Raw genomic sequence first — 128423 nt, forward strand, 5'->3', positions numbered from 1 at the left:
TGCCATCTCTGTCCCCTGTACCTCCTCTGTGCCCCCCCTGTGCCTCCAGTGTCCCACACTGTGCCATCTCTGTCCACTGTACCTCCTCTACCCCTCTGTGCCTCCAGTGTCCCCCTTTGTGTCATCTCTGTCACCTGTACCTCCTTTGTGTCCGCCTGTGCCTCCAGTGTCCCCCACTGTTCCATCTCTGTCCCCTGTTCCTCCTCTGTGCCCTCCTGTGCCTCCAGTGTCCTCCTCTGTGTCATCTTTGCCCCCTGTACCTCCTCTGTGCCCCTCTATGCCTCCAGTGTCCCTCACTGTGTCATCTCTGTCCCCTGTACCTCCTGTGTGCCCCCCTGTGCCTCCAGTGCCCCCCTCTGTGTCACCTCTGTCCCCTGTACCTCCTCTGTGCCCCCTGTGCCTCCAGTGTCCCCCTCTGTGTCACCTCTGCCCTCTGTACCTCCTCTGTGTCCCCTTGTGCCTCCAGTGTCCCACACTGTGTCATCTCTGTCCCCTGTACCTCCTCTGCTCCTCTGTGCCTCCAGTGTCCCCCACTGTGCCATCTCTGTACCTCCTTTGTGCCCGCCTGTGCCTCCAGTGTCCCCCTGTGTCATCTCTGTCCTCTGTACCTCCTCTGTGTCCCCTGTGCCTCCAGTGTCCCCCTTTGTGTCACCTCTGTCCCTGTACCTCCTCAGTGCCCCCCTGTGCCTCCAGTGTCCCCCTCTGTGTCACCTCTGTCCCCTGTACCTCCTCTGTGCCCCCCTGTGCCTCCAGTGTCCCCCACTGTGTCACCTCTGTCTGCCCTCTGTACCTCCTCTGTGTCCCCCTGTGCCTCCAGTGTCCCCCTCTGTGTCCCTCTGCCTCCACATTGCCCCTCTGTACCACCACCTCTGCCTTCCTGTCCCCTTTTGTGCCTCCTTCTGTCACTCTTTGTGCCTCCTTCAGTCCTAGTGGTGATCAAAATCTGCTAATTTTACATAAAATTTAGCAAATATGATTATATGTAGTTGTGCTTTCCAAATTTAATTCATTTTGCTTAATCCATTCCTAAATTTTGTCTTGCTTTTTTGTGAAATTACGAATGTGACCGCCGTGAACGATTTTTTCCTGTAAATTGCAACAAGTGGGAACAAATCAAAATTTTAGTTTAGAAAAATGACCTTGTAGTTTTTAACTAGTAATTGCAAAATGGACGTTTTTAAATCAATTGTTTTGCATTAACTGACAATCAGAGTACACCAATGGGTGTGGGGTGGGTGGGGGTCCCGTGTACGAAAAGCCACCAATGGGCTGCTGTGAACTACAGTAGTTTAAAAAAGTAAAAGAAAACATATTTTCCAAACTCAGTAAAATGGAATTTTGGTGCCGAACACTTTAATATATATCGAGTTCTGTATTTGCATTTTATACATTTTAAACCAAACCTGTGACTTTCAAGAAAGAGAAAGTTGCGTACTTACTTCGTTACAAGGAAGCGTCTGGACCCTCCAGAAAATGCGAGACCACCTCAAGACCATGGATCCAGCGCTGGACACTCTGTAAAGGGGCCCATACACTGGTCGGTTTCAGCCATCGATTAATCCTATGGAGTCAATCGAACGGAAATAGATTCTATCAAATCTATCGATCGATCAATTTGCAGTCGATTTTGATCGATTTGGACTATCTGAGAGCCAGTGCACACCAAAAACCTCTAGCAGATCCACAAAACGCTAGAAGTTTTGAAGCAGATTTTCAGAGCGATTCCTAGGCATGTAGAGAGGTTTTCTAAACATGCCTAGCGGGTTTTTTTTGGAGCGTTTTTGTGTAGCAGATTTCATATATTGTTACAGTAAAGCTGTTACTGATCAGCTACTGTAACAAAACGCCTGGAAAACCTCTCTGATCTGGCGTTTCTCAGAGCTGTTTTCCACTTTCCTATTTCAGCAAGGCTTGGTGTACAGAGGCGCCAGAGTAGAATAAAAATGTTTAAAAACCGTCTAAAAGAGGGGGATGTTCAGGTGGACTTACCTCCCTCAAAAATATAGAACTCAATTGAGTCACAATATATCAATACAAAAAACGTTTTATTTAACTCCACTTAGTGCAACGCGTTTCGCAGGTGTGGTCCTGCTTCATCAGGCAAACAGGAGTATAACTCAATGGGTCTAGATGCAGAAGTGAGCACTCAGCTGATACCCCCCTTTACATGAGAAATGTATTCCTTTTCACAAACAGACCATCAGGGGGCGCTGTATGACTGACATTGTGGTGAAACCCCTCCCACAAGAAACTCTGAGGACCGTGGTACTCCTGGCAGTTTCCTGTTTGTGAACCTTGCTGCATTGTGGGAAATAGTTGTTTACAGCTGTTTCCAACTGCCAAAAAAGCAAGCAGCTTCTCCTTCCAGCGACATCACCTGCCAGCAGTGGCGGATCTAGTGCAGGCATGGCTAGTGCTATGGGCGCCACTGCCCCATGGGCGCCATGCCTGCCCCCATGCCTTTGCTCCCTCACTGTCTGCCTCCCCTCCTGGGTTGCGCCCCCCTACCCAGCCGCCGCTGCCGCCGTGGTGTGCACCGCTCCAGCGCTGCCTGTCTCCCCTCCTGGCTGTGTCCCCTCCACTGCGTCTCCTCTAGCGTCCCCGCCGGCGTCATAGTAACAGACCACCTACTGAGATCAGTGGACAGCGAGAGCGCTCAAGCTACCCGCCGCCCGCTGTACTCCAAATGCGGAAGTGACATCACTTTATGCATTTGGAGTACAGCGGGCGGCGGGTAACGTGTGCCTGCTCTGTCCATTGATCTCAGTAGGTGGTCTGGTACTACGACCCGGGCGGGGACGCTAGAGGAGACGCAGCGGAGGGGGCGCAGCCAGGAGGGGATGCAGCTATGGCAGCAGTGGGGGAGCGGCACGCACTGAGATACAGGTACAGAAGGCAGCCTGCACCCAGCCACAATTCACCCTGCCCCAGCCTTCACCCTGCGTCTAGCCACCATTCACCCTGCACCCAGCCTTCACCCAGACACCATTCACCCTGCCCCAGCCTTCACCCTGTGTCTAGCCACCATTCACCCTGCACCCAGCCTTCACCCAGCCACCATTCACCCTGCACCCAGCCTTCACCCAGACACCATTCACCCTGCCCCAGCCTTCACCCTGCACCCAGCCTTCACCCTGCACCCAGCCTTCACCCAGCCACCATTCACCCTGCACCCAGCCTTCACCCTGCACCCAGCCTTCACCCAGCCACCATTCACCCTGCACCCAGCCTTCACCCTGCACCCAGCCTTTACCCTGCACCCAGCCTTCACCCAGCCACCATTCACTCTGCCCCAGCCTTCACCCTGCACCCAGCCTTCACACATCCACCATTCACCCTGCCCCAGCCTTCACCCTGCACCTAGCCTTCACCCTGCACCCAGCCTTCACCCAGCCACCATTCACCCTGCCCCCAGCCTTCACCCTGCGTCTAGCCACCATTCACCCTGCCCCCAGCCTTCACCCTGCGTCTAGCCACCATTCACCCTGCCCCAGCCTTCACCCTGCCCCCAGCCTTCACCCTGCTCCAGCCTTTACCCTGCGTCTAGCCACCATTCACCCTGCCCCAGCCTTCACCGTGCCCCCAGCCTTCACCCTGCAGCCAGCCTTCACCCTGCACCCAGCCACCATTCGCCCTGCCCCAGCCTTCACCCTGCACCCAGCCACCATTTGCCCTGCCCCAGCCATCCTGCTCTGCACCCAGCCACCATTCACCCTGCCCGAGCCACCCTGCACCCAGCCACCATTCGCCCTGCCCCAGCCATCCTGCTCTGCACCCAGCCACCATTCACCCTGCCCCAGCCGTCCTGACCTGCACCCAGCCACCCTTCATCTAGCCACCCACGCTGCACTCTAACCCAGCCACCCTTCAACCTGCCCAAGCCACCCTGAATGCAGACTCACCCTGCAGCCGGTTCCAGTCACCCTGACCCAGCCACCCTGCACCCACACTCACCCTACAGCCAGTCCCTCCCAATTACCCTGCATTCTGACCCAGCCACCATGGCCTGCACCCAGAGCCACCCTGCACCCTGATCTGATCCAGCCACCCTGCACCCAGACCCACCCTGCAGCCGGACCCAGCCACCCAGACCCAGTCACCCTGCACCCTGATCCAGCCACCCTGCACCCAGACTCACCATGCAGCTGGTCCCAGTCACCCTGCAGCCTGACCCAGCCACCCTTTACCCAGACCCAGCAACCCTTTACCCAGACCCAGCCACCCTGCACACAGACCCAGCCACCCTGCACCCAGACCCACCCTGCAGTTGGACCCAGCCACCCTGCCCCAGTCACCCTTCATCTAACCACCCTTCAAGGGAAAAAGGAGTAGGGGGGGGGGGCACACTTTAAGTATTTGCCATAGGCACCATATTACCCAGATACGCCTCTGCCTGCCAGAGGTAAAAATGTCACCATGTAATAAATGTCAGAATGTAAATCAGGGATTTAAAAGATTTTACAATGGGCACACACTGACTAAATCATTTATACATAATTATTGCAAACATTTTCACTGGATATGACGATAAAAGGATAAAATACACTAAAAAGTTTAAAATATTTAGATGGTGGTGGTGGACCAGCCACTCTAAAATAGACACAAAGCTGTCTCTTGAAGTCAAAACAATTTATTCACATACTCCGAGATAAAACTGCAACGCGTTTCACGGGCAACATCCCGCTTCTTCAGGCATTAAACAACAGGAGTATCACACTACAAATGACAGAGATGAAAAGCATATCAGAGAGAGCGCTGTATATGTATAATCGTATTCTATGTGAAGATGGAGATATACTAATATACTATTGTGTCGGGGGATGTAGTAAACAAATACTGCTTAGTGGGTGGGGTGGCAGAAGTTGTGGTAACTGTAATAAATTAGTACCCTTGTGTGAATATTTTGGTAGCCAGAGTATGAGTTGAATTGTTGCACCAGGAATAGTGTTAGGCTGGGGGGAGGAAAAGATTTATGCATAGGCTTAGTGTGGGTAAGTGGGGGAGCAGAGTATTTGTAGGACAGAGTTTTGCTAAGGATGGGAGGGGAAAAAAACCTCAAGGGGACATGTAGGAAACAACATGGAGCAAACTAGTGTAGTCGTGGAGAGTCAAATAGTATAAGTACAGCGGTGGACATATAAGGGATCAGGTATTTCATGATTAAAATGAAGTGAATGCCACTTACCAGCTCTGGGTCCAGTCTAAGCTTGGCACCTCTGTGCTCGTGTTGCCGCTCTGGACTAGTGTTGTCCGGATCATGAGCGATTCGGATCTTTGATCCGAATCTATTTTGTGAGTCGAATCATCCGAATCATCAAAATGAGTGATTCGGATCGCAAAAGGGGCGGGTCCAGGAGCGGCACGCCCCCTCTCAGCGGGCAGCGGGGTCCTGGAAGCAGAGCTGAGATGGATCGCTCTGTTGGATGGGAGGCAGCCTTGCAGGGAGACAGGTAGATGAGAGAGAGGGGACATGGGTGCCACTGCCAGATATGTGTAGAGCACACATACTGGCTGCAATGTGCTGCTGATTATAGGCTGGCTGTTCCGTAGTTGTGCACAGTGATCACATTGGAAGCTTTTGGCTCAGCTCAGCACAGCTCAGTAACTTTGCAGGCACTGTGATTGCTGTGCAATATGATCCTCCTGCACTGCTCTAAACAGCTGCACTTCACTTCTGGGAATGCTTTCTTTCACTGTGCAACGTTTGCATTCAAAGTACACAGATGAGCATATAGGTGAAATACATGTAAAGCATATGATTGCAGCATGTGGGTATTACGTGCAAACATTTCTGCTCTCTGCTCGTCCCTCCTCCCTTCTCTGTCCACTCCCTGCCCTCTGTCCATCTTCTCCCCTTCTCTGTGTGTCCACCTCCCTCCCCTTCTCCTGTCCACAGCAGGGAAAGACCTGTCCTGCTATTCATTTCACCCCCGAATGATCCGGATCTTTTCAATGATCCGATTCGAATAACCCGGATCATTGAAAAGATCCGAACTTCCCATCTCTACTCTGGACCTTTAAATAGCCAGATGTGATGTCAAAAATGTAATTGTAGGGCCGTGCGATTGGGGGTGGGCGTGGTACCTTTGTAAGCTTAGCGGTCAATGGGGCTGACAAGGGGGTGGGGATGAAGTGAGTGGAGTGGCCAGATGCAGCTAGGGGGATGTGTCAGGCGAAAAGGACGGGACGGTGCGGCGAAAGCGTGATGCCGCTTAGGCAATTGCGCATGTGCAAGATACGCCTCTCCCCACGTATCCTGTATGACCAGTGGGGAGTATAGTGCGTCCAGTGCACATACGCATAGCGGCATGGAAGTAGTTGCGGCCATATTGGGTGAGGTAGAACTTCATTTGAAGATGGGGAAACTATAAAAGGGCATAAGATATGACGTACATTGTGACATTTGTAGGTACAACTAAAAGGGGGACAATCAGGGTTAATTCATAAACTGTAAAATTATAAGGTTACGGAAAGAGGAGGATTATAGAGTATAGCAGAACCGAGTGCATTATTGCAGCAAGATGCTGCCATCTAGTGTCTATGTTTGGAACATATGGTGATAAAAAGGCGGCAGGATCTAGATTTCCATATGGAGTTATCCACATATATCGTCAACTGTTCTTTTTCTTGTCTTAACCAGTTCACCCCCAAGGGTTTTTATCCTAACGGACCAGAGCAATTTTCACCTGTCAGTGCTCCTCCCTTTTATTCCCTAATAACTTTATTACTACTTATAACAAGAAAATGATCTATACCTCGTTTTTTTCGCCACCAATTAGGCTTTCTGTGGATAGTACATTTTGCTAAGAATTTTTTTATTCTAAATGCGTTTTAATGAGAAAAACAGGAAAAAAAAAGAAGAAAAATCATTATTTCTCAGTTTTCAACCATTATAGTTTTAAAATTAAACATTCTCCTGTGGATAAAACAAACACGTTTTATTTGCCCAGTCGTCCCGATTATTAAACCGTTTAAATGATGTCCCTACCACAATGTATGGCGACAGTATATTATTTTGAAATATAAGTGTTATTTTTCTGTTCTGTTTTTTTTTTATTCTGGCCATAATTACAAGCCCCTATGTAATAAATTAAAATTAATTTCCCCCCATAAAATATAAATTAACAAAGCTGAGTCCCTAAGGCAACTATTTATTTATTTTTTTTAGCTGAATTTTTTTTTTACAAGTGTTTTTTTTTTTGGGGGGGGGGGGGGGGGGGAGGGTTGGAAGTGTAATTTTATTAAGATCTGTATGTACTTGAAAATGAATGTATTTTGTAGGTGTAATATACTTTTTGGCCACAAGATGGCGCTAGTGAACACTCATAGGAAATGTTCACTTTTTCTTTTCTTCACTTTATTTAATTGTTACATTTCCTGTTATTGTGAATGGACGTAGCCGCTGTTCGCGGTCACGTCCATTCACTCCAGGCACTGTGATTGGGTAGAGAACCGTTCGGTCCTCTTCCCCAATCACCCAGCACGGAAGCCCGACGGTAATGGCGGCGGTAGCGGCGCACACACGGTGGTAGCAGCGGCGGGAACGCGGGACGTATTAAAACGTCATGTTGCTGTTAATAGCGGTAAGCATGACGTTTTAATACGTTAGAATGTCAGTAAATGGTTAATAGGTTACACATCAAGAAATATGTAAAAACATGTAAAAGACTGTACAAATATAGTGGATATGATTATTTGCAAAAGGAATAAAAATGAATATGACAAATGTTGTAAATAATATACAGGAATATACAAATGTAAAAAAGTATCGATATACTGCAAATTGCATGAATGGAACAATAAATAGGGGGTGTCAATAACATAAGATCATAATAAAACCATGTAAAAAGCGATAAAAAGAGAGCTCAGGATTAAAAAGAGAAATCAGTAATTGCTCGTGGGGTGAACTAATATATTTTCTCCAGTACGTCATTGTGACCGTCTGGAGTTACAGTTTTGAGAATTTGTATCCAATACATTTCACGTTTCTTGAGGGAGTCAAAAGAGTCTGAATGGATTCGACAAATGTGATACGGAACAGGGCGGGGTTGTTGTCGGGGTGTGTGGAGAAGTGACGTGATACACTGTGTAGGGGATATTTTTTTAGGATGTTCCTTTTATGTTGCCTTACTCTACTTCTGGCTAATTGGGTGGTCCTACCCACATACTGTAGCTGGCACGGGCACGAGATAACATAGATGATGTATTTAGATTCGCAGGCGTTTGCGTCCTTGATGTGATATGTTATGTTTGTGACTGAGGAGGAAATTGTAGGTGTGTTGAGGACGAATTGACATGCTTGGCACCTCCGATGGTTGCATGGGGCGCTTCCTGGAGTCAGGGTGGTAGGGAGATGTGTAATGTCCGACGGTAGCTGGTGTAGTTTGTTGGGGGGCCAGTAGGCTGCGAAGATTGGGGGCGCGTCTGTATGTGATGGCCGGTTTCGTTGGTAGGGTGGGTCGCAGGTGGGGGTCCTGTAGGAGGATCTCCCATCTTTTGTTGAAAATACTGCGGATAGATTGGTGTTGGTAGCTGTATTTTGTAATAAATCGGGGCACATCTTTGGTTCCAGTGTCGGGAGGTGGTGCTGGTGGCGGGTTGTGGGTTTTGGCTTTGCTGGTGCATCTTGTAGAAGTTTCTTGGGGTACTTACGGTCGGTGAATTTCGTTGTCAGAATTTTGGATTGGATATTGTATTATTGGACATCAGTACAATTTCGGTAGATTCTTTTATATTGGCTATATGGGGTGTTTTTGGTCCAGTGGAAACTGTGGTAATGGATGTAATTATTGGCGTCAACTGGTTTAAAGAAGGTTTTTGTTTTTATATGATATTGATCTGTGTATAGGATCAGGTCCAAGAATTCTACTGAAACAGGATCATGATGGGAAGTAAACTGTAGACCGGCGGGGTTAGTGTTGAGGTACCTTTCCATATGAAGATCAAATCGTCTATGTATCTTTTGTAGAAAATAATGTTATTGGAGAATGGATTGTCACGGTACATTTTTAGGTGTTCTAAGAATCCCATGGCTAAATTAGCATAGGAGGGGGAGAATAAGCTTCCCATGGAAACTCCGCTGACTTGGTGATAAGTGGATACTTGGAATGTGAAGATATTGTTATTGAGGATAAATTTGGTGCATTGTACTAGGAAGGATTGTTGTGTTAGCGGCATGGACGTATTGGTTTTAAGGTAATGTTGTAGAGCTGTAAGGTGTGTGGTATATTCGCGTATAGGGATGTGACATCGCAGGTGAGTCATATGTAGTCGTCTTGCCAGGGTGTGGAAAGTAAACATTGGATGAGATGCTGAGAGTCGTTGAGGAAAGATGGTAGGGCCTGGACGTGGGGTTGCGTGTATCTATAAATCGGGACAGGCCACTGGTAACAGAGTCAATTCCAGAAATGATGGGTCTGCCTGGTGGTTTATGGATGTTCTTGTGAATTTTAGGCAGATAATAGAAGAAGGGGGTTTTAGGATGATGATTAATAATAAAGTTCCTCTCATTTTTAGTAATAATGTTATTGAGTAAAGCATCGTTAATGACATTTTTAAGGGTTTTATTAATTTCTGGGGTGGGGTCTGTTTGTAGTAGTTTGTAATGTTTGGGGTTGTTTAGTAATCGTAGGGATTCGTCAAGGTAATCAACTCTATCTAGGATGACAATCCCTCCCCCCTTGTCAGCTGGTTTAATGACAATGTTGAAATTGTTTCCGTAAGGAACCATGTGCTGCTGCTTTTCTGCCTGCTGGTGGTGTTTGGACTGTTTGGACTGCCTGGACTTTTTGCACTTTGCCACCAGCAGGGGACTTTATGGACTTACAGCAGCCATGGAGTTCTGCTCTCCACCAGCAGAGGGCTCTGTGGACTGTGAGCAGCCCTGATGCACAGCAGGCAGCTTGTCTCCTTCCTGGAGTATTTAAGGTCTGCCTCTTCCTCCTGCTAGTTGCCAGAACATTGATCTCCCAGGTCTGAGCTCCTGGACATCCTGGTTCCTGATTCCGTGCTTTATATTCCGTGTATGTCTTCCTGTTGATGAACCTGTATTCTGTCTTTGACCTTGCCTTTTGCTAATCCCTGGTACCGTGTTCTCTGATTACCTGTTGCTGACTGTGCTCTCCTGCTGACTCCGAGATTCTGTCTGATCCCTGGTGTACGACGATTGTGTGTATATATATATATATATATATATATATATATACTGTATATATATTCTGTAAATACGTAGTTAGATAGATAATCAGGTGTTTATTTACCACTGCTTTATGGGTTACTGTGTGTTTTGCATGCTGCGCATGGGTTTGCATGACATCGCATTTATGTTGGTTTATTATTACCATTGCTTCCCTGAGTTATCGTGTATAGTGCATGCTGCGCATGGGTTTGCATGACATCGCATTTATGTTGGTTTATTATTACCATTGCTTTCCGGAGTTATTGTGTATATTGCATGGGTTTGCATGACATTGCATTTATGTTGGTTTATTATTACCATTGCTTCCCTGAGTCATTGTGTATATTGCATGCTGCGCATGGTTTTGCATGACATTGCAATCATGTTGGTTTATTATTACTATTGCTTCCCTGAGTTATCGTGTTTATTGCATACTGCGCATGGGTTTGCATGACATCGCATTTATGTTGGTTTATTATTACCATTGCTTCCCTGAGTTATTGTGTATATTGCATGCTGCGCATGGGTTTGCATGACATCGCATATATGTTGGTTTATTATTACCATTGCTTCCCTGATCTATCGTGTATATTGCATGCTGCGCATGGGTTTGCATGACATCGCATTTATGTTGGTTTATTATTACCATTGCTTCCCTGAGTTATTGTGTATATTGCATGCTGCGCATGGGTTTGCATGACATTGCATTTATGTTGGTTTATTATTACCATTGCTTCCCTGAGTTATCGTATATAGTGCATGCTGCGCATGGGTTTGCATGACATCGCATTTATGTTGGTTTATTATTACCATTGCTTCCCTGAGTTATTGTGTATATTGCATGCTGCGCATGGGTTTGCATGACATTGCATTTATGTTGGTTTATTATTACTATTTCTTCCCGGAGTTATTGTGTATATTGCATGCTGCGCATGGGTTTGCATGATGTTTGCATTTATGTTGGTTTATTATTACTATTTCTTCCCTGAGTTATCGTGTATATTGTATGCTGCGCATGGGTTTGCATGATATTGCCTTGAAGTTAGTTTATTATTACCATTGCTTCCCTGAGTTATTGTGTATAGTGCATGCTGCGCATGGGTTTGCATGACATTGCATTTATGTTGGTTTATTATTACCATTGCTTCCCTGAGTTATCGTGTATATTGTATGCTGCGCATGGGTTTGCATGATATTGCCTTGAAGTTGGTTTATTATTACCATTGCTTCCCTGAGTTATCGTGTATAGTGCATGTGTTATGATCATGTCTGCAGCGTTTACTGCTGGCTGCAGTGGTATTGTAACCCAAGCAGTTCTGATGTCATTACATGCATTTTCTTGCATAGTTTGGTTTGCACTTAAACTAGTTGCTGATTCCATCTGCAGTCACTCTGAAATTAATGACAGTTTAACATGCTCTTGTGTAAACAAACATTGTCTGCTGCAGTGGAGGGGCAGTCCCTTTCCTGCAGGCTGCATATCATTGTCTGCCTTTTCCTGCTATCAGCCTATGATTAATTACCATTCACTTGTGTGGGAATCTGCAGGTCTGCTCCCATTGGATGACCTCAGTATAAAGAACTGCTTCCTGCAATGTCTCATGGGCTACCATAGTCTCAGATCCTGTCTGTTACTCTGCCCGTGCCCCACCTCGTTCCTAATCCGTGTGGACTGCGCTGACTCCTGCGAAGGGGTCAGCGAGTCCTCCTAGTTCTGCTCTTGTTTCTAGAAGTTGTTACTTTGCTTGTCTTGTGTCATATATTGGTTCATCGCCAATATATACGCATACTTGCACGTTTATTATTTTCCTTGTATTCGTGTTACGTTGATACATCAGTGTCGCTGATATATACGTACACGAACTGTTTATCCTGTGTTCCGTTAGTCAGCGTTCCAGCATGCTGAGCTAGTTATCCTGTTCCTGGTCCTGTTTGTGGATTGCGTTCATCTCTGCGAAGAGATAGCGAATCCTTCTGAGTCCTGTTCCCTGTATTACTCCAGTCTTAGTCAGAGTTCCTGCTTATGTCATATATCGGTTCATTGCCGATATATACATATGTTAGTCAGACGTTACAAATAGTTTCATTGATAGCTGTAATTGTAATACGCTAGGAAATCATACTTTTGTATATTTATCTGTGTTACGTTCATCTATCTTGATCCTGCTATTTTCTGACTATCCTGTCCTGTCTTTGTGAGGCACGCCATCGCCGCATCGCATTGGCTACCTCATTCCAGTCTGTGTTATTGTGGACGCTTGCTGTCGCTAAGTAGCCGCTAGCTAGCAAGCGTTCATTCTGTCTACCTGTCCTGATCTCCTCAGTTCTGGTTTGTGCGCTCAGCGCTACTTTGCGCTGAGACGTTACAGCGAAAGCATTGTTTGTGGCTGTTCGGATCTGCACCGGCTCTGTGCGCCACAATCTCCTATTGGAGTCAGTCCTCCCCTCCACTAAACTGGGGATATCCTGATCCCTTGTGCTGGTGTGTGTACCTCCTTCACGTCAGCTTATGCATCACGAGCTGACCGTGGAGAATACACCTCCAAGCGTGACATTATGGTAGCCCCATTACCAATCCCTATTGTGGGGGGGATTTCCAGAAATTATGACACTGTTTGTCAGGGGTCCTGCTCTTTTAAAAAAATTTGAAAAGCTTGGTCCTGAAGTTACAGACAAATTTATATCAGAATTGGTTAAAGTTCTGGCCAATCCCGACTTTCGGGCTTCTGCAATTTCTACCTGGTCTGATTGGATCGTTTGTGCTCTTTTTAAGGGCAAACTTTTTGATTGGGCAATCGATGTCTTAGATCACACTCAGTTTAGACAAAGTCCTTTGCAATTTATAGCTTTTGTAATTCACAATTGGTTGCGCATAGATCCATTGCCTTTTCCTCTTAATGAACTCCTGGCAGCAGGCCAATCAGCTGCTCCTTCAATTGCTTGCAAGAATGAGCAGCAAGCAGAAAGTGTTACTGATAATTTTCCTGCAGCTTTGAATAAATCACCAAAAACAGCAAGGTCAAAGGCAAAACGCAAACGTTCTAAGAAACGTGTCCAATCTGCAGAATCGTTATGTTTAGCGACTGCGCATCAGACCTGCAATGAGATTCTGCCATTAACAGATAATGAAATGCAATTGTCTTTCAGGGGAGTTAAATGGACTTATGAAACTACTAATGAACTTTCATCACTGGCTAGGGAAAATAAAGATTTTTGTTTAAAAGAATTATCTGAGTATGATTATGAGGATATATTACAGAGTATTGAACAAATCAATCTATTCGTGCAGCAAGGAAAATTTGCATACACTACAGTCCAACACTTGCTACAGGTATTGGAAATCCTTAGGAATAAGAAATCTGCCAATCGCCTGTTAAATAATCCAATGTATGTTTCTGCCAAAACCACATTTGCAAACTGTGATCTGCCTGTTAAGTATGCTTGGAATCCTCCATTTGAGAAAGGAGAGATGGAAGCTCTGGTCGATGAATGGAAGAATGATTCAAGTTCATTTTGTCAATTTTACAGTGCAAAAAGTGAATTAGTATTGAATGCATGCATTAAGTCTGCCTATAACCTAATAAAAACTGGTGTGTGTGGGTATGACCTTGTGGCTCCATTGATCGATGTGTGGAAAATGATTTTGGACGATTTTTATGCGATTCAATCAGTTGATACCAGGGAAGACAGACTGTCAATTGGAGACTGTCCCACTTCTCCAGTTACTGAGTCCCTGCCATGTCTTGTGAATGTTCCTGTAACTCCACCCTGTACCATGGATAACTCAGTGTTACTTCCCAGTAAAACAAAAGCCACTGATACTTTCTTAACTTTGCCCTGCACAAATTTCTCAGCAGAGAATCCAGAGGTCCTGCTGACTTCTGAGTCCAGCCTAGCCAGTACTCATGAGTCTTTGTTCAGTGAAACAGACACCAGAAAAATCTTGCCTGTCTCTGCAAACACTTCTGCAGAAATTACCTGTGTTAATAAAGTTCAACTCCTGTCTGATCCAGCAGATGCCAATAGATGCACTACATCAGTTTCCGAGTCCCAGCAATCCTGTCCAGAAACCTCAGAACCCCAGCATCTGAATTTTCCAATTTCACAATTGAATGGTGATTCAGATGCGCAAACATTGTGTTTTGATCTTCCTGTTTCTACACCTCACTCTAGTTTCATGAATAACTCAGAGCGTATGCTATGTGAATCCGAAATCGCAGAATTATTACCGTGTTCAGAAAATGTTCCAGTGAACTTGTCCTGTACCATGAATTGTGCAGTAGATCTCTCCAATGAAACTCAGGTCACAGAATCATTATGCTGTCCAGCAGGTGCTTCCATGGTTTTGCCCTGCAATATGGACTGTTCAGTGATCCTGTCCAGTGAAGCTGTGGTGACAGAGTCTTATGCTTCACCCAGTACTTTGGATACTTCAAACCCTCTAGCAGAGGAGTCTGAGGCACTGCTTACCTCAGTTGGTGTTGCAGTAATATTCACTTGTCTAGCAGCTGTTTTGGAATTACAGTCTGCTCTAATAAAACTTGATGAATTTCTGCCCAGCGAAGCAGAAGCCATTGAAATATTGTCCGCGTCAGCAAGTGTGTTAGATACCTTGCCCTGTACACAGTCTGATTTAACCAATGTTGTTGAGTCCCTCTCCAGTGTTGTAACAGCCGAGGAACTCCAGCCCTGTCCTCTGAATGTTTTAAAAGTCTTGCCCTGTAACATGGATAATTCTGACTCGCTGGAAAAAATAATAGAAATCTCAGAATTTCAGTCCGGGTTAATGAGTGTTTCTGAAACCCAGCCCTGTATCCTGGAAAATTCTGGTTCTCTGGTCGGTGTGGCAGAAGTTCCAGTGTCCCCTTTCTGTCCAGTGAGTTACTCAGTTTTGCCTAGTTCAGTGGGGATTGCTGCACTACTGACTTGTTTTGCAGCCCTTCATGAGCTCCAATCCAGTGTATTTGATGAGTCTCTGTCTAGTCCAGAAGAAGTTATGGGAACCCTGTCTAGTTCGGTGCATACATCAGAAGATTTGTCCTGTCTTGTAAATGCCCCTGAACATGATTTGTTAATAACCTTGCTGGAATCAGAGACATCTAAGTCTGATCCTGCATTTTTTAGTGAGAATCCAGTAACTGTGAAGTCTAGTCATGATGATTTTTTTTTGCCCAGTCCTGGTTTCGGTCCTGCCTTGACTGACTTTGAGGTTCGCAGTTCCTTGACATGCCCAGAAGTCTCTCTTGTGCCGGTGTGCCCAGATGTGCTTCGTATTCCAGAGTGCCCAAGTGTGTCTGTGTTGGCGTGCTCACACACTTCCCTAGTGGAGACATGTTCTGATGTTGCCGGTTGGCCTGCATGCCCGGAGATGGTTCTGGTCCCTAAAAACCCTGATCTTGATGTTTGTCCTTGTGACCCTGACTCTAGAGTTGCCCTGGGTTCCATAGGGGTTCTTGATGGTTCTCCATGTGAGCCTAAGGGGCGTTCTGATCTGTGGGGATCTCTTTGGAGCTTCCAAGTGTTCTGGGAGATCTCTGAGGAAACTTGTCCTGGTACCTTGGACTGGTTCAACGGTGGGTTTTGTGTTGGTAGGGACAGTTCCGGTGGGCATTGCAAAGGCTTTGGCATTTTTGGACAGTCCCGGGAAGGCGGTGGGTATCGCTCAGAGAGTTTCTGGGGGCTTTTTTCTGGAAGTCGTGGTTCTGATGGGTATCACACTGAGGCTTGTAGTGCTGACGGGCATGGTTCTGTAGGTTCTGGTTCTGATGGGTCCAGTCTTGTGGGGCCTGATTCTGGAATTTGGTCTTGCCGGGCTGTCCCGGTCATCATGAATTATCAGTCAGATTGTTTTGTCGGGAATTTCAGTTTTGAAAAGCGTCTGGTATCCGCTTTTAAGGGGGGGGGGGGGGTTATGTTATGATCATGTCTGCAGCGTTTACTGCTGGCTGCAGTGGTATTGTAACCCAAGCAGTTCTGATGTCATTACATGCATTTTCTTGCATAGTTTGGTTTGCACTTAAACTAGTTGCTGATTCCATCTGCAGTCACTCTGAAATTAATGACAGTTTAACATGCTCTTGTGTAAACAAACATTGTCTGCTGCAGTGGAGGGGCAGTCCCTTTCCTGCAGGCTGCATATCATTGTCTGCCTTTTCCTGCTATCAGCCTATGATTAATTACCATTCACTTGTGTGGGAATCTGCAGGTCTGCTCCCATTGGATGACCTCAGTATAAAGAACTACTTCCTGCAATGTCTCATGGGCTACCATAGTCTCAGATCCTGTCTGTTACTCTGCCCGTGCCCCACCTCGTTCCTAATCCGTGTAGACTGCGCTGACTCCTGCGAAGGGGTCAGCGAGTCCTCCTAGTTCTGCTCTTGTTTCTAGAAGTTGTTACTTTGCTTGTCTTGTGTCATATATTGGTTCATCGCCAATATATACGCATACTTGCACGTTTATTATTTTCCTTGTATTCGTGTTACGTTGATACATCAGTGTCGCTGATATATACGTACACGAACTGTTTATATCCTGTGTTCCGTTAGTCAGCGTTCCAGCACGCTGAGCTAGTTATCCTGTTCCTGGTCCTGTTTGTGGATTGCGTTCATCTCTGCGAAGAGATAGCGAATCCTTCTGAGTCCTGTTCCCTGTATTACTCCAGTCTTAGTCAGAGTTCCTGCTTATGTCATATATCGGTTCATTGCCGATATATACATATGTTAGTCAGACGTTACAAATAGTTTCATTGATAGCTGTAATTGTAATACGCTAGGAAATCATACTTTTGTATATTTATCTGTGTTACGTTCATCTATCTTGATCCTTCTATTTTCTGACTATCCTGTCCTGTCTTTGTGAGGCACGCCATTGCTGCAAACGCATTGGCTACCTCATTCCAGTCTGTGTTATTGTGGACGCTTGCTGTCACTAAGTAGTGGCTAGTTTAGCAAGCGTTCATTCTGTTTACCTGTCCTGATCTCCTCAGTTCTGGTTTGTGCGCTCAGCGCTACTTTGCGCTGAGACGTTATAGCGAAAGCATTGTTTGTGGCTGTCAGATCTGCACCGGCTCTGTGCGCCACAATCTCCTGTTGGAGTCAGTCCTCCCCTCCACTAAACTGGGGATATCCTGATTCCTTGTGCTGGTGTGTGTACCTCCTTCACGTCAGCTTATGCATCACGAGCTGACCGTGGAGAATACACCTCCAAGCGTGACAGCATGCTGCGCATGGGTTTGCATGACATTGCATTTATGTTGGTTTATTATTACTATTTCTTCCCTGAGTAATCGTGTATAGTGCATGCTGCGCATGGGTTTGCATGACATCGCATTTATGTTGGTTTATTATTACCATTGCTTCCCTGAGTTATCGTGTATAGTGCATGCTGCGCATGGGTTTGCATGACATTGCATTTATGTTGGTTTATTATTACCATTGCTTCCCTGAGTTATCGTGTATAGTGCATGCTGCGCATGGGTTTGCATGACATCGCATTTATGTTGGTTTATTATTACCATTGCTTCCCTGAGTTATCGTGTATAGTGCATGCTGCGCATGGGTTTGCATGACATTGCATTTATGTTGGTTTATTATTACTATTTCTTCCCTGAGTAATCGTGTATAGTGCATGCTGCGCATGGGTTTGCATGACATCGCATTTATGTTGGTTTATTATTACCACTGCTTCCGTGAGTTATCATGTATAGTGCATGCTGCGCATGGGTTTGCATGACATTGCATTTATGTTGGTTTATTATTACCATTGCTTCCCTGAGTTATCGTGTATAGTGCATGCTGCGCATGGGTTTGCATGACATCGCATTTATGTTGGTTTATTATTACCATTGCTTCCCTGAGTTATCGTGTATAGTGCATGCTGCGCATGGGTTTGCATGACATTGCATTTATGTTGGTTTATTATTACTATTTCTTCCCTGAGTAATCGTGTATAGTGCATGCTGCGCATGGGTTTGCATGACATCGCATTTATGTTGGTTTATTATTACCATTGCTTCCCTGAGTTATCGTGTATATTGCATGCTGCGTATGGGTTTGCATGATATTTCCTTGAAGTTGGTTTATTATTACCATTGCTTCCCTGAATTATTGTGTATATTGCATGCTGGCATGGGTTTGCATGATATTGCATTTATGTTGGTTTATTATTACCACTGCTTCCCTGAGTTATCGTGTATATTGCATGCTGCGCATGGGTTTGCATGATATTGCCTTGAAGTTGGTTTATTATTACCATTGCTTTCCTGAGTTATCGTGTATAGTGCATGCTGCGCATGGGTTTGCATGACATCGCATTTATGTTGGTTTATTATTACCATTGCTTCCCTGAGTTATCGTGTATAGTGCATGCTGCGCATGGGTTTGCATGATATTGCCTTGAAGTTGGTTTATTATTACCACTGCTTCCCTGAGTTATTGTGTATATTGCATGCTGTGCATGGGTTTGAATGACATTGCATTTATATTGGTTTATTACCATTGCTTGCCTGAGTTATCGTGTATAGTGCATGCTGCTAAAGGGTTTGCATGATATTGCCTTGAAGTTGGTTTATTATTACTATTGCTTCCCTGAGTTATTGTGTATATTGCATGCTGCGCATGGGTTTGCATGATATTGCCTTGAAGTTGGTTTATTATAACCACTGCTTCCCTGAGTTATCGTGTATAGTGCATGCTGCACATGGGTTTGCATGACATTGCATTTATGTTGGTTTATTATTACCATTGCTTCCCTGAGTTATCGTGTATAGTGCATGCTGCGCATGGGTTTGCATGACATTGCATTTATGTTGGTTTATTATTACCATTGCTTCCCTGAGTTATCGTGTATAGTGCATGCTGCGCATGGGTTTGCATGACATCGCATTTATGTTGGTTTATTATTACCATTGCTTCCCTGAGTTATCGTGTATATTGCATGCTGCGCATGGGTTTGCATGATATTGCCTTGAAGTTGGTTTATTATTACCATTGCTTCCCTGAGTTATTGTGTATATTGCATGCTGTGCATGGGTTTGCATGATATTGCATTTATGTTGGTTTATTATTACCACTGCTTCCCTGAGTTATCGTGTATATTGCATGCTGCGCATGGGTTTGCATGATATTGCATTTATGTTGGTTTATTATTACCATTGCTTTCCTGAGGTATCGTGTATAGTGCATGCTGCGCATGGGTTTGCATGACATTGCATTTATGTTGGTTTATTATTACCATTGCTTCCCTGAGTTATCGTGTATATTGCATGCTGCGCATGGGTTTGCATGACATTGCATTTATGTTGGTTTATTATTACCATTGCTTCCCTGAGTTATTGTGTATATTGCATGCTGCGCATGGGTTTGCATGACATTGCATTTATGTTGGTTTATTATTACTATTTCTTCCCGGAGTTATCGTGTATATTGCATGCTGCGCATGGGTTTGCATGATATTGCCTTGAAGTTGGTTTATTATTACCATTGCTTCCCTGAGTTATCGTGTATAGTGCATGCTGCGCATGGGTTTGCATGACATCGCATTTATGTTGGTTTATTATTACCATTGCTTCCCTGAGTTATCGTGTATAGTGCATGCTGCGCATGGGTTTGCATGATATTGCCTTGAAGTTGGTTTATTATTACCACTGCTTCCCTGAGTTATTGTGTATATTGCATGCTGCGCATGGGTTTGCATGATATTGCCTTGAAGTTGGTTTATGGGCATTTGGTTTATTATTACCATTGCTTCCCTGAGTTATTGTGTATATTGCATGCTGCGCTTGGGTTTGCATGACATTGCATTTATGTTGGTTTATTATTACCATTGCTTCCCTGAGTTATCGTATATAGTGCATGCTGCGCATGGGTTTGCATGACATCGCATTTATGTTGGTTTATTATTACCATTGCTTCCCTGAGTTATTGTGTATATTGCATGCTGCGCATGGGTTTGCCTGACATTGCATTTATGTTGGTTTATTATTACTATTTCTTCCCGGAGTTATTGTGTATATTGCATGCTGCGCATGGGTTTGCATGATGTTGCATTTATGTTGGTTTATTATTACTATTTCTTCCCTGAGTTATCGCGTATATTGTATGCTGCGCATGGGTTTGCATGATATTGCCTTGAAGTTGGTTTATTATTACCATTGCTTCCCTGAGTTATTGTGTATAGTGCATGCTGCGCATGGGTTTGCATGACATTGCATTTATGTTGGTTTATTATTACCATTGCTTCCCTGAGTTATCGTGTATATTGTATGCTGCGCATGGGTTTGCATGATATTGCCTTGAAGTTGGTTTATTATTACCATTGCTTCCCTGAGTTATCGTGTATAGTGCATGCTGCGCATGGGTTTGCATGACATTGCATTTATGTTGGTTTATTATTACTATTTCTTCCCTGAGTAATCGTGCATAGTGCATGCTGCGCATGGGTTTGCATGACATCGCATTTATGTTGGTTTATTATTACCATTGCTTCCCTGAGTTATCGTGTATAGTGCATGCTGCGCATGGGTTTGCATGACATTGCATTTATGTTGGTTTATTATTACCATTGCTTCCCTGAGTTATCATGTATAGTGCATGCTGCGCATGGGTTTGCATGACATTGCATTTATGTTGGTTTATTATTACCACTGCTTCCCTGAGTTATCGTGTATAGTGCATGCTGCACATGTGTTTGCATGACATTGCATTTATGTTGGTTTATTATTACCATTGCTTCCCTGAGTTATCGTGTATAGTGCATGCTGCGCATGGGTTTGCATGACATTGCATTTATGTTGGTTTATTATTACCACTGCTTCCCTGAGTTATCGTGTATAGTGCATGCTGCACATGGGTTTGCATGACATTGCATTTATGTTGGTTTATTATTACCATTGCTTGCCTGAGTTATCGTGTATATTGCATGCTGCGCATGGGTTTGCATGATATTGCCTTGAAGTTGGTTTATGGGCATTTGGTTTATTATTACCATTGCTTCCCTGAGTTATTGTGTATATTGCATGCTGCGCATGGGTTTGCATGACATTGCATTTATGTTGGTTTATTATTACCATTGCTTCCCTGAGTTATCGTATATAGTGCATGCTGCGCATGGGTTTGCATGACATCGCATTTATGTTGGTTTATTATTACCATTGCTTCCCTGAGTTATTGTGTATATTGCATGCTGCGCATGGGTTTGCATGACATTGCATTTATGTTGGTTTATTATTACTATTTCTTCCCGGAGTTATTGTGTATATTGCATGCTGCGCATGGGTTTGCATGATGTTGCATTTATGTTGGTTTATTATTACTATTTCTTCCCTGAGTTATCGTGTATATTGTATGCTGCGCATGGGTTTGCATGATATTGCCTTGAAGTTGGTTTATTATTACCATTGCTTCCCTGAGTTATTGTGTATAGTGCATGCTGCGCATGGGTTTGCATGACATTGCATTTATGTTGGTTTATTATTACCATTGCTTCCCTGAGTTATCGTGTATATTGTATGCTGCGCATGGGTTTGCATGATATTGCCTTGAAGTTGGTTTATTATTACCATTGCTTCCCTGAGTTATCGTGTATAGTGCATGCTGCGCATGGGTTTGCATGACATTGCATTTATGTTGGTTTATTATTACTATTTCTTCCCTGAGTAATCGTGTATAGTGCATGCTGCGCATGGGTTTGCATGACATCGCATTTATGTTGGTTTAATATTACCATTGCTTCCCTGAGTTATCGTGTATAGTGCATGCTGCGCATGGGTTTGCATGACATTGCATTTATGTTGGTTTATTATTACCATTGCTTCCCTGAGTTATCATGTATAGTGCATGCTGCGCATGGGTTTGCATGACATTGCATTTATGTTGGTTTATTATTACCACTGCTTCCCTGAGTTATCGTGTATAGTGCATGCTGCACATGGGTTTGCATGACATTGCATTTATGTTGGTTTATTATTACCATTGCTTGCCTGAGTTATCGTGTATAGTGCATGCTGCTAAAGGGTTTGCATGATATTGCCTTGAAGTTGGTTTATTATTACTATTGCTTCCCTGAGTTTTTGTGTATATTGCATGCTGCGCATGGGTTTGCATGATATTGCATTTATGTTGGTTTATTATTACCACTGCTTCCCTGAGTTATCGTGTATATTGCATGCTGCGCATGGGTTTGCATGATATTGCCTTGAAGTTGGTTTATTATTACCATTGCTTCCCTGAGTTGTCGTGTATAGTGCATGCTGCACATGGGTTTGCATGACATTGCATTTATGTTGGTTTATTATTACCATTGCTTCCCTGAGTTATCGTGTATAGTGCATGCTGCGCATGGGTTTGCATGACATTGCATTTATGTTGGTTTATTATTACTATTTCTTCCCTGAGTTATCGTGTATAGTGCATGCTGCGCTTGGGTTTGCATGACATCGCATTTATGTTGGTTTATTATTACCATTGCTTCCCTGAGTTATCGTGTATATTGCATGCTGCGCATGGGTTTGCATGATATTGCCTTGAAGTTGGTTTATTATTACCATTGCTTCCCTGAGTTATCGTGTATAGTGCATGCTGCGCATGGGTTTGCATGACATCGCATTTATGTTGGTTTATTATTACCATTGCTTCCCTGAGTTATCGTGTATAGTGCATGCTGCGCATGGGTTTGCATGATATTGCCTTGAAGTTGGTTTATTATTACCACTGCTTCCCTGAGTTATTGTGTATATTGCATGCTGCGCATGGGTTTGCATGATATTGCCTTGAAGTTGGTTTATGGGCATTTTCAATAAAACATTATTTTTGCACCTCATTCTCTGGTTCCAGTGTCTGTATACTGTAAACTGTGGTCAAACCTTTGCTCTTTATCTCAGACTTGTTACAGTTTCAGAAATTCTTTCTGTTTTAGGAAAGCTAACTTTTGTTTTTCTTAACATCTTAGTAAGGGGGCTTTTAGGACCATTGTAGTCCCTTACACACTCCAATTAGTTCTGGGTCACCATGAGCTTGCTGGTTAGTCTGTACCTCTCGGTGTTACAAGCCCTACTCCATAGAGCCAAATTAATCCATGCCATGCACTGATGAGGATCAAACAATCCGAAACAGTCTGTATGCATGTTGGATTATTATGGCTCTGTACAAATTAACAAGCTGACACATCAATTCAATCCAGTTGCGGTTCTGGAGGTGTGTTTAGCTTCTAAGGGTAACAATGGTTAATTTGCATATATTCAGCAGTGATGCACTGGGAGACATCTCAAGCTCACTCCAACCTGAATTATCGCAAATTCTTTCTGTTTTAGGAAAGCTAACTTTTGTTTTTGTTACAGTTTCTCAGGGTTTTAAGAGCGGGGCGGAGCTTGGAGTTACGAGAGATGCATCATACAGCGTGGACTGAGACGTGCAGCGGGAGCCGACGCGGAGGCAGCTGTTACACTCAGATAAACGCATCAATTGTTTTTTATCTGGTACGGGTTATATATTTGCACAGTGTGGCAATAAAGATGCTAAAGGTTTTATGCTATGCGAGTCCCGCTTTTTGTTTTTAAAGGTATATTTGATTTGAAGGAATCTTATGTCCCGGTGTTTTGGAGGGCTGATACGCTTAATAACAAAGAAGGAGCACGGTGAGTGCACTCACTACGGGGGCAGAATACCCCCTAAAAGTGTTCAGTGTTTCTGGTGGAGACCCTGCACAGTTCATTCCTGGAGTAATCACCGGGTGCTTTTTAATATGCAGTATTGCGCTATGTAGAGTCCTCTCTTACAGGGTAATCCTATTTCTTTGCACAGGTAACATGCTTTTTGTCGGCATGCAGTCATAAATGTAATACATATAAGAGGTTCCAGGAAAAGGGACCGGTAACGCTAACCCAGCAGCAGCACACGTGATGGAACAGGAGGAGGGTGGCGCAGGAGGAGAAGGCCACGCTTTGTGAGACACAACAACCCAGGCCTTGCATGAGGACAAGAAGCGTGCGGATAGCATGCTTTGTACCGACATGCAGTCATAAATGTAATAAAGATAAGTGGTTCAATAAACAGGGACCACGCGGCAACGCTAACCCAGCAGCAGCAGACGTGATGGAACAGGAGGAGGCGCAGGAGGAGAAGGCCACGCTTTGTGAGACACAACAACCCAGGCCTTGCATGAGGACAAGAAGCGTGCGGATAGCATGCTTTGTACCGCCATGCAGTCATAAATGTAATAAAGATAAGAGGTTCCATAAACAGGGACCGGCAACGCTAACCCAGCAGCAGCAGCAGCACACGTGATGGAACAGGAGCAGGCGCAGGAGGAGAAGGCCACGCTTTGTGAGACACAACAACCCAGGCCTTGCATGAGGTACCGCCATGCAGTCATAAATGTAATAAAGATAAGTGGTTCAATAAACAGGGACCACGCGGCAACGCTAACCCAGCAGCAGCAGACGTGATGGAACAGGAGGAGGCGCAGGAGGAGAAGGCCACGCTTTGTGAGACACAACAACCCAGGCCTTGCATGAGGTACCGCCATGCAGTCATAAATGTAATAAAGATAAGTGGTTCCATAAACAGGGACCACGCGGCAACGCTAACCCAGCAGCAGCAGACGTGATGGAACAGGAGGAGGCGCAGGAGGAGAAGGCCACGCTTTGTGAGACACAACAACCCAGGCCTTGCATGAGGACAAGAAGCGTGCGGATAGCATGCTTTGTACCGCCATGCAGTCATAAATGTAATAAAGATAAGAGGTTCCATAAACAGGGACCACGCGGCAACGCTAACCCAGCAGCAGCAGACGTGATGGAACAGGAGGAGGCGCAGGAGGAGAAGGCCACGCTTTGTGAGACACAACAACCCAGGCCTTGCATGAGGACAAGAAGCGTGCGGATAGCATGCTTTGTACCGCCATGCAGTCATAAATGTAATAAAGATAAGAGGTTCCATAAACAGGCACCGGCAACGCTAACCCAGCAGCAGCAGCAGCACACGTGATGGAACAGGAGCAGGCGCAGGAGGAGAAGGCCATGCTTTTTGAGACACAACAACCCAGGCCTTGCATGAGGACAAAAAGCGTGCGGATATAGCAGCAATGCTTTTTGCCGCCATGCAGTCATAAATGTAATACAGATGAGAGGTTCAATAAACAGGGACCGGAAACGCTACACCATCCCAGATGTTCATTGGTCATGTTACTTGGTTGGGGTCCTGGAGTGTTGCGTAGTCATTTCCAATCCAGGATTGATTCATTTTAATTTGAGTCAGACGGTCTGCATTTTCTGTGGAGAGGCGGATACGCCGATCTGTGACGATGCCTCCGGCAGCACTGAAACAGCGTTCCGACATAACGCTGGCTGCCGGGCAAGCCAGCACCTCTATTGCGTACATTGCCAGTTCGTGCCAGGTGTCTAGCTTCGATACCCAATAGTTGAAGGGTGCAGATGGATTGTTCGACACAGCTACGTCATCTGACATGTAGTCCTTGACCATCTTCTCCAGGCGATCGGTGTTGGAGGTGGATCTGCACGCTTGCTGTTCAGTGGGCTGCTGCTGCATGGGTGTCAGAAAATTTTCCCACTCCAAGGACACTGCCGATACCATTCCCTTTTGGGCACTAGCTGCGGCTTGCGTTGTTTGCTGCCCTCCTGGTCGTCCTGGGTTTGCGGAAGTCAGTCTGTCGGCGTACAACTGGCTAGAGGAGGGGGAGGATGTCAATCTCCTCTCTAAAGTCTCCACAAGGGCCTGCTGGTATTCTTCCATTTTGACCTGTCTGACTCTTTCTTCAAGCAGTTTTGGAACATTGTGTTTGTACCGTGGATCCAGAAGGGTATAAACCCAGTAATTGGTGTTGTCCAGAATGCGCACAATGCGTGGGTCGCGTTCAATGCAGTCTAGCATGAATTGAGCCATGTGTGCAAGAGTCCTACCAGAATCCTCATCATCCTCTTGTGAGCGTTGTGATAGTTGTTGTGATGCATCATAGTCGTCACCTTCCTCCTGGTCTGCTTCTGCTGACCATTCGCGCTGAATTGTGGAAGTCCAACGTGCACCGCTCTGGCCCTCGTCAGTGGTGGCATGAAATTCCTGCTCCAACTCCAGCTGTTCCTCCTCCTCTTCTTCGTCATAGCTGCTGGGGCCAGCGTTCCCTGAGGCGGATGGCCTGATGTTGGTACCATCACGCTGATCGTTTTCTCCTTCAGATTCCCCCAGTTGCATCATGACAGCTGTTTCCTTGATTTTCAACATTGACCTCTTCAGTAAACACAGCAGTGGTATGGTAATGCTGACTGAAGAGTTGTCACTGCTCACAAGCAACGTGGATTGCTCAAAATTTTGGAGGACTTGCAGAGGTCCAACATGTTGGCCCAATCGGATCCACAGAAGCTTGGCAGCTGTCCGGATGCGCCTCGGTACTGCGCCGTCATGTACTGGACCACTGCACTCTTCTGCTCACAAAAGCGTGCTAGCATGTGCAGCGTAGAATTCCAGCGCGTAGGGACATCACACAGCAAGCGATGGTGGGGGAGATTGAAGCGCTCCTGCATCTTGGCGAGTGCCCCCGAAGCAGTACTGGAATTTCTACAATGTTTGGCCACTCGACGCACCTTCAACAGAAGATCGGCCACGCCTGGGTATGTCCTCAGGAACCGCTGAACTACTAGGTTCATCACGTGCGCCAGGCAAGGGATGTGTGTCAGCTTAGCCAACCTTAAAGCGCGAATGAGATTACTCCCATTATCACACACAACCATGCCCGGTTTCAAGTCCAGCGGTGCCAGCCACAAATCCGTCTGTTCCTTTATTCCCTTCCAAATTTCCTCCCCTGTGTGCTGCTTATCCCCAAGGCAGATCAGCTTCAGCAACGCTTGCTGACGCATGCCAACAGCTGTGCTGCACTGCTTCCACGATCCTACTGCTGCTGGGTTAGCGTTTCCGGATGAGGTACAGCTTTGAGATGCGTTGGAGGAGAAGGAGTCAGAGAGGTAGGTGCTGCTGTTGTTATCCAGTGGGAGGGACGGCGGTGCAGCTGTTTGCGGCGTGGGCAACACCCGCGCCGTAGCAGGTGAGGAATCGCTGCCAGGCTCCACAAGGTTCACCCAGTGCGCGGTAAGGGAGATGTATCGACCCTGTCCGAACGCACTCGTCCAAGTGTCAGTGGTGAGGTGAACCTTGCAGGCAACGGCATTCTTCAAGCTTCGGGTTATTTTGCTGACCACGTGCTCATGCAACTCAGGCACTGCAGAGCGCGCAAAGTGGTAGCGGCTGGGAACCACGTAACGTGGGATGGCCACTGACATCATGCCCTTGAAGCTGTTTGTCTCCACTACTCGATATGGCAGCATTTCGCAGGCCAGAAGCTTGGCTATGCTGGCTGTTACTGCCACGGCCCGGGGGTCATTTGCTGGCAATTTCCTCTTGCGCTCAAACATCTCCGACACAGACAACTGAACCGTAGCGCTGCACACGGAAGGGCTGTTGGTTGTTGTGTTTGATGAACACTGGGAGACCTCAAGAGCACTACTCCGGAAAGTGACAGTGTCAGCGTCGTCTGATGTTTGTGAATGTTGTGAACCACGCAATGGCTGGGCTACTGCTGCTGCTGAGGCGGGTCTGGTGGTGAGTCTGGTGAACCCAAGGGAGGCAGTGTTGCTGGTACCCTGTCCTGCCGAGTTTGCCCACAGAGTGGGATGTTTGGATAGCATGTGGCGGCTCATGCTGGTGGTGGAGAGGTTGTTAATACTTTTCCCCCTGCTCAGGCGGGTCTTGCACACCTTGCAAATCGCCATAGTAACATCCTCAGTGCAGTCTTCAAAGAAAGCCCAGACTTTGGAGCACCTGCCTCCTTGCTGGCGATTTCTGTTTGCTCCTCTTTTGCCTCTCACTTGAACTTCCACGCTTGTGGTGCCTGAAATTGCACGCCGCCTACCTTGTGGCACAAGGCGAACTCGTGCAGCAGTGGGTTCTTCAACAGACTCATCTGTGCTGCTGCTACGACGGCGATGTTCTCGTTCACAAACAAAATCTGGGTCTATGTCCACATTGTCCATACCCTCCTCTTCCATCTCCTGAAACTCGTCATATGTCATTGTGGGGGGCCGCCGCCGTGAAGTAGAGCTCCCCAGAACAACCTCTGCGCAGCTCACTCCAACGTCGTCTTCCAGATCTTGTCGGCCGACCTCCTGCAATTGCAACCCCTCCTGCCCAACTTGCTCTGGGATTTGGGTTTCCGAGTCCTCCTCGGACTCGCCTTGTATTTCAGTGCGCGGTGCATTTCCCACCGTTAATGGTTGTGAATCCGGGCACAACATTTCTGGCTGTTCCTCCATTGACCTTTGAAAGGTGGAAGTTTGTTGGGCTGGGAATAGCTCCTGCGAATACCCCATTGTGTCCTGAGGTAATTCATCGGACTGGTTATCTGGCAGTTGTGTGCGTGGTGTCGCTGCCGGTTGTGTCAGCTTTGTGCCCACTGGCTCCTTGTAACTGGCTGAGGACTCGGACCTCGTGCGTGATGTGCTGGTGCTGCTTAACCCACTGCTGGACGCTTGAGAGGTCATCCAAGTAATTATCTGGTCCTGTTCTTTTGGATCTGTGAGGGTTGTTGTCCTGGACAACATGGGCGGTATTGAGTGGGTTTTCTTGGGTGCTCCCCTGTGGCCTGTACGTGAACCGTCAGGGGAAACACCTCTTCCCTTGCCCCTTCCTCTTTCACCGGATTTCTTCCTCATTTCACTTATCCTTACAGTACACGCTGACTGGCAGCAGTACAGTGGCAGTACAGAAATGCTATACAGTACCACTATTCCCAGCAGCGACACAGAGCACAATGCTATACAGTGGCGGGTGAGCGGTGTACCACTATTCCCAGCAGCGACACAGAGCACAATGCTATACAGTGGCGGGTGAGCGGTGTACTACTGTTCCCAGGCCCAGCAGACACAGAGTGGAAGTAAACACAATGCTATATAGTCTGGCTGAGCCGTGTACACAGAGTGGCAGTACACACAATGCTATATAGTCTGGCTGAGCCGTGTACACAGAGTGGCAGTACACACAATGCTATATAGTCTGGCTGAGCGGTGTACACAGAGTGGCAGTACACACAATGCTATATAGTCTGGCTGAGCGGTGTACACAGAGTGGCAGTACACACAATGCTATATAGTTTGGCTGAGCGGTGTACACAGAGTGGAAGTACACACAATGCTATATAGTCTGGCTGAGCCGTGTACACAGAGTGTCAGTAAACAATGCTATATATAGCGTGGCTGAGCGAGGTGCACAGTGGCAGTACACACAATGCTATATAGTCAGGCTAGGCCGTGTACACAGAGTGTCAGAAAACACAATGCTATATATAGCGTGGCTGAGCGAGGTGCACAGTGGCAGTACACACAATGCTATATAGTCAGGCTGAGCGGTGTACACAGAGTGTCAGTAAACAATGGTATATAGTCTGGCTGAGCGGTGTACACAGAGTGTCAGTAAACAATGGTATATAGTCTGGCTAAGCGGTGTACACAGAGTGGCAGTAAACACAATGCTATATATAGCGTGGCTGAGCGAGGTGCACAGTGGCAGTACACACAATGCTATATAGCCAGGCTAAGTCGTGTACACAGAGTGTCAGAAAACACAATGCTATATATAGCGTGGCTGAGCGAGGTGCACAGTGGCAGTACACACAATGCTATCTAGTCAGGCTAAGCCGTGTACACAGAGTGTCAGAAAACACAATGCTGTATATAGCGTGGCTGAGCGAGGTGCACAGTGGCAGTACACACAATGCTATATAGTCAGGCTGAGCGGTGTACACAGAGTGTCAGTAAACAATGGTATATAGTCTGGCTGAGCGGTGTACACAGAGTGTCAGTAAACAACGGTATATAGTCTGGCTGAGCGGTGTACACAGAGTGGCAGTAAACACAATGCTATATATAGCGTGGCTGAGCGAGGTGCACAGTGGCAGTACACACAATGCTATATAGCCAGGCTAAGCCGTGTACACAGAGTGTCAGAAAACACAATGCTATATATAGCGTGGCTGAGCGAGGTGCACAGTGGCAGTACACACAATGCTATATTAGTCAGGCTAAGCCGTGTACACAGAGTGGCAGTAAACACAATGCTATATATAGCGTGGCTGAGCGAGGTGCACAGTGGCAGTACACACAATGCTATATTAGTCAGGCTAAGCCGTGTACACAGAGTGTCAGAAAACACAATGCTGTATATAGCGTGGCTGAGCGAGGTGCACAGTGGCAGTACACACAATGCTATATAGTCAGGCTGAGCGGTGTACACAGAGTGTCAGTAAACAATGGTATACAGTCTGGCTGAGCGGTGTACACAGAGTGTCACTGTGTCAGTAAACAACGGTATATAGTCTGGCTGAGCGGTGTACACAGAGTGGCAGTAAACACAATGCTATATATAGCGTGGCTGAGCGAGGTGCACAGTGGCAGTACACACAATGCTATATAGCCAGGCTAAGCCGTGTACACAGAGTGTCAGAAAACACAATGCTATATATAGCGTGGCTGAGCGAGGTGCACAGTGGCAGTACACACAATGCTATATAGCCAGGCTAAGCCGTGTACACAGAGTGTCAGAAAACACAATGCTATATATAGCGTGGCTGAGCGAGGTGCACAGTGGCAGTACACACAATGCTATATTAGTCAGGCTAAGCCGTCAGGGGAGGACTGGGACCTTTTGGCCTGGGGGAAAACACAAACTAGAGGCCCATTTTCACAGAAGCCCCAGCCCGAAGGAAATCACATATATGCTGGTAGTCACGTGGGAAATACAGCAAGGACACACTCGAGGGACAGTGTGACAGGTAAAGTATAAATGCACTTGCAACGGGGGCACATAATACATTTTGAGTTACTTACAACGGCCAGGGTTTTTATCTCTCACACAAGTCCTGCAAGCAGTCCTTCTGGAGTCTAGGGACTGTCTGCCAGCAGCCCTCTTGGAGTCTAGGGACTGTATTGTAAGCAAGCAGCCCTTCTGCAGTCTAGGGACTGTAACATTTTTTTTAACCTAGACAATAACTTATGAAACTGTGCATATGCAGTTAACAATGGTGAGAGGCCAGACATATTTTTTCTCATGGACCCTGTATGCAAGCCTCTGCTCTGCATCATGCTGTGTATATTTACCAGCTTGCCCGCCCTCTAATTGCTCTGTAATTAGGCGTTTATTTTTCCCTCAGCCAGCTTAGTGGTTCACATTGCCTTATACTAAAACCTGAATGCCCCAGGCATTGTACCAGCCCTAAATCATTAAATGAGAGACAGCCTGGGGGTAAATCTCCCCCCTCCCCCCCTGGCCAGTCCTCCCCTGTAAGCCGTGTACACAGAGTGTCAGAAAACACAATGCTATATATATAGCGTGGCTGAGCGAGGTGCACAGTGGCAGTACACACAATGCTATATATAGCGTGGCTGAGCGAGGTGCACAGTGGCAGTACACACAATGCTATATATAGCGTGGCTGAGCGAGGTGCACAGTGGCAGTACACACAATGCTATATTAGTCAGGCTAAGCCGTGTACACAGAGTGTCAGAAAACACAATGCTATATATATAGCGTGGCTGAGCGAGGTACACAGTGGCAGTAAACAATGCTATATATAGTGTGGCTGAGCGAGCGGTGTACTACTGTTCCCAGCAGCGACACACAATGACTGGGGGGGGACCCTGGCTAGCGTGGCTGGAGAGCGAACTACCCTGCCTGCCTACCCAAAGCTAAACCCACAGACAAATGGCGGAGATATGACGTGGTTCGGGTATTTATTTACCCGAACCACGTGACCGTTCGGCCAATCAGAGCGCGTTCGGGCCCGAACCACATGACCCGTTCGGCCAATCACAGCGCTAGCCGAACGTTCGGGGAACGTTCGGCCATGCGCTCTTAGTTCGGCCATGTGGCCGAACGGTTTGGCCGAGCACCGTCAGGTGTTCGGCCGAACTCGAACATCACCCGAACAGGGTGATGTTCTGCAGAACCCGAACAGTGGCGAACACTGTTCGCCCAACACTACTGATAATGTACAGGATGCAAGATATTTTTGAGTTATCTTTGAGGTAAAAAGCAATAATTCTACAGCCCTACTGCTCACTGAGGCTGGGACACTCACATATCTACAATGGAGGCGTCTGAGAACAGGGAGTGGCTAGTGGGGAATACTATGTAACTAAAAAGTGCAGGAGGAGAAACGGCATACCAATACACAGAAAAATAAACAGGCTGTTGTGACAGCACAGCGGTAAGGATATGGACTAAGACAATGCACAGATTATCTTTATTAATTACATCAGCTTCTGTGATAAAACGTGCATATTGTCACACATACAGACACATACGGCGTGCAGAAAACCGCCAGATGAGTGTGCTCCCAGCCTCAGCTTATTACACTCACTCTGTCCATCTGTGATGGAGCAGGACTCCTCCAGCATCACTACAGTACACAGCACTTGGGGAGGGGTGGAGAGGCTGGGGGCGGGGCTCTGCAGACTCCTCCAGCATCACTTCAGTACACAGCACTTGGGGAGGAGTAGAGAGGTTGGGGGCGGGGCTCTGTACACAAGACCCTGCTGAACACTGAATAGGGACTGTCTACAATTCTTTGTCTGTAAAACTTTGTATGATTCCTGATCAGTGGCTGAGCAGATGCAGTCAATAGAACAATTGTGCAGAGAGCAGAACGTTTTTTCTCTCTGTGCCCTTAATTGTCAGTCTCTCAGGACAGGGAAAAGTAACTTCTCCCCCCACGGGGCCCCTGCTGTTTCTGGGGCCCCCTGTGGCTTCATCCCTTGCAGTGTCTATTGTTACCTCCCTGCTTATACTGTATGTCTAGCCATAACAAACATTGTATGTAGCCTGGCCAAATGATGTATGAATGGGTTACGATGTCTCCTCATCACACTGAGTCTGTGGAATGTGATGTGCAAGCAGACAAGTGGTCTTATCTGTTTTGTCATAAATGAGCTAGCATCCCTGTGGGACCTTCTTCTAGGCATCCAATGACATGTACTGCAGAGCCATGTATCTCTCCTTTTCAAAGTCCAGTGTATAAGCTGTGTTCTAAGGTTTGTCAGTATGCAGGAATCAGTCTGACGAACGCTTCATAGCCGCAAGCTCACTGCTTTTCTTCTTCTAAGGTAGCCAATAAATGATTCAAAACTTCCACCACAAATGCTTTTGGACCATACATGTCAAACTCCGGCCCAAGGGCCAAATCTGGCCCTCAGAGACATTAAATTTGGCCCCCAAGTGGTTTCCCCACTTTACATTATATTTAGCCCACTCTAGACCACCAGGGAAGCCATATGAGGGAGGTAGGGGGAAAGCCCTAAACACAAGGCAACTGTATAGGGGAGGGAGGAGGGCTACTAGACGCCAGGGAACTGTATAGGGGAGGTAGGGGGAAAGCCCTAAACACTAGGCAACTGTATAGGGGAGGGAGGAGGGCTACTAGACGCCAGGGAACTGTATAGGGGAGGTAGGGGGAAAGCCCTAAACACTAGGCAACTGTATAGGGGAGGGAGGAGGGCTACTAGACGCCAGGGAACTGTATAGGGGAGGGAGGAGGACCACTAGACACCAGGGAACTGTATAGGGGAGGGAGGAGGGCTACTAGACGCCAGGGAACTGTATAGGGGTGGGAGGAGGACCACTAGACACCAGGGAACTGTATAGAGGAACGTGGGGACCACTAGACACCAGGGAACTGTATAGGGGAGGGAGGAGGGCTACTAGACGCCAGGGAACTGTATAGGGGAGGTAGGGGGAAAGCCCTAAACACTAGGCAACTGTATAGGGGAGGGAGGAGGGCTACTAGACACCAGGGAACTGTATAGGGGAGGGAGGAGGACCACTAGACACCAGGGAACTGTATAGGGGAGGGAGGAGGGCTACTAGACGCCAGGGAACTGTATAGGGGAGGGAGGAGGACCACTAGACACCAGGGAACTGTATAGGGGAGGGGGAAGGGCTACTACAGAGAGGGAGGAGGGCTACTAGACGCCAGGGAACTGTATAGGGGAGGGAGGAGGACCACTAGACACCAGGGAACTGTATAGGGGAGGGGGAAGGACCACTAGACACCAGGGAACTGTATAGAGGAGGGAGGAGGGCTACTAGACACCAGGGAACTGTATAGGGGAGGGAGGAGGACCACTAGACACCAGGGAACTGTATAGGGGAGGGAGGAGGACCACTAGACACCAGGGAACTGTATAGGGGAGGGAGGAGGACCACTAGACACCAGGGAACTGTATAGGGGAAGGAGGAGGGCTACTAGACGCCAGGGAACTGTATAGGGGAGGGAGGAGGACCACTAGACACCAGGGAACTGTATAGGGGAGGGGGAAGGGCTACTACAGAGAGGGAGGAGGGCTACTAGACGCCAGGGAACTGTATAGGGGAGGGAGGAGGACCACTAGACACCAGGGAACTGTATAGGGGAGGGGGAAGGACCACTAGACACCAGGGAACTGTATAGAGGAGGGAGGAGGGCTACTAGACACCAGGGAACTGTATAGGGGAGGGAGGAGGACCACTAGACACCAGGGAACTGTATAGGGGAGGGGGAAGGACCACTAGACACCAGGGAACTGTATAGAGGAGGGAGGAGGACCACTAGACACCAGGGAACTGTATAGGGGAGGGAGGAGGACCACTAGACACCAGGGAACTGTATAGAGGAGGGAGGAGGGCTACTAGACACCAGGGAACTGTATAGGGGAGGGAGGAGGACCACTAGACACCAGGGAACTGTATAGGGGAGGGGGGAGGACCACTAGACACCAGGGAACTGTATAGGGGAGTGGGAAGGACCACTAGACACCAGGGAACTGTATAGAGGAGGGAGGAGGGCTACTAGACGCCAGGGAACTGTATAGGGGAGGGAGGAGGACCACTAGACACCAGGAATCTGTATAGGGGAGTGGGAAGGACCACTAGACACCAGGGAACTGTATAGAGGAGGGAGGAGGACCACTAGACACCAGGGAACTGAATAGGGGAGAATGGGGAAACCACTAGACACCAGGGAACTGTATAGGGGAGGGAGAAGGACCACTAGACACCAGGGAACTGTATAGGGGAGGGAGGAGGACCACTAGACACCAGGGAACTGAATAGGGGTTGGTGGTGAGTTATTAGACACCTGGGAGCTTTATAAGGGAGGAAGGTAGCCAGTAGACATTGAGGTTGGCCTGTGACTTGGCCCCAGTGTTCATTTCCCGCCCACATTGTATTTGAGTTTGATACCCTTATTTTAGACCTAAAGAGAAACAAAAGGACCACTTTGTAGGTAGAAATGTCACAAAAATCTCTTTTATTGTGAATTGCAGCTTTGGCTGCTGGGTTACTCCAGCCGGCAGTACAGAGCGTGGTGGAATACCGTCCCTATAAGCAGCTTCTTCCTGTATAGTACAGCCACGGAGGAGCCCTGAATCACCGAGCCGTCGTCCACATACACTCGTGTCACTATCGGCCGCTCGGAGTGCATGTTCTGCACGCGGATCACCTGAAAGAGCGCAAAACCGACCCTTATTCCAGGAGTCAAGTATTCTGACAATACTGCTTTTCATGAAGTTAACAGAGAATGATTTAAATGTACCTATGCTTAACCACTTCACCTCCAAGGGGTTTCCCCTTAAAGGACAACTGTAAAAAGAGGGGCATGGAGGCTGCCATATGTATTTCCTTTTAAGCAATACCAGTTGCCTGGCTGTCCTGCTGATCCTCTGCCTCTAATACTTTTACCCATAGCCCCTGAACCAGCATGCAGCAGATCAGGTGTTTCTGACATTATTATCGGCTCTGACAAGATTAGCTGCATGCTTGTTTCTGGTGCCATTCAGACACTGCTGCAGCCAAATAGACTAGCAGGGATGCTAGGCAACTGGTTAAAAAGGAAATACTGTGGCACCTCCATGTAATTCTCACTTCAGTTGTCCTTTAAAAACCAGAGCAATTTTCACCTGTCAGTGCTCCGCCCATTCATTCGCCTATAACTTTATAACTTCTTATCACAACAAAACTATCTATATCTTTTTTTTTCCTCCTCCAATTAGGCTTTCTTTTGGGGTTATTTTTTTTGCTAAGAATTATTTTATTCTGTGTTTTCACAGGAAAAATAAGAAAAAAATGGAAAAAAAATCATTATTTCTCAGTTTTCGGCCATTAAATAATACATGCTACCGTTATTTAAACCCACATTGTATTTGCCCATTTGTCCCAGCTATTGCACTGTTTAAAATGTTTCCCTAGCACAATGTATGGCGCCAATATTTTATTTGGAAATAAAGGTGCATTTTTTCCGTTTTGCGTCCATGACTAATTACAAAAGTCATAATTTAATTTAAGCCATAATTTATAAAGTAAAAGTAATATACCCTCTTGCCACATATATTAAAAAAAGTTCAGTCCCTAAGGTAACTATCTATGTTTTTTTTAAATTGCATATATATGCATATATATATGTGTATATATATATATATATATATATATATATATATATATATATATATATATGATTTTAGGCGGTAACAAATGGGGAGTGTAGGAGGTAAGGGGTTAATTTTAAATGTAAAAAAAAAATGTCTTCTAATGAAAAGATGTTTGTAAATGTAATTGTATTATTTGCCCACAAGATGTCCTCGCGCATAATCTTACCTGTTACACTGTTCATTGTTGTCAAGCTCCACCTCACAGCCCCGGATTTACATCACAGGAGCCTATAGGCACAGATGTCCTGGCCCCCTAGACTCCGCCCTCCATGAACCTACAGATCCCAGCTGAACCGCATCGCAAGTGTGCTGGCTGGCCCAGCTGTCACTCCTCTCTTACTTCCCTTGCTCATCATAGGGAGCTACAGGTGTCCCCTAGCAATAGGTAGCCAGAGAGGTGCCCTCAGTCTTAAGTAGCCAGTGGTGCTCCCGACCGAAGGGAGATCTCATTAGTGGGATGCAGAGAGCAGGGTTAGTAACCTCTCATTTACACTCTGGATAGGGAAGGAGGAGGGGAGCACTCGGGGAAGGGGAGTGAGCTGCCTTTCCATCATTAGGCGCCTGTAGGCACATGCCTACCCTGCCTTATGGTAAATCCGGCCCTGCCTCCTCATATCACTGTCTCCTCTGTGTCCCTTTCAACCACATGAGCAATGCAACAAGATGGTTCATGGGGAGGGGGAGTGTCTCTCAGCAGAGGCCACACCCCCTAGTATACAAAACTCTATGGACATCACACTCGCCAGTTACCATCGAGCTGTACATGCATGCGCGCCAACCCAATGTGCGCACGTCACCCAATCAGCACTGCTGCTAATCAGAGTGGGGCATAGCAAGAGGAGGGGCATATGGACACAGTGCTGTGGCTAATCACAGAGGGGCAGAGAAGGAGGGGGAGGGACAAACAGACACAGTGCTGCGGCCAATCAGAGAGGGGGGGGGGAGACAGACACAGCGCTGTGGCCAATCAGAGAGGGGGGGGGGGGGAGACAGACACAGCGCTGTGGCTTATCACTGCTGGGCAGGGAAGGACCGGGAGAGACACAGTGCTGTGACCAATCAGAGTAGGGAGGGGTAAAAGGGGAGGGGCAGAAAGACACAGCACAGCACCCAGGGCGGGGCAAGAGGGGGAGGGGCAGACAGAGCGCAGTACCCAATCAGGACGGGGCAGGGTAAGAGAGAACGTTAGGGGTGTAAAGGACTTACAGACACACTGCAGCTGGCTTGGAAATTATTCAATATCTGTATTAATTTTACTATTACTATTCTCATTTTGCCCATAGCTGTGTCTGTACGAATCTCCCCCACCGATCTTACAACCTGCGCAATCTCAACCAGCATACACACCAATTGCAGCTTGTATACCAACCTCTGATCCGGGGGGATCCTCTTCTTTATAATTAAATACTTTATAAATGTTGGGATGAGCTCCCGTCCAGACATCGCCCGTCTCCGGATCTACGAACAGGTTGTCCACCAGCGTGTCCAGGTCCACCGCCTTGTATGGGCAGAGAATACAGCGTGATTACATGTGTGAGAATCAATCCACATGTCATTATACGACCCAATCCAGAGATGAGAAGGCTGCCATAGTCCTCACCTTCTATAATGCAGATCTGTATGGTTCCTAAAACGGAGTACAGGCTCCCTTTATCAAGAACACTATACTAATACTGGGTAGGGCCTCCCTTTATCAAGAACACTATACTAATACTGGGCAGGGCCTCCCTTTATTAGGAACACTATACTAATACTGGGCAGGACCTCCCTTTATTAGGAACACTATACTAATACTAGGCAGAGTCTCCCTTTATCAAGAACACTATACTAATACTAGGCAGGACCTCCCTTTATTAGGAACACTATACTAATACTGGGCAGGGTCTCCCTTTATTAGGAACACTATACTAATACTGGGTAAGGCCTCCCTTTATTAGGAACACTATACTAATACTGGGCAGGGCCTCCCTTTATTAGGAACACTATACTAATACTGGGTAGGGTCTCCCTTTATTAGGAACACTATACTAATACTGGGCAGGGTCTCCCTTTATTAGGACCACTATACTAATACTGGGCAGGGCCTCCCTTTATTAGGAACACTATACTAATACTGGGCAGGGCCTCCCTTTATTAGGAACACTATACTAATACTGGGTAGGGTCTCCCTTTATTAGGAACACTATACTAATACTGGGTAGGGCCTCCCTTTATTAGGAACACTATACTAATACTGGGCAGGGTCTCCCTTTATTAGGAACACTATACTAATACTGGGTAGGGTCTACCTTTATTAGGAACACTATACTAATACTGGGTAGGGCCCCCCTTTATTAGGAACACTATACTAATACTGGGCAGGGCCTCCCTTTATTAGGAACACTATACTAATACTGGGTAGGGTCTCCCTTTATTAGGAACACTATACTAATACTGGGTAGGGCCTCCCTTTATTAGGAACACTATACTAATACTGGGCAGGGTCTCCCTTTATTAGGAACACTATACTAATACTGGGTAGGGTCTCCCTTTATTAGGAACACTATACTAATACTGGGCAGGGCCTCCCTTTATTAGGAACACTGTACTAATACTGGGCATGGTCTCCCTTTATTAGGAACACTATACTAATACTGGGCAGGGCCTCCCTTTATTAGGAACACTATACTAATACTGGGTAGGGTCTCCCTTTATTAGGAACACTATACTAATACTGGGTAGGGTCTCCCTTTATTAGGAACACTATACTAATACTGGGCAGGGCCTCCCTTTATTAGGAACACTATACTAATACTGGGCATGGTCTCCCGCTATTAGGAACACTATACTAATACTGGGCAGGGCCTCCCTTTATTAGGAACACTATACTAATACTGGGCAGGGTCTCCCTTTATTAGGAACACTATACTAATACTGGGTAGGGCTTCCCTTTATTAGGAACACTATACTAATATTGGGTAGGGTCTCCCTTTATTAGGGACACTATACTAATACTGGGTAGGGCTTCCCTTTATTAGGAACACTATACTAATATTGGGTAGGGTCTCCCTTTATTAGGGAACACTATACTAATACTGGGTAGGGCCTCCCTTTATTAGGAACACTATACTAATATTGGGTAGGGTCTCCCTTTATTAGGAACACTATACTAATACTGGGTAGGGTCTCCCTTTATTAGGAACACTATACTAATACTGGGCAGGGCCTCCCTTTATTAGGAACACTATACTAATACTGGGCATGGTCTCCCGCTATTAGGAACACTATACTAATACTGGGCAGGGCCTCCCTTTATTAGGAACACTATACTAATACTGGGTAGGGTCTCCCTTTATTAGGAACACTATACTAATACTGGGTAGGGTCTCCCTTTATTAGGAACACTATACTAATACTGGGCAGGGCCTCCCTTTATTAGGAACACTATACTAATACTGGGCATGGTCTCCCGCTATTAGGAACACTATACTAATACTGGGCAGGGCCTCCCTTTATTAGGAACACTATACTAATACTGGGCAGGGTCTCCCTTTATTAGGAACACTATACTAATACTGGGTAGGGCTTCCCTTTATTAGGAACACTATACTAATATTGGGTAGGGTCTCCCTTTATTAGGGACACTATACTAATACTGGGTAGGGCTTCCCTTTATTAGGAACACTATACTAATATTGGGTAGGGTCTCCCTTTATTAGGGGTAAAGTAATTTTCTTATTTTTCTTTCTTTTCTTGTCTAATTCTGTCACACGTCACTTCATGTTCACATTAATATACTTGGGATGTCTTACCTTTACATAAGATAACGACCAGTTGGCGTGTTTCTGAAAGACATTGATTGTATGAGCTGTGAGATCGGCAACGTAGATGAACCTGCAGAGAGATAAACGTACCATGTAAAGAACTTACAATAAAGGATGTTTTTTTTATTAGTTAACCTCCTTAGCGGTAACCCCGTGCTGGACATGGGGTAAGCCGCCGGAGGGTGCCGCTCAGGCCCTGCTGGGCCGATTTACTTAATTTTTTTTTTGCTGGACGCAGCTAGCACTTTGCTAGCTGCGCCAGCACCCCGATCGCCGCCGCCGCGCGCCCGATCGCCGCTATCCGGTGCGGCGCGCGGCCCCCCCCCCCAGACCCCGAGCGCTGCCTGGCCAATCAGTGCCAGGCAGCGCCGAGGGGTGGATCGGGTCTCCCAATGACGTCCCGACGTCGCTGACGTCGGTGACGTCATCCCGCCCCGTCGCCATGGCGACGGGGGAAGCCCTCCAGGAAATCCCGTTCTTTGAACGGGATTTCCTGATCGGTGATCGCCGAAGGCGATCGAAGCGGGCGGGGGGATGCCGCTGAGCAGCGGCTATCATGTAGCGAGCCCTCGGCTCGCTACATGATAAAAAATTTTTTTTTTTTTTAAAAACTGTTGCGCTTCCCCCTGGCGGTATTTTTCATACCGCCAAGGGGGTTAATGATACATATCACAGAAAATCAGAAGTGTTCACATTCTGATGTCTACATCAATAAATAGATGCCAATGTGTGATTACAGGGAAGCTCTGTGCTGTGATGTTAGCATTAAAGACAAGAGAATTGTTGGGTTCTGTCTGCTTGGATCTCTTTGCTATTAGCACAGCAGTGTGAGCTGGTATTTCCCAGCTGATCAGGTTATTGGAGCCAACAATCTGCACTGCCACCAATCTGGTCTAATAACATCAGCGATGGTCACAATCAGCTAATTACGAAAAACTTTGCGTGCATTTTTGCATTTATGCTTATACGTAATTACGATTTGTAAATTCAATTGACTTCGTAGAGTGATTCGTAATTTCGCCTAAAAGTTCACGTAATTTTCGCATAATTTTGTGCCGACTTTGGCAGTAAATAGCAAAGCCTACCTACAAGTTAGTGACACCAAAATTGCGACATATGTGTAACAATCGGCGGGGACGCCGCCGTGGCGGAGAGCGGCATGGCCGCCGCTTCCGCATCTCAGGTGGCGGTCGTCCCCGCCGCTCGGTCACAGGAATGTTTACGGCCAGGTCCTTCGCTCGCGCACAGGGCAAGGGCTACACGTGCGCGCCCAGCGGCAGGACCTTTATTCCTCAAAGAGAGGCGTCAGCTGACCGAAGGGTCGGCTGACGTCACTGGAGGCGCCGACCGCTCCTGATTGGCTGGGCGGTGGGGACGTGCCTCAGAGACTCCTCAGCTTCAAAAGAGCTGAGGAGTCACTCGCAAGTTGTCTGCTGTTGCGATCACTTCGTGTTAGCAATCAGACCTTATTTAGATCCGGTGTGCTTTGATCCGGGAGGAAACCGGGGATTTCACACAGTGATAGGATTTGTGAATTATATTGTTATTATCTGTTTATGACTCTGGCTCGTTTCTGACCATTCTTACTCTCTGTGATTCTGTACCTTTGCCCATCTGATATTGCTGCCGACCCTGCCTGAATATCGTTACCTCTCTCTGCTCAGTGATTCTGTACTTTAGCCTATCTGATATTGCTGCCGACTTTGCCTGTTAACTGTTTCCTCTCTGCCTCCCGATTCTGTACTGTATCTGCCAGTCTGTTACTAAACCCAATTAGTCTGACCTTTCTACTCACCAGTGAGCCCTTGTCACTGGTGAGGTGTTCGCGGTGCTGACAGTGCCCACCATCTCCTCTGGTGAGGTATAGTCAAATCTGTCAGTACTTACTGTTCGCACCAATCACTACACTCAGTACAATAAAGTGTGACTAAGGTCTCGATATCTCTCAGTGTTGCTATATTTGTATTATTGGTGATTCTGCAGATCACCATATAATCAGATATAGTATCTGCATTGTTTGGTGATACTGCAGATCACCAAACAAACAGAACTTTGTTATTGCTGACACCAATCGTCACAATATGTTAAGGAGGATAGTGGGTACAGGTCAAAAAAAGAATTTTCCAAAAATCCCTTGTAGTGTTTGAGAAAATTTATTTTAAAAATGCAAAGAAAAAAATGTTTTTTTAAAGAGAATCTGTACTCTAAAATTCTTACAATAAAAAGCATACCATTCTATTCATTATGTTCTCCTGGGCCCCTCTGTGCTGTTTCTGCCTCTCCCTGCTGCAATACTGGCTTGTAATTGCCAGTTTTAGGCAGTGTTTACAAACAAAAGACATGGCTGCTAACCAGAGTGTAATAGGCTGCGAGAAGCTCTGCCTGTGACTCATACAGAGCCTGCAGGGGGCGTGGAGAGGGTGTGTATAACTTCTACCTATCACAGCAGAGCAGCACATTCCTGCCTGAGCCGACAATGGAAAGAAGATTAGATGATATAACAGAGATAATACAGCCACTGTGCAACTAGGAAAGGCTGCAGTAAGACAGACCACATTAGAACAGGTATAGGAACTTATAGGATAGAAGAATTAAGGCTCAACATTTTGTTACAGAGTCTCTTTAAACCAAAAAAATACCAGTTTAAAAACCATTTTTCTTTGCATATTTAAAATCGATTTTCTTAAAAACTACAATGTCTTTTTAGTTAGCATTAGCATGTATGGGACTTTGCTATTAACCTCTAAGGTCGGCACAAAATTGTGTGAAATTACGCGAAAAATCAAGCGAAATTATGAAATACTATTACATACCAAATTAATTATGATTTTCCCTGAAATTTCGCATTACGATTACGATTACGATGCGTAGATGAGAATTTCGCTGCGAAATTTCGCATATGTAAAATTTTGGCCCACCACTCATTAACATAACATTGATTACAGTCAGATATTGATTGGAAGATTGGTCAGAGTGTCAGTTATTGGCCACATCGTTTTCTCTGTGTTTAGAAGCTGAAGCCCATAGCAAAGCCTCAGTGTAAACGACTTTTACGTTAGCCCTTAAATTCTGAACTTGACGCCCTGTGTGTGCGTAAGCTTACCGCAACTCCCGTGGACAGGTGTCTCTCTCCGTTCTCCATAAAAAGGTCCCGGTATGGTCGGCACTCCTGCGGGAATACGTAGCTGGTATACGTGTCCTCTGGTGCCCAAGTAGACATATTACACATGCCCATGCAGCATCTTCCCGTGGGAGTGCCAACCATGTGACATACCGGGACCTTTATATGGATAACGGAGAGAGACACCAGGCCACGGAAGAGGGGTGGTAAGCCTATGAGCACACACAGGGTGTCAGATTCAGAATTTAGTAAGGGCTAAGGTATCCTTTAAGGGTGGGCGGTGTTTGGTGAATGTGCAGTAATGGCAGGCAGCACGCACTTCCTGTCATGTGACATGGCGATCCCGTTGGCGCTGTGGAATCCCGAGGCCACTTCTCGGACATCGCCAGGACTGTAGTACACCACGTTCGTCCACATGAATCCGAAGAACATCTCCAGAAATCTCATTATAATCTTCTCAAAGTAAAAATCGTTTGTGGCATAAAAGCTCTCCGGTCCAACAGCGACAACATCGTTCACACTGCAAAACAAACAGAACATTATATATATATAGATTTGCAGTAAATTTGCATGCATACTGGAATTATTAACATCTGACCATCTGTGCCCACCAACGCTCCTGCTTTACAGAACAGCAGTGGAGCATTGTGTATTTCCTGCTCCTAGCGATGATACAGGTCCTCTTCACTTCCTCTTCAGTTTAGTGCCATGCAGCCAGCCAATCACCTTGCGGCATCCATCCTTGTCACATGACACGAAGCTGTATGGTGATTGGCTGCACAGCACTTGTAAACTGAAGAGGAAGTGAAGAGTACCTGTATCGCCACCGGGAGTAGGAAGTATATAATGCCCCCCATCCTGTGATAAAGGTTGGGGTGGGGACTATGACGAACATTACGGAAAGTCGTGTGCAATCGCCAACGATTTTCGTATGGTCCTGCACAATTCCTGTCAGTCCTGTGTAGAATAACACAAATACCTTTCTTTTGCTCTTCTTACTGAGAGCAACAGCCCCTCACCCACATCCTGTGTCAGGTCAGGAAAGAATTTTACACCTGGTCAATCCCCCTGGGTAGAGCCATTTGGCTACACAGCTCATCTCCCACAAGCCAGCTCAAACTGGCTGAGATAAAAATTCCCTCCAAACTCATAAGCTTCAAACAAAGAGAACTTTAATTTATTATAATTCAAAATAGGTTTGGCACAGCAAGACAAAAATTACATTTCCTGATACCTAGAAATCAGTTCTATCATTCATTTGAATTGCAATTTTCTAGCTATCGGGAATCTGTAGAGAAACCACATTAGAGCGAATGCAGTAGAATAGGCATGTATAGCCTCGTTTGATACAGGGTTGCAGGCCGCTTATGAATATAGTCTCGGATTTGCGATGCGCCAATCTGGGGCAAAGTCACACAGATTATTAATAATGGGTACATTTCTTGCTCTGAGTCTGGGGGTGGCAACCTTGCTGCCAGGAGATAACCCCGCCTGAAACACACCTACTTTCCAGGTAGTGGCAGCCCCAGAACTCAGGTCCTATAAAAGTGGGGCGGGACCAAACCTGCCCAGTTCTCCAAATTCCATCGACCAGGCATGTGCTTAAGGAGAGCCGACGCCTGCTGTGTTCACGGACTCTTAACCTGAATGCCTACTTTTTAACCGGACTTGTTTTCTTCATTCTTCAAATGGACTGCTCAGCTAACTAAGTAAGAATTTTCTGATTTTATTCCTTTTTATTTTTAAGCTCTGTGTATATATGTTAATTGGTGTATATAACTGTATGTAATGCATTTTTGTTATTAAACGTTTAAAAATCGTTTAGCAGTTATGACCTGTTGCTGAACATCCACAATCGTACCTATTCTCCTGAACTCGCTACCCTATGTTTAATAGAAGTGTACCTTTATAACCCGTAAGTGAGGACCCGGCCCAGATATAACGATCTGACCCAGGTTCCTGCATACTGCTAGGGGTTACTAAAGCGTTCTCCAAGTCCTAGTAATTACAGTAGCGGGCTGTGTAACTCGCTTGGTGGCAGATCTTTGAATTGTATGTGTGAGGTGAATCCGTTAGTGGCAGAACGCTCCCTCCATTAGTCAGTTCATCAAATTGCGAACGCGGGTTACCCTTCGTGATGAACAAATGACCGTGTGAGAGGTTTTCTGACGCTGATCGATTTACCCCATCCGCAGACCGGCCCTGCGGTCTGTGACAGGGACGCTAACTTATCTTTGGGGGAGGGGGGGCCAAGGGGACGGCCCTACGTAGTTAAACCCCTCCTTACACAGGAACACAAAGCAGTAACTTCCAGCACCTCAGTGTCATTACCTGTGTGTGAGCGTGGCCCCCTGTGATTGGTTGAACACTAGCCACTCCCCCCCCAGCTCTTCCTGCAGAGCAGCACATGATTGGCTGTAGCACACGGGCAGGCATGTCTGCTCCTCGTTGACGATTTGCAGCAGATCTGGGCATAACATTTCTACGGTTACGTTTCACGTCACAGAGGGTCTCACTCCCTACCTCTGCAGAGATGGATGAGTTATCGTCTTCCAATGCACAAGGACCTTATTCTCTGCATCGAATCTGAAGATCTCAATATCGGTTTTATACAGCGGGGGAGGGTGGTTCACCACAAACAGGTAAACGGTGCCATCTGAAAGATAAGAGGCCAGAAAGATAAGATACGTTCACAACAGACCGCAATGTACATTGTTCATATCCAATTATACCGGCACAGACTGACGCCGCTCAGAGCCCAATTACCTCTGAAGGTGCCCATACACTTATAGATGAGGCAAAACGACTGATTCCTCTCTGATTGGCCAATCCATGGAAGCACAGCACTGTAGGGTAACATTATGGCTTATTGATGGACTATCATTCCTGCCCCACCCCCGACTGACCTCCATTCTCTAATCTGTCTGATCCATACGAAATTCCTTCGAATGGACATTTAAGGGGAAACAATTCACATCAGATAAATCGAATCAAATGGGAAAATCGATGAGTGTGTGAGTACCTGTGTACTCTAATAGCAGCTAGTCTTGTTTATGGGATTAACCTGGTGGTCATGTTACCAAAGAGGTTAAAGCAAACTGAAAATGAAAAGTCAGAATAAACATACACAAGTCATACTTACCTCTCGTGTAGTCTACTCATCAAACTCTATCTCCTCTCCTGCGTCCTGTTTGTCCAGTGTGATCAATGGATTTCTCCATCCTCTATTTAAAAAAATGGCCATTACCCCATAACAGCTTCCTGGTCAGCACACTGTGAAACTGTAATATCACCCACTTAAGCCATAGGGAAACATGGACATTACCTTGCTCACCAGTTGTCCTTTCAGTTATAACTGACAGCAGCTGATCTATAACTGACAGCAACTGGTATATTTCAGTTCTGACAAAATCTTTTCAGAATTGAATGAATGGTTTTAAGAAGAAAACTGTGAGTTTCTGAGAGGAACTGATGGCGAGGCTAGTATGTAATATTCATTTGCAGCTACATCATGTGTTTATTTTAAATAATCTGACTCCGTTCAGGTTCACTTTAAGCTCTAGTTTGGCTTATTTAAAGGGAACCTAATGTGACAATAAGGTGGCCAGTTAGACTTACCTGGTGCTTTTAGCAGCCCCCTGCAGTCCCCTGGTCCCTTGCTCTCCTCTTCTCCCTTCAGGCACTGTGGAAGCTGGCCAGCTCTGGTCATGCGCAGCTCCAGCTATACGCCTCCTCTATCACGCTCCTGTGACTGGGAGTGTTCGGCGCAGGTGCAATTTTGCTTTGAACTGCGCAAAAGCTCCTGACTACTAGAGTGCGATCAGCAGGCACACAGCCCAGGGCCCTGCATGCAGCTGTCAGTGGATCGCAGTGGCTCTTGTAGAATGCACACTGCCAGGCAGGGCCGGAGCTACCATAGGAAAAAATGGGCAATTGCCCCAGGGCCCCTGAGCCTGTGGGGGCCCCCAAGATGTCCCTCCGCCATCTTAACTGTTGCTCCCCAGGGACTCTGCAGAGTCTTTGGCAGAGTAGCATCTCATCAGTGCTGGCGGGCAGGTGAGACACTACACTGACATAGACACTGCAGAGGACCCACGGAGCACAGTTAAGTTGGCAGGTGATTGGGGGAGGATCAAGCCAGCTCAGGGGCCCAGGAGGGAAATTTGGCTGCAACAAAGGGCCCCTAATGACGCTTTTTGGTCGGGGGTGTCTGTTGGGGTGCCCCCAGGCTAATTTTGCCCTAGGGCCCAATTGTTACTTGAACCGGCCCTGCTGCCAGGTCCGGTTTTACCTTACAGAAGCCTATAGGCACAGATGTCCTGGCGCCCTAGGCTCCGCCCTCCATGCATGCAGGTCCGGATTTACATCACAGGAGCCTATAGGCACAGATGTCCTGGTACCCTAGACTCCGCCCTCCATGCATGCAGGTCCGGATTTACATCACAGGAGCCTATAGGCATAGATGTCCTGGCGCCCTAGACTCCGCCCTCCATGCATGCAGGTCCGGATTTACATCACAGGAGCCTATAGGCACAGATGTCCTGGCGCCCTAGACTCCGCCCTCCATGCATGCAGGCCCGGATTTACATCACAGGAGCCTATAGGCACAGATGTCCTGGCACCTTAGACTCCGCCCTCCATGCATGCAGGCCCGGATTTACATCACAGGAGCCTATAGGCACAGATGTCCTGGCACCCTAGACTCCGCCCTCCATGCATGCAGGCCCGGATTTACCTCACAGGAGCCTATAAGCACAGATGTCCTGGCACCCTAGACTCCGCCCTCCATGCATGCAGGTCCGGATTTACATCACAGGAGCCTATAAGCACAGATGTCCTGGCACCCTAGACTCCGCCCTCCATGCATGCAGGCCTGGATTTACCTCACAGGAGCCTATAGGCACAGATGTCCTGGCACCCTAGACTCCGCCCTCCATGCATGCAGGCCTGGATTTACATCACAGGAGCCTATAGGCACAGATGTCCTGGCACCCTAGACTCCGCCCTCCATGAACCTACAAACACCCGCCGTACTGCACTGCAAGTGTGCTGGCTGGCCCAGCTGTCACTTCTCCCTTACTTCCCTTGCACATCATAGGTAGCTACAGGTACTACCCCAGTATTATGTAGCTAGAGGTGCCCCTGGGCCTGATTGAAGGGAGATCGCGTCAGAGGAATGCACAGAGCTGGGTGAGTATCATTTACACTCTAATCACGGAAGGAGGGAGAGAGGCGCTTGGGGAGGAGAGTCAGCTGCCTTTCCATCATCCTGCACCTGTAGGCACGTGCCTACCGTGCCTTATGGTAAATCCGGCCCTGCACACGGCGCTGTATCAGACGGCAGCACACATGATGTAAGCATATCCTGGTCCTCATAGCCGGAGGTGTGGAATGCAGTAAAACTTGTGTCTTTTTCCCAGTTCAAAAAAGTTTAGAGGTGAGAAGATATATACTAAAGGTGCAAACACACAATGTTAACGTGAGAGGGCCAATAGGTTTTGAATGCTTTGAACAGAATGGGTTAGTAAAATTGGCCAATCAGGATTGGATGTGTGTACCAGGCTTAACACAAAGGATTTTAAAGATTAGTCTAAAAGGGGCCATACATGATACAATCAAATCGTTTGCTTTTCCCATTTTTTCAATAAAAATCTGATTGAATGTGTTGAAAAAAATTAGATAAAAAAAAAATATAAAACTGAGATTGTTATCGTTTCATATTTTAGGAAAATCAACCATAACTGTATGGTATATTGGCTCGATTTTTTCTGATAATTTAATCAAGCGAAAAGTTTTCTCTGGTCTAAAAAAACCCTAAAAAATTGAATTGTGTATGGCCACCTTATAGCTTCATATAGTAACCAGACGGTTCTTGGTTGAGGCAACCTCTGATGAAACTCTAGCGTGTGTACAGCAGCCCCGATTGAGAATTGGAGGCAGCCTATTGAATAGGCTGCGTTTCTCCACTTTAATTTGCGTTCGGGGAAACGCCGTGAATCGCCCTCAGTGGGAACTGCCCTGAAAGGACAGAACTGTATATATTTCTACCTGAGGAATCCTCACAGCGTTGTTCTGTAACTCTGCAGAGCGTCGCCGCGGTCAGCTCGGGACATGCTGGCATTCTCTTATCTGTACACGGGAGGTCGGTCACATGACTTCATTCTGGACGCACTCCTGAAATCGTCAGCCTTCACCTCTGTACAGATTAGCAGAGTCTATGGCTCTGATCTTTGTACCTACATAGGATGTTTATCTCTTTGGCTGTATATAAGTAATACGCCTCCATGCATTGGCTACTATTCATGTACAGAGGCCCGCTACACACTGGCGCATTCCAGGCAGTCCTAATTCTCCGATATCGCACGAAACCTTCATTCACGGAATGTGGCGTGCGGCGGCCGGCTGCTACACTTCACTTTCACACGCTTGGGTTTTTTTTCCCACAAACCGGTATAAAAACTTTTGTGTTTTTGCAGCAGGCATATCCGAAAAGTTGGCCTGCACTTTTGCAAAAAATGCCCACCAACCATACAGCATTTTTTTTTTCAAGAATGAAATTTTATGGTTTTGCTCATCCCTAGTCTGAAGATATCCAAATAGATAAATTGCCTTACAGCTGTAAGGACTATTGCATTTATTTTTAAAGGAAACCTAAAGTGAAAGATATGGAGGCTGCCATATGTATTTCCTGTTAAACAATACCAATTGCCTTGGCGCCAGGGGCGTAACAATAGACCCTGCAAGGGATGCAGCCGCAGGGGGGCCCAGGAACTGCAGGGGGCCCGTCCTGAGAGACTGACAACTAAGGGCAAGGAGAGAAAAAACAATCTGTTCTCTGCACAATTGTTCTAATGATTGCATCTGCTCAGCCACTGAATCAAACAAAGTTTTTTAGTCAAAGATTTGTAGAGAGTTCCTATTCAGAGTGCAGGGGTAGGGGGCCCCATCCAAAGTTTTGCAGGGGGGCCTGTGATTTCTAGTTACGCCTCTGCTTGGCGCTCTGCTGATCTATTTGGCTGCAGTAGTGTTTGAATCACACACCTGGAACAAACATGCAGCTAATCCAGTAACACTTCAGTCAGAGTACCTGATCTGCTGCATGCTTGTTCAGGGGCTATAGATAAATGTATTAGAGAGGATAAGGAGGACAGCCAGGCAACCGGTATTGTTTAACAGGTAATAAATATGGCAGCCTCCATATACCTCTCACTTCAGGTTCCCTATAAAAACCACAGAAGCTGCACTCTGTCCGAAGCACATTGTTTCGATGCACGCTGAGGGCCAAACTAACTAGGCACCACATAGTAGTGATGTAATACTGTGCGGGGTGCGTAAGGGTACGTCAGGGGGGCTCCAGTTGTACCCCGAATTACATCTCCCTCGGAGGGGGAATAGCATTTGCCACTGCCGGGGAGTTTTGCGGTAGCAGGGAGAGCCGTCATTTGACTCTCCCACCATCCACGCCGATACCACGCAGCTGCAACCCGCTCGCTTTGCTGTCTCGATGACAGCAGAGCTCCATACTGTACGTTAGTCAGTGTAACGGCTTCGATATGTCAAATATCAAATGCATCATAAACCATACAATCCTATTTCAATTACAGAATCACAAAGTCCTCTCATTCACACAAAGAGGTCAACTTTTCCAACACAGAAGTTGATTAACCTTTCCAGATATAACTCACAGAACAGAGGTAAAATTAGTAAGTTATTGTCCCTTCCTGGCCATATAAGCACCCCCTGCCAAGTTAAGTAACCATCAATCTCAGATTGGCTATGACAGAAATCATTAAGACAGACCTCTACCAGCCTGACAGGCTCCAAAACACCAGGGCCCATATGCAATTCCCTTTTTCTCCCAAGTTTTCGCATCGGAGATAATTTTTCATCTCGTTTTTAAAATAACCTTTCAGCCTTTTTCAATTCAAAAAGTGAAACAGTACTATCAAAATTATTTTGAGCATTTTCTTGCAGGACGTTGGTTTAGAATGCATTTTATTGACAAATTTGATAATATCACCAAGGAGAAAACTCAGGAGAAAAAGTGAATTGCATATGGCCCCATGGGTGCCAACACCCCTAGAAGTGGTACTGGCTTCAAAAAGATTCTTATCTAAATGCTTAATAACTTGAGTTGAAGTCTGAGACTTGGTTGGAAGGAGACACAAAGCTTCAATTCATCAAAGGGTGTTCGATAACAAAACCCCAGTCCTTAAAATACCGCATTCGGTATTTTACACTTCACTGTGCTAATTCATCAATATTTTCCCATGTGCGGTAGAGGTTCGTTAAGTTACCGAACTACTAGGCTTCAATTCATCAAAGGCTGTTAGATAACAGCAGAGTGGTGCAGAGCAGCTTGGAATGTCCCTGTGTTGTTACAAGCTGATAACAATAGAAGGCATCCAGACATCCCTTTACATGTAAAGGTGTTATAGTTACTGTTACTTGTACTGCCTCTGCAGCTCTGAATCTGTCCATCAGTCTTTCTTAACATTTTATTTATTTGCCACAACGTAGATGAACTTCCTGGAGACATTACAAATGCCATGCTTGGTGATTTCACCACCAGCATCTTTGCATTATCAAACAGGGCCTGAAAGGGTTACACCACCGAAGGGAATCTGGGGATATATTTTGACCCGTTCTCTCTGCTCACTGCTTGGGGGGGGTCTGAAAGCTTGTGTGGAGAAGCCTGTGTGACCTATCAGCGGCACTTGCAGGAGAACAGGGGCTGTTTCTATTGGCTGCCTGCTCCTGCTAATCATGAAAACATTCACACAGAAGGCTTTCGAAGCCTGTAAATACAGGGGAGAGCTTGAGATAAACACCGAATGTGTTAGCGAATGTGGGAACCTTGATGAATTAACATTTGTTGAGCACATGTCGGTAATTTATCTCATTGCTGTGTCATTTCAGCTTCTCATTCGGTAACAGCTTTGATGAATTAACATTTTCTAAAGTGCTCCCTTAAGTCAGCTGTTTTTAGCATTACCGAATGCGGTAATGCTTGATGAATTGAAGCCAAAGTCTGCCTGATACTGTTATAAATTAAGGGAGGGGGGGGGGGGGGGCTAAGACAGCCTAATACTGCTTTGGGGAGAGCGGGTATTACATACACATTTTAGCACTATTGACTGATGCATTGATTAGGCCCCCTTTTTCAAATTTGAGCACCACCCCTTGAGCATCCTTTGTGCTGCACCCATCCCTATCTATAATCATCATGGCTCCACCCAACCACATCTACAGTCATCATGACTCCACCCATTCCTGTCTGCACTCATCATTGCTCCACCCACCCGTCTATAATCATCATGGCTCCACACATCCCTGTCTACAATCATCATGGCCCCACCCATCCCTGTCTATAATCATCATGGCTCCACCCATCCCTGTCTATAATCATCATGGCTCCACCCATCCCTGTCTATAATCATCATGGCTCCACCCATCCACATCTACAGTCATCATGGCTCCAACCACGCTTGTGTACAATCATCATGGCTCCACCCATCCCTGTCTACAATCATTATGGCTACACCCATCCCCAGCTACAATCCTCATAGCTCCACCCACCCATCTACATTCATCATTCTAATTTCAGGTACGATTCATATGAATAGACCTATGTCACCAAATCTCACCTTTCTCATCGGTGTATGCGCTGAGTCCATGAGGATTAAGAGAAGACACGTCAAATCCTCCACTGATCGGCAGTGATATTGGATTAATTGTTTCCTCGTTCAGATCGATCAGTAATATTTCTGCAGGTCTGTCGGGTGCAAAACTCTTCATCGGAGGCATTTTAAGGCCCTAGAAAGAGAGAGCAGCCGTTACCCGGGCCTGATAGACCAGCACTAATGACCTACACAAATATGGCGTCTATCGGTGCTTACAGTGCTGGCAAACGCCAGTCCGCTGGGGAGAAGGTGAATATCTTCCGAGCCGTACTCTGCGGACAAACAAAGACCATTGTTATTCCAATATCTCCGCCTTTTCTCTGAAAATGCCTAATTACTGTATGTCTAACTAAAAGTACCCTCCATACACGCACCTCATCTCCTGCGACCGGAACTAGTCTGGGCAATATGAAGCGAATGTTTTAAAATAAATTAGATTCTGAGTAACATTTTAAAATAAACTAGATTAGATGTTTGAGTACATTTCCAGCAGTTACAGAGATTTGAGGGGATATAATGTGCAGTGTGGGACTAAGCTGAGATCTCTGTTGGTCTGTGAAGCCTTCTGCCATATTAGAGAAGAGAACCAATAAGGATGGTTGAAAGGTCAGAGGGGAGGAACTTGCTCCTGACACCAGAGAACTTCCTTCTGACACTCCAAAAGTACATCTTCTAAACAAAGTTATTTTCTCATGCAGATTTCACTGAGGGGAGCTTCTAATGCCGTTATTTATTATTATGTGGTCACAATATATTGCCGTAGTTCAGTTTAGGGTCACATTACACAATTCCTCCTGGCATTCATCCTCTGCAGCTTATCAGCTGGCATCCCCTGCCGCCTGCCGGTGCCCGTCTGCAGAGAGACCCTCCCTTAACCTCCCTGGCGTTCATTTGATGCAGACTTTCGTCCACAGGAGGGCTATTTGTAAAAAAAAAATTAAATCATGTAGCTAGCACTAGGCTAGCCACATGTGTTCCCCAACTGCCCCGGTGCTGTGTCCCGCCCCCGATCACCGCCGGCTATATTTACCGCTCCGGGATCCCGCGAGAGCCATAACCTCTTCACTCAGTTTTGGTCGTCACTATGGCGACGATCATGCGCAGTACCGATCCTTCATCATAGTGGCGCCTCGTGGTGACGGAAAAGGCTGCGCCAGTGCGGGCTCCGGGGGGGGGGGGGTTATGTATGACGCCGCCGATCGCGGCGATCAGGGGGGAGCGGCAGCAATCACACAACACATGTAGCTAGTCAAGTGCTAGCTACATGATGTACAAAAAAAATGTTCCCCAAAAAATCTCCCTGGGCCATGCTATCCCCTCCGGGCTGAGCTCGTCCATGCCACTCAGGAGGTTAATTACATCGGGAACATCTCACAGGGATACTAGCTAATTTATGACAGATAGATAAGACCACATTGCTAAAACATCTCATACCACAGACTCTGGGGAGGGGAAGACATTGTAAATCCCGAGTTCAAACATGACTAGGCAGAGTGCATACACTATTTGTTACAAGCTAAAAATAATCGTGGCATTCAAAACCCATCTTCCCCGCACCTGAAATACAACAAATAGTGGCATTAAAAACCATCTTACCAGTATACAGAATAATAATAATAAAAAAATTATTATGGCATTTAAAACCCATTGTACCAGCCTAACAAGTTAGAATCCGTGTTTAAACCTACTTCTACAGTTATAAGCCAATGTATACATTTTGTCTCCTCTGTTAGTCTTTCGTTATGCAATTCGCAGCCACCCATTAATACAGTGACGAGAAGATCGCTTAAACTGTGTCCACGTAAACAGTAATGCGTGGGCAATGGGAGATCAGTATATTTTTTATTATCCTTTTTTTTGCTGTTAGTAAGTTAGCCAATAAATGGTATCACCCTGATTCAAAAAATTATTGCATCTATCTATCTATCTATCTATCTATCTATCTATCTATCTATCTATCTATCTATCTATCTATCTATCTTTTACCCATTTACCTGGGAGGAGACTATCTCCTTACTTTTATAGGGAGCTCCTGGGTCCCACCACCATAAGCCCTCTCCATGGGAATACAGATGTATACTTTATAATGCAAAAAAAAACAAAAAAACACTTTAACCTTCTTGCCGGTTATCCCGAGCTCAGCTCGGGGTAACCTGCGCAGAAGGATTTCTCCGGCCCCGCTGGGCCTATTTTCACAATTTTTTTACTACACGCAGCTAGCACTTTGCTAGCTGCATGCATATCCTGATTGCCGCAAATTCGCCGCTACCCGCCACGCCGCCAACCCCCCCCCCAGACCCCTTGTGCAGCCTACCACGCCGCCAACACCCCCCCCCCCCCCCCCCAGACCCCTTGTGCAGCCTGGTCAATAAGTGCCAGGCAGCGCTTAGGGGTGGATCGGGATTCCCTCTGACGTCCCGACGTCCATGACGTCGGTGACGTCATCCCGCCCCATCGCCATGGCGACAGGAAATCCCGTTCTGAACGCGATTTTTTGATTACAAAGATCGCTGGCGGCGATCGAACATGGTAGGGGGATGCTGCTTGTCAGCGGCTATCATGTTGCGAGCCCTAGGCTCGCTACATGATTTAAAAAAAATGTTTTTTTAAAGTGCTGCGCCGCCCCCCTTGCCGTCAGAATTGGAATGGCAAGGGGGTTAATTATGCTATAATTAAACACACCCACACTTAAAGCGGACCCAAACCAAACATTTTTTTTAATTCAAAATATTTAGATGCACCACTCTGACACATACAAAGATAAATACACACTCCTTCAAGCCTATGAGCATGTCAGCGCATGCTTCTCACTCTTCTCTTTCCATAACTAGGGTTATACAGGGGGCAGCCATTAGCAATTCCTCCTTTGCTGGACACCACCTCCTCCACCAGTCTGCCGGATTCTGTCCCGGCAATATGAAAGGAAGGGAGGGGTTCCTCCAATAAATGTAACATATTTTATATTTGTCATCATGCAGCTGAAAAAAGGGCTGCTATTTATTATTATAATTTAGAAAATAGATTTTATTTCTGAAATCTTGTATTTTTAATTTGGGTCCACTTTAATGCCATTTATAGGGCTTGGTTCTTTGTTAATTGTGGATTTATCAAACATAAAGCCAACAACCCAGAATTAAACATTAATCAACCTTGAACCATTTAACAAAATGGGAGGGTGTGTGAGGGAGAGGCCCCGACAGATCGGTCACCAATGTTATGGACCACGCGGTTAGCATTGCTCTGAGAACACAGCCCCAAACTGGGGGCTTTCACATCCCCTGGGCGGTTGATGGGGTTTGGAAGAGGCATGCGCTTTATAGAAAAAAATCTTTTTAATATTAGTCTAGTGAGTGTTATAAAATGCAAACATTGTGGATGTTTCTGGTAAAGGCAAGTCCTTCACAAGTGCTGTTAGCACAACCATTACAGTCTATACGCCTTGCATGCACATGGCCGGTTTCTGCATAGTAAATTAGCATGTGGTTTGCCAGGTTTGGCCGCACACCCCTTCATGATGCTTTTGTGGTTCAGCCTCCTGTGTATGTTTGATCCTCATATTTCTTTCAGCTATATCTATATTCAGAACTGTAAGAGACATGGTCGGCTCTCTGTGCCGGATTGGCTGGCAATCTCGCTGGTAATGTGCTGCCTGTACTTCCAGCGGTGGGTACTAACCTCCTTGCCGGTTATCCCGAGCTGAGCTCGGGGTAAGCCACCGCGGAGGATTCCTCAGACCCTGGTGGGCCGATTTGCATACACTTTTTTTCAAACACACGCAGCTAGCACTTTCCTAGCTGTGTGTTTGTTCCGATTGCCGCCGATCCACCGCTACCCGCCGCGAAAGAGGGCCCCCCCGCAGGCCCTTTGCACAGCCTGGCCAATCAACGCCAGGCTGCGCTATGGGGTGGATCGGGACTCCCTCTGACGTCATGACGTCGATGACGTCAGTCCGATCGTCGGGGGAAGCCCATACAGGAAATCCCATTCAGAACGGGATTTCCTGTTGGGTATTTGCGCCGGCGGGGATCGGAGGGGTGGGCAGGATACCGAAGGGAGGGGGGATGCATGTAGCTAGCGCTAGGCTAGCTACATGCTAAAAAAAAAATAGCAAAAAAAAAAAAAACCTCCCGCGGCAGTGGGCCGCATAGAATCAGAACAGCAGGGAGGTTAAATGATACCCGAAGTGACATGTGACATGATGAGATAGACATAGGTAAAAAAAAAGATAAAAAGGGGAATTTCTTATCAGTGAGGGTCACACTGTAGTCACTTCCTGTCTGAGTCAGGACTGAGTCAGCCACTTACATACCTGATATTTAACTCTTTTAGGCAGAGAAAGAAAAAAAAGGAACACAGCATAGTTATTTGTGTGCTAGGCACTGTACATACACATGTCTATCTCATCATGTCACACATCACTTCGGGTATCCTTTAAGTCCAGGAGCAGGACTCACTCAGACACTTATTAAAGTTACACAACAAGGGCCACTACCTCCAGAAGCACCACATACTTATGACAAACACTTAAGCATTATATACTGCAGTGCCAGCTTGCATCTTTATATCTGCAGTATATCACAAATTGCATTGCCCATAAACCATGTTTGCACTATTCATTTTTTTTATTACTTATTTGGCGGAGGTGGGAGGGGCACCAGCCAATCCTTTACTATGACCACAAAGCTGACCACACCCACCTCCTTCCTGTATTCCAGAGTGGGTGGGGTCAGGGGATGGCTCTGTGCTGGGGAAGTAACTCACACTCTGCTGGCAGCTCCAAACTTTGTGCACAGATCTCTGGGTCATGTGACTGTGTATTCCAAAAAGGAAATTGCCTGGAATGGTTGCATCAAATATGAACATAGTGTGAGTGATGCCATAGCTTCCTATTCACATTCAATAACAAAGTAAAATTTGCTGTAAGTTTGTTCTACAGCCCTCCGATTCCATAATGTGTCCCTGCATGTCACATACTCATATTGTTTATGCAAACGGCGCCTGCCCGTGATAACTATCTAGAAAAGGGTTAAACCTTAATGTCATAGATTGATGAATGCTATACTGCCCAAATAAGCAATGTTAGAAGTACATATGACCCAACACACGAGTATGCGCTATCAAAAGGAGTCCAGCAATAGACAATGTGGAATGATGTATGTCAGCGCTCCTCTTCTTCAGACTCTGTGCTCAGCCGGGAGGCTAAACCCCAAAGGGGGTCCATAATTCAATCCAGGAACACCGGCAAACAACAAGACATTAAGCAATGTATTACTTGCAACAGCATGGGGGTCATCTATGTATTATGGTGTCCCTGCAATTTGGAATATGTGGGAAGGACCACAAGAAAACTCCACACAAGAATTGGAGAACATATAGCCAATATCCATAAGGGATTAAAGACACACAACGTGTCAAACCATTTCAGACTGGTCCACAATTGTGATCCCAGTGGATTGAGATTCATGGGAGTGGAGGCACACAATAAAAAATGGAGAGGATCAAGTCTAGTCAGAGATATATCACAGGCAGAGGGTAAATAGATTTATCAGTTACAGTCCTTAACCCCGAGGGGTCTGAATGTAGAATTCGACCTCAACTGTTTTATCACTAATGATATCTGAAATAAAGTCACTGTAGGCAGTTACACAGAAAGTGAAGTATAGGGATAACCTCAGTCTAACCTGCCCATTATGAAATTGGAGTGTTGAGAATTTTGTTTGCCGTGTAGATACACGACTAATAAGGGGAATAGGCACATAAACCACAGGGGAGGGGCACATACTTATGCAATTAATTAAATGATGGGCTAAAATTATTCTCCCTCTGTAGACCCGCTCCTGAAATAGGGACTGGGTATGTGAACAGAGGCCAAGTCTGGGACACAAATATGTCTACAGATGTATAAAATTGATCCATGTAAGTTATCATGCACTATATGGGATACAGAGCAGTATGGTGTATTCTCACTCAATATCCAGAGGTGACTCCTTGGTTCATGCTGGTCACATCAGCCTTAATATGAGGGGAGATTAGCATGACAGGGGTGAATTGGAGAAATAAGGTGTTTGGTGAAGTGTAAATTGTGTCACAATCTCTTTCTGAAACAGTGTTTAACACATTAATTACTAGGTAATATGTATTTTTCGGGAAGATGGGGCCATATATATTATATATTATATTTTATCCAAACAGTAGCCAGTATCAAGTTTTAACATTGATGTATGAAAAATCGAGTAATTTATATTTCATATTGTATTCTGTATTTTATATTTAATCCTAGATCCACTAGCATAGGTGTAATGTAATAAAAGTCCACTAGATGGTGGCAGAAAGGTAGCACAGCCAACCAGGCCAAAGAGAATTAGAGGCAAAGTAGCTAGATGGCGCTGTATTCATTAAGGCTGATGGGACGCATGATCTTGCGACGTGCGTTCCAGACGGCGCATAACTAGTGATGACGCTTGTGAGGGGAGGAGTTCTGGAGCTACAAAGGACGTCGGCCGCACCTGTGACGTCAGCCCCTGATGAGTCCGCACGGACGAAACGCGTAGGGCGGAGCCAGGTGCGTCTGACGTCACGGGATACGGAAGTGCTAGCCAGCCGCATTGACTATACGGAAACTGTGAGTGGACACGCCGAGGGGGAACTACGGGACGCCGAGTCCACCCGGAGAGGAGTGTCACCACTGGGCCTTGAGCCCGATACACCTAAAAATCACCTTGCCACGTAAGTGCGCTCTATAGGCGCAAGCTGAAGTACACTGATTTTATGTGTTACGCTATGAGAGCTTTATTTGTGTTTTGCAAGCTTGATCTGGATTAAAGATTCTGAATTTTATTGGAGAGCTGTTTGCCTGGATTTTATACTGAAACGCTAGATCCACCTGTTGTCTGAGGTGGCAACCATCTGAGCACAGAGTCTGATGTCACATACTCACCCATTCCTTTTATCAGCTGACAGTTCGGAAGATGTGCCGGCTCCACCTCCTTGTAGAATCCACTTCTGTGTCTGCAGAAAAAATAAAACCGTTTCAGGCTGACATCTTTGTATGTTCTGGAGACATTTCACCACATTCACAGAGCAGCTTCTCCAATGCAATAAGTACAGTATGCAATGGCAAGCAGCTATATCATTCAGATATAAACCTATTAGCCTTGTCATTTGCAGATTCTGCTTGGGTATTAAGGGCTGTACCAGGGGCGGACATACGGCCGTGCAGGCCGTGCCGCCGCACGAGGGCCCCTGAAGTTCCGTTTTCTTCAGGGGCCCATGGCATTAAGTACTTTTTTTTTTTTTTTTAATATTTTTTTTTTTTATTATTATTTTATTCCCGGGGGCCCCCCGACTCCTATCCTCCCTCCCTCCCTCACCTCGGGGGCCCCCTCCCGATATGCGCGGCGGGAGAGCGAGCGAGCGGCAAATGCAGGAAGGGCTCTCCAGGCATCCGCTAGAGGCCCAGCCGCTTGGTCTCCAATATGTCTCCAGTTGGAGACATATTGGAGACTCAGCGGCTGGGCCTCTAGCGGATGCCTGGAGAGCCCTGAAGACTTCCTGCATTTGCCGCTCACTCTCCCGCCGCGCATATCGGGAGGGGGCCCCCCGAGGTGAGGAAGGAAGGGAGGGAGGGAGGATAGGAGTCGGGCCCCCCACCCGGATAGCTACCCACCCGGCTACCTACCCACCCGGCTACCTACCTACCCACCCGACTACCTAACCACCCACCCGGCTACCTACCCACCCACCAGGCTTCCTACCTAACCACCCACCCAACTACCTAACCACCCACCCGGCTACCTACCCACCCACCAGGCTTCCTACCTAACCACCCACTCAACTACCTAACCACCCACCCGGCTACCTACCCACCCGGCTACCTACCCACCCGGCTACCTACCTACCTACCCGGCTACCTACCTAACCACCCACCCGGCTACCTACCTAACCACCCACCCGGCTACCTACCGGGCTAGTTACCAACCCACCCACCAGGCTACCTACCCACCCACCCGGCTACCCGGCTACCTACCTAACCACCCACCCGGCTACCTACCTAACCACCCACCTGGCTACCTACCTAACCACCCACCCGGCTACCTACCGGGCTAGTTACCAACCCACCCACCAGGTTACCTACCCACCCACCAGGCTACCTACCTACCCACCCACCAGGCTACCTACCCACCCACCAGGCTTCCTACCTACCCACCCGGCTACCTACCTACCCACCAGGCTACCTACCCACCCACCAGGCTACCTACCTACCCACCCACCAGGCTACCTACCCACCCACCAGGCTTCCTACCTACCCACCCGGCTACCTACCTACCCACCCGGCTACCTACCCACCCACCAGGCTTCCTACCTACCCACCCGGCTACCTACCTAACCACCCACCCGGCTACCTACCTACCCACCCACCCGGCTACCCACCCACCAGGCTTCCTACCTAACCACCCACCCGGCTACCTACCTAACCACCCACCCGGCTACCTACCGGGCTAGTTACCAGCCCACCCACCAGGCTACCTACCCACCCACCCGGCTACCCACGCACCCACCAGGCTACCTACCTACCCACCCACCGGGCTACCTACCTACCTACCGGGCTAGTTACCCACCCACCCACCAGGCTACCTACCCACCCGGCTACCTACCCACCCACCCACCAGGCTACCTACCCACCCACCCACCAGGCTACCAACCCACCCACTCAACCAGGCTACCAACCCACCCACCCACTCACCCACCCACTAGGCTACCTATCCACCCAACCACCCATGGGAGCTGCGCGCCGGATGGAGGCTGGGACAGGAGGTCTGCTGCTGCAGGTGAGTAAATGTTTTTGTTTTATTTATATTAGCAGGTGTATGTTCTGGGCAGGTCTGCCACATGATTGCATGTATTTTCTTCGCAAATCTGCCGACATGATTGCATGTATTTTCTGGGCATATCTGCCGACATGATTGCACGTATTTTCTGGGCATATCTGCCGACTTGTTTGCACGTATTTTCTGGGCATATCTGCCGACTTGATTGCATGTATTTTCTGGGCATATCTGCCGACTTGTTTGCACGTATTTTCTGGGCATATCTGCCGACTTGTTTGCACGTATTTTCTGGGCATATCTGCCGACTTGATTGCACGTATTTTCTGGGCATATCTGCCGACTTGATTGCACGTATTTTCTGGGCATATCTGCCGACTTGATTGCACATATTTTCTGGGCATATCTGCCGACATGATTGCACGTATTTTCTGGGCATATCTGCCGACATGATTGCACGTATTTTCTGGGCATATATGTGTATTTTCTTGAGAAAACCTGCACAATTATGTGAATTTTCTGGGGAAAGGGTCACCAAAACTTGGGCCCACTGTCTTTGCGTTGCACTTTTCAAGGGAACCTGAGGTGAGAATAATATTGAGGCTGCCATATTTCTCTCCTTTTAAGCAATACCAGTTGCCTGGCTGCCGTGCTGGTCCTCTGCCTCTTATTCTTTCAACCATAGACCCTGAACAAGCATGCAGCAGGTCAGGGGTTTCTGACAATATTGTCAGAACTGAGAAGATTAGCTGCATGCTTGTTGCTGGTGTAATTCAGTTTATTACTGCAGCCAAATAGATCAGCAGGGCCGCCAGGCAACTAGTATTGTTTAAAAGGAAATAAACCCTCACCCCGGGTTCGCTTTAAGTTACAGTTAGCTCCGCCCTCATCCGGTCATTGCCACGCCCATTTTTTTGCCGCGGCGCTACGCGCCGCAGGTTCTGTCCACTAATTTTTGCCGCGGCGCGCTTCGCGCGCCGCAGGTTGTAGCCACGCCCATATTTTGCCGCGGCGCGCTACGCGCGCCGCAGGTCATAGGGGGCCCACAATTACAATTTTGCACAGGGGCCCACTGCTGGCTGTGTCCGCCACTGGGCTGTACACAATGCTGCGTTTGCGCTGCCATTTGAAATCACATGCGATTTTTAATTGCAAAGCCTTCATGAAAATAGAATAATTGCATCGCACCAGTGTGTACAGGTCTTCGCGATTTTCATCATTTTTTAAAAGATCTTGTGATTAAAAAAAGCATGCGATTTTAAAAACAGCGCAAAAGCAGCAGTGTGTACAGGCCCTTAACCTCCCTGGCGTTCAATTTTCACAGGATTTCTGTCCAAAAAGTGATAAAATTTATTTATTAATCTTGTAGTCAGAGATTGTGTTGCCGACTGTGAGGATACATGCTTTCATATAATAAAAAAATATCAAATACAATTCTGTAAAATCCTTTTAAAATCCTGAGCTCCGTTCAGTTTTCTGTGGTTCTTCAGGCCGGTTCTGCGGTGTAATGGAAAAACATCGGCTATAATAGTATATGCTGCCTGCTAAGAGCTCTGTGGACTGTATAGTAGGGCTCCTAAGGGCCCTGTGGTATAACGGATAAATATCTATACGCATACAAATCACCTCCCTATGTTGGCTTTCTGGTATAATGGGTAAATAATGACTATAAGCAATTATACATCTTATAATCTTGTAACTCCCGTCTATCAGATGGGGAGGATCGAAAACCTAGTAATTCATTTGTCGAGACGATCTCTCACAGACAGTGAGATCTACATCTTATCGGAAGGTTTATCTTTCTGCTCCTTTGCAGGAGTCCACAAGTTCACAGATATTGACGTGTATCTGTGGAAAGGAACCATGTGATTAAGGCAGTTCTTAAAGAGGAACTCCAGTGAAAATAATGTAATAAAAAAAGTGCTTCATTTTTACAATAATTATGTATACATGATTTAGTCAGTGTTTGCTCATTGTAAAATCTTTCCTCTCCCAGATTCACATTCTGACATGTATTACATGGTGACATTGTTACTGTGGGCAGATTATGTAGCTGTTTCTAGCTGGTCTGGCTTTAACAGACAGCTGTAAGCAGCTATTTCCTGTCTGTGAACATTGTTACATTGTGGCAGTTTGCCCAGAGTACCGTACGTACCAGAGCCTCTTGTGGGAGGGGTTTCAGCACAAAATCAGTCATACAGCGCCCCCTGATGGTCTGTTTGTGAAAATCATTATATTTCTCATGTAAAAGTGGGTATCAGCTACTGATTGGGATAAAGTTCAATTCTTGGTCGGAGTTTCTCTTTAAGGCAGTGTGAAAATCTCAAAATTTAAAGCACAGACAAATAAGAAGTATGTTTCTCCCAGAGTAAAATGAGCTATAAATGACTTTTCTCCTATGCTGCTGACACTTACAGTAGGTAGTAGAAATCTGACGTGATCGACAGGTTTTGGGCTAGTCCATCTCTCCATGGGGGAATATTGCAGGCGCTACTACGCTTGTGCCACTCCACAAACAGCGCAACACGTTTCACAGGCAATATCAATATTGTGTGTGAAAGGTGTTGTGCTGTTTTTGGAGTAGATCAATACATTTTCTGTGATGATGAACGAGCACAGTGACTGTGTTTCTTCTACAAGGAAGTGAGTCCAACACTTCCTTCTCACCAATTCTTAACCATTTTAGCCATTTTTATTCTATTGGCGCCTCTGTTTTCCCAATAAGGTAGCCTGGAATAGGTGCAACCAGTCAGGGCAGTTTCTAGGCAACAATGCACCCAGGATGTGAGTGTAAAAATTGTGTCCCCCTTCCCCGTGGAGCCAGGTATAGGTTCCCGCAGTATAGGTTAGCCAGGTCTAGTTGCACTCAATATAGGCAGCCAGCTATAGGTTCCTCCAGCATAGGTAGCCAGGTATAGGTACCCCAGTATAGGTAGCCAGCTATAGGTCCCCACAGCTATAGCATTAGCTAAACAGGAAGTAGATTTTGTATACCGCAGCTATGCAGAGGAGAAGAGTAGCGGCAAGTGATCGGCAATTGAAACGCAGGAAGGTGAGTTGCTGTATACAGCGCTTCCTGCTGCGCTCACTCTTCAGTGGAAGGGGGAGCACGGAGGGTGACCCGAGAGAGGAAGGGAGGGACAGGCCACCCTCCCCACAGCTGCAGCTCATCCTCCATCAAGGCGCCCCCCCCCCCCTCCCTCAGCGCTCAGGCCGGCCGCACTGGGTGCAGGGCCCTAGAAACGGGCCTGCAGTCAGTATAGGAAGCCTGGAATAGGTGTTTAGCCAGTATACAGTATGTTGCCTGGAATAGTTGCCTGCAGCATAAGTAGCCAGGAATAGATGCAGCCAGTATAGGTAGCCAGGGGTAGGTGCAGCCAGTATAGGTAGCCAGGGGTAGATGCAGCCAGTATAGGTAGCCAGGGGTAGGTGCAGCCAGTATAGGTAGCCAGGGGTAGATGCAGCCAGTATAGGTAGCCAGGGGTAGATGCAGCCAGTATAGGTAGCCAGGGGTAGATGCAGCCAGTATAGGTAGCCAGGGGTAGATGCAGCCAGTATAGGTAGCCAGGGGTAGGTGCAGCCAGTATAGGTAGCCAGGGGTAGGTGCAGCCAGTATAGGTAGCCAGGGGTAGGTGCAGCCAGTATAGGTAGCCAGGGGTAGGTGCAGCCAGTATAGGTAGCCAGGGGTAGATGCAGCCAGTATAGGTAGCCAGGGGTAGGTGCAGCCAGTATAGGTAGCCAGGGGTAGGTGCAGCCAGTATAGGTAGCCAGGGGTAGGTGCAGCCAGTATAGGTAGCCAGGGGTAGGTGCAGCCAGTATAGGTAGCCAGGAATAGGTGCAGCCAGTATAGGTAGCCAGGGGTAGGTGCAGCCAGTATAGGTAGCCAGGGGTAGGTGCAGCCAGTATAGGTAGCCAGGAGTAGGTGCAGCCAGTATAGGTAGCCAGGGGTAGGTGCAGCCAGTATAGGTAGCCAGGGGTAGGTGCAGCCAGTATAGGTATCCAGGAATAGGTGCAGCCAGTATATGTAGCCAGGAATAGGTGCAGCCAGTACAGGTATCCAGGAATAGGTGCAGCCAGTATAGGTAGCCAGGAATAGATGCAGCCAGTATAGGTAGCCAGGAATAGGTGCAGCCAGTATAGGTAGCCAGGAGTAGGTGCAGCCAGTATAGGTAGCCAGGGGTAGGTGCAGCCAGTATAGGTAGCCTAGCCCCCCGCTTTACCTCTTCTGCTGCCGCTCGTTCCCTCCTCCAGAAAGCCTGGATCCCCCTCCACTGCCCAGCGGCTAATACTTCACACCACCAGGGCCTGATTTGTACTCTCTACCGCCCAAGGCCACTGTTACCAGCCGCCCTCCTTCAGTATAGGTAGCGAGTTGATCCTCCCTCCCCTTCCTCCAATATAGGTAGCCAGATGGCCCTTCCCCCCTCCCTCTAGTATGGTAGCCTGATGACCCCTCCCCCCCAGTATAGGTAGGCAGATGATCCCTCTCCCGTTCCCTCTAGTATAGGTAGCCAGATGACTCCTCCCCCCAGTATAGGTAGCCAGATGACCCCTCCCCCCTAGTATAGGTAGCCAGATGACTCCTCCCCCCAGTATAGGTAGCCAGATGACTCCCTTAATCCCTCCCTTCCCCCCCTTCCCCCTTCAGTATAGGTAGCCAGCTCGCCTTCACACCGCAGCAGCCATCTGTGTCACTCATTTCTCCGCTCGTCTCCAGTGCAGAAGCTTCCTCTTCCTTCCCATCTCCAATGCTGCCGAAGTCCATAGCCGCCGGTCACAATGCAGACGTGCACAGAGAGCAAGGTGGCTGCTGCACAGGCGGCTAGCAGCAGAGTACCGCGGTCAGGCACTCACCAGATCTCCCTGCATTGTGGCATTTGCAAGCTGGCAAATGCTGCACCAGTTAAGCCTGCTGCTGTGGCGCCCTAGGCCATGGCCTAAATCCGGCCCTGCACATCCACATATCAGTGATGACCTGTGAGCAGGCAGCCAGGAAGTGCCCAGTAACAGTGCTCTATACAGGAAGTGACATCTGTTTACTTCCTGTATGTAGCTGGCGTTACTAGGCAACGCTGGCTGCCTGCTCTCAGGTCACTGCTGATATGCGGTGTGAAGTACAGTACCAGCCACCGGGCAGTGGAGAGGGATCCAGGCTTCCAGGATCAAGGAACCGGGAGGCAAAAAAGTGGCCCGGGGGAGGGAGGTGGGGGGGGGGTGAGACAGCTTCACAAGCAGGGGGGATTCTGAGCTGTCACCCCCCCTTCCCCCCCTTGCACGCTGAGACCAGGGGCGAGCGGCTCCTTGCACCACCCCCTTCAGACGCCACTGATCCCGCGGTTAAGTGATCGTTTCTGATCGCCACGGTAATAGATCAAAATGAATGGCCAAATTTCTGCTAAAAAATCCAATCAGGTGTGAGATTGTCTGATTTCTGCAGTATGTCACACATGTTCTCAGAGTAAAATAACACCAGAAAATCAGAGCAGAAAATACAGGTTTCTCAGAGCTGCATTCCTGGAAAGGTTTCAGAAAGTTAATCGGTAACACCGTCTATTGTGCAAACCCGCCAGATCTCCCAAGTGATGATAAAAGTAACTTACAGAAAGTGGACAGTGCGCTCCCCCAGAAATCCCAGGAGCACCCCGAGGACAGTCAGCTTCAGCAGAGCGCCCATGTTACTGCGTCCATACACCTGACTCGGGCAGCTCTGACTGCAGGGAGGGGAGGGTGGCTGGAGCAGTAGTGATAGCTGGGAGGGCAGGGAGGGGAGGGTGGCTGGAGCAGCTCTGATTGCTGGGAGGGCTGGTAGGGGAGGGTGGCTGGAGCAGTAGCGTTAGCTGGGAGGGCAGGTAGGGGAGGGTGGCTGGAGCAGCTCTGATTGCTGGGAGGGCAGGGAGGGACTGGTAGAGGGAGGTTCTGGCAGGACAGGCTGCAGTTACAACAACCTGCTGGAGATAATCTTGTGTGTGTAATTACTAAAGAAAAGTGTGTAGAAAGTACAGGTTAATGAATGAGATAGGGACTGTAGGTTCATTCCTAACCTGAATCTGTGAATACATCGAGACGCTGTGACATCTCTGTCCCCTGTACCTCCTCTACGCCCCCCTGTGCCTCCAGTGTCCCACACTGTGCCATCTCTGTCCCCTGTACCAGAGCAGGGACAAGGTCCTCCAGCACCCAAGGCTGAGACACCAGAGTGCGCCCCTCCATCCCTCCCACCCCAGCCGTCACACACTGATTACTATTAGACTAAGAGGTGCCACAGGGCCCACAACCTCCCCAACACCTTAATCTCTAGTTATCTGGCTTGCAGTCACTGCTATGTATCCCCTTTTCTTATTTTTTCTGCTTCATACACAATTAGGAATGACAGCTGAATGAATTGTGCGCCCCCTCCTACACTGCGCCCTGAGGCTGGAGCCTCTCCAGCCTATGCCTCGGCCCGGCCCTGCCCTGTACCTCCTCTATGCCCCCCCCCCCCGGGCCTCCAGAGTGTGTGTGTGTGTATACAGTGTGTGTGTGTGTGTGTGTGTGTGTGTGTGTGTGTGTGTATACAGTGTGTGTGTGTGTATGTGTGCGTGTGTGTGTATACAGTGCGTGTGCGTGTGTGTGCGTGTGTGTGTGTGTATACAGTGTGTGTGTGTGTGTGTGTATACAGTGCGTGTGCGTGTGTGTGCGTGTGTGTGTATACAGTGTGTGTGTGTGTGTGTGTGTGTGTGTGTGTGTGTGTATACAGTGTGTGTGTGTGTGTGTGTGTGTATACAGTGTGTGTGTGCGTGTGTGTGTGTGTGTGTGTGTGTGCGCGCGTGTGTGTGCGTGCGTGTGCGTGTGTGTGTGTGCGTGCGTGTGCGTGTGTGTGTGTGTGTGTGTGCGTGCGTGCGTGTGCATGTGTGTGTGCGTGTGTGTGTGTGTGTCGAAAACGGCTTGACTGATTTGAACGAAACTTGGTATGCAGATCCCTTACTACCTGGGATGATATGTTCTGGGGGTCTCGCGGCCCCCCTGCACACCTGGGCGGAGCTACAAACAGCAAATCAGATTTCACCCATTCAAGTCAATGGAAAATTGTAAAAGGCTGCCATTCTCACAGTAATCAAGCCAGAGTCCCCACACTTGGCACAGTTGGTCACTTGGTGACCGAGGTTACAAATCCAGGAAAAGTGGGCGGAGCATAAAACAGCCAATCAAATTTCAGCTATTTATTTTTAATGGGAAAATGTAAACTGCAGCCATTCTTACACTGCTAATCGCAGGGTTCTCAAACTTGCCACAGTTGGTCACTGGGTGAATGAGATTAAGATTCAAGAAAGTGGGTGGGGCCTACAACAGCCAATCAAAATGCACCTATTGATTTTCAAGGGGAATATTTAAACTGCTGCCATTCTTACACTCTTAATGGCAGAGGCTTCAAACTTGCTACAGTCGGTCATTGGGTGACTGGTGTCCAAATTCACTAAAGGGGCGGGGCCACATACAGCCAATCAGATCTCCTTGGTGGATAAACTGCTTCCATTCACACATTTTTGATGCCAGGAACCTGAAAGTTCACAAACTTGATCACTGGGTGATTGTGTGTCCAGGTTACAAAAAGTGGGCAGAGCCAGGGCCGGTTCTAGCCAGGCACATATGAGGGGGCAGACAGAAATTTGCAGGGGGATGAAAAAACCCTGCGCCGCGCGTAGCGCGGCGCGCCGAAGAATGGGCGTGGTCATGCAACAGACCGTGGGCGTGGTCATGGGTGGGGCCAAATATACATGTCATGACCTTACAGTGGGGTTAAAGGTCTGCCGGGGAAGTTTGAGCTCTATCCCCCAAAAATATACAGCACAGACAGAAGTTTGGACACACCTTCAATGACAGTGTCTGGTGAGGCGGGAGGCAGATAGCAGAGGACGCAATTATCTGATTAATTTGCTAACTGGCACAGCAAACTGCCACAGACAGTGACTGGTGAGACGAGTGGCAGATAGCAGATGGCGGGCAGACAATGCCTGAAGCAAGTTATTCAGAAGTTGTTACAGCACGTGTGCTGTCTATGAGAGGAGTCTCAGGACGCAATTATCTAATTAATTTCCTAACTGGAACAGCACACTGCCACAGACAGTGTCTGGTGAGGCTGGTGGCACTGGCAGATAGCAGATGGCGGGCGCCGGGGCGGACAATGCAGGAAGGCAGCAAGATATTCACAAGACCACGTCTGCTCTGCTCTCTCCGAGAGGAATCTGAGCTCTGACGCAGGCACAGCGGCGGGAGCGGGACCTTAAGAGGCCGCCCCGCATAGAGGAGGAGTCGACTCTCTCAGAGGAGGAGAATTCCTCTTTCTCTGAGAGAGTCAACTCCTCCTCTATGTGGGGCGGCTATTAATGTCGCCAGACTCGCCACTGCCTTCTTCTCAGCCTGAAAGCAGAGACTCCTCTCGGAGAGCCGCCGGAGGGAGAAGCGGTCATGTGACTGATCACATGACTGCTCTGCGCTCCACGCCATGGACCAGGAAGCAGCCGCAGCGGCAGAACGAGAGCGGCTCTGATTTGAGGGGGCAACGAGTCTGTTTGAGGGGGCTCTGCCCCCTCTCGCCCCCCCCCTAAAGCCGGCCCTGGGCAGAGCTAAAAACAAATTTCACTGGAAAATATAAACTGCAGCCATTCTTACACTGTTAATGGCAGGGATCTCAAACCTGGTACATTTGGTCACTGGGTGATTAGGGTTCAAATTCAGAAAGGGGGCGGAGCCACAAACAGCCAGATTTGTTTATTTTTCAATGGGAATATACAAAGTATTGATACCAAGAACCCCAAAGCTGATAAATCTGATAATTGAGTGACTGTATGTCAAGGTTAGAAAAAGTGGCCGGTGCCAACAACTAAATCTTTAACATGGCAGGGTTCCCAAACTTTACACAATTAGCCACTGGGTGACTGGGAAGAATATTCAGAAATGTGGGTGGAGCCTACAACAGCCAATCAAAATTGACCTATTGATTTTCAGGGGGAATATTTTCATTGCTACCATTCTTACACTGTTAGTGGCAGAGGCCTCAAACCTAATACAGTCAGTCATTGGGTGACTGGGATCCAAATTCACTAAAGGGGTGGAGCCACAAACAGCCAATCACATTTGTTAGATTGATTTCAGCCGTTCTCTTATTGGCAGGGTTCTCAAACGTGACACAGTTGGCCACTGGGTGACTGGGACTAATATTCAGGAAAGTGGGTGGAGCCTACAGCAGCCAATCAAAATTCACCTTTTGATTTTTAAGGAGGATATTTACATTGCTGCCATTCATACACTCTTAATGGCAGAGGCCTCAAATCTGGTACAGACAGTCAGTCACTGGTAGACTGGGGTTTAAATTCTGAAGGGAGCGGGCCAAATACAGCCAATCAGATATGTTTAATTTCAATGGCAAAATGCAACTTATTTATGCCAAGGACCCCAAAGCTCATAAACTTGGTCATTGAGTGACTGTATGTTAAGGTTAGAAATAGTGGGCGGAGCCAATAACAACTAACTTTTTACATTGGAAAATATAAACTGCAGCTTTTCTTACACTGTTAATGGCAGGGTTCTCAAACTTCACACAGTTGGTCACTGGGTGACTGGGATTAATATTCGGAAAAGTAGGTGGAGCCTACAATAGCCAATCAAAATTCACCTATTGATTTTCAAGGGGAATATTGAAACTGCAGCCATTCTTACACTGTTAATGGCAGAGGCCTCAAACCTGCTACAGTCGGTCGTTAAGTGTCTGGGGTTCAAATTCAGTAAAGGGGTGGAGCCAAACACAGCCAATCAGATTTCTTTGCTGGATAAACTGCTTCCATTAGCAGAATTTTGATGCCAGGAACCGAAAAACTCACAAACTTGATCATTGAGTGACTGTGTGTCAAGGTTACAAAAACTGGGTGGAGTAAAAAACAGATTTTTCTGGGAAATTGTAAACTGCAGCCTTTCTTCACTGTTAATGGCGAATGGCCGAAATTCGCACAGTAACGCATATAGTGAGAACAAGGCCTAAAGCCTGAACTTATAAAACTCTACTAACTAAGATATTTCTCCAAACATTCAACATATTAAACATCTTACCTTTAATATTATTAGTCTGGTCAGGAGGGTTAAGCCCCTGAAGACACTTATTACAATACATGGGCGTTGTGTGATTTTTGCGAATTTGCATTCGTTGCACATTTAATGTTTTTCAGCAACATCACATTCTTTGTGTTTTTCTTTATTGGAGCGCAAAGAAATCTGCAATCTGAAGACTTAAAGTGAACCTCCAGACTAAAAATCTACTCAGCAGCACTGAAAAGGCTCGGTGTTTCTTTAACAGTTTTACAGCATCGGAACTTTGTTTTTCTTACCCAAGCCTCATTTTTAGCTGCACAGAAGAAAACTACCGGGCATTTTCCCCCTGATGCTGTGCAAAGGATGATGGGATTTCTGATGTTGTTGTTCTCGTTTTTTTTTATTTTGAATTTGAGATTTGAAGCCTAGCGCGCGCAGCTGGGAGGGGTGATCAGGACACAGGACAGTTGGAACTGTGTCTCATGCTCCCTGTCACCTCCTTTCAACCAAAAATATGGCTGCCCCCATGAAATCACAAACATTTGCCTGTTCTTTTAAAACAGTGTGGGTAAGAGATTATATTACTCATCTATTTTAATTAACATAACTAATGTAACTTTAATGACAGTATGTTTGTTTGGGCTGACGTTCCTCTTTAACCTGCACAAAACCTCAACCAAAAAATATCCGAACGGCATCCAAAAAATCGCAAACGCAGACTGGTGCATGCAGAAAGCACCAGCACAAGTGTGAATACTGCCTAATCTTAAAGGGACTCTGTAACAAAAATGTCATTGTGTTTTCTACCATCCTACAGGTTCCTAAACCTATTATAATGTGCTCTGGCTTACTGCAGCACTTTCTACTATCACCATCTCTGTAATAAATCAGCTTATCTTTCCCCTGTCGGACTTGTCGTCCTGTGTCTGGAAGGCTGCCAACTCTTCAGTGTGATCTGCTATGCATGCCCCCTCTATGCACACTCCCCTGTGTGTGTGTGTTATTTACATTAGCCAGCTTTTCTCTGCTCTCTTATCTTTTACAAGCTGGATAAATCCTCTGTTCACATACTGATGAGTCACATACTGCAGAATTACAGACAACCAGGCAGAGCTGTCTGCAAGAAGAAACAAACAATCAGCGTGTAACTCTTCAGTGAGCTGCAGGGGGAAAGAAACACACAAATGATCTCTTGAGATTCAAAAGGAAGGCTGTATACAGCCTGATTGTGTATGGATGTATTTTCTATGTGTGGACATACTGTACATCAACCTACTTCCTGTTTTGGTGGCCATTTTGTTTGTTTACAAACAAACTTTTTAAAACTGTTTTTGACTACTTTTAATGCGGCGGGGAGCGGCGAAATTGTGACAGAGGGTAATAGGAGATGTCCCCTAACGCACTGGTATGTTTACGTTTTGTGTGATTTTTAACAATACAGATTCTCTTTAAAGGATACCCGAAGTGACATGTGACATGATGAGATAGACATGTGTACTGTATGTACAGTGCTGAGCACACAAATAACTATGCTGTGTTCATTTTTTTTCTTTCTCAGCCTGAAAGACATGAAATATCAGGTATGTAAATGGCTGACTCAATCCTGACTCAGACAGGAAGTGACTACAGTGTGACCCTCACTGATAAGAAATGCCCCTTTTTTTGCCTCTTTCTTGCTCTCAGAAGCCATTTTCTGCTAGTAAAGTGTTTTATAGTTGGAATTTCTTATCAGTGAGGGTTACACTGTAGCCACTTCCTGTCTGAGTCAGGACTGAGTCAGCCACTTACATACCTGATATTTAACTCTTTCAGGCAGAGAAAGAAAAAAAGGAACACAGCATAGTTATTTGTGTGCTAGGCACTGTACATACACATGTCTATCTCATCACGTCGCATGTCACTTCGGGTATCCTTTATGCAGGACAATCTCCTGAGCCCTCGGAAACCTGGAGGACACCGACAGTGATTTCAATATTCCAAACAATCTCATTCTCAAAGTCCTGAAAAAGGGATATTTACCAGGCTCGAATCTCACTAATCCTTGTAGCTGTTGTCATTGCTGTGAGAAAAGCTGCCTCAATAGACAGACATTCTAAAGAAATCTGATCTAATGGCTCAGATGGTTTCCTGGAAAGGCAGATCTCACGGTGAGATGCCGGGTATGTTCACCAGATCTTTCCTTTAAAGGAATGCTGTAGGAGGTCAGGGGAAATGAGTTGAACTTACCCGGGGCTTCTAATGGTCCCCCGCAGACATCCTGTGCCTGCGCAGCCACTCACCGATGCTCCGCCCCCTCCCCCCGCAGACATCCTGTGCCCGCGCAGCCACTCACCGATGTTCCGGCCCCCCGCAGACATCCTGTGCCCGCACAGCCACTCACTGATGTTCCAGCCCCCCGCAGACATCCTGTGCCTGGGCAGCCAATCACCGATGCTCCGCCCCCCGCAGACATCCTGTGCCCGCACAGCCACTCACCGATGCTCCGCCCCCCGCAGACATTCTGTGCCCGCGCAGCCACTCACTGATGCTCTGGTCCCTTGCAGACATCCTGTGCCCGCGCAGCGACTCACCGATGCTCCGCCCCCCGCAGACATCCTGTGCCCGTGCAGCCACTCGCCGAAGCTCCGCCCCCCACAGACATTCTGTGCCCGCGCAGCCACTCACCGATGCTCCGCCCCCCGCAGACATTCTGTGCACGCACAGCCACTCACCGATGCTCTGGTCCCCCGCAGACATCCTGTGCCCGCGCAGCCACTCACCAATGCTCTGCCCCCCGCAGACATCCTGTGCCCGCGCAGCCACTCACCGATGCTCCGGCCCCCCGCAGATGTCCTGTGCCTGCGCAGCCACTCACCGATGCTCCGCCCCCCGCAGACATTCTGTGCCCGCGCAGCCACTCACCAATGCTCTGGTCCCCCACAGACATCCTGTGCCCGCGCAGCCACTCACCGGTGCTCTGGTCCCCCGCAGACATCCTGTGCTCGCGCAGCCACTCACCGATGCTCCGCCCCCACAGACATTCTGTGCCTGCGCAGCCACTCACCGATGCTCTGGTCCCCCGCAGACATCCTGTCCCGCGCAGCCACTCACCGATGCTCCGCCCCCTCCCCCCGCAGACATCCTGTGCCCGCGCAGCCACTCACCGATGCCCCCCTCTCCCCGCAGACATCCTGTGCCCGCGCAGCCACTCACCGATGCTCCGGCCCCCCACAGACATCCTGTGGCGGCGCAGCCACTCACCGATGCTCCAGCCCCCCACAGACATCCTGTGCCCGCGCAGCCACTCACCGATGCTCCGCCCCCCGCAGACATCCTGTGCCCGTGCAGCCACTCACCGATGCTCCGCCCCCCCCCCCCCCCCCGCAGACATCCTGTGCCCGTGCAGCCAATCACCGATGCTCCGCCCCCTGCAGACATCCTGTGCCCGCGCAGCCACTCACCGATGCTCCGCCCCCTCCCTGCGCAGACATCCTGTGCCCGCGCAGCCACTCACCGATGCCCCCTCCCCCCTGCAGACATCCTGTGCCCGCGCAGCCACTCACCGATGCCCCCCCTCCCCCTGCAGACATCCTGTGCCCGCGCAGCCACTCACCGATGCTCCACCCCCCGCAGACATCCTGTGCCCGCGCAGCCACTCATCGATGCCCTGGCCCCGCCTCCGGTTCACTTCTGGAATTTCAGACTTTAAAACTGAAAACCACTGCGCCTGCATTGCCGTGTCCTCGCTCCCGCTGATGTCACCAGGAGTGTACTGCGCAGACACAGACCATACTGGGCTTGTGCTATGCAATCCTGGTGACGTCAGCAGGATCGAGGACACGGCAATGCAGGCGCAGTGGTTTTCAGACTTTAAAGTCTGAGATTCCAGAAGTGAACCAGAGGCGGGGCCGGAGCATTGGTGAGTGGCTGCGTAGGCACAAGATGTCTGCCGGGGGGGATCATCGGTGAGTGGCTGCGCAAGCACAGGACGTCTGCGGGGGACCATTAGAAGCCCCGGGTAAGAGCAACTCATTTTCCCCCGACCACCTACAGTATTCCTTTATCAGCCTTGAAAACTCTCATTACCACTGGCCAGATGATAATGCTGACAGTATTTCATGGTTCCCCTCTACCACCCAGAAGAGGAGGTGCTTAGAGGGAATGATAATTGTCTTCTGACTTTTAGTGGCTGGAAAGTGTACTGGTTAAGGGCACCGCCTTTTTGACATGGGAGACCAGGGTTCGAATCCCAGGTAGGGTCAGTACCTAGTCAGTAAAAAGTCCTTAGGCAAGACTCCCCAACACTGCAGTGTGGCCTATTGATCACCCCTTATAGCTGCAGCTCTTGAGCAATTTGAGTCCGCAAGGAGAAAAGTATACCTCTCAACTTTTTGAAATGAGAAAGAGTGACACCTAAGCCACGCCTCTGCCACACCCCCGCCACACCCCTAGCCATGCATACCATAAAGATTTCATAAGAAAAATATGTTGTTTTATAATTCAAACCACACTGGTCTTTTCTATCCTAGTTCATTTTCCTTCACATTAACAATTTAAAATTAGTAATATATCAATTTAAAGGATGAGAATAAAGTTTAGAGACAATCAAACACATTTTTAGTATAGAAATATATATATTTACATAGAAAGAGGGACAGAGGGACAGGGATCCCAAAAAGGGACTGTCCTTCCAAAAGAGGGACAGTTGGGAGCTGTACAAATGTTAGTATTATTATTATTGAGATACATCTACTTAAAGAGAACCTGTAACAAAAAAAAAGTTCCCCTGGGGGGTACTCACCTCAGGAGGGGGAGGCCTCAGGGTCCCAATGAGGCTTCCCCCACCCCTGTAGCTGCAGGCAGTCCAGCGCTGGCTCCCCCGAAGTGTCCCGGAATCCTCCCTCGACAAGCCTGATAAGCACCGATTTATTTACCTTCCCGGCTCCAGCGGGGGCGCTGTTGCGGCTTTCCTTACGGAGATAGGCGAAAATAGCCGATCTCCGTCGGGTCCGCTCTACTGCTCAGGCGACTTGCAGTAGAGCGGCTCGACAGCGATCAGCTATTTCCGCCTATCTCCGTAAGGAAAGCTGATACTGCGCCTGCGCTGGAGCCGGGAAAGTAAATATTTACATCCCCGCTGTTCAGAGGGCCAGATCTCCGCCACAGTGGAACCGAGGAGGACGGGGGAGGCCTCAATAGGATTCAGAGGCTTCCCCCACCCGAGGTGAGTACCCCCCAGGGGAGGTTTTTCTCGTCACAGGTTTTCTTTAATAACCACATTCCTACTTTCCAGTAAAGTCTCAATAACTACTGTATATTAGACAAAGCTTCTTGCACAGCTGCCGAGAATAATTGGCAGAGTTCTCCTTAGGGCCCATTCACAATGGGGCGATGTTCAGGTGTTTTCCGCAGGTTCCTGAATCATCAGCATTTGCTAGCGCTTTGAAAAATGCTAGTGTAATTAAGAGTATAAAGGCAGTGATCTCACAGCAGCGATCGCCGGCAATTCCTGATTTGCGGTAAACGAAAAAGCTTTTCTGCTATTTTACAGCAATTACGGTTCAAATGTTAAATCATGATCACTCAGAAATCGCAAAATACAACAGTACCAAAATCACTAGCATATTGCAGAGGGGATTTTTTTCACATTTTTTCAAAGTTTTGTTATCCCCAGAGTGAATGGGCCCTAAGGGCCTGTTTCCATTATATACAGATTCACAGCATTTTCCCGTTTGCGAGCTGCACAGGAAAACGCTGCCAATCTTTCCAGTGGCTCTCCGTCCAGATTGCCCTTTGGTGCGGATTTCTGTAGCACGCAGAGGAATCACTATAGCCAGGCATGCTGCCGGGAATTGTCCCATTTTTTGCTTAACCACTTCGGGACCACAGTCTTTTCGCCCCTTAAGGACCAGAGCCTTTTTCTCCATTCAGACCACTGCAGCTTTCACGGTTTATTGCTCGGTCATAAAACCTACCACCTAAATGAATTTTACCTCCTTTTCTTGTCACTAATACAGCTTTCTTTTGATGCTATTTGATTGCTGCTGCGAGTTTTACTTTTTATTATATTCATCAAAAAAGACATGAATTTTGTCAAAAAAATGACTTTTTTAACTTTCTGTGCTGACATTTTTCAAATAAAGTAAAATTTCCTATACATTTGAGCGCGAAAGTTATTCTGCTACATGTCTTTGATAAAAAAAAAAACATTCAGTGTATATTTATTGGATTGGGTAAAAGTTATAGCGTTTACAAACTATGGTGCCAAAAGTGAATTTTCCCATTTTCAAGCATCTCTGACTTTTCTGCGCACCTGTCATGTTTCATGAGGGGCTAAAATTCCAGGATAGTACAAATACCCCCCAAATGACCCCATTTTGGAAAGAAGACATCCCAAAGTATTCAGTGAGAGGCATGGTGAGTTCATAGAAGATTTTATTTTTTGTCACAAGTTAGCGGAAAATGACAGTTTGTGACAAAAAAAAAAAAAAAAAAAAGTTTCCATTTCTTCTAACTTGCGACAAAAAAAAATGAAATCTGCCACGGACTCACTATGCTCCTCTCTGAATACCTTGAAGTGTCTACTTTCCAGAATGGGGTCATTTGTGGGGTGTGTTTACTGTCCTGGCATTTGGGGGGTGCCTAATTGTAAGCACCCCTGTAAAGCCTAAAGATGCTCATTGGACTTTGGGCCCCTTAGCGCAGTTAGGCCGCAAAAAAGTGCCACACATGTGGTATTGCCGTACTCAGGAAAAGTAGTATAATGTGTTTTGGGGTGTATTTTTACACATACACATGCTGGGTGGGAGAAATATCTCCGTAAATGACAATTTTTTTATTTTTTTTACACACAATTGTCTATTTATAGAGATATTTCTCCCACTCAGCATGGGTATGTGGAAAAATACACCCCAAAACACATTATACTACTTCTCCTGAGTACGGCGATACCACATGTGTGGCACTTTTTTGCACCCTAACTGCGCTAAGGGGCCCAAAGTCCAATGAGTACCTTTAGGATTTCACAGGTCATTTTGAGAAATTTCGTTTCAAGACTACTCCTCACGGTTTAGGGCCCCTAAAATGCCAGGACAGTATAGGAACCCCACAAATTACCCCATTTTAGAAAGAAGACACCCCAAGGTATTCCGTTAGATGTATGGTGAGTTCATAGAAGATTTTTTTTTTTTGTCACAAGTTAGCGGAAATTGATTGTAATTGTTTTTTTTCACAAAGTGTCATTTTCCGCTAACTTGTGACAAAAAATAAAATCTTCTATGAACTCGCCATTCTCCTAACGGAATACCTTGGGGTGTCTTCTTTCTAAAATGGAGTCATTTGTGGGGTTCCTATACTGCCCTGGCATTTTAGGGGCCCTAAACCGTGAGGAGTAGTCTTGAAACCAAATGTGGCAAAATGACCTGTGAAATCCTAAAGGTACTCATTGGACTTTGGGCCCCTTAGCGCACTTAGGGTGCAAAAAAGTGCCACACATGTGGTACCGCCGTACTCAGGAGAAGTAGTATAATGTGTTTTGGGGTGTATTTTTACACATACCCATGCTGGGTGGGAGAAATATCTCTGTAAATGACAATTATTTGATTTTTTTTACACACAATTGTCCATTTACAGAGAGATTTCTCCCACCCAGCATGGGTATGTATAAAAATACACCCCAAAACACATTATACTACTTCTTCTGAGTACGGCGATACCACATGTGTGACACTTTTTTGCAACCTAGGTGCGCTAAGGGGCCTAACGTCCTATTCACAGGTCATTTTGAGGCATTTGGATTCTAGACTACTCCTCACGGTTTAGGGCCCCTAAAATGCCAGGGCAGTATAGGAACCCCACAAGTGACCCCATTTTAGAAAGAAGACACCCCAAGGTATTCTGTTAGGAGTATGGTGAGTTCATAGAAGATTTTTTTTTTGTCACAAGTTAGCGGAAAATGACACTTTGTGAAAAAAAAAACAATACATATCAATTTCCGCTAACTTGTGACAAAAAATAAAATCTTCTATGAACTCATCATACACCTAAAAGAATACCTTGGGGTGTCTTCTTTCTAAAATGGGGTCACTTGTGGGGTTCCTATACTGCCCTGGCATTTTAGGGGCCCTAAACCGTGAGGAGTAGTCTTGAACCCAAATGTCTCAAAATGACCTGTGAAATCCTAAAGGTACTCATTGGACTTTGGGCCCCTTAGCACAGTTAGGCTGCAAAAAAGTGTCACACATGTGGTATCGCCGTACTCAGAAGAAGTAGTATAATGTGTTTTGTGGTGTATTTTTACATATAACCATGCTGGGTGGGAGAAATATCTCTGTAAATGACACATTTTTGATTTTTTTTACACACAATTGTCCATTTACAGAGAGATTTCTCCCACCCAGCATGGGTATGTGTAAAAATACACCACAAAACACATTATACTACTTCTCCTGAGTATGGCGATACCACATGTGTGACACTTTTTTGCAGCCTAGGTGCGCTAAGGGGCCCAACGTCCTATTCACAGGTCATTTTGAGGCATTTGTTTTCTAGACTACTCCTCACGGTTTAGGGCCCCTAAAATGCCAGGGCAGTATAGGAACCCCACAAGTGACCCCATTTTAGAAAGAAGACACCCCAAGGTATTCCGTTAGGGGTATGGTGAGTTCATAGAAGATTTTATTTTTTCTCACAAGTTAGTGAAAAATGACACTTTGTGAAAAAAACAATAACAATCCAATTTCCGCTAACTTTTGACAAAAAATAAAATATTCTATGAACTCATCATACACCTAACAGAATACCTTGGGGTGTCTTCTTTCTAAAATGGGGTCACTTGTGGGGTTCCTATACTGCCCTGGCATTTTACGGGCCCAAAACTGTGAGTAGTCTGGAAACCAAATTTCTCAAAATGACTGTTCAGGGGTATAAGCATCTGCAAATTTTGATGACAGGTGGTCTATGAGGGGGCAAATTTTGTGGAATCGGTCATAAGCAGGGTGGCCTCTTAGATGACAGGATGTATTGGGCCTGATCTGATGGATAGGAGTGCTAGGGGGGTGACAGGAGGTGATTGATGGGTGTCTCAGGGGGCGGTTAGAGGGGAAAATAGATGCAATCAATGCACTGGGGAGGTGATCGGAAGGGGGTCTGAGGGGGATCTGAGGGTTTGGCCGAGTGATCAGGAGCCCACACGGGGCAAATTAGGGCCTGATCTGATGGGTAGGTGTGCTAGGGGGTGACAGGAGGTGATTGATGGGTGTCTCAAGGTGTGATTAGAGGGGGGAAATAGATGCAAGCAATGCACTGGCGAGGTGATCAGGGCTGGGGTCTGAGGGCGTTCTGAGGTGTGGGCGGGTGATTGGGTGCCCGCAAGGGGCAGATTAGGGTCTAATCTGATGGGTAACAGTGACAGGTGGTGATAGGGGGTGATTGATGGGTAATTAGTGGGTGTTTAGAGGAGAGAATAGATGTAAACAATGGATTTGGGAGGTGATCTGATGTCGGATCTGCGGGCGATCTATTGGTGTGGGTGGGTGATCAGATTGCCCGCAAGGGGCAGGTTAGGGGCTGATTGATGGGTGGCAGTGACAGGGGGTGATTGATGGGTGGCAGTGACAGGGGGTGATTGATGGGTGATTGACAGGTAATCAGTGGGTTATTACAGGGGAGAACAGATGTAAATATTGCACGGGCGAATTGATAAGGGGGGGGTCTGAGGGCAATCTGAGCGTGTGGGCAGGTGATTGGGTGCCCGCAAGGGGCAGATTAGGGTCTAATCTGATGGGTAACAGTGACAGGTGGTGATAGGGGGTGATTGATGGGTAATTAGTGGGTGTTTAGAGGAGAGAATAGATGTAAACAATGGATTTGGGAGGTGATCTGATGTCGGATCTGCGGGCGATCTATTGGTGTGGGTGGGTGATCAGATTGCCCGCAAGGGGCAGGTTAGGGGCTGATTGATGGGTGGCAGTGACAGGGGGTGATTGATGGGTGGCAGTGACAGGGGGTGATTGATGGGTGATTGACAGGTAATCAGTGGGTTATTACAGGGGAGAACAGATGTAAATATTGCACGGGCGAATTGATAAGGGGGGGGGTCTGAGGGCAATCTGAGCGTGTGGGCAGGTGATTGGGTGCCCGCAAGGGGCAGATTAGGGTCTAATCTGATGGGTAACAGTGACAGGTGGTGATAGGGGGTGATTGATGGGTAATTAGTGGGTGTTTAGAGGAGAGAATAGATGTAAACAATGGATTTGGGAGGTGATCTGATGTCGGATCTGCGGGCGATCTATTGGTGTGGGGGGGTGATCAGATTGCCCGCAAGGGGCAGATCAGGGGCTGATTGATGGGTGGCAGTGACAGGGGGTGATTGACGGGTGATTGACAGGTGATTGACAGGTGATTGACAGGTGATTGACAGGTGATCAGGGGGGATAGATGCATACAGTACACGGGGGGGGGGGGGGTCTGGGGGGGGTCTGGGGAGAATCTGAGGGGTGGGGGGGTGATCAGGAGGGAGTAGGGGGCAGATTAGGGACTTAAAAAAAAAATAGCGTTGACAGATAGTGACAGGGAGTGATTGATGGGTGATTAGGAGGGTGACTGGGTGCAAACAGTGGTCTGGGGGGTGGGCAGGGGGGGGGTCTGAGGGGTGCTGTGGGCGATCAGGGGGCAGGGGGGGGGGGGAAATCAGTGTGTTTGGTGCAGACTAGGGTGGCTGCAGCCTGCCCTGGTGGTCCCTCGGACACTGGGACCACCAGGGCAGGAGGCAGCCAGTATAATAGGCTTTGTATACATTACAAAGCCTATTATACACTGTTGCAGCGGCGATCCGGATGCCAGTAACCCGCCGGCGCTTCCGAACGGCCGGCGGGTTACGGCGAACGGGGGGCGGAGCCAGTCCCCGGCGGCTGATCGCGTCACGAATGACGCGATCGCCGCATAGCCACTCCCGCAGCCGCCCCCGCCGATGGGCGTATTGCGGTCGTTTGGGCCCAGACTTTGCCGCCGCCCATCGGCTGGGGGCGGTCGTTATGTGGTTAAAGGCAACATCCGAGGTAGACAAAAAAAAATGAGAGCCTGCGCCGAACAGTCCAGACAACGTGAGAGTGATAGACAGCGGCGCAGTAGATGCCGACCTGGCGAGGTTGGCATCTGCAATGGAGGTTATCCTGTGACTCTGGAGCTGTGGCGAGGGACATACTGTATTATTGGCTGCCAGGGGCTGAAGGAAGCCCTGGATAAATAGCTCTTGCTTTTTGTCTACCTCTGATGTTTCCTTTAAGAAGTTTAAACGGCTTACTAGGCGAAATTAAAAAAAATAGTTCAGTGCCTGCATCCCCCCCCCCCCCCCCCGGATCCACGCACAGGAACAGGTGACAGCCTTTACCGTGGATCGAGGGGAGGTCCTAGAGTTGCGCAGCCGCACTCGCATCTACGCGGACTGCGCAGCTGCGGCAAACTCCGGCGGCCATGAGGCATGAGAGCCCGACCCGGGCTGTGAGGTTGGGAGCTGACCCGGGGGGTCGATTGAACTGCGGGGACGCAGCGGAATGACACGGAGGGCGCAGATGGCGTCCTCCGTGCATTTGAATTTGATGCAGTTACTGAACTTTTTTTTTTATTTCGCCTCGTAAGTCCTTTAAGTTGGACCTAGAATGGTACCTACACTACACAATACATACATAGACATACGACTTAGGCCTCCTTCACTTTAGGCAATGCGTATGGCAAGTGCACCCGATCGCACACCATCTGCGTTGCCGTGCGTTGCACTGCTGATCCTATTTATTACAGTGAATGGGATCAGCAATGCGCTTTTGGCAAAAATGCATGCAGCTGTGCGATAGCGTATCACACTGCTGCGCACCATGTATAGTGCGAATGTCAGAAGTGCTCTGTATGCACTTCTCATGTGCTTGCTGATTGTATACTATATGTGCTGCCAAAATGCACACGGCAGTGCGTATAGTGTGAACAAGGCCCAAGGTAGGGATTTAATTGCGAGGTCCTTTAAGGGACAGTTATTGACAGTTAAATGAGAAGACAATGGCCTCAATTCACTAAGCGTAACTCCTGTCTTTAATAACTCTTCTGAGCTGTATAGCGCTGTGGAAGGTGTTGGCCCTATATAAATACTTAATAATAACATGTGTACATTTTGTTTCCATTGTCCGTCTTCACCATTTTATTTTGATTTCAGATTAATTCACAGAGTACGCATGTAATATATATATCACACACACGCACACGCACATGCACACACACACATGCACACACACCTATTCAGTGATGGCTGAGGTCAGCTGATGGGATCTGGGCTCGCTGATTGGCTCTGCAGTGTGTGGGTGATGCTGATGTATGAGATGTCTGCAGTCACAGGGCTTCTCCCATTGCCGTGCATGGGACTTCCGGTCCTCGGCAAGATGGCGGCCGGCCTGGCTACACAGGAGAGGCAGCAGAGGGAGCTCTAGTGCTGGGAGGGTGGGTAAAGCAGAGGGTGAGGCGGGGGATGCTGGGAGAGGAAGCTCAGAGGGGGAATGTTCTGGAAGAGGGAGGAGCTCTGACAATGCTGGGCTGCTATTACCTCTGTGTCTGTCTGTGTATATAGAGGGAGATGCTATTACTGGGCTCTGTATGAGGAGACAGTGCTGAGCTGTCTATATATACAGGGAGATGCTCTATTACTGGGCTGTGTATACAGGGAGAGGCTGCTGTGTGTAGAGATCAGAGCAGGGCTGATAGAGGAGCTGATACTGACCTATAGAGAGCTGATGGGGGAGGAGGGACAGCAGGAGTGGGGGCTGAGAGCTGTTACTGCCTGTATGTAGAGGGACAGTGCTGGGGAGACAGGCTGCTGCTGCTGCTGGGGAAGGGAGGGGGGATGGTATCTATATATAAAATTGTGTGTGTGTATGTGCCGCGATCACTCGAAAACGGCTTGACCGATTTGAACGAGACTTGGTATACAGATCCTTTACTACCTGGGATGATATGTTCTGGGGGTCTCGCGGCCCCCCTGCACATGTGGGCGGAGCTACAAACACAAAATCAGATTTCATCCATTCATGTCAATGGAAAAAATGTAAAAGGCTGCCATTCTCACAGTAATCAAGGAAGCCTGTGATATAATGGATAAGGGACCAAAACGCACCAGATCTAAAAAGAAAAAAAGATGGACCCCCAAAGAAGGAAAAAAACCCGGCCCTGGATAAATACATCAACAAATTCAGATGCAGAATCTCTGACAGGATCCTGAGTAAAAGAAAGACACTGGCCCAGAACGTAACACCACAGGAGCGACAGGCCATCAGATCCCTTAAGGAGAATAAGGACATTATTATTAAACCAGCGGATAAAGGTGGTGCCATAGTCATAATGAACACCAGTGACTACATCCAGGAGGCACAAAGACAATTATGCAACACCGCTCACTATGCCAAATTACAGGGGGACCCCACAAAAGGCTACAGGATGGCACTCAATAGGATGGTTAACAGATTGCCTGCAAACATCAGACAGCATGTAAGGACCCTTGTCCCTGAAGAGCCTAGAACAGCCTGCTTTTACATGCTTCCCAAGATCCACAAAGAGGGAAACCCAGGCAGGCCCATAATCTCAGGGAGCGGAACTTTTACAGAGAACATCTCAGGGTGGCTGGAAAACATCTTGAAACCTCTTGTCTGTAAAAGACCCAGCTACTTACAGGATACCACCCACCTCCTGAACAAACTGACAGCCATCGGCCCAGTACCTGAGGGAACCATACTGGCCACGATAGACGTGGAGTCCCTGAACACGAACATTCCCCATGATGATGGTATTGCGGCCTGCCGTAAATATCTTCAGGGTCAGGGCATACCTGTAAAGCCTATTACTGGACTGATCAAATTCATTCTCACTCATAATTATTTCACTTTTGGACAGGACCTCTATTTACAGCAGATGGGCGTGGCAATGGGTTCGCGATTCGCTCCACAGTATGCAAATCTATTCATGGCCAAAATCGAAGAGGAATACCTCAATGCATGTGGCATAAAACCCTTGGCCTACTTCCGCTTCATTGATGATATTTTAATCAACTGGTCCGCAAGTGAGGATGATCTTCTCCAGTTCCACAGGAACTTCAATGCCTTCCACCCTACAATCAAATTGAAACTTACCTACTCTCACACAGAGATTAACTTTCTGGACACCACCATATACATCAGGGGTAACAACATACAAACCTCTGTGTATCGCAAACCTACAGACCGTCCCACATACCTAAGATATGACAGTTTTCATCCCAAGTACATTAAGAACTCTATAATTTACAGCCAAGCTTTAAGGTACAACTGGATTTGTTCTGACAGGATGGACAGAGACAAGCACCTGGATCACCTTAAGAACACTTTCATTAAACAAGGTTACAGTCCTCCCATGGCTGAGGCCCAAATCAGGAAAGCCAGCAACATCCCCAGGACTGAACTCCTGAAATATAAGCAAAACCAGAAAGAGGAACGTGTCCCTTTGGTTGTCACCTACAACCCACACCTGGAAATCTTAAGGAGGATTGCTAAGGAACTTCATCCCATTTTACACAAGGATCACAGACTGAGAACGATATTCCCTAAACCTCCACTCTTGTCATATCGGCAACCACACAATCTAAAACAGATGATTGTCAGGAGCTCTTTGAATAGGCCTCAACAAAACGGAACATCACCCTGCCGACAAAGAATATGTGGGACCTGCAGACACATTTACTCCACTGACAGGGTAACGATACCAGGTTCACAACAGGAGTACAGAGTACAATTTTAAATTTTCCTGTGGGTCCACCAATCTGGTATATCTGATCATGTGTGCTAAATGCCCCAATGTTATGTACGTGGGAGAAACTGGACAAACTCTGCGCAAACGTATGAATGGACACAGGCACACTATTAATGATACCAAATCTGGACTCCCAGTTGCTACACACTTTCGGTCTAACGGACACAGCATGAATGATCTTCGTGTCACTGCCCTGAAGGGCGGCTTCAAAACGTCAAATGACCGATTAATAGCAGAAACAAAATTTATAAATTGGTTCAAAGCTGTGGAGAAGGGTTTGAATAAGGACAACAACTTTCTATATTGGTATGAGATTGATGATATATGAACTGTCTCAGCCACTCTAGCTGACCTTGTGAACTAAGAATTTACGATACCTCTGGGCCAATCCTAATACCAGGTCTGTGAGCAATGGAGTAAACAAGGATCCTTATCTTACCCCATTTAGATGGTCTGTTTGTATTAAGGCATCTTAATGACGTATTATGCTTGAAAAAAATATCTGTTTTCCCTTTTGATGTTGCATGTATATAAGCTGTCTGTACCACCAGCTTGCAAACTAACAGGATGTAAACCTGACGAAGGCTGCAAGGCCGAAAGCTTGTTTATTCTTATTCATTTGTAGTTAGCCAATAAATGGTATCATCCTGATGTATAACTTCTTGCTGTTACTGATGGCTAACACAGTACAATACCGTACTGCTACTACTTATAAAGTAAGAGACACAAGTATCTGGTGATGCCCATGAGCTCAAGACTTCAGGCTGTCATCGCCAGCAAACGTTTTCAACCAAGTATTGCAAATGTAAATTTTATTTCCTGTTATTTAATTTGTCCAATTTATTTTTGGCCCCTGAAATAAAGGGACTGTGATGAATGTTTGAGTTGCCTCACATTTTTATGCAATCGTTTTGTTCCCCTCACTGAATTAAAGCTGAAACTCCGCACTCAACCGCATCTGAGGTTTTATTTTAAATTTATTGCGGTAAGAACCAAAATTAAAAATAAGTTGTCTCTGTTTAAATATGTATGCATCTGTGCGAATACTTTTTTTCCCTCCCAGCTTGGAAATGTGATTGCTGATAAAGCATGCAGAGTCTATACAAAATCGGCAATCGGGGGGGGGGGGGGGGTTCCCCTATAAAATAATACAGCAGGTAGAACCATCCCACCAATTTATAGACTGTCAGATGAAGAGCATTTTCATGTGTAGAATTCAGCTGATAACGGCCTGTCATGGGAATGGCTGTTGTATAATTTGTATCTGCCTGTTTTAAAAGCTCAACCTACATGCTTAACCCTCTGGGGGATAATCCCGAGCTGAGCTCGGGGTAAGCCGCCACAGAGGATTTCTCAGGCCCCGGTGGGCCGATTTGCATAATTTTTTTTTGTTGCACGCAGCTAGCACTTTGCTAGCTGCATGTATATACCGATCGCCGCCGCTCCACGCTGATTCGCCGCTACCCGCCGTGCCGCGCCGCGCCCCCCCAAGACCCAATCAGTGCCAGGCAGCGCTGAGGGGTGGATCGGGACTCCCTCTGACGTCATGACGTCGATGATGTCATCCCGATCATCGCCATGGCGACGGGGGAAGCCAAACAGGAAATCCCGTTCTGAACGGGATTTCCTGTTTGCTTTGATTGCCGGAGGCGATCGGAGGGGGTGGGGGGATGCCGCTGCACAGTGGCTATCATGTAGCGAGCCCTGGGCTCGCTACATGATTTAAAAAATAAAAATTTTTAAAAAATAGTGCTGCGCCACCTCCTGGGCGATATAATTGTATCCCCCAGGAGGTTAAATGATTACAGGCCGGTTGCCCTGACATCACTGGTCATGAAAGCATTCAAAAAACTGATAATGACTTATCTGAAATCTATCACAGATCCCCTGCTGGACTCTCTGCAATTTGCCTACAGGCCTAATAGATCCGCAGACGATGCCGTTAATATGTGTATGCATTATGTACTACAGCATCTAGACACCCCAGGAACCTACACCAGGATTTTATTCATAGATTACAGCTCTGCATTTAATACCATAATGCCATCTCTGCTACACAGCAAGCTCTCCCAGCTACACATACCTGAATCCATCTACAAATGGATAACCAATTTCCTAACCGACAGGAGACAGCATGTTAGACTTGGTAAACACACATCAAGCTCTCTGACAGTCAGTAATAATGGCAGCATTTGTATAGCGCCTTTCTCCTGTTGGACTCAAAGCGCTTGTGAGGCAGCCACTAAAGCGCACTTAGTAGGCAGTAGTAGTGTTAAGGAGACTTGTCCAAGAAACTCCTGACTGAATAGGTGCTGGCTTACTAAACAGGCAGAGCCGAGATTTGAACCCAGGTCTCCTTACTAAACAGGCAGAGCCCTTAACCATTACACTATCCAGCCACTGGTGCACCCCAGGGCTGTGTGCTTTCCCCACTGCTCTACTCACTTTACACCAATGACTGCATCTCCACAGATCCATCTGTTAAGGTTCTGAACTTTGCAGATGACACAACAGTAGTTGGTCTCATACAAAACGGGGATGAGTCTGCATACAGGCATGTGGTGGGACAGCTTTCTTCCTGGTGCAGCAGCAACAACTTGGAACTAAATGCTCTCAAAACCATGGAGATGATAATAGACTTTAGGAGATCTCCCCCCCAGCACCTCCCCTTAATCATAAATGGATCCACAATAACCCAGGTAGAGTCATTCAAGTTTCTTAGGTCCACAATCTCAAACAACCTAAAAGGGGAGGCTGCAGCGCATCATCCAAACAGCAGAAAGGATAATTGACTGTAGCTTACCTTCCCTGCAGGATCTTTACGCTGGCAGGTGCAGAAAGAGAGCGACCAAAATTGCCTCTGACCCCTCTCACCCAGCTCACTCCATCTTCCAGCTCTTGCCTTCAGGAGTAAGATTCTGGTCAACCTCCAGACACAGGAACAGCTTTTTTCCTCAAGCGGTAGCCATACTTAATGCTGAACCACGTTAGAGCTGCTAGGACTGAAAGTAATCAGCACAGAACTGAAAATGAACAATTCTCACATTGCTTACTGCCACTATACTTATAATGTCCTTAACTTGTAATATTCACACTGTCTGTCCTTGTATTGTTTTTTGTTTGTGTTTGTTAAGCAACTGCCAAGACAAATTCCTTGTAAGTGCAAACTTACCTGGCGAAATAAAATGATTCTGATTTTTCATTACCCCGATTATTTTCCATATTTACAGGGCGCCAACATATTATAACAGTGAATTATTCTGTATAGAGAGAGATCATCTGTTTGCCTCAAAACAATAATTTTTCTGTATTTTTTGTGACAAAGTTCTGATTTCATGTTACATGATAATCTTGAACAAAACGTATTAATAAAACTTCCAAGGCATTGTGAGCTCCTCTGAGGAGTTTCTGGAGTTGTCCCCAATGGAGCTCTGTGATATCATTGGCAGCGATGAGCTTAACATCAAGAACGAAGAGAGCGTCTTTGAAGCCATCTTAAAATGGATTGCGCACAACCCAACAGAACGCCAGCAGTGTATCTCAGAGCTGCTTCCACAGGTAGCACACAAGAGATAGCAATGAGCAATGCAGGTTATTTTGTTTATTTAAAATTGAAGTTGCAGTTTACCGCATTTGCTGTTGTGTAAGACGCACTTTTTCTCCCCCCAAAAATGGGGAGAAAAAGTCCCTGCGTCTTATACAGTGAATACTGGGAGTCCCGACTTTTAAACATTTTCTGTTAAGGTGCCCATTAACGGTACAATTCCACAGCTAATCCGATTGTTTCCAATCATAGCATGGCAGTTATTGATCAGAAAAGATTGGCCATGCCCATTAACTAATGGAATTGATTGGTCTTTTGGATCGATCCCAAGGGCATGACCGCGATTGTTTCCCATTGAATACCGTGATTGATCTGTCACAGAATTGTACTGTTAATGGGCACCGTTAGGTAGGAAAAGTTTGCTACGCTCACCTGATCATTGTAAAGAATGCCAAACAGTAAATGACATAATGGTTATAAATGTGATGTAGCACCATGTTGCACTTGCAGTGCAATCTTTTTACAATAAAACTGGAAGCACCCAGGTGTAGTATAAATATTGACAGTGGGCAGAGTAGCATCACCACTATCTATACAAAACAAGTGCAGTGGTTCCACTGAGGTCCCTCTAACGCTTCATACTTGCCAGTGTGATGCGATTGTTCTTTAATTGCATGTTAACAGTGCAGCCATACAGTGAGGCATACAGTACTATTCCAGTATGCCTTACTTCCAGTGGAAATGCACACGTCGTACTGTTATAACGTACTGAATGCAGTGTCTTGCTTCGTGGGTACCCGCCATGCCGCAAGCCAATCAGTGTGACTACTTCTGCGCTGATTTTGTGCGAAGCAATGGTGGAAGTGTGAAAGAGGCCTTGACCCAAAGACTGCTATTGACATCTACAGGCGTTTCTGTGTTTTTTCTGCATCCATATGCCACCGACATCTAAAGGTGTTTTAGGCCTGGAACCTACTAGCGATTTGTATGAACATTTTGTAAGCGATTTCATGAGCATTTTCTGGTGATTTTGGTAGCGGGTTTAAAAAGTGTAAGCGTTTTGACAGCGATTGTGTAGCGATTAGCATTTTTAATTGTGCATGGTCCTTTCAATTAATTTTCATTTTTTACAGCGTGCAGTAATTTAAAAACGCTAGCAAAATCGCTCTGTGTAGGTTTTGACGAGCGATTACGCCAGCGTTTATATACTTAACATTGCAGAAACGCTGACACTAAAAATGCTGCATGTCCTGCGTTTCTGATTTTGGTAATCGCAACCGCTCCAGTGGAATCTGGCCCATCCATTAACATTAGCTGAGCGTTTAGAGAAATCGTTAGCGTTTTGAATTGCTCCCTAAACGTTCACAAAATCGCTGTAGTCCAGGCATGGGCAAACTTGGCCCTCCAGCTGTTAAAGGGAACCTAAACTGAGAAGGATATGGATTTTTCCTTTTAAAATAATACCAGTTGCCTGACTCTCCTGCTGATCCTGTGTCTCTAATACTTTCAGCCACAGCCCCTCAACAAGCATGCAGCAGATCGGGTGCTCTGACTGAAGTCAGACTGGATTAGCTGCATGCTTGTTTCAGGGTGTGATTCAGCCACTATTGCAGTCACAGAGATCAGCTGGACTGCCAGGCAACTGGTATTGTTTAACAGGAAACAGCCATATCACTCTCAGTTAAGGTTCCCTTTAAGGAACTACAAGTCCCACAATGCATTGCAGGAGTTTGACACAGTCATGACTCATCAAGGCAAATGCATTGTGGGACTTGTAGTTCCGTAACAGCTGGAGGGCCGAGTTTGCCGATGTCTGGGCTAGGCCATTAGGCTACTAGGGAAAGCTGCTAGGGTGGAGGGAGCCACTAGACTACCAGGAAAACCTGTAAGGGGGTGGGAGGGGCCACTAGATTACCAGGAAAATATATAACAGGAGTTGGAGGGACCACCAGATTAACTGTCTTGTTGTGTCTTTTGTTTGGTTTTTTTCCAATGAAATGCCTTGTAATTCACCAACAAGCAAAAAAACAAAAATACTTAAAGAGAACCCGAGGTGGGTTTGAAGAATGTTATCTGCATACAGAGGCTGTATCTGCCTATACAGCCCAGCCTCTGTTGCTATGCCAAACCCCCCTAAGGTCCCCCTGCACTCTGCAATCCCTCATAAATCACATCCACGCTACTGACAAACAGCTTGTCAGAGCTGGCTGTGTTTATCTCTATAGTGTCAGTCTGCTGCTCTCCCCGCCTCCTGCAGAACTCCAGTCCCCGCCTGCATCCCTTCCCTCCCTGCTGATTGGAGGGAAGGGACGGGGGCAGGGACCGGAGCTATGCAGGAGGCGGGGGAGCAGCCGAGACTGACACTACAGATGTAAACACAGCCTCACAGCACGGCTGTGATTTATGAGGGATTGCAGAGTGCAGGGGGACCTTAGGGGGGTTTGGGATAGCAACAGAGACTGGGCTGTATAGGCAGATCCAGCCTCTGTAAGCAGGGGTGCAGCTAAGGTTTTTGTGGCCCCAAGCGGACTGTAGAAAGTGGCCCTTCGCGCACCGCGGCGAAAAATGGGTGTGGCTATCCCGCATAAGTGGGCGTGGCCATGACATGTGGGTGGAGCGGGAGGGCGGATTGGGGCGGGGCTGTTTGCGGGGAAAAATGGATGTGGGGGCGATTGCGCCGCGCCGAAAAATGGGCGTGGCCATGACATTGTATGGGCGGAGCTTAACCGTAGCACAGCAAATATAGCCAACTATGACCATTAAATAATAAATGCAGCAACAGTTACCCCAGACACCAGAAAATAAAAACACAATTTGTGCAACATTTCAGCAGAAAACAAACGCAATTTGTGCAACATTTCAACAGAAAACAAACGCAATTTGGGCCACATTTCAGCAGAAATCAAACGCAATTTGGGCCACATTTCAGCAGAAATCAAACGCAATTTGGGCCACATTTCAGCAGAAATCAAACGCAATTAGGGCACATTTTCAGTAGAAATCAAACGCAATTAGGGCACATTTTCAGCAGAAATCAAACGCAATTAGGGCACAGTTCAGCAGAAATCAAACGCAATTAGGGCCACATTTTCAGCAGAAATCAAACGCAATTAGGGCACAGTTCAGCAGAAATCAAACGCAATTAGGGCACATTTTCAGCAGAAATCAAACGCAATTAGGTCACATTTTCAGCAGAAATCAAACGCAATTAGGGCACATTCTCAGCAGAAATCAAACGCAATTAGGGCACATTTTCAGCAGAAATCAAACGCAATTAGGGCCACATTTTCAGCAGAAATCAAATGCAATTAGGGCACAGTTCAGCAGAAATCAAACGCAATTAGGGCACAGTTCAGCAGAAATCAAACGCAATTAGGGCCACATTTTCAGCAGAAATCAAATGCAATTAGGGCACAGTTCAGCAGAAATCAAACGCAATTAGGGCACAGTTCAGCAGATATCAAATGCAATTAGGGCACATTTTCAGCAGATAAGGGCTGCAAAAAGAAAATAATTTACTCACCTGGCACTGGCAGAAGTCTTCTCTCCCCGTCTCCTCTCCTGGCCGGTGGCCGGCTCCTCGGGCGCGCAGTTCCCACGGAGCTCCCTCCCTCCTCCAATCTCCCGAGCTGATTGAATGCAGGGCTACGGGAAGATGGCCACCGAAGCCCTGTACTGGAGACATAAATAGTCTCCAGAGCAGGGCTTCGGCGGCGGCCATCTTCCCGTATCCCTGCTGCCCTGCTCTGCTCTGCCAGCCCCGCGGGGCTGCGGGAAAACAGTGACGTCACGCCGACGTCACTGAGCCGCCGAGGCCCCTACGATCTTGAGGCCCCAAGCGGCCGCTTGGTTTGCTTTATGCCTCGCGGCGCCCCTGTCTGTAAGCAGATAACATTCTTTAAACACACCTCGGGTTCTCTTTAAAATAGTTTTGATAGTACCTTTTCACCAACCGTTTGGTACTGAAAATGTAAGTAATGAACTGAATGAAAGTAATGAAGAAGGTCTAACCACCGTACAAACATGTGCTGTATTCCTCTCTGTACAGGGCCTTGTTTAGTAGCAGCTGGAACAAGAGTGAGAAGTACTATTATAAAATCCCTGGCATTGAGGTGGACATGATGGATACGATAATTGAATATGCCCACACTAGAGCCGTATCCATAACTCCTGACAGCGCACAAAGACTTTTCATCGCAGCGGATCAGTTTATTGTTTTGGGTCTAATCAGTCTGTGCACGGAGTTCCTCGTCAGCCAGATGTGTGAGGAGAACTGTGTTGGTCTGTACAAGTTCACCGACCAGTACTACTGCCCAGATCTGCGCCAGAAGGCCCACACATACATCCTCCACAACTTCCAAGGCATTGTGAGCTCCTCTGAGGGGTTTCTGGAGTTGTCCCCAATGGAGCTCTATGATATCATTGGCAGCGATGAGCTTAACATCAAGAACAAAGAGACCGTCTTTGAAGCCATCTTAAAATGGATTGCGCACAACCCAACAGAAAGCCAGCAGTGTATCTCAGAGCTGCTTCCACAGGTAGCACACAAGAGAGACCAATGCAGGTTATTTACATCCCCAGAGACCGTGTAAAGTGGACTGATATAAAAACCAAATGTTATCAGGTTGCAGGCATGCCTAACGTACTGGGAGCCATTGACTGTACCCATGTGCCGCTTGTTCTGACAAAACTGAAGAGCATATTTATAGAAACCGAAAAAGCTACCATTTGACCAATATACAGGTTGTTGTGGATTGTGACATGGTGATACGAAATGTTGTCACTGGCTATCCCGGTTGTGTGCATGATGCGCATATCTTTAAAAACTGCCGCCTCTATGATGCCTTTGAAGCTGGGGGAATGCTGACTGGATGGTTATTAGGTAAGTACTACAGTACTTGTACATGTGTTGTATATGTTAATGGTAATTGTTGGTTGCGTTACAGATATAAGCTATCCTTTGTGGCAGGTGTACCGTAAGACACCTTTGGCAAGTCCCTATAGTCGTCTGAAATGGCAAAGGTGTTTCTGCGCCACGCCAGAGCGCTTTCTTACAGCCTTTTATGTAGACTGTTAATGGATTCATCAGCAACATTAGTACAGGTGAAGTAAAAATGAGCAGTCGACATGTGCTATTTGGGGAAGGGGGGTGGGCGAGGGGGAACCTTCTCCCAGTCAACTGGAAACAGAACTATTACCTTGAAACAGTCGGCTGCAAGTGGCTGTTGGAAAGGACAGGTAAGTATATTAGCTTTCTTGTACTTTGCCGCATACTTCCTTTTAGTGTACTTTCAAGGTCAGAACACCCATGTACTTGTTTGGTGACATCATGTACTTTTCTAAATCGTTGGGAGTAGTGCGACTTTGCAACTAATGACGGCAAATACTCATTGTCTTAATATATAAAAGCATCTCCATTTTAACATATACAGTTCGTAGGGTTGGTGTGGTATGTTGGGACCATTACTGATATGCCAATTGGTGCGAGTTGATGCAAAGGTATTCAAAATGATATGCAAATGTATGCACCTGACAAACGGAGCAAACAATTTAAAACTTGGTTGTCACCAATTGCTCAAGTGTGAAGCTGCATACATACATGCTAATTATGTACATACCTTTGTAACCAACACTACACAATTGCCAATGCAGTTTTTTTCAGTACTGTTATGATCCTGTACAGTGAATGAATAGTTACTGATTATCATACATTCATTTACATTTTGTACATCACCCGGGGGGGGGGGGGAGGGGGGGGAATAACAATTTGGAATGCACTTGCTGTTTGAAGCGCAGGAGGGTGTAATCGGGGTACTTACGTAACTGTTAATGATGTAGGCCGTAGTACTAAGTATAATTTGCATAATATAATAATTCCTTGTCCCTTGCATCATGTGTGATTGTACAGGTGCAAGGCCACATCTGTCAGAACGAGTTGGGAAATCGAGCCTATGTCGTATGATTATGAAAATATCTATGTCTGATTGTCATTGTAATGTGTGACATCTTCTTAATAATGCAAACTATTGTACATACTGCCTATTATTAGGGATGGTCGGAAATGTCGAATTCCGTTTCTGCAGAAATTCCGATTTCGGCCAATGCCGATTACCGATTTCACGGTTTTCCAATCGGTTTCCGATTTCTGAGTAGTGTTTTTTTAGTCATTTTTTTGCTTTCTCTGATCGTCCAAATGCTTTCGAGTTCTGTGATTGGGGTAAAATTACCGAGTTGTGGTAATGCAGAATTTCTACAGAAATCCGATTTCCAAGTTCCGATTTCCGATCAGAAATTCAAATTTCCGATCGGAAATTCGGTAATTTAAATTCCGTAAAATCCGAATGCGCATCGCTACCTATTATACAATACTGAACAACCACCAATTTACCTTTCACAGGAGAGTCCGGCTTCCCATTGCTTATCTTGGATTTGAACTCCCCTTTTACGACCAACCACTGCAGCAGAGATTGCACATAACAAATCTTATAGTAAAACCAGAGTGGTTGTTGAGAGGACCTTTGGCGTTGTAAAAAGGGGGGTTTTAGGTTGTGTCCCCTTCTGGCGGATTTCTGCATTATTCTCCAGCAAAAGTTTGCAGAATGTTCCTGGCTTGCTGTGTACTCCATAGTGTACTACATAGCCCGTAGTGTACTACATAGCCCGTAGTGTGCTACATAGCCCGTAGTGTGCTACATAGCCCATAGTGTACTACATAGCCCATAGTGTATTCCATAGCCTGGCTAGAAAAGCTGGATTACACATCACCATGAAATGGTTGAGGAAGATGAGATTCCTATTGAGAGTACTGCTTCTGAGTCTCGAGGAAATGCAGCAAGAAGGCAGTTAATTGACAGTTTTTTCACATGTAAGTTACATCTTCACTGATGGTGTATCATGTGAAGAAAAACATTTTCTATTGTTATGTATTATGAGCATGTAGTTGGTGGAGACACATATTACACGGGTGTATTAATTTTTTTCCCTTCCCCTGTATGGTGTTTGAAGGAACACTAATCACCCGTTCCCACTACACTCACATCGAATGCACAACGGCTGCAGAAACACTGACTCTAGAAGTTCATTTGACTTCTTGCTGTGTGATACTCCTTCTGTTATTGCCTGAGGAAGTGGGAATATACCTGCAAAACGCGTTGCCTGTTATTACTGGAGTATGTAAATACATTTTTCATGCTGATAAATCTACAGCCTTGTGTCTGTTTGGGGATGGTGAGTCCACCACTACCTCCCTAACAATTTTAGCATATTTTATCCTTTTGGCACCTCTGTTCACTTCCTACAAGAAACACTGACTCGTATGACTGATGGGTCTGCTTCCAGTAAACCAGATTTTTCACCTATAGTTTTTCCACCAAACATTCATAGGAGTCACTTTTTCTGCATCCATTGAGCATCCAATCTGCGTGTAGAAACAGGCCTTAAGGAGTGGTTGCAATAGCAGTATGCCTGACAAGCTGTACCACCACAGTGTATGTAGTGTCCTGGTAGGCATGTGTGTCAGTAGATAGTGTGAAATGGATGTATGTTAGTCATTGAATTGGTCAGGTTTACATATTACGTTTTCGTTGTTACAGCTTCAAGTTGCGCCAGAGAGGGTTAAAACTGACTAGTGTCTCCATGTCCCCGTCACTGCAGTCAGTTTTATTCCATATTTGACTGTCATTCCGCCTTAGTAGCTTGACACCTTGCAGCATGTCACTACTAACGTCCTCCTTCGAGGCGTATTGATGTTAAGCATCTGAAGGCTGACGAGCAGTTATGCCTGGAATAAAATGGGCTTCCCAAAAAGTACAAACCTTGTATTTGTAACCCTATCTTGCAAGGCTGGGTACAGCATCATGCTTTCTCCAGCTTTCTGTTGAAGAATGTTAAGATTGTGTGTCCACCCGGAACCCTTTCACCTATATTTCTTTTGCCTGTAACGCTACATTTATTTGGTGGTAGTGTCCAGAAATGTTGTGCACTTGACCAAAGTGCTTTGCTTAAAGAGACACTGAAGCGAAAAAAAAAATATGATATAATGAATTGGTTGTGTACTATGAATAATTACTAGAAGATTAGCAGCAAAGAAAATATTCTCATACTTTTATTTTCAGGTATATAGTGTTTTTTCTAACATTGCATTATCCTATAATCTGTGCAGATTACACAACACTCAGCATTCAAAATGAGTCTTTCAGAGCAGTCTGTGAAGTAATGACATCTCCTCTGCCAGAGGAAAAGTAAACAGTTCAATTACAGTTGAGATAATAAAAGTCAGATAACAGCCCTCTCCACGACCAAGTTAGTCAGAGAGCTTAATAGCTTTTTTGCATAGAGATAACAACTGGAGTTTCTCAACTCTTCCTGTACTGGAAACAATTAGACTGATGTATCTGATCTTAATGTTTTTTTTCTTAGCTGTACTACACATACAAATCATAATATCATAATTTTTTTTTCGCTTCAGTGTCTCTTTAAGGCCCCATCCACACTTGCGTTTCTGTGCCAAATGGACCGGATGACCGGACCGGATCGGATGCGGATCCGAATCCGGTCTGGTTGCATCAGGTATGTATACGGCTGCGATCCGGATCCCTTTGGTAAAAGTTATAAATAAAACTATTAATTGTTGGGGTCTGGGAGGTCAGCAGAAGGTGCACCTGTAGAATCAGGTCCTCCGCTGTATTGGCCTCACCTCCACCTCCGACATACTGCTAACAGCTCCAGCACGTTAAAAGTCACTGCTGCTCCACTCCAGATATGCTGGGCCCATGTGTCCCCATCCAAAATGGCCACTAGAATAAGCATAGGAAGTGGGGTAGAACGTCAGGTGTTTGTAGCCAGTGTGTTCTGTGCTTTCCGTTCCCCATAGGTTTCTATTTCCGGTCCGGGTGCGTCGACTGGATGATCCGGACCCGAAAAATAGCGCATGTTGGAAAAGTGTCCGGAGTCCGGATCCGATCCGGCTCCATTCCGTACGGAACGGACGCATGTGAACGTCTGCATAGACTTTGCATTGCTATGCGGAACGTACGTTCCGTTTGTACAGTATACGGTCCGGATCCGGCCTGGCGAATCCGGACAGCGAACGCTAATGTGAACCGGGCCTTACATGTGGTTTGCAGTCTATTTCCACCACCAGGCCAAAACAATATATATAGCTACAAGGTCCTGCCATTCTCTTTACAGTAATGTAAGTAAGGGGAAATTACAAACCAAAAGCATGGCAAGAGTTAAATGCTTACAATGACAAACGTTCCATCCTTTCCATGTGTACCGTTGCGTACCATTTCCCTTTTCACATTTGTGTACTCTATTGTTCAGCAAAAAGGGGTACGCCATTTTTTTCTTATGGACATTGTTCTGTTATGCTGTATGCAAGAAAAACGACATACCTAGTAGTACTTATTACAAGCAAGAAGTACACATTTGCAAGTACAACTAAATTACCACTATTCCTGCCTGAAACACAGGTACATGTGATTGTCAGAACAGGAAAAAAAAAAACCACGAGGGTTGTATCAAAATAGCTTTTATTAACAAGAACAATTTAGCAAACCTGTATTGCATCGAGAATAACAGTCTGATTTGCTATATTAATGCTTATTTCTTTCACAGGAGTTGTCGTGCAGTAAAGTGCAAGATTGTTACACGCAAGTTGCTAAAGACCATACCACATATACCATGATAAGGTCCAACTTTATGTGAAGATCTGGACGATTTGGTATGATTTCCGTGATACTCCAGAGTATAAAGCAATACTTGATTAATATACTTCCAATACCAATTTCTCTTATTCTGAGATTCTTTATTTCTTAACCCCTCTTTTTTCTCTGCATTTTTATCTCTCAATGACAAAAACTGAAAATAAAAGAAAACACAAATTTTTCCTTTCTTAAGCGAAACCAACTACATCTCAGGCAAGGTAAAGATCGTAGATAATTGTTGATTTTGGTTGAGGATAATTTCTGTAAGCATTGAGTTCTGTTTAGTTAGTGCGTCTAGCTTTTTGGCCCTGTACAGTTTAGTATCCTGAAGATAATCAGAATACCATTGGTTGCATTGCAGAAGTTCTTTGCGTATTGCCTGCATATTCTCGATACATTCTCTTTGGAATTCCCTGACACACTCAGCACTAAATTGGGTGTAGGCATTATTGTAGCGAACAAGCTGCTCATATATTGCATCTATTCTTTGAGTCATTTCAATTCTGTATTGCTGCTGCGTTTCATGGATACGCTGGGATTGTTCTCGGTCAAATAAATTTTGTTCTTTATCCAAATTTCTTGTTCTACAAATACTTTGCCGACTTCTACTTATGTGTACTGGAACTGCATTTGAATGGATATCATCAGGTGTTGAGACATTACTGAGAGATGTATTCCTCGGAGTGTTTGGAATTGCTGGCAATACGTAGTTATCTGTTGCTTGCAGTGGGGTTTCTGTATTAGTCTCTGGTACTAAGGTGAGGATAACTTCCTCAATGTTGTCCTCATCTTGTATTGGTGATTTATCAACCGTGGATTCCTGGAGGTCTTGTTTCTCATTGATTAGTATTAAGGTTTCAGGGTCTTCTTGTGGAGGACATTTTTCTGTTGTCACTTTTACAGAAGCTGGTTTTGAATCTTAAATAAAAAAATAAAAAAAAACAGTCACACAAATCAATGCCTACTTAAAGGGAAGGTTCAGGGACTATCTGAAAAAAATAAAAATCCCCATCCACTTACCTGGGGCTTCCTCCAGCCCGTGGCAGGCAGGAGGTGCCCCCGGCGCCGCTCCGCAGGCTCCCGGTGGTCTCCGGTGGCGCGCCCGACCTGGCCAGGCCGGCGGCCAGGTCGGGCTCTTCTGCGCTCCAAGGCCCGGCACTTCTGCGTCCCACGCCGGCGCTCTGACGTCATCGGACGTCCTCCGGGCTGTACTGCGCAGGCGCAGTAGTTCTGAGCCTGCGCAGTACAGCCCGGAGGACGTCCGATGACGTCAGCGCGCCGGCGTGGGACGCAGAAGTGCCGGGCCTTGGAGCGCAGAAGAGCCCGACCTGGCCGCCGGCCTGGCCAGGTCGGGCGCACCACCGGAGACCACCGGGAGCCTGCGGAGCGGCGCCGAGGGCACCTCCTGCCTGCCACGGGCTGGAGGAAGCCCCAGGTAAGTGGATGGGGATTTTTATTTTTTTCAGATAGTCCCTGAACCTTCCCTTTAAAGGAAACATCAGGCGAATTTTGACAAAAAATCTGCATTATACAAGTGCTTTCTCTAGTCCCTTTCAGCTGACTGTTCCACGCTGTAACCTCCGCTTTCACCGCACAGTGCAGAGGTCAACCTCGAGTTCGCCCTTACTGCTCCTGTGTTAAGAGGCGCTGTCAATGGCCTTGATTGTCAGTTGCGCGTAATGCAGGTGCAGTAAGGGTTTACTTGGGGTTTATGCACCGTGCACCGAAAATGAAGGGGGGGGGAGCGGAAGTTACAGCGTGGGACAGATAGCTGCAGGGGGGCTAGAGAATGACCTAGGTAAATAAAGCTGTTTTTTGTTAAAAAAAAAAAAAAAAAAAACTCTTGATGGTTCATTTAATGTACAAATCTGCTTCATTTAATTTCATAATAGTAGTTAATTTTTTTTTTTGTTTTGCTGTGCTAACATAGATGCGTATTATATCCAGGTGCATCTTAACTTGAGAAAACTAACAGAACAGAAGGGAAAGTGATATGGATTTTTTTTTCTTCCTGTAAAGAATTCCTGTTACCTGGCAGCCCTGCTGATCTATTTGGCTGCAGTAGTGTTTGAATAACACCAGAAACAGGCATGTAGCTAATGTTAGATGTGACAATATTGTCAGAAACTCCTGATCTGCTGCATGCTTGTTCAGGGGCTATGGCTAATAGTATTAGAGGCGGAGAATCAGCAGGGCAGCCAGGCAACTGGTGATATTTAAAAGGAAATAAATATGTCATATCCCTGTGGCTTCATTTGCCCTTTAACTCTGATGTGTCCATTTTTCAGGATCTTCTTTTATATATTCTCCCCCCGTGTCTACTTCTGTTCTCCTTAACTCTTATGTTGGGTGCCCTTATGTCCACACTGTGTAATTTTACCCTAATGTCTGCGTGTCCCCATCTGGCCCCCCTGTGTCTTTTCTCTGACCCAGTTTTCTTTTAAGACCACATCTTGTATCACTGTGTCCCCCTCACTTCACCCCCATGTCTTCTCCATTCCTTACATGTGCTAGATTTTCCTTAAAGAGGAGCTGTCAGCCATACTATCTCAGGAAAAAAGAATGTAAGTGGATAAATACTTGCTCTACTTACATAACAGATGTATTGCAGTGTCCACGTTATGATTACTGTGAATTTTATAAAGAAAAAAGTAGAGAATCCTATTCTAGACAGTTTCCATATTTACTGTGGCTATTTTGAAGCCAGTCGTGATGTAATATCCGCCCTTAGTCTCCTCTGCCTGATTTGCCCGCCCTTCACTGTAGAAAGTGCATTGTTTCAGTCTGAGAAATTTTGGCCAATCAGAGAGGAACAGAGGTGTGGGAGGGGAAAACAGGAGGGAAAGAGGCTTCAGCCAATCAGGCTGCATTAGTTAAGTCTGAGGGGAAGTAGAGAAGCAAAAAAAGACAACCCAGCATCCCCTGCAACAACTCTTTTGTGTACCAATTTTCCTGTGTACCAAATAAGAGTCAGGTAGACTGGGGAATGATCATTTATCAACAAGAAAAGTAATAGTGATTTTAATTTTTGGATTGCCTGATTAGCATCCTTATTACTTGTTTTTTGATTTTATGCCCGACAGTTACTCTTTAAGACACGTGCCTAAAGGTGCTAGTTAATGGAAAGTCAGCTCACTGAGTGTTTCTCTCCATTCTTTGCAGGGTTCTGAGCTGAGTGTAAATTAGGTTACTCACCCTGCTCTCAGCATTCTTATGAGGTGATCTTCCTTCAGTCAGGGGTACCTCTAGCTATACAATACTGTAGTTTCACTAACTACCCAACACTTGGGGTATCTCTAGTTATTTAAATTTCAAAACCTTCTGGCTATCTAACACTAAGGGGCACCTGTAGCCACCTATGATAGGCAAGGGAAGTAAGGGAGAAGTGACTGCTGGGCCAGCCAGCGTACTTGCCATGCAGTTTGGAGGGGGATTGTAGGTTCATGGAGGGCGGAGTCTAGGGTGCCAGGACATCTGTGCCTATAGGCTCCTGTGATGTAAATCCTGGCCTGCATGCATGGAGGGCGGAGTCTAGGGTGCCAGGACATCTGTGCCTATAGGCTCCTGTGATGTAAATCCGGGCCTGCATGCATGGAGGGCGGAGTCTAGGGTGCCAGGACATCTGTGCCTATAGGCTCCTGTGATGTAAATCCGGGCCTGCATGCATGGAGGGCGGAGTCTACGGTGCCAGGACATCTGTGCCTATAGGCTCCTGTGATGTAAATCCGGACCTGCATGCATGGAGGGCGGAGTCTAGGGTGCCAGGACATCTGTGCCTATAGGTTCCTGTGATGTAAATCCGGGCCTGCATGCATGGAGGGCGGAGTCTAGGGTGCTAGGACATCTGTGCCTATAGGCTCCTGTGATGTAAATCCTGGCCTGCATGCATGGAGGGTGGAGTCTAGGGTGCCAGGAGGACATCTGTGCCTATAGGCTCCTGTGATGTAAATCCGGGCCTGCATGCATGGAGGGCGGAGTCTAGGGTGCCAGGACATCTGTGCCTATAGGCTCCTGTGATGTAAATCCGGGCCTGCATGCATGGAGGGCGGAGTCTAGGGTGCCAGGACATCTGTGCCTATAGGCTCCTGTGATGTAAATCCGGGCCTGCATGCATGGAGGGCGGAGTCTAGGGTGCCAGGACATCTGTGCCTATAGGCTCCTGTGATGTAAATCCGGGCCTGCATGCATGGAGGGCGGAGTCTACGGTGCCAGGACATCTGTGCCTATAGGCTCCTGTGATGTAAATCCGGACCTGCATGCATGGAGGGCGGAGTCTAGGGTGCCAGGACATCTGTGCCTATAGGTTCCTGTGATGTAAATCCGGGCCTGCATGCATGGAGGGCGGAGTCTAGGGTGCTAGGACATCTGTGCCTATAGGCTCCTGTGATGTAAATCCGGGCCTGCATGCATGGAGGGCGGAGTCTAGGGTGCTAGGACATCTGTGCCTATAGGTTCCTGTGATGTAAATCCAGGCCTGCATGCATGGAGGGCGGAGTCTAGGGTGCCAGGACATCTGTGCCTATAGGCTCCTGTGATGTAAATCCGGGCCTGCATGCATGGAGGGCGGAGTCTAGGGTGCCAGGACATCAGTGCCTATAGGCTCCTGTGATGTAAATCCGGGCCTGCATGCATGGAGGGCGGAGTCTAGGGTGCCAGGACATCTGTGCCTATAGGCTCCTGTGAGATAAATCCAGGCCTGCATGCATGGAGGGCGGAGTCTAGGGTGCCAGGACATCTGTGCCTATAGGCTCCTGTGATGTAAATCCGGGCCTGCATGCATGGAGGGCGGAGTCTAGGGTGCCAGGACATCTGTGCCTATAGGCTCCTGTGATGTAAATCCGGGCCTGCATGCATGGAGGGCGGAGTCTAGGGTGCCAGGACATCTGTGCCTATAGGCTCCTGTGATGTAAATCCGGGCCTGCATGCATGGAGGGCGGAGTCTAGGGTGCCAGGACATCTGTGCCTATAGGCTCCTGTGATGTAAATCCAGGCCTGCATGCATGGAGGGCGGAGTCTAGGGTGCCAGGACATCTGTGCCTATAGGCTCCTGTGATGTAAATCCGGGCCTGCATGCATGGAGGGCGGAGTCTAGGGTGCCAGGAGGACATCTGTGCCTATAGGCTCCTGTGATGTAAATCCATGCCTGCATGCATGGAGGGCGGAGTCTAGGGTGCCAGGACATCTGTGCCTATAGGCTCCTGTGATGTAAATCCAGGCCTGCATGCATGGAGGGCGGAGTCTAGGGTGCCAGGAGGACATCTGTGCCTATAGGCTCCTGTGATGTAAATCCAGGCCTGCATGCATGGAGGGCGGAGTCTAGGGTGCCAGGACATCTGTGCCTATAGGCTCCTGTGATGTAAATCCAGGCCTGCATGCATGGAGGGCGGAGTCTAGGGTGCCAGGAGGACATCTGTGCCTATAGGCTCCTGTGATGTAAATCCGGGCCTGCATGCATGGAGGGCGGAGTCTAGGGTGCCAGGAGGACATCTGTGCCTATAGGCTCCTGTGATGTAAATCCAGGCCTGCATGCATGGAGGGCGGAGTCTAGGGTGCCAGGACATCTGTGCCTATAGGCTCCTGTGATGTAAATCCAGGCCTGCATGCATGGAGGGCGGAGTCTAGGGTGCCAGGACATCTGTGCCTATAGGCTCCTGTGATGTAAATCCGGGCCTGCATGCATGGAGGGCGGAGTCTAGGGTGCCAGGAGGACATCTGTGCCTATAGGCTCCTGTGATGTAAATCCAGGCCTGCATGCATGGAGGGCGGAGTCTAGGGTGCCAGGACATCTGTGCCTTTAGGCTCCTGTGATGTAAATCCGGGCCTGCATGCATGGAGGGTGGAGTCTAGGGTGTCAGGACATCTGTGCCTATAGGCTCCTGTGATGTAAATCCGGGCCTGCATACATGGAGGGCGGAGTCTAGGGTGCTAGGACATCTGTGCCTATAGGCTCCTGTGATGTAAATCCGGGCCTGTATGCATGGAGGGCGGAGTCTAGGGTGCCAGGACATCTGTGCCTATAGGCTCCTGTGATGTAAATCCGGGCCTGCATGCATGGAGGGCGGAGTCTAGGGTGCCAGGAGGACATCTGTGCCTATAGGCTCCTGTGATGTAAATCCGGGCCTGCATGCATGGAGGGCGGAGTCTAGGGTACCAGGACATCTGTGCCTATAGGCTCCTGTGAGGTAAATCCGGGCCTGCATGCATGGAGGGCGGAGCCTAGGGTGCCAGGACATCTGTGCCTATAGGCTCCTGTGAGGTAAATCCGGGCCTGCATGCATGGAGGGCGGAGTCTAGGGTGCCGGGACATCTGTGCCTATAGGCTCCTATGATGTAAATCCGGGCCTGCATGCATGGAGGGCGGAGTCTAGGGTGCCAGGACATCTGTGCCTATAGGCTCCTGTGATGTAAATCCGGGCCTGCATGCATGGAGGGCGGAGTCTAGGGTGCCAGGACATCTGTGCCTATAGGTTCCTGTGATGTAAATCCGGGCCTGCATGCATGGAGGGCGGAGTCTAGGGTGCCAGGACATCTGTGCCTATAGGCTCCTGTGATGTAAATCCGGGCCTGCATGCATGGAGGGCGGAGTCTAGGGTGCCAGGACATCTGTGCCTATAGGCTCCTGTGATGTAAATCCGGGCCTGTATGCATGGAGGGCGGAGTCTAGGGTGCCAGGACATCTGTGCCTATAGGCTCCTGTGATGTAAATCCGGGCCTGCATGCATGGAGGGCGGAGTCTAGGGTGCCAGGAGGACATCTGTGCCTATAGGCTCCTGTGATGTAAATCCGGGCCTGCATGCATGGAGGGCGGAGTCTAGGGTACCAGGACATCTGTGCCTATAGGCTCCTGTGAGGTAAATCCGGGCCTGCATGCATGGAGGGCGGAGCCTAGGGTGCCAGGACATCTGTGCCTATAGGCTCCTGTGAGGTAAATCCGGGCCTGCATGCATGGAGGGCGGAGTCTAGGGTGCCGGGACATCTGTGCCTATAGGCTCCTATGATGTAAATCCGGGCCTGCATGCATGGAGGGCGGAGTCTAGGGTGCCAGGACATCTGTGCCTATAGGCTCCTGTGATGTAAATCCGGGCCTGCAGGCATGGAGGGTGGAGTCTAGGGTACCAGGACATCTGTGCCTATAGGCTCCTGTGAGGTAAATCCGGGCCTGCATGCATGGAGGGCGGAGTCTAGGGTGCCAGGACATCTGTGCCTATAGGCTCCTGTGAGGTAAATCCGGGCCTGCATGCATGGAGGGCGGAGTCTAGGGTGCCGGGACATCTGTGCCTATAGGCTCCTGTGATGTATATCCAGGCCTGCATGCATGGAGGGCGGAGTCTAAGGTGCCAGGACATCTGTGCCTATAGGCTCCTATGATGTAAATCCGGGCCTGCATGCATGGAGGGCGGAGTCTAGGGTACCAGGACATCTGTGCATATAGGCTCCTGTGATGTAAATCCGGGCCTGCATGCATGGAGGGCGGAGTCTAGGGTGCCAGGACATCTGTGCCTATAGGCTCCTATGATGTAAATCCGGGCCTGCATGCATGGAGGGCGGAGTCTAGGGTACCAGGACATCTGTGCATATAGGCTCCTGTGATGTAAATCCGGGCCTGCATGCATGGAGGGCGGAGTCTAGGGTGCCAGGACATCTGTGCCTATAGGTTCCTGTGATGTAAATCCGGGCCTGCATGCATGGAGGGCGGAGTCTAGGGTGCCAGGACATCTGTGCCTATAGGCTCCTGTGATGTACATCCAGGCCTGCATGCATGGAGGGCGGAGTCTAGGGTGCCAGGACATCTGTGCCTATAGGCTCCTGTGAGGTAAATCCGGGCCTGCATGCATGGAGGGCGGAGTCTAGGGTGCCAGGACATCTGTGCCTATAGGTTCCTGTGATGTAAATCCGGGCCTGCATGCATGGAGGGCGGAGTCTAGGGTGCCAGGACATCTGTGCCTATAGGCTCCTGTGATGTACATCCAGGCCTGCATGCATGGAGGGCGGAGTCTAGGGTGCCAGGACATCTGTGCCTATAGGCTCCTGTGAGGTAAATCCGGGCCTGCATGCATGGAGGGCGGAGTCTAGGGTGCCAGGACATCTGTGCCTATAGGCTCCTGTGAGGTAAATCCGGGCCTGCATGCATGGAGGGCGGAGTCTAGGGTGCCAGGACATCTGTGCCTATAGGTTCCTGTGATGTAAATCCGGGCCTGCATGCATGGAGGGCGGAGTCTAGGGTGCCAGGACATCTGTGCCTATAGGCTCCTGTGATGTACATCCAGGCCTGCATGCATGGAGGGCGGAGTCTAGGGTGCCAGGACATCTGTGCCTATAGGCTCCTGTGAGGTAAATCCGGGCCTGCATGCATGGAGGGCGGAGTCTAGGGTGCCAGGACATCTGTGCCTATAGGCTCCTGTGATGTAAATCCAGGCCTGCATGCATGGATGGCGGAGTCTAGGGTGCCAGGACATCTGTGCCTATAGGCTCCTGTGAGGTAAATCCGGGCCTGGCTCTCCGTTTATAATTATATAAAGCAGCATGGTTTACCTAACTATCAATTCCAGTGCTTGGTGTTCTCATCTTCTGCCTGTTCTTCTCCAGTTGCATGTAAAAGACAGAATAGCTGCAAAGTGCCTCACCTCAGCTATTGAGTCCAGCGCCTGCGAACTACATACATCTCCTCTGTCACGCGGTTTCCTCTAGTGAAATCTTGGATTAATGATGAGAACAACATGAGCTTTCACTAGAGGAAACCACTTGACAGAGGAAATGTGTGGAGATCTCCTGCTGAGGTTATCCGCTCTGCTGTTATTCTATTTTTTACATGAAGAAGAGAAGACCAGCTGGGGACCGAGAAGAGCAGGGGGGGGGGGTGCATTTGAGACCAGCCATAGATAGAGGAGACCACCCAACGATGGAATCACTAGGAAGATAAGTCACATTACTTAATCTTAAATGTTGACAAGGAGTGAAGGAGACGTGAGGAGAAGGTGTGTGTGTGTGGGGGGGGGGTTATGGGGAACAAGCTAGGTAGGTTATCCCCTACATCACATCAGGTTAGCATCAGGGGCCGATTGCAAGTCGCTGATTCCCTTTCTTAGTAATCTAAAGATAAAGTGAATCCATCTTGCCATTTTTTGTTTAAAGAAATTTTTTTTTACTTTATATAAATATCTATATATATAATAGAGTAAGTGCCTCAACCTTCGAGCAAGAAGAAGAAGTACTTTGCATGAGAAAATTTATGCGTGATCAAACACCAAGTTTAAGGCCTCTTTTCCACGGACTGTTGAGCTGTGTGCTCAGCAAGCAGTTACCAGGCAGCAGTAAGCAGTTACCAGGCAGCAGTAAGCAGTTACCAGGCAGCAGTAAGCAGTTACCAGGCAGCAGTAAGCAGTTACCAGGCGGCAGCAGCAAGCTGTTACCAGGCAGTAGTGAGCAGTTGTAAGAGTTTGAGAGGCATTTTACTGCCTATCAACTGTCCGTGGAAAAGAGGCCTACCCTAGCAAGTCTGGCTTTGCAAATCTGGCCTAATTGCCTATTAATGAGGCAATGCTCACACAAATTTGCTTTTGCATTCCAAACTATATGCAGGGTCAAAAAACCAATAAAGCGGTTGCCCTGCTGCATGCCAGTGATGAGCGAAAATTTTTACAGAATTTTCGCCTAATTTCGTTTTGACAGGCAAATTTTCCATCTAATTTTTTCGCGTTAATTTTCACCTAATGCCAGTCATTTTCGCGTTACTTGCGTATTATTGCGGACATTTTCCGCATAAGGGCATTAGCGTCTGCATTCAGAGAAGTTTCTTGCGCATTATTGCGGACATTTTTCCGTATAAACGTCTGCATAGACTGAATTTCCATTCGGATTATTGTGGACATTTTTCTGCATAAGGGCATAAGCATCTGCATACAATTAATTTTCGAAAACGCAAATATTTCTGAAGATTTGCGTGAAAATTCGCCGAAAACTGGATTTTCGATGCGAAAATGACTTAGGTGAAAATTTGCAAGCAACACTGCTACATGCTACATTAGCACTATCCAGGAGCGCCATGGGGAGGATTCCCAATGCCCCCTTTTTATACAACCGGGGTGACCGCAGGGTCCCAGGCACTCTCACTGCCTGGGAACCACAGCAGCACCCCGGAGGATGAGGCTGGGTGGCGCAGGCGACCCCCCCAAGTGTGGTCAGCGCCAGGGAGAGCCGTCCGCACCCACCTCCCAATATTAAAAACAGGCACTTACCTTAACGTCCATTGCGTTCTGCTACATGCGCATTAACTTGGGGGCACCACATGAGAAAGGAGTGAAGCATGGGTCACCGCGAGCTTTAGCGCTCAGGGCTGGCTCACATACAGCACTCCGGGGGGGGGGACAAGCATTTTGCAGTTGTATCCTTTGGAGGCAGGTTGTGAATGGCTTGCTCCGGTGGTGTGAGCCCTGCAGTGAGTTGTCTACGCCTGTCCCCCCCCCCCCCCCCCCGGAGTGTTGTACGTGAGCCAGCCCTGAGCTCTAAAGCTCGGGGTGACCCATGCTTCACTCCTTTCTCATGTGGGGGGCCCAAGTTAGTGCGCATGAAGCAGGACACAATGGATGTTAAAGTAAGTGCCTGTTTTTAATATTGGGAGGTGGGTGCGAACAGCTCTCCCCGGCACTGGCCATGCTTGGGGGAGGGGGGGGGCGCCTGCGGCACCTAGCCTCCCCCTCCGGGGGATGCCGCTGTGGTTGTCAGGCAGTGAGAGAGCCTGGGACCCCGTGGTTCCCCCGGGTTGTATAAAAAGGGGGTATTGGAAAGTCTCCCAGTGGCGCTCCTGGATAGTGCTAATGTAGCATGAACTAATTCCCGCAGGGGGACCGCTTTGTGGTATTAGTTTTTTGACCCTGCATAGTTTGGCATGCGAAAGCAAATGCATATTTGCATGAGCATTGCCTCATGAATAGCCAATTAGGCCAGATTTGGAAAGCCAGACTTGCTAGGGTTAAACTTGGTGTTTGAGCACGCATACATTTTCTAATGGAAAGCCTAAAGGTGGGTACACACATCAGATAAAAGTCTTTGGAAAATGAAAGATCACAGACCAATGTTATCCCCTTCCATGTAGTATGAGAGCCATACCTACACAGTTTATTCTATTGAGCTGAACTCCCCATCAGATAAAATGTTTTGCAAGATGCTGCACACACACTGTACACATGCAACAGATCAGTATCTGCAAAAGATCTATTCCTGCAAAAAAATCAGTTTCTGCAAAATGCATTTATAGTCTGATATCTGCAGATCTCATGCTGGGCATACACGGTATGTTTTCTACCATGTAATCGAGCCGTGTCCGATACCCTGCCGGATCGATTCTGCTGCGCTTGATACCGGCGGGCAGGACAAAAGAAGAAACGAGTGGAAAATAAGAAAGCGCTCGCGGGGACGAGCGGGAATCGATCCGGGCGCCCGCGGGGACGAGCGGGAATCGAGGCAGCAGCTCTATTACATGGTAGAAAACATACCATGTATGCCCAGCATAATGCACACCTTGTTTGACGGATATTCATCTGCAGATCAGACAATCCTCTGCAGATCCAAAGATCCATCCTGGTGGTTCTAATCTGCAGATGAAGTCCGTTAAACAAGGTGTGTATGAGATCTGCAGATATAGACTATGAATGTATTTTGTAGGTACTGATCTTTTGCAGGAACCGATCTTTTGCAGATACTGATCTGTTGCATGTGTACTGCATCTCTGTGTGCAGCATCTTGCAAAGATTTCTGTCTGATGGGGAGTTCAGCTCAATAGAATAGACTGTGAAGGTATGGCTCTCATACTACACGGAAGGGGGTAAGATTTCTGTCTGATGGGGAGTGAAGCTCCATAGAAGCTCCATAGAATAGACTGTGTAGGTATGGCTCTCATACTACATGGAAGGGGGTAAGATTTCTGTCTGATGGGGAGTGCAGCTCCATAGAATAGACTGTGTAGGTGTGGCTATCATACTACATGGAAGGGGGTAAGATTCCTGTCTGATGGGGAGTGCAGCTCCATAGAATAGACTGTGTAGGTGTGGCTCTGATACTACATGGAAGGGGGTAAGATTTCTGTCTGATGGGGAGTGCAGCTCCATAGAATAGACTGTGTAGGTGTGGCTCTCATACTACATGGAAGGGGGTAAGATCTCTGTCTGATGGGGAGGGCAGCTCCATAGAATAGACTGTGTAGGTATGGCTCTCATACTACATGGAAGGGGGTAAGATCTCTGTCTGATGGGGAGTGCAGCTCCATAGAATAGACTGTGTAGGTATGGCTCTCATACTACATGGAAGGGGGTAAGATTTCTGTCTGATGGGGAGTGCAGCTCCATAGAATAGACTGTGTAGGTGTGGCTCTCATACTACATGGAAGGGGGTAAGATCTCTGTCTGATGGGGAGTGCAGCTCCATAGAATAGACTGTGTAGGTATGGCTCTCATACTACATGGAAGGGGGTAAGATCTCTGTCTGATGGGGAGTGCAGCTCCATAGAATAGACTGTGTAGGTATGGCTCTCATACTACATGGAAGGGGGTAAGATCTCTGTCTGATGGGGAGTGCAGCTCCATAGAATAGACTGTGTAGGTATGGCTCTCATACTACATGGAAGGGGGTAAGATTTCTGTCTGATGGGGAGTGCAGCTCCATAGAATAGACTGTGAAGGTATGGCTCTCATACTACATGGAAGGGGGTAAGATTTCTGTCTGATGGGGAGTGCAGCTCCATAGAATAAACTGTGTAGGTGTGGCTCTCATACTACATGGAAGGGGGTAAGATTTCTATCTGATGGGGAGTGCAGCTCCATAGAATAGACTGTGTAGGTGTGGCTCTCATACTACATGGAAGGGGGTAAGATCTCTGTCTGATGGGGAGTGCAGCTCCATAGAATAGACTGTGTAGGTGTGGCTCTCATACTACATGGAAGGGGGTAAGATTTCTGTCTGATGGGGAGTGCAGCTCCATAGAATAGACTGTGTAGGTGTGGCTCTCATACTACATGGAAGGGGGTAAGATTTCTGTCTGATGGGGAGTGCAGCTCCATAGAATAGACTGTGTAGGTGTGGCTCTCATACTACATGGAAGGGGGTAAGATTTATGTCTGATGGGGAGTGCAGCCCCATAGAATAGACTGTGTAGGTGTGGCTCTCATACTACATGGAAGGGGGTAAGATTTCTTATCTGATGGGGAGTGCAGCTCCATAGAATAGACTGTGTAGGTATGGCTCTCATACTACATGGAAGGGGGTAAGATTTCTGTCTGATGGGGAGTTCAGCTCCATAGAATAGACTGTGTAGAGTATGGCTCTCATACTACATGGAAGGGGGTAAAATTGGTCTGTGATCTTTGATTTTCCAAAGACTTTTATCTGATGTGTGTACCCACCTTTATTCTTCTTGCTTCAAGGTTAAGGCACGTACTCGAAGATAGATCGAAGATGCGGCGTATGCTACGACGCGGGTCGGCTAGTACATCTTATTTTCATAGAAATAACCAAAAAATACCACTTACTTTTACCATTGGGTGATGGATCAAATGATTTTTTTATGCCCACAATGGAGTCCTTGTCGGTCATTTCTTTCAAAAGTTTTTCATATGGTTTGAAGTATATATCTATTCCCAATCCACCGATTTTTTTGCTGTTTAATAAATATAAAAACAAAATAAATAATTGACATCCAAAATGGAGTTACGTCTGTAATCAAATATACTTGCCTTTCTTTAACCTCGTCTCATTTTCTCCCTCACATCCGCTTTTATGTCTTGGTAACGCTTCCTTGCGCTGTCCATAGTGCGTGGCAATAATAAACTCACACTACTGACAGCCTCAGTAGCTTTAGCCCAGGTTCTCATTCCCCAACCGGAATCAGTATAGTCAAGTATTTTTCAACAAGCTTGTCATTTACTGGCATTCTATTTTCTATTAAAGAGACACTGAAGCGAAAAAAAATATATGATATAATGAATTGGTTGTGTACTATGAATAATTACTAGAAGATTAGCAGCAAAGAAAATATTCTCATACTTTTATTTTCAGGTATATAGTGTTTTTTCTAACATTGCATCATTCTCTAATATGTGCAGATTACACAACACTCAGCATTCAAAATGATTCTTTCAGAGCAGTCTGTGAAGTAATGACCTCTCCTCTAGCAGAGAAAAAGTAAACTGTTCACTTACAGTTGAGATAATAAAAGTCAGATAACAGCCCTCTCCATGACTAAAACTTAGTCGGAGAGCTTAATGGCTTGTTTGCATAGAGATAACAACTGGAGTTTCTCAACTCTTCCTATACTGGAAACAATTAGACTGATGTATCTGATCTTAATGTTTTATTTCTAATGCTGGGAATACACGGTTCGTTTTTGCCTTCGTTTAAACCTTCGTTTCGATTGTGCCTTTTGTCCTTTTCGATCCCGAAATAATCAGTCATACGGTTAATATCACCACCCACGGTTTAGTTTTTTTTTCCGATTCTGATGGTTTCGTTTTTCCAATGATCGAAGGCTGCAAAGAAACGAAACGAAAATCCCTTTTTACAGGGACGGACTAGCATAAACGAATATATAATCGATCTGAACAGCCATCAAGCCTACCAATGGCTCGATTAGATGGATAAAGAGAGATAATATCAAACATGTTCGATCACTAGTCGTTCGTTTTTGGGGTCTATTAATCGAAACTATAATGAGATTATGACTATTTTCACATACGTTTTCAACACTCGATTCGTTTACCGAACGAATCGAAGGTTTAAACGAAGGCAAAAACGAACCGTGTATTCCCAGCATTAGCTGTACTACACATACAAATCATAATATCATCATTTTTTTTCGCTTCAGTGTCTCTTTAATGCTATATTTTCATCAAGAGAAAATCCAGTATTTCTTGTTTTTTTTAGTTGAAGTTTGTGAGTTTTCAACAACCTGAGGTTAATTTGATTCTTCGCCGGAGTTTGATTCTGATGACATTTTTTTACTCTTCCTCTTCGATGTTCCTTTTGAGGTTCTTTTTTTCCTGTTCCTCACCTCTATCGGTTTCTTTTCACCACCGTGGTGTTTACATTCAAATTCCGAGGAATCATACCAAGGATCAACTATAGTGTTCTTTTCACATTGGTAGAAAAAACATTTGTAATCAAACATCAATAGATGCTTTAAATAATATCAGAGGCCAAACAGATGAGAAATAGAGGAAACAGGCATGTATGGTGAGCCAGGAAAAAAATACATAAATCCAAGCACAATAAATTACAACATTTAAGAAAAATAGCAAAAATCAGTAACCCTTCGCACGCTCGCATGCAAATGTTCAAACAAATGCATTCACAGATTCACTCCTCCAGGCACAACTGTTATCCCTACAGCTAAGTTAAAAGCCAGGGTTTTAGTTCACAGAAGAATGCATTCTTATGCTTAGTCACCTATACTGCGCAGAAGTACCCAGGTAAACATAGGTGTCCTAACTCTGGCCCTGTAACATGCATAGTGCATGTGTAGGTGACTAAGTAAAAGAATGCATTCTTCTGTGAACAAAGACTTTTAACTTTTAACTTAGCTGTAGGGATAACAGTGGTGCCTGGATGAGTGAATCTGTGAATGCATTTGTTTGAACATTTGCATGCGAGTAAGCAAAGGGTACTGATGTTTATGTATTGTGAGCTGTCCTGATGCTCACCTTTCCCCTCCCCACTTTTAATTTCTGCTGCCTCCTGTATCTGTATTGTCTTGTGTCCCCATAACATCAGTATGGTAACCCCCCGACCAGGAGTGCTCTGTCCTTTCACGTGACGGACAGAATCTCAGAGCACTTCTGGCCTGTAATGATTGGTGTCAGCACGCAGAGAGAATCTGATTATTGGTGATCTGCAGTATCACCAAGAATGCAGATATATACCTCTGGACACCTATAGGTATGTGAGTGTTTGGTGTAACTGTAGTACTTTGAGTGATGCACCTGCTGAGCAGGCGATATAACCGTAAAGAGACACTGCTTCTGGGAGCACAGGAACCTTCCAGCAGCCTGAGGCTCTCCAAGGGGTGGAGTCAGGCTGGAGACAGGAAGGACCAGAGAGTGAGTGACACCTGAAGGTGGATGTCACTATCTGATCTGGAGACTATCTCTTAAGGGGAAAGATAGCTCTCGAGGTCGGGCACGCCGGGTCGCCAACACACTGACAGATAAAGTACAAAGACAGAAGGCTGATTCGGTATCCAAGTCAAGCAGGGTCTGGCAACGGAATATCAGATATGCGAGGTACCGAAAAAGAAGACAGAGGAGTAGTCGGAAAAGCTATAAGTCATAACATATATCAAACAATGCCTATTCTGGGTGCGAGCTCCTTGGTCTCAGCACCCTGGAACTAGTCTGAGAGATAACACAGATGGTAGTACAGTTCCCTAAGCTGGGTGTGAGGTCCTTGGTCTCTACACCCTGGAACTAGCTTGAAGTATAACACAGATGATAACACAGTTCCCTAAGCTGGGTGTGAGGTCCTTGGTATCTACACCCTGGAACTAGCTTGAGGTATAACACAGAATATAACACAGTTCCCTAAGCTGGGTGTGAGGTCCTTGGTCTCTACACCCTGGAACTAGTCTGAAGCATAAACAGAATACAATACAAATAATCTGGCTAAGTGTGAATTCCCAGGTCCACCTGGTTCAAACACACTGAAGGATCTGACTAGGTCTGAGTGCTTCCACGTAGTGATCGTAACGGCAGACAACTTGCAAGTGACCAGCAGGAACTATATATGGAGTAGTGCTCTCCAGCATCACCCCTAATTGCTTAAAAGAGACTCTGAAGCGAGAATAAATCTCGCTTCAGAGCTCATAAATAGCAGGGGCACGTGTGCCCCTGCTAAAACGCCGCTATCCCGCGGCTAAACGGGGGTCCCTTCACCCCCAACCCACCCCCCGCAAAAGTGTGTCGTAGAAAGGTCGCAGAATTTCCCTTCCTGGAGGCAGGGCTAACGGCTGCAGCCCTGCCTCCAGTCGCGTCTGTCAGCGGCGCATCGCCGCCTCTCCCCCGCCCCTCTCAGTGAAGGAAGACTGAGAGGGGCAGGGGAGAGGCGGAGATACGCGCTGACAGACGCGCGTGGGGCAGGGCTGCGGCGGTTAGCCCTGCCCCAACCAGGAAGCGCTCCCCGGGTGTATCGAGGGGGATTTGGGGGTGAAGGGACCCCCGTTAAGCCGCGCTATAGCGGCGTTTTAGCAGGGGCACACGTGCCCCTGCTATTTATGAGGTCTGAAGCGAGATTTATTCTCGCTTCAGACTCTCTTTAACCAATAGTATCCTGCTCTGGAGTCAGCTGTTCGGCGTGGTCAGCTGACTCTTCCTGCTTAGTATAAGAATTCTGCCTCTCAGCGCGCGTGTATTCCTAAGCCAATGTGCACTAACAGACTCAGCCACACCAGACACACGCTGCCACGTGCAAACCGCCGCGCTGGACGCGGAACCAGCCGCCTTACTGTTGCTGCATGCGGCGGCTTTTCCGCGTTCTGCCCTGCTACCAGACACACGCTTCCGCGTGCAAACCGCCGCACTGGACGCGGAATCAGCCGCCTGCTCAGTAGCACATGCGGCGGCTTTTCCGCGATCTCTCACATGGCCTAGGGTTTCTGTACTAATGTTCGCGTGCATGCAGAGGTTGTGTGCTATAGCACGTGTTCAGTCCGGCTACAAAACCACAATGTTCCCGACTCAGTCGTGCAAAAGACGGGTACACAAGGCAATGGCATATACAGGAGGCAACAGAAAGGAAAAGGGGGGGCAGGGGGCGGGGGGAGTTGTAATGGTGAACAGCAGGAAAGCTCACCATACATGCATGCTCCCCTCATTTCTCATCTATGCTTTGGCCTCTGGGATCCTTTATAAAGAATGCCAATATTCCTGATTGTACTTGAAAGCATGATTTTTCAATAGTTAAGAAACTGTTGAATTAAAGAATTATAAAATAGTAGATGTAATAGTTTATTATTGTAATGTGCTTTTGTATTGAAGTAACTGAATAATAAAAAACACAGAAAAAAAAATGGAATGCTCTTCACTCAACCCACAACAGATGCTCTGAGGAAGCCCACGAGGGCTTTTTGAATCATGGAAACCCCCTTACACAAACACAAATGAATTTTGGTTCACCAGGAGCTTACTGTTTAATCTGTTTTCATAAAAGGGAAAGGTTTTAATCAATTTTAATAGATAAAAAGACATGTGGTGTCATTCAAAATGGAGAAAATAAATGTTTTGTCTTTTAACACTTAAAGAACAGTTTCTTTCTTATCAGACCTACTAAGGTGGATGGGTGGCATGGATGTGTAGAAAACAAAGTTTAACTTATCACATGGCCACATAAAACATCCCAATACTGTCAAAAATTATTTTTGTCAATCACCAGACCCTGAATTACTCAAACTATCTACAATTTGGAGTTGAATACTCTTTAGAAGGGACACCAAATAGTCATTACAAATGAAATTGGTACTTACCTAGGGCTTTGACCAGCCAAACGTAGGCCACAAGGAACCCCAACATTCTCCTGCCTCCTCTTTCATTCCTGCTGGCAGCTCAGTTATGGGTGACTTTCGAGTAGTAAGCCATCCGTATATTTCCTGGCTGGTCATGCACCGTATCATGACGTCGGGTGGCGACAGTACTGTGCATGCGTGTTTTTTTAACTCTGAAAATAACATGGACTGTCACGCCGCCAGTCGTGATACTGCGGAGTGTGGCCATTCAGGAACTATACGGACGAGTTTAAGCTTAAAAGTCACCCGTAATGGAGACGTCACTGGGACAGGAGGACACCCGTGACTGTGCTGCCTACGGTGGGTTGGATAAAGTTCCTGTCACGTAACAAATTTATTTTTAATGACTGTTCATGTTCCCTTCAGTGCTGCTGGGGAGTTTTGTGGCAAGAGGTATAGCCCTTCAGCTCTTCCAGTGCCCAACTTAACCGGGGGACTTACAATACATCCACCCATATATTCAAATAAATGTATTTGAGCGTACATTTTTTTTGGGGGGGGGAGGGGGTGTAAATTGGGTACACATAAGTAAATGGAATCGCCTGCACACCCTACTCATATGTTGTACAGTCAATTACACTGTTCCTATATACCTCCCCGTCACCACAGTTGGCCAACTTTTTTTTTTGATAGTTACCAGCAAAAAAAAAAAAGTAAAAAAATTATATATATTTTTGGCTTCCAGGGGAAAAAAATAAAAATAATACCTGGGATCTCTCATCATCCTCAATAACAATGTTCTCATATAAATCGCTATTTTGTAATCTTATTCTCTTGTTAGGATGCACAATTTATTGTTGCTTTTGGAAGACCCATCAGAAACCTATTTAACAAAATAAATAATTAAGGACATACATTGTAACCCTACTTTTTTATTTTTATTTAAATCAAAATGATACAAGAAACTTTTACTCATTACATAATTGTGATATTTACTTTATTGGGCAATGCTTTCACGAAATATTTCATACTCCAATTCCCTTTACACTAAATAAGCCTCGGCCACAGCTTCTCCAGAGTGCCTCTGCGCTCTGAGCCTTAGTAGCAAGGGCTTCTAGGAGCTCAGTATGGACAGGAGGATGAGGAGGAGTTTACTAACAAGAGATTTCAGTGGCAGAGTGGAGGAGAGGGGAGTGAAGTTTTCACAGGCTGAGGGGCTGGAGATACAGATCAGCTTGCCTGCATATAATGTGACAAACAGAACATGGCCACTCTCATTGTATCCCCGAAATAAATAAGTAATCATAAACTGTTGAAGCTTTTTTCAGCTAGATTTGTTATGCAAACGATGTAAACTTTTGATAAGATATATAGACAAGTTACTATAGTGAGTTTTTCCATCTCCGATCAGTTTTAATATTTCAAATTAACTCTTAGCTGACCACGTCACGCCTTCTGCATAAAATCCTCGGGGATTTCTTGCAAGAGAACTTCACTTATTAAGGTGGCCACACACGATACAATAAAATAATCCGATTTTACAGTAGTTCGATAAAAACGATCGTATCTCTGGAAAAAAACTAAAGCTTTTTTTTCATTCGACTGAAAAATCCGATCGGATTTCCCGTTTTTTTCGATTTAAATCGATCCGGAATGCCAGATATTTCTCTTCAATTTCTACTAAAGATTGTATGGTATGTGTTGGATTGTTAATTTATTAATATACACACCCTAGCAATTTTCTCTGAGTTTCTAATCATTTTTATCATAATTGAGGAAAAAATGGAACATAGGTGTGTGGTACATTGGTCATATTTTTGAAATGTTACAATCAGTCAGAAAAATTTATTGCAATTCTTAAATTGAACAGATATTTAAAAAATTGTATGGTGTGTGTCCACCTTTAGACTGTTAGCAGGCAAAACCGCTATCCATTTACTGCATACAGCGCTGCGATCTAAGGCAGTGCTGTACCAGGGGCAGCCGTATCACTCAGCTGTCCCCTCCAGATGCACAACAGTGATCTGCTGTGATAGGCTGGGGGGGGGGGGAGGAGAGAAATAAGACCCCACCGACATAAACCTCTTTTGGAGAGGAGAAAAGGTGGGGTCAGTACCCACTTGTGTGCTGAGTTGTGCAGCCCTGCAGCTAGGCCTTAAAGCTGCAGTGGCCTATTAGTTGGAAAATCGCCTGGTCTAGGGGGGTTTAACACTGCGGTTCTCAAGCAGTTAAAGTTTTGCGGCGATCTGCACTCATCTTGTGTACTGCGCGACTTTACCTAGTGACGGCTCATGTTACTGACTCATTGAGCCGTGGGGAATGACACATTGAATCATTAACATAAGCCGTCACTAGGGGAAGCAAGATGACTGCAGATCGTCGTAGCTGGAGGAAGGTGAGCCGATCTGCGGCAAACGATTCTTTTACAGCGATAGCGCTGACAAGATGGAGGCGGGTAGGACCACCCAGCACTGGAATCCATAGTGAGGCGAGTCGCTCTGCAGTTCTTATTACCCGAAGGAGCGGAGACATTTGGGTGGAAAGGGGCTGAAGCAGAGACATGCTGGGAGGGGGCTGGACAGAGAGGAGGACAACATGGGGGCTAAATAGGGCACGGACAAACACACATGGGGAAGCAGGAGGGGACACACACATAGGAAGAGATGCAGGGACTAGAGGACCACACAGATAGGCTGAAGGGGACACACACAGGACAGGAGGGAACACATGGGGTCAGGAGGACCACACAGACTAAACGATTAAACCGCGCATGCTCCGTACTGTCACGCCGTCCGCCGGCGTGTGACGACACCAGTGATGTATGCGGAAGAAGGAGCCCGACACTCCGGGCCAGTGTCGCCGGCCAGCCATTTTTGGACAGCCCTTGGGAGAGGAGCCAGGACGCCGGCGTGTGACCTCCAGACCTACACTGGGCTGCAGAAAGCCCCAGGTGAGTACCATTTTCTATTCTAGTTTGAGCTTGCAGTCCCTTTAAACACTTCCCTGAATACAATCAGCAATGCACATCACGAACTGCCCCACCAGAGCAAGTTTTTCATTTAAAAAAAATAAATTGTATGACGGAAACTTTTTGGGGGTACTAATTTTAGAACCAAATACTTTAGTGGCCTTTTTCAATTGTTTCATATGTGGCAGGATGTGACAGATCTAAGAAACTGTCAACCTTGTCCAGCTTCTCCTTCCCATCCCGATTTCAGTTCATCTGATTAAGTCATGTTCACCATAGCAGCTGGTGTTCCCTATAAACAGAAGATCCCTCGTTTCCTACTCTGTACAGCACCATGGAATACGTTGGGACTTTTTAAATCAATAATAATTGCACAGGTATGTATGATGTATAACTAACTATATTTCATGGCTTGTCCTCTGCATAGCAACTATACCATTAAAGGAAAGGTTCAGGGAGGGTGGGTAAAAAATAAAAATCAAATTCCACTCACCCGGGGCTTCCTCCAGCCCGTGGCAGGCAGGAGGTGCCCTCGCCGCCGCTCCGCAGGCTCCCGGTGGTCTCCGGTGGCCGACCCGACCTGGCCAGGCCAGCTGCCAGGTCGGGCTCTTCTGCGCTCCAAGGCCCGGAACTTCTGCGTCCCACGCCGGCGCGCTGACGTCATCGGACGTCCTCCGGGCTCTACTGCGCATGCGCAGTACTTCTGCGCCTGCGCAGTAGAGCCCGGAAGACGTCCGATGACGTCAGAGCGCCGGCGTGGGACGCAGAAGTTCCGGGCCTTGGAGCGCAGAAGAGCCCGACCTGGCAGCCGGCCTGGCCAGGTCGGGTCGGCCACCGGGAGCCTGCGGAGCGGCGGCGAGGGCACCTCCTGCCTGCCACGGGCTGGAGGAAGCCCCGGGTAAGTGGAATTTGATTTTTATTTTTTACCCACCCTCCCTGAACCTTCCCTTTAACCTTTGCTTCCTCCTCTGTATAGCACACTTAAAGAGGAGCTGTTAGGTATAGGGTCTCAGAGAAAAAAAACACATATATCAGTAGCTAAAGATTTGCTGTCCTTACATTACATATGCATTTCACTGTCCACGTTTGGATTTCACAGAATTTTTATATAGTATTTTCAGAGAATGATGCTCCTGACAGCTCATGGCAGGTTCCATGTTTGTCTGTCTCCTATGAAGCCAATTGTGTCGTCATCTCCTCCCTGCTTCCTGATGATTCCACTCACAAAAAAGATCCTAATGGACAACACTACTGTGCAGTGAATATTAATTAGCCATGTGGCTAGGAACAATAGCGGACTCATGCAGTATACTCTAACGGAGCATATGCCGTGATTTTTCAGTGCTGTGAGCTGGGCTGAGTTACAAGCTGCTTGTAACTTGAGCCTGTAACTTCTCACTAGCAGCCGAGGGGAGGACCCAAGGTGGGAAGAAGCAGCCCCAGAATGCTTTGCAGTATGGTATGCGGCCTCTCGTACTTTTAAGAGCTTGGGAATAACAGCCTTGCTGTTCAGCACACATCAAAAGTAAGAGAGATTTTTAACTTCAGTGTTGCCTTTTTGGCTTCCTTCTAAACTGTTTAACACAAGAGAATAGAGGTTTAAATTAGCTTTTGCAGCCTGACAGTTACTCTTTAAGGGGGCCATACACTAGCCGACCAACCAACCAATGGACCATCCAATTTGATTATTATAATCGAATTAGATGAAAATTAGTGCTGCCAAGTGCATGCCCAACCGCCAAATTTCTGGACAGAAATTAGCCGCACGGTTGATCGCGCATGCTGGAAAATTGTGCCGAAGTTGGTTGGTCGGGTGCGTGGCGGCCGAATTGCGAACGAGCAACGAAACCCCCGCTGCTATGTACAAATGTATGTAGTGTGTGTGCATTTATACATTACCTCTCCGGTGTCAGCCTCCACGCGGTTTCCGTCCATCTCGCCAAGTTCCGCATACACGCTGGCGGCGCATAGCAGCTGATATCAGACGCTATGCGCCGCTAGCATGTATGCGGCTGTTACCCGGCGAGATGGACGGACACCGTGCGGAAGCTGCTACAGGGCATGTAATGTATAAATGCACTACATAATTTACATACATTTATACATTTTGGGGGCGGACGCGGCGGCTCAGCCGATTCCCTGATGATTTCATGCTGAAATCGGACAGGAATCGGCCTGTAGTGTATGGGCAGATTCGATTAGAGACAAATTCATCTCTAATCAGATTTGATTAGAGATTAATTTGTCTCTTGGTCGAATCTGCCCATAATCGTTCTAATGTGTGGCCACCTAGTGTGTGTGTGATAGAGAGATAAGCACCATAATATGTTCTGTTAGACGTCCTCTAAACAGACGCACCTATTGTCTCCACCCCCTCCCTTTAGATTGTAAGCCTCTGGCAGGGCCCTCCTCCCTAATGTATCCAGCTTGATTATGCAATCTTACTCACAACCACCCCTCTTGTGGACTAGAACAGTCTCTATTTTGACCTATGACACTGTATTGTTATCAAATCATTTGCATGATCTTGTTTTGTTGTGAGTATCCGTATGTCCTACCTTGTATGTTACCCATTTATCTATTGTGCAGCGCTGCGTAATATGTTGGCGCTTTATAAATACAATAAATAATAATACATAGATAATGGTCCCTCCTCTAAAACTATAAAAGTATGCTGCAGTGCTTTACACAGTACATAATCCTATCACTGACTGTCCCCAGCGGGGCTCACAACTAGTCCTACCATAGTCGTACATTACAGCAGAGGGCAATTTTTTTTTTTATTTAGGGGAAGCTTTGAAAATGATGTGGGGGGAGATGAAGCGTGCCCGGAGGAAACCCACGCAGGCACGTCCAGCATGATTATATTATATATACATACACATATATTGTATGTATTTGCAGATTACTTATTGCCCCCAGCGCATCAGTGTGACCTCCTCTGAATGGCAGATACACATCTCATCCCTGCCTCCTGTATACAGTATCCATGGCTTCCTCCTCTGGATTGTGATATAAATCACTGCCCCCTGTACATAATGCTACACATGACCTATAAGCCTGGAATCCAGTCAGAGTAATGAGGGGGGTTATCAGCAGAAATGATAAATAATATGTCCCATATACTGATGGGAATACTCTGCCTGTCCTGCATTCCCTATCTGTGCTGAGTGTATCTTCTCCTCTATCACATGTATATCTCTGTGTTATATCTCCAGCCTGTGCTGCACTGTCTATACCTGTATATATACACAGCCCAGTAATAGAGCCTCTCCCTGTATATATACACAGAGCAGTAATAGAGCATCTCCCTCTATATACACAGACAGAAGACAGAGGTAATAGCAGCCCAGCACTGTCAGAGCTCCTCCCTCTTCCAGATTATTCCCCCTCTGAGCTTCCTCTCCCAGCATCCCTCACCCTCTGCTCTGCCCGCCCTCCCCAGCACTAGAGCTCCCTCTGCTGCCTCTCCCCTGCAGCCAGGCCGGCCGCCATCTTGCCAAGGACCGAAATTCCCATGCATGGTAATGGGAGAAGCCCTGTGACTGCAGACACATTGCAGAGCAGCATCACCACATACTGCAGAGCCAATCAGCGAGCCCAGATCATGTCAGCTGACCTCAGCCATCACTGCATAGAGGTGCGTGTATGTAGTTTATGTGTGTAGTAGAGATGGGAAGTTCGGATCTTTTCAATGATCCGGATGATTCGAATCGGATCATTGAAGAGATCCGGATCTTTGATCCGAATCTCGGATCATTTTACTACCGGAAGCATTCGGGGGTGAAATGAACAGCAGGACAGGTCTGTGGACAGGAGAAGGAGAGGGGGGTGGACACACAGAGAAGGGGAGAAGATGGACAGAGGGCAGGGAGTGGACAGAGAAGGGGAGGGGGGACGAGCAGAGAGCAGAAATGTTTGCATGTAATACCCACATGCTGCAATCATACGCTTTACATATATTTCACCTATATGTTCATCTGTGTCGCACAGTGAAAGAAAGCATTCCCAGAAGATAAGTGCAGCTGTTTAGTGCCGAGTGCAGGAGGATCATATTGCCTTTCAATCACACTGCCTGCAAAGTTACTGAGCTGTGCTGAGCTGAGCCAAAAGCTTCCCATGTGATCACTGTGCACAACTACGGAACAGCCAGCCTGTAATGAGCAGCACATTGCAGCCAGTATGTGGGCTCTACACATATCTGGCAGTGGCACCCATGTCCCCTCTCTCTCATCTACCTGTCTCCCTGCAAGGCTGCCTCCCCTCCAACTGAGCGATCCATCTCTGCTCTGCTTCCAAGACCCCGCTGCCCGCTGAGAGGGGGCGTGTCGCTCCTGGCCCCGCCCCTTTTGCGATCCGAATCACTCATTTTGATGATTCGGATGATCGACTCCTAAAATAGATTCGGATCAAAGATCCGAATCGTTCATGATCCGGACAACACTAGTGTGTAGGATTTTTGAATCAGGACGATACCATTTATTGGCTAACTTAAAAAAAAAACAGAAGTTTGCTTTCTTAAAACAGAATTTGTGATAATTCAGGTTGGAGTGAGCTCTGATATGTCTCCCACAATGCACCACTGCTGAATATATGCAAATTAACCATTATTACCCTTAGAAGCTAAACACACCTCCAGAACCGCTGGAATGCAATGATGTGTCAGCTTGTTAAAGGGAAGGTTCAGGGACGCTACAAAAAAAAAAAAAAAATCCACATCCACTTACCTGGGGCTTCCTCCAGCCCGTGGCAAGCAGGAGGTTTTCTCAGCGCCGTTCCCGGTGGCCGACCCAACCTGGCCAGGTCAGGCCTCTTCTGCGCTCCATTGTGCGTTCCACACCGGCGCGCTGACGTCATCGGACGTCCTCCGGGCTGTACTGTGCAGGCTCAGTAGTTCTGAGCCTGCGCAGTACAGCTCGGAGGACGTCTGATGACGTCAGCGCGCCGGTGTGGAACGCACAATGGAGTAAAAACCAGTGTAAAGCAAGCACCCAAGGAGGGGAAAAGATGGTGGATGTGCTCAGGCTTGCAGCGTCTCTGCACTCCAGACGTTCCAATAACTCCTCCACAGTCAAGCCAGCACCATCTGTAGTGTTATAGCTCTTTTATTAGTTACAATAGCATGACAAGCATCTTCCCAGCGACAGCAGCGCTGTTTCGATCATCAGATCTTTCTCAAGCTGTATAAAGTAATGTCACACTATGGCCTCGATTCATAAAGCATTCCCGCATGCGGAAATGCTGAAAACAGCTCACTTTACCGACCACACAGCAAAATCTGTATTCATAAAGGCTTTTTCCGCATGAAAAGCCGACATTCGCGAGCAGAGTGATAAATCACCGCCTTGTGCGGTGATTATCTTAACAAAAGTAACAAATGTCAATTCATAAAGATTAGAGGTAGCGGTATGCGGACGGGTATTACCGCTACCTCTGATGTGGCGAGAAGCGTGCGGAATACATTGGAGTGAATGGGACAGACCTCCCAAGCAGCTGCAGAGAGAACACCGCATTGGAGGGACTCCGCCTGCTTCTCCTGTTTCCGCATGTCTCCCGACAGCCTAACGCCTGCCTACAGCGGAATATCTCCGCACGCCTGTCACAACTAGCAACATTTTTATGAATGATCACCCAGAAGGCTGAAATACCGACAGCGGTGTTTCCCCGCTCGAGTTTACCTTACCGACAGCACTTTTATGAATCGAGGCCTAAACCAGCAAAGATTTGCCCTTAAATAGCCCCTTCAGTATACCTTCACCAATCAGAGCCAGGCATCTACAACCAATCAGAACGTAGAGGCAGCAAGACGGACCACAAGGAGAACTGTAGCCTCTAATATTCAAATATACTTATCCCATAATAATACCTACCGAGTTCTCAACTTCCTGCATCCTACAAACGGACACAATGGGAAACCGCTCATATCCCATGTAGATTATATGCGCAGTTGTGCATTCACTCTTACCTAGCTTCCCCCGCAGTGTGTGTTGGCGTGTAAGTCCCGTAGAAGCCACTTCCTGATTCAACAGTGTCACCATGACGTATAGTCATGTGACCCATGTTGTCAGGGGGCGTATACAATGCTCATCTCCTGACAACCAAGCGGATGTATCTCCGCATACAAAGTGAATGCCACTTCCTACGTACACCACAACAGTTCCATATCCATATATCAAGGGAGCGTATACACCGCTCCCAAACAAATAACCGCCCGACAATGTGAGAGGGAGCAAATGAATTTGCGACACAAGTCACAACGCAACAACAACTAGTAGTTAATTTATTTTTCACTTTACAATCCTTACTGAAGATGAAACACGTGTGTTGAATCATGGTTTGGGCTTCTGCCCGACCTTTGGACCGGGATTTTTTCAAAATTGATGTCGACCTGTGTCGTTTCTTTAGAAATATTAAATTAAAGCAATACTTTGCCTCTATGCCCCCTTGGCCTGTTTCGAGGGAAGTCAAGGAAGAGCAGAACTTGCATTGAAACCTCTGGGGGGACAGCTGGACAAGAGTGTGTTTAATCCCCCTAGTCACCCTGTGATAGACATGTTTATTTCCAAAGTCAATATGGAAATGCATAGTTTGGAGGTAGAATATAATAAGAGGACTTCCATGTGACACCGAACTTGTCAAGTGGAGAACGTACGGTAGTGATGCTCAAGTACCACTTTTAAAATTCGAGTTTGGTCGAATTCGAATAGTAAATTATTCGAGGTCAGTCGAATATTCGAGTCGAATAAT

General features: G+C 47.0%; 2 protein-coding genes and 1 pseudogene across 4 annotated transcripts; 1 reads left to right on the forward strand and 2 right to left on the reverse strand.

The window, feature by feature from the left end:
* Positions 1-35481: 35481 nt before the first annotated feature.
* LOC137517956 (serum paraoxonase/arylesterase 2-like) lies at positions 35482-67876 on the reverse strand. Its single transcript, XM_068235043.1, has 9 exons — positions 67722-67876; positions 60234-60304; positions 53513-53568; positions 53261-53429; positions 46137-46269; positions 43933-44133; positions 40481-40562; positions 38059-38187; positions 35482-35704 (listed from the first exon to the last, which is right to left on the reverse strand). The coding sequence occupies exons 1-9, from the start codon at positions 67793-67795 to the stop codon at positions 35543-35545; spliced, it is 1077 nt and encodes a 358-aa protein (XP_068091144.1). The 5' UTR covers positions 67796-67876; the 3' UTR covers positions 35482-35542.
* Positions 67877-90402: 22526 nt separating this feature from the next.
* LOC137518530 (kelch-like protein 10 pseudogene) lies at positions 90403-95115 on the forward strand (annotated as a pseudogene).
* A 4924-nt stretch (positions 95116-100039) lies between these two features.
* Positions 100040-126007, reverse strand: LOC137519517 (uncharacterized). Of its 3 annotated transcripts, XM_068238482.1 has the most exons (5): positions 125915-126007; positions 119476-119591; positions 113955-114173; positions 113751-113878; positions 100040-101148 (listed from the first exon to the last, which is right to left on the reverse strand). In XM_068238482.1, the coding sequence occupies exons 4-5, from the start codon at positions 113812-113814 to the stop codon at positions 100433-100435; spliced, it is 780 nt and encodes a 259-aa protein (XP_068094583.1). In that variant the 5' UTR covers positions 113815-113878; positions 113955-114173; positions 119476-119591; positions 125915-126007; the 3' UTR covers positions 100040-100432. The 3 variants fall into 3 exon arrangements, with proteins under 3 accessions (XP_068094583.1, XP_068094584.1, XP_068094582.1); XM_068238483.1 differs by lacking the exon at positions 119476-119591; XM_068238481.1 differs by lacking the exon at positions 113955-114173.
* Positions 126008-128423: the final 2416 nt, after the last annotated feature.

This window comes from Hyperolius riggenbachi, chromosome 5 (assembly GCF_040937935.1).
Source record: "Hyperolius riggenbachi isolate aHypRig1 chromosome 5, aHypRig1.pri, whole genome shotgun sequence".
NCBI lineage: Eukaryota > Metazoa > Chordata > Amphibia > Anura > Hyperoliidae > Hyperolius > Hyperolius riggenbachi.

Coding starts and splice junctions, on each gene's coding strand:
- LOC137517956 (XM_068235043.1), bottom strand. CDS start 67,795: ATGGGCGCTCTGCTGAAGCTGACTGTCCTCGGGGTGCTCCTGGGATTT. Junction 53,430..53,512: donor GACTGGCGTTTGCCAGCACT/GTAAGCACCGAT, acceptor CTCTCTTTCTAG/GGCCTTAAAATGCCTCCGAT. Junction 44,134..46,136: donor ACTCATCCATCTCTGCAGAG/GTAGGGAGTGAG, acceptor TTTGTTTTGCAG/TGTGAACGATGTTGTCGCTG.
- LOC137519517 (XM_068238481.1), bottom strand. CDS start 119,513: ATGAGAACATTGTTATTGAGGATGATGAGAGATCCCAG. Junction 113,879..119,475: donor AGGATGATGAGAGATCCCAG/GTATTATTTTTA, acceptor TTTATTAAACAG/CAAAAAAATCGGTGGATTGG. Junction 101,149..113,750: donor TCCATCACCCAATGGTAAAA/GTAAGTGGTATT, acceptor TTTTTATTTAAG/ATTCAAAACCAGCTTCTGTA.